Genomic DNA, 142,960 nt, shown 5'->3' with positions numbered 1-142,960 from the left:
CGAGCAGAGGCACAAGAAACATTGTTATAAAGTGAATCGTATTTCAAGCGCAAAACATCAAGGCAGAAGAGGTGTGCACATCGTTATTGTCGTGTAAGATATCACAGTACATCATTAACCTAGAAGGCTGTGCTTACAGAGGTACCCCTTAGTCATGAATATTCTGCATGCCTATGAATTCTGGTTCAGCATACTGGCTTTGAGCTGCTTGATATGAATCATTTATTACATAGGCAACAACACACTTCACTGCAAATTTTGGTCGTGCAGGAGACAGTGGATATCCACTGGAGCCGTGGCTGCTCACACCAATGTCAGGGCATCCTGGTGCAAACACTGCAGAAGGGCAGTACAACGCAGCACACGCCTCAATGCGATGTGTTGTGGAACGCTGCATTGGTGTTCTCAAAAGCCGCTTCCGGTGCCTTCAAAGGTACCGGACACTCCACTACGAGCCGGAGCGGGCGGTGGTCATCATTGCAGCGTGTGCTGCGTTGCACAACATCTGTCTTGAAGAAGCCCTGGCTGCAGACGAAGACGACACTACTGATGACCCTGACAACAATGGACCACCTCTGCTTGCCGGGTACTTGGCGGGGACAGGATCCCGCATGACCTACCTGCGTGGTAGAGCCATGCGAGACCGTATAATTGGCCTCTTTGGCACAACCCGTCCGCAGAGGCAAGCACGCCTGCAGATGGTGCGGCGGCAGCAGCAGCGGCAGCAGCAGCAGCGGCAGCAGCAGCAGCAACAGCAGCACCACCGGCAGTAAGCCCTAGACCATCTGGCAGCTGTGGCTGCAATGACTCGCCGTGCTGGCGTGGCGAGTTGTCGTAGCCACTCTTGCTACGGGAAGTGCCATTGCCCTCTGTTAGTGCGTGAGCCCCTGTGTGATATGATGCCCTTGGCCACTGGTAGCCACATTCCAGCATTTGTAAATTACTTTTTCTTACGTGTGCTTGAAAGCCTCCAGTGTCAAGGTATGAAGTGCACACACCAACTGCTGCTCCACCGGCAGTGGTCACCAGTACGCCTTTCAGTGCATCAGCAAGCTTGCCGCACAGCTACTGCACTTTCTCCTTCTCAAGTCGAAATACACGCCGAAACAGCTCGTCCAACAAGTGAAATGCATCCTTGTACACCGTCTTTCGCCGTTGCTTACGTCGCCCTGCCCACTTAGGCAAACAGTTGCTTGCTGTAACTATGTGTTTGATGAATGTGCACGAGAGAAAAGTGTGGTGTGGAGACTGCTAGGAACCAGTAAAGCGTTTGTTTTTGCACCACGTTTATTCATTGGTCACAATAATTTTTTTTCGCCACAGCTGTTCATACTAGTTTGCCAACTGTAACACACAGCAGGGAAACAAAAGCATGCAGCATCAACAGTGATTTGCATATGCCTTGTCGAGTGCTGCGCAGAGATTGCACACTAACAGTTGTATCTTACACTCTGGCCAAACGGGCGAGTTGGCTGTACATTTTTAAGGCGAACAGTGCAAAAGACATAGCCGGAAAGCACAGGAAACACAGGATGAGCACTCGTCCTATGTTTTCTTTGCTTTCCGTCTAAGTCTTACACGCTGTTTGCCCCTTAAAAAAAAAGCTTCATCTTGACTGCCAGCTTGAATGCTAGTAATCACAGGTTTGGCATGTTGTGCAGACTTGTAGGCTCGATGCAGCCCTGGTTTGCAGTTTTCTGAAACACATTGCATAACTGGTGGAATGCACAGCAAGTGCTACACGACATTGCTCTTCGTAGATTTTACTGGACTAAAAATCATGTTACGTGTAAAAGACACACGAGTATCACAGACGATGATGCCAACATGGCTGCGTTTGAAGTTGTAAAGGGATCCACAAACGAGAGATATTAACATTGTTGCATCATACCTTTAAAGGCGGAGCTCAAGCATCCGCCAAATTTTTTTTTTGCCTGCATTCAACACTAGTTCAGAAGCGACTTTGGACGAATGCTGGCAAGCCTCATTTTTCCTCGGGTCTACTGAGGATAGAACATGTTACAATGCACACAATGGACACTTTACGGAAAAGCAGGAAAAGTAATGCGAAAAAAAAACGACTCAGGAACATGCAAACAACCTTAACAGACACAAAATCGAAGTGTTCAAAATTTATCCAGAATCCCCATATTATGGTGCCCTTCATAACTAGTCACTTCAGAACAACTTTGCCCCACATATTGCAATGAAAGAAAACAAGCACTAGAAATTGCACCTTGTGCACCTGCCACAGCTGCAGGTAAACATTTGAAAGGAATGAAAAATAAAAGAGTATAGGAGGCTTTCACACCTGGCAGAGCTTAAATTACATAACTGGAAGAAAATAAACAGTGTGAAGCATCCGGGCCTGCAGAGCTTACAAGAAATAAAAAAATGATGCTATGGCACATGACAGAGATGATCTTGAATAAATACAAAAACAGAAACCTGACAGAGAAGCAGACAATGTAAATAAACAGACATAAAACAAATTTTAACAAGCAAACCAAAAATAGTTCAATGAGTCTGCACCTGGCAGAGAAGTAAATAATGTTCTTGAATAAATATAAACATATGAAGAGGTTCTTTCATAAAAATAAAAACAAGCAAATAATGACATAAATATGAACAATTCAATGTGGTGCAGGTGGCTCAAGCTGCTTTTGTAAGATTAGCGTCAGTAGGTTCACATTCTGTATGAGCAGCTCTTGCTGACCATTTGACGCCTGCACAGCATCTGTCACCTCCCATATGGCCTGCATGTAAAAATACTTCCAATTACAAATTATTACTGACAACCAATTTTGAGATCTCGCTTAAGCTTTATGTAAAATTTCAGGTGCTGAGATATTTTGGACAAAGTATGGCTGTAGAAGACTCGTGTCAGTTTCATAAACTCAGCTGTCCCAACCACCTCCCACAAGAGGCGTCAAAACAGAAGTAGAGGTGCTCAAAAGAGAGCACTGATATTTATGGTTCAGGTGACGGCTTCGACTCTTCAAAGTGCAGTGTGCGCAGCGAGTACACACCTCCAGCATGCTTTGCTGAAAAGCAGCGTCCTGGCGGTTCCGGGCGTCAGTAAGGGAATCCAAACGATGCGATTCATACAGCATCTGGCGCAGCACCTTATTGGCCCCATCGTCTCGCCGTCGCTTCCCAAGAAGGCTAGGCGTGGCACGTGTTGAGGGCTGCAGTGGGGGCTCTGGTGTGTGCTGCTGTGAGGGCTGCGGCGAGGGCACCGGTGTAGCTGTCGGGAAAGAAAATGTGCTCATCACGTGGTGGAATACGCAAAACATTTGGTACAATGTGTTAGAGGGCTTGACATAAATATACAGGACAGCAATCTTGGGCAGCATTGTAGTAGCATATTTCATGTGCACATTTGCTAGACTGCTAGGAGATGTCACAGCCTCACTGCAAGAGAAATAAACATTCTGCACTGCGTGGCAAAACCAGAGAGAGATAGTTTTGTGTGTACTGTAGAATCTCTGCAGTATTTTGGCTACTGCTGCAAATGCTGCCAGAGAGTATAGTGCTATTACTTTCAATCAGCTGCCAGAAAGGGTAGTATGGAGCTTGAATAATGGAAAGCCAACTCACGGTCTGTGGGGCTCCGTGTGTCTTGTCGACAACTTGCTGAGGCTCCCCGTTCATCTCCTCTGCTGTAACAGGGTAAAAGGTGCGGCTGATTGGTACTGGCAAACCATGAAACTAAAAGAGCACTAGCAAAAGAGAAGCAATCAATAATGCTCAACCACTTGTCCATGCATTCCTGCACCTCCTCCGAGACTAAAATACACCACAGATGGAATAAACAGTGCTAGCAAGGCGCAAGGCAAAGACATCATGTTTTTAAACGGCCGACCCCTTGTTGTTGAGAATCGGCGCAAGCTGGATCCACAGCTCGCGCTTTTCAACAGCTGTGTATGAGTTTGTTAGGTCGGCAGAAGCCCGAGCCAAGAGCGGATGGCTCTTCATAGACTCTATTACGATTAGCTCTTGCTCGCTCGGCATTCTTCGTGTTGGCGCCATTTCGAGACTATAATTCCCGCTTAGAGAATTGCAGCAGCGAACACAGCGGGGAAAACAAACAGGGAATAGTTTCTGTTCCGCTTTTCGAAAGCAGGGAATAACAGGGAAAAACCTTTGCTCTGAGTTCGGGCTAATATGTTTTTACAGGAACATATGCGTGTGCTGCGCTGCAGCAACTTATAGCACAGCCAAGAACGACCGAAAACGAGCAAGGTTGTTAGCGTGCGCCCAACCGCCTTGCTTGGTTCTTGCTCCTTCCCAACTGAATCATTTGTGCCAGACGTTTATGAAGCCAAAAAAGTTCATTTTATCCAACAAGCCGTGCTTCGTGGACGCCTTGTATTTGCTAAAGTGAAAGAAACAGAACCCAAATCATATGCTTGGCATGTGGCATCTTTAAACCAATAACACAGGCTTACCTCAAGTTGTCTTCGTCGATTTTCGGGCCCGACGTTTCGTGCAGGTTCCTTTCTGGAGGCCCGTGACCTTCACTGGCTTCGATAATTGTTATCCGCTCACTTTGGACAACCAAATAGAACCTTGATTTCAGACGACGCCTAAAAAAGCAGGAACTAGCCGTGGGATCAGCTGTTTTTTAGAAGGCCGCCATGTTCAGTGTTTACATCTGCCAGCGCGCCCTCATGGCAACAAAACTTACCCACGAAAGCAGTTATTTGCAAAAGTGAATGTCCTTCTTGTTTTACTTCATGGCAGTGAGAGTGAAATACACTTTTATGAAAGAATAAAACAATGTTTATTTTATTCACTGCGTATTCTTATAAAAAAGTTAGCATACGGCCCCTTGCCGTGCAAATTGGCCTCTTGTCGTTCAAATAAGCGCTTCCGGGGCGGCACCCTACTAGCCATTGGTTGATTCCGCGTTCCGTCACGCGTTGACGTCTAGCCTTGTCGTCATGCTGTCGTCATTTTGACGTAACGCTCTACAACTTTAGAGCGAGTTCCGTAATTCGGGCCCAGGTGGTCGAAATAATTTCGGAGCCCTCCACTACGGCACCTCCTTCTTCCTTTCTTCTTTCACTCCATCCTTTATCCCTTCTCCTGCGGAGCGGTTCAGGTGTCCAACGATATACGATATGAGACAGATACTGCGCCATTTCCTTTCCCCAAAAAACCAGTTCTTGTTCTTCTTCTTATTATTATTATTATTAAGCAAGCTAGTGCACGATGGAAAACCCCTCTCTAGACACATGTGTTTGGACGGGACGAGCTGAATGGGCGTGCTTACTGCTTCGCTTCTCTCATTTTTATCCAGGAGCTGCGGACGCTCGCCGACAGCAAGCATTACATCATTCACGGTGTTTTTGACAGCGTGAAAATAGACATCATGAAGTAAGCTGCACTGTTTCTCTCCTTGGTTTGAAACTGGCTGTTCAGTCTCACTGTATGAAACTGGCTGTTCAGTCTCACTGTATAATGCCCATTGAATACCCTACGTTTCGCGATATGTGATATTATTTTGGTCGGCTAACACATATAAAATGGTGCGGCCAGAAGGTACGATAGATAACTAGGTAAACAGCTGTTTTTTTTTTTGACACGTTCGAAATCCAGCATCAAAAGCAAGCAAGTCGACGTATGTATAGATTGATAGCAAAGGCATCTTTTCTGAAGCTGCGTAGTTGGTGGCGCCATATATTTCCAGCAATTTGTTTTTTGTACCTCGAAAACCCGCTTGCAGTAATAATCGGCGAATAGTTTGCGATTCTAGCTCATACAGATGTTAAAGTGCTGTTTTTACATGTACACCGATCGCTTTGTCCGTATTTTTAGCCCACCGAAGAATACTTCTTATCGTGGCCACTTTCGCCTTTTTGGGGCCCCTGAATAGTTTGGGGCCCGTGTTTCCACCTCGAATATTTATCGGCACATTTCTTGTTGCATGCGCATTTTTAAGCTATCTTTCCCCGGTTTTCTTGAACCCCCAGCGTTATTCGTGCGTTCCTGCTGCATGCCTGCACACCTACCGACTGTGATGTTTTGTTCTGCCCCCTCCCCCCCCCTCCTTTCCCGTGGCATTTAGTATTCCAGAGTCGTAGCGTTCCAGTCTCGGGCAACCGGCAATAAAAAATTAGATGGAGACACCACGATTGTGAAGTTTTCTCAGCCAGTCTACTTGGAATATAGCTTGCGTTTCACGATTCTAGCCGCATCATTGAAATTATATTTCGAAGTGTCACATGTAAAGAGCGAAGCTTACTCATCTGCAGCAGAAGACCTGTGCGACATTAGTGAAATGAATCAATTTGCTTCAATTGGCCAGCGAAAACTTAACGAAATTACTGGATGCAAATTTGCTGGCAAAGTAAAGTTTTTTGTTATTTTTTACATGGCTCACGCCACCGAACCAAAGCAACATAACTTCCTTGCCATGTCTAGTTTCCAATTTAAAGCACTCTATAACAGTTCTAGTGCCCAGCTCGATTCTTGAATGCTCGAGTCTTGATTGCTCATTCCATAGACGGAAACATTCAATGATGGTTTTTCAATATGCCGTGGTGTTTCCAAAACTTACGATGCCAAATTATAGAATTACATTCCCAAACACTGCCATAACTAAAGCGCATTTGATGGACCTGAGAAGGACACATACAACAGAGCGCTCCGCTTCGCATTCGGGGGGTTGCCGGGTTCGATTCCCAGTGCCGCCGACTATCGACAGGTTTTCTTATGAGTACAAGGGACTCGGGGAGCACGGCAGAACACTGCGTTCTGGCACAGGGAGAAACCTGGCCATACATGTGAAGGAGTGCCAAAACTGCTCAGCTTTGCTTAACAGCACTACCATAATCGGCACCGGAAAGTCCAGGCACGAACTGTTAGAAGCATTTTTAATCAAAAAGAGCGAACGTGTTTGCATAAGCGACCCGTCTGTTATTATCACTGACAAAGAGTGGCACTGTGTTGTAATAACGTCCGGACTTTGATGAATGTGGCATGTATGTGCGCTTGCGCGAGCGTGGCTTTAAATACGTGGTAGAACCAATAATAAATCAGTTGTAAGTCCAGCGACAGTATGTGTGTGTCTTCTCCTGGTCCTGCACCTTTTTTTCGCCGTTTTTTTTTCTCTTGAACATGTATCAACTCACCCAGCAATTCACAGTGCTGAACAAGATTTCGCCCTCCCTAGTGCTCGGCTTTTCTGGGGTTGAATTCTAAGGAAAAGGGTCTTGTAAAACAACCACAAGACGCACAACACACCGCAATGTTGTCTCTCTTCGTCTCTGGCCTGTCAAGTGCGTTGTTGTTATGGAGGTCGAAAAGAAATTTACGCAATATTGTTTTAACAAACAATGCCTTCCTCATTGATCAAGAACTGACGTACATGCAAAAACTCTACGTCGAAACCGAACTGTAGAGGTCCCATATCTTTATCATCAGCTTAGCACAAACCGTCCCAATTTCTTTGTCTCTCAAACAGGCATTTTCATCTGGCGTCGCTCCGAGTCTACACTGTTCAGGCGCAGGCCCCTTTCAAAGCAGAGCTTGTCCAACCAACAATAGCCATTGTGAGTACACGCGTGCACCTGCAGGTTATTCGCAGAATTCCCGCCTGCCGCTTACCGTTGAGAAAATGAAGAAATTACAGCAGATGAATATATTATCTAGCGAATGAATAGATCTTCCCGGGAACAACTAGCGCCATTTTAATTTCACACTATGAGATTCAAGCAAATAGTACTGCTCAGCCTGCCTATGCTCCAGTGGATTCTTGTAGGCGCCTCCCTTGAAAAGATTTCTCTAGACAGTGTATAGACTCTCCACAGACTTTTGTCTATAAAGTCTACAGATTTTCTATGGACAAATGCTTGAGAATAGTCTATGAGCAATACAAATCATATAGACAAGTCTATAGACAATGTATGTATTTATGGCCATACACTTTTAGTAGACTTTTGTCTGTAGACAGTCTATAGACTATAAATGAGTATGAATAGACAAAAAGAAATGTCTATAGGAAGTTAATAGAGTCTATAAGAAGTCTATAGACTATCTCTAGATTTTTTTAAGGGCTGCACCTGGATGCAGTGGCCATATATAGCTCAGATTTCCAGACAAAACGCACTCGAAGGTGCCCCATGTGGCGTAAAAGCAGGTCTTTTGCGGCGTAATGATGATCAAAAGTTCGCACGCGTGAGTCTAAAGATAACAGCAGCTTGTGCAGGTATTGCGTTCCAGTAGTTCTTGAAGGAAGAAATGTGCGATGGTGGAAGACGTAACGCAAGCGCCGTTCAAGCATCTCAGTGCCTGTAGTTTCTGAATGTCGTCTCACTCCATAGTTAATTGCTTCCCCCACTGTAACTTATCAACTTCCACACTATACCGCGGCGCCATTTGGCCTGCGTAGCAGACCCGCGTGGGAGAGTACGCAGCGGCGGTAGCCGGCGCCGGCCTGTCGCCCTCTGGGAACCATTGCATCACCTTCAGCCTGGCCGCCGTCAAGTACAGCGGGTCCAATGACATTGGAGATGCCGCTAACGCCGTCGAAAAGGTCATGTACTGCTCGGTACGCATGTCTCTCTGCTCTGCGAGGCTCAGCATTCAACGCTCGCGAAAACTGCGAACGCAAAGGAAATGTCGTCTGCAGACAGAGAGAGGACGAACTGGACTGAATGAAGCGATAATGAACTTCATTCAATGAATAGATGAATGAATTTCAGCGAAGACAGTGAATTTAGTCTCGCAACACAATCAAATACTCAACAACCCCATATTTTCTGTCAAGTTGGTACAAAAACAATTTCTTGCTTCGCCTGCCTACGCCACTGCTGACATTTGAGTACACGATGAATCCCTGTTGCGTACCGCCTCACTCGGTGTCTATTATGAGGCGCCGTTCATCTTCACAATTCAGCATCAAATTTAATATTTTCTTACTATATTTTCTATTTAACCCCAGTAGTAGCGTGATTGAAAATAACGCTGTCTTGCACAACTAGAAGCACTCAAAAATTTCCGCTCGTTTGTATTAACAGTCAGGTACTCTCGATCACATATTAACAAATGAAACGTTGTCGCCATAAACGTTCAACAAATTACGAACAAGCACATAAAATTTCGTATTACGATTATAAACAATAAATTTTCAAAGTCATGGCCAATTCTAACGGCAGATATATGATTAGAAAAAACCAAAGCAGGCGCACAACAAACGTACGCGATACGCAAGCGAATGTACCCCGCTTACAATGAAACTTCAGTGCCCTCACTAACAGCGGCTGTTACACAAAGGAGTATGTAAAAATTCTTTTCCCTTGAAAGACAAGATTTTTCCGATCATCGTTACCGTCATGAACTGCATCCAAACGTTCCTTTCCAGTAATTTTAGGTTTGGTTTGGTTTTATGAAGGTTAAACGTCCCAAAGCGACTCAGGTTATGAGGGACGCCGTAGTGGAGGGCTCCGGAAGTTTTGACCACCTGGGGTTCTTTAACGTGCACTGACATCGCACAGTACCCCGCGTCTTTCGGGCCAGCAGCCGAGCGCCATAACCACTCAGCCACCGCGGAGGCTCATTTCCGGTAATTTTAGGTTTCTATGTTCTTGGGCTACGACATGGACCTAATGCTACTACCGAGCCGTGTCAGCTCTTGAGACATTCTCCAATGGCGGGTTTTGAGGTGTAGTGTAGGGTGATGTTTTTGATTCATTGATTAGCGCTAGGGTAATGAAGGGAAGTAATTGCATTCCTCTGCGCAATAGAGGCATGTCGGCTAAACTCAGTAGCTATACGGCGCACTATTCTTGCTATTACTTCGCACGTCAAGACAGTGAACACGGACATAGCAGGCACCAGAAGTGAAACACTGGGCGTTGCAGATGCACGTTTTTTCTTATTCATGTCGTGGCGAACAACGTCTCTCAACGTCTTGTAAAGAAAGAAGAGCAGGTCAGCTGGTGACAAACACAGCCAGAACGATGTAAATTACAATTCACACTAATACAAAGAAGCCGTGACTAAGGACGGCACATATGTGTAAAAAATTCAGCTTGCAAAGACCTTTACTTACTGCTGTTCGATCTCTTAAAGGCCACAACACACAAGTACTATTTAACTCTCACTCAACTTTTCTCTCACTAGAACTTCCTAAGACAGTTACAAGAACAGAGGTGACCGATACACAATAAGATAAATTTACACTTCCCTAGATTTCAAACACATGACCTTCTCTAAAATAACATATCGCGTGTTTGTTCGAAAGCAGACGAACTTTTGGCAGAAGACTTGCCGTCGGGGCGTGAGTGAATGAAATGCTTGGACGCTTAAGCGGGGAAAACGAGGCGGAAGCAAGAAAGGCACAAGCAACGTAATTGTATTCCATGTTCATGTGACGAATTCGGCAACATGAGCATTACTACATGTATATAGCGTTGACGTTGTCCGCGATTTTTTTTTTGTCCATAGCTTGTTCATTCAAAAACGATGCCTCAAGAACGCTAACGTATGAATAGAGTTTTATAACTTCGTTCAACTCCTTTTTTCAGGATGAGTACAAAAGAAAGAGCGCAACCAAGGCTGCCACGGATCTGTCGCATTTTGTACGGAACACAGACGCCCTGTTTGTCTTCGATACTCCTGAAGGATTTGAGGAAAAGGTAAACTCGGAAAAGAGCGTGAGCTTCTTTACAAAGTCTGCTACAAATGCTCTGCAGGAACAATAACTACCAGCAGCGACATTGAAAATACGTAGACAAACATCGAAAGCTTAGCCCAAAGCCTTAGAGAGTCGAGGAACTTCTGCTCCACAGCATGCGGTGGTAGATGACAAAATGTTGTATCGTGTCTGATTTTCTCATAAACGCAACCTATCTTGTGATACCAATGAATGCTAATATGGTTTATTGGGCTTAGCGTCCCAAATCGACTCAGGCTATGAGGGACGCCGTAGTGAAAGGCTCCGGAAATTTCGACCACCTGGGGAGCGGAGGAAGACCATAAGGAGTGGAAACTCCCCCATCTGCGGCGACCAGAAAAGGTCACAAGCCCGCGGCGCCTGGCGGCCTGGAAAGAAACTACTGAAATACAACGTCACGGCGTGCCCGCTGAATCAAACACCCGTGTCGTCTGCTTGTCGTCTGCTTTGAGCGCGCGCCGCCGGAGAGCGGATCCAAAGCCGCCTGACCGGGCGCTGCATTTTTTATTTTTTTTCCTGCTGCTTCTACGAGGCGCCGCAAGGCGTCGCCACTGCATGCGTCCCTGTCGGCGCATGCAATTGTGACTTCATCTGGTCGCCTGCGCTCGCTCGCGCAGACGAGAGTTTCACCTCCTGTATAGTCTTGCTCCGTGACCTGGGGTTCTTTAACGTGCACTGGTATCGCACAGTACACTGACATCAGTTGGTTCCAAACGTGTAAAACACCAGTGTGAAGCAAAATGTATGCTTTTAAAGTTTATTGTTCATATCAGCATTGCACTGATTATACTGTATTTCTTCGCAGGTCAAGAAGATCAGTGTGCTGCCAGGCGCTTGCGTCCTATTGGACGACGTGTACTACGACAACCACAAGTGCGAGTGTGTCGACAAGAACTTGAAGATGCTGCGCACTGCACGCGTGGTTCTATGGCGCACTCTAAAGGGCTGAATTTCTAGCCCATTCCTTGCGCCAGATATATTTCCGTCAGTTTTTATATTTAATGAAGAACGATAAACATATAAACGAAGACTTGTTTACCTGCCTTTACTGCGGTATGTCGTGGGTAATGGCGCGTTTGGAGTAAATATACTTCCGTACCAATCCTGTCGAAGTCGCCAAAACAAAAGATACACGGTGTCTTTTGAAAAAAGAGACCTCGTCCCAGTAGCCAGGCATGTACATCCTTTGAAAGTACCCGCCAGTATTGTGGGACTCAAGCCTGGAGTCTCCTGACGAGGCGCACCACCCTATACAATAAAGCAATGCAACACCGGTTTATGTAACATTTCGCAGAAAATACAAAGGCGTGCTGGTCCAGACTGTGAAGAAAAGTTGTAAAGTGAAAAATGTTCCATCCTTGGGCGGCCACTGAAAGCGACGTCGCACTCACGAAAGGTATCGCTTAGTATGGTTCTTGAGTGCTCCAGGGGCAATCTGCGCGGAGGTTCCTAAAGCGAAGTCTTGGCTACGCCTTTTGCAGTGGGGGTCCGTATACTCAACGGAGCCCTGGCCAAATATTAAGCTCGTTTATGATCACCTCGTGCATGGCCAACGCTAACTTGCGTTTTGCTTATTGGCGATGCCCATCACTTAGCTGCCTAGCCACACCCAAAAAGCACCAGTGTTGGGAGCTCCTCTAACTTATCACCATCGCCAAGCTGCCCTGCGGCGCATGCCCCCCACCCCAACACCCTTCTTGCTTGCTTTTCATCAAAATAAAAATGTCTTTTCACACCACAGAAGTTTCTCGGCCCGAGAAAGAGCTGAAAGAAAATCGCGTGACGTGTCCCGTCCACATCTTGAGAAGGTGTACAGAAAGAAACGAGAGTACACGGGGCCATACATGTAGTAAAAATAATGGCAATGCTTTCATCCAGCATGTCCACTACACGAACAAGACATACGTATTCGTACATGCGTCTACAATATTCTATCCTCGCGTCGTATTAAATCAATCCACTACGAATTGCTGGGAAACGTTTTTAATTATATTTCAGCAGATGAGGCGTGTGAAATGTAGTTAGTGTGAGAGGAAGGAACGAACCACTTGGTGTTTTACGAAGAGTGTTTTCTTGTTGCACGAATTTTCGGTGCAACTTCCTAAAATAACATTTGTATAAATAATGAACCGACACAATGAGGCGTTGGGAAAATAAATGACATCTAAGCGAGCGGACATGTACGACAGCTATAAAGCAGACAGCGTTTTAATTAAAACATGCAGATTGACGTCACTTACAGTCCGATGACGTCACTTCTTTTCTGCCAGTGTGGAACGCTCCCTCTGGTGGCGTCACTTCCCCTCAGTCAAATGGCATACGTTCCAGTCTGGTGACGTGACTTCCGTTCAGCCAATGGGCGAAATTTATGACCGACAGGCACTTTGTGCCTAAAGGGCTTGAAATTCTGTCGCATAAAAGGTCATTGCATATTTTGAGCTCGGTTGAGGCAAGGTCCAGCCTACTAGTCATTGCGGATGGCGGCTGCATCGAGAGTGCGGCGTCATATTAGACGTTTTTAGCGTACCGGAGACGTACTACCGGAGACGTGTACCGGTTTACCGGACCCCTCTCGCGCATGCGCAGTGGCATTGTTGCGGTGAGGGGGAGCCACTGCGCGTGCGCAGGAGGGGGTTCGGTAAACCGGTATACGTCTCCGCTAGTATGTCTCCGGTACGCTAAAAACGTCTTTTGTGTCCTGTCTGAAGAGTGGACGTGACGCTAGTGGACGGAAAAAAAATGTATTTCGGTGCTGTTACACTTCGGCCGCAAATCGCAAATAGAAAAGAATGATGAGTTTTGTTTCCCCCAAATGCAGAATATTTCATGCATATCGCATGAGTCTCGCACTAAAAATGTTCAGATTTAGCTCACGGCTTTTTGGCAATGCCTTCGATCGTTGACAGCGGCCGCGGCCTGAACGTCGGTTGTGTGGCATAGTATATATAGCAGTCTCGCAATACGCTACGCATTTCATCAATCACCTGCAAACTTTCTCAAGTCTTGGTAATGATATGATAAAATATAATATGGTATGGTGTAACATGGTATGGTAAGGTATGGTGTAACATGGTATGGTAAGGTATGGCATGGTATTATATGGTATTGAAAGAAATGATATGGTGCAGTATGGTATGGTATGATACGTTATGGTATTGTACGACAAGTTGTTTATCACCCCGAAACTGCATGTGGCTTATGAGCGCACAGTGGCGGGCTCCGGAAAGATTTCGGGGCCTAGATGTTCAACAACGTGCACTGGCATTGTGGCGAGCATGGCTATTTTCTCTGTACCTACATGCAAAACGTGGCCACCGCAGTAGGCATTCCTTCCTGAGATCTTTGAACCTCAGTGACGTACAACTTTGGGCAATTTAGTATTTATACGTTGAGAAACAGTGCAGAGTAACAAGGAACGCAAAATGAAGCAACGAGATGAACAAAAGCGCTTCGTCCCGTGGCGATCGCTCTTTTTCGTCCCGTTCATTCCTTTTGTGTTCTGTCTTTTTTGTGCCCTCTGTTTCACGATGCATCAATACCAACTGGCCCGACATTCTACGTTACTGATATCCAGAGGTCTCTTCGCTCTTGTTCATCCCATCCGTGAAGAAGTAATCTTGTTCATCCGGTCTTTCTTCTGTTCCGTCTTTTTGTGCGTGGTGTTTCACTAGGTACCGGTGGATCAGCAGCCAAATGTCGTTCCTTCTCGAATTCAAAGATGGTTGGGAAGTTCAGCCACCCTGGAACGTTAGTTTCTCCACAAGCCAGCTTTCGCTTCCGCTTGCCATACAAGAGTGCTGACGGAGGCAGCACAACAACAGGGAGAGATCTTAAGTCTGAGAACAACAGCGCTCGCAGACAACGGACGAGAACAAGGAGGACACTGTGTGTCCTCCTTGTTGTCGTCCGTTGTCTTGCGTGCGCTGTTGTTACCAGAATGTGTACCTCAACCAATTCGCCCAGCAACACACCTGGCTAAAAATCTTAATAAAAAAACGTATACACTGGAAAAATTCATGAACCAGAAGCGAAATTTACCAAATGGGTTCGCAATATAATTGCAAGCCCTTTGTTAGGGTTTCTGGAAGAACGCCGATTTTATAAGACGAATAATAAGAGTAAATAAAAGTTTCAGACGTTAGCTAATCACTGTTGGTATGCATGGTCTTGTCACACCTCTCTGAAATAGGCGGCGTAGTTAGTGGCGGCGTAACAGCAAAAGTTTGGGTTCGGGATGAACTGATTTCGAGGTACCCGCCGTCTTCGTTGATTCCTCCACGGAAAGCGGAAAAGGCCGCTCGTAGAAGCGGAGCGACTGCCACACAGGCGCCACCCGAATTTCCAACCCCGCTCTGCTTAACGTATTCGCGTCAGATGCAAACGCAGCTGCCTGCATGGCGTCCATACTTCTGAGTATGGCAAAGAGAAGGTCCGAGCTGTTGTCGCGGTGCAGCACTTGGGCAGCCTTTGCTGACCTGCTCATCGGTTTCGCGATGCCGAATTCCGGGCTAGTGTCATGCGAAACCTGGGAAGCTCGGCGCAGCGACATCGACGTAGCATGGCTTGGTCCCCTGGAACTGTGGGTGCCGAAAGCTGGCCGCAACGCGGCTGCCTGGATGGCGTCGGAGCTTCCGCGAGCACAGATGCTGACACCTGCGCTTTTGCCGCCTTCGTCAGCGCCGTGGTTAGCGCCGGGTGGTTCCTTGTTTCTTCGTTGATAAACAGACTTTGAGTCGGCAAATTCGCACAAGGATCGGCTGCTGGACACGTTCGGCCCTACTTGTAACGGGATACCGTCGCCTAATGAGCTCACGATGGGCGCCGGCACCGTCTGGTTACTCGAACATCTTGGTTCTATATTTGGTCCTGGTCTCGCTTTCCTGCACCCGGTGACAAAAAATGACAGCTGTGCAGTGTATCGTCCAGAAGGAATACAACCTCACCATTAAAACGACTACAACCTCTTGGGATTAAGCGGAAGATGGAAGAGGGGGAATAAAAAGAGGTTGAAATTGTAGGGAAACGGTTGAGTGGGAGCCTCGTTAAGCCGGTCGCCCATCAGCTCCCCCGTCACTATGTTGGAAAATAAAACGTACTACTATTATTATTATTATTATTACTGTTATACTGTTTCAAGTATTATACCATTTCAAGTAAAAAAAACGATAGCACGTGATTTGGTCTACTGCACTCTTTCGATATGGGATTACCGCCTTTGCTTTTTGCTCCACCCGATGGCAAAACCGCGTGGATTCTTTGTTAAGGAACATACTAAGAAATATAGCCTACAATAATCCGTCACTCAAATATCATAACATCGTCTCGGTGCTTGGCTTGCCATGCTTCTGGTCTTTGTTTGTGCAAACTGCGATGCTACGGCATTTTTGGTTTAGTGATTTTAAAACATGCTCTACAGCCCCCCGAAGACTTCGTAATAGTGTTCGCTTTGTAGTGCCGCGCTCCTCAACAAGATATGGCGAAGCTAGACGCTGTGTTTATGTGCCGAAAATTCTGAACGATATGCCAAATGAAGCATCCTCGATTACGTCAAAAAAGGCATTGGAAAACATTATTTGTTCATTGTAACGCGGTTGCTTCAATACTTCTAATATGTATTGGTCATCATCTATGAAATATGTACATCTTATCTTATTGGTATTGATTCTTGTCTCGTGATTTGCTCCTTGTTTGTGTTAAGCTTCTTAATTGTTAATACTCCTGCATTTACCTTACTATGCGTCGATACTGATATGAATATTGCACACTCGTCCGCTGATTTTGCCGGGCCAAGTCCTTCAAGCCATTGGTGGCTCTGACAGGCCCGTTTCTTGTGCTTTGTATTCTTTTTGTGCAATGAATTAGTATTATTATTATTATTATTATTATTATTATTATTATTATTATTATTATTATTATTATTATTATTATTATTATTATTATTATTATTATTATTATTATTTTTATTATTATTATTATTATTATTATTATTATTATAACAAGCGCTCAGTGCCGGTTGGCAGCACAACTCTATACTCCTGTTTCGTACGGTCGGGGACAAAAGTCTGTGGACCGCGTGTTCCTCAAACGAAGCAGCTCTGCTATTAGCCGGCGGCTGGAGACCACACTTGCGGAAGATTGGTTGATTGATTGGTTGATCTATTTATTTATTTATTCAAATCACGTTTGCTCCACATTAGAATGCGCCGAAGACGCTCCGGTGGAAGGGGAGGAATTTTTGTAAAGGAGAAGGGGTAAGGCTGCCCCCGTTTTATTAAGGCTGCGTGCCTCTCGTGAGCGTTGCGGAGCCTATCGCCTCCACAGGTGTGGTCTTTAGCCGCCGGCTAATAGCAGAGCTATCGGCTTCGTTTGAGGAGCAAGTGGTACACACACTTCTGTACCCGACTGTACTCTGAACACGAAACTTCAGTACAAAAAGAACGAGGAAATTCAATGAAAAATGGAAGGCAAGGGCGTGCTTTCAGTGATAAACGTTGCTGCGTTCGGTAATATGAAATCGTTTGAAAGACAGCGCAAGCACTGATAGCAAACAACAGGGGTTTCACAATGTCTGCGGCGCTCTCCTTATAGCGATCCTTTTTGTTGCCATGCAAGGGCGTTCAGTCATTCCTAAATCTAGCACAGAAAGAAAGGCCTTTAGGTTTGCAATTGAGTTTTATCATTCGAAAAGAAAAGAACCATTCGTTTCATCTCTCAAATGAGCACTTTTTGGGCTCACCATTAACGAGATACCGTGAAATGGACTTTCGGAAATAGCGAAAAAGATAGAAAAAACGAAGCAAGGTGTGATAGTCGACTACGTGGTTGCCATCTTCCATTTCGCTGTCACTTCAAGCAGCTGTGGCAACATGATATGTCCGGGCTTAGCTATTGCCATTTATGAAGGAAACAACGTTCGCGAAATTTTCGAGCCTCTTTCTTTATGGGCTCATCTAACTGAATCGCTCGTAACATGAATAAGCTGCAGCTATAGTTGTTCTGACCGGGAGGTAAACACTAAAAAAAACATTGCATATAAAAAGTGTGTACAGTACTCACGGATTGAAATAGGACATTCGAAGCGCAAGCCTTGCAGTGCCACGCAGGCATGTGGTAAACCACAGGCCGGCTCGTTGGCGACTGGAAGGAACAATTCTGCTTTCTAGATGTTCTCCCCCTCGCGCCATACCACAATGCACCACCTTGGTTCCATGAGCATCTACGGGCGGCGCTCCATGAAGCGACGGCCACGCGCTCCGAATGTCCTATTTCAATCCGTGAGTACTGTACATGTTTTTTAGCCTCGATGTTCTCGATTTCAGGGGCGGGTCGAAGGGGAGGTTTCAAGACCAGGTCATTCTCTCTTATCTCACTCAGGGTCTCTGCTGCAGGTTAAGATTTCATTCATTACATCATTCATTCATTCATTTTCGACAGAATCAGGTAAGGTGTGCGTGCATATATACATTCAATTTTTCTATCCTGTCTGCAGAGCCGAGGCAGAAGGCATTAGGCATTGCTCCCGCTGACCAGCAGTTCCTAAACGCAGCTGAAATCCTATACGATCAAGGCTAACAAATATTGAGAAGGTTCCGCTTGATATTAACGGGATAGCGTTAGAGTTGTCACAACAAAGCCCCGCCGCTGACCGAGGCTAACTTCCCTGATTGGTCGAGGGAGGTCACCTCATCTTGTGACGTCGACACGACCTGCCCACTGTGGCAGGTGGGGATTATATTTATTGGTTGAGAGAGCTCAGGTGACCTTGTAACGTCATCACAACGTGCCCACCCTAGCAGGTGGCAACCGGCCTACCAGATAAAAAGGTCACTTGATCTTGTGACATCATGTACCGGTTAAGCTGCGCGACAGAAGTGAACCTATTAAGAGCTGTCTAGTGCCTCAGGAGCAACCCCAAAACGCATAAAAAAATTGGGGAGCACACTTAAGCTCCGCCTTAAGGGTATGACGCAATAGCGTAGCGGGTTAGGCTTTCCATTCTGAGCATTTTGACACCTTTGAACACATTTTTCATTTTTATCAATTGTGTCCATAATGAATCTATCAATTTCACACTCTAAATTTTCTTGTTTAGCATCCTCAAACATTGGCTTGCCATTCTGAGCATTTTGACGCCTTTGAAACCCCTTTTTTCCTTTTTTTTATTTCTCATTATTCAGTAAATCAATTACAATGATTTCCTTAACTCTTCATCGCCTATCACACATCAATCAATCATCAATCCCTAGAACCACAAATTACCATCGTACGGTTGTTTTTTTTATGCAGCCACCAATTATTTCTGACACCCGGTGCCGACTACGCCGACGGCTTTACGACCAAACGAGCTGTACACGCTATCCCGTCCAATGTAGAAACACTGGGGACCTGTAATGCTATCGCCTTTCACTCTGAACCTGTGTTAAGCGTCCCACCAAGTTTATTTTTCACTTGAGCTGTTAGCGCTTTGGGCACTCAGTGCAGGAACACCTAAAAGGCATCTAGAGTATCTCATTTCGCCACGCTTCTTCTGTTCATAACAACGTCTTATCGAGAGTGTCATTACAATATGTTGTTACGGCACTTTGCTTTCCCTGGTTAAACAAAGTATTATCACGTTCTCTTCCATGCATAATCTTCTTCTTCTTCTTCTTCGTCCTTATATCCTTCAACTTATTTTTCTTTCTGAACGTTGACTATACACTTGAATTGTTTTTTTCAATCCAAAACAATTTCGTACATGTTTTGCTCTCAATTTACTTTAGGATCGAAGCCCAGACGCTGCGTGGTGATTTGCTCTACTCTCTTCTTGTCTGCAAACCAGAACAAGAAATATTCTTTATGGCATAGAATATTTGCTGGTGGTAGTTATTCATGGAGCACCCCACCCAAGCTTCGAAGAGTTGATGGATATCTTGATGAATTTGAACAAAATTTCAATTTATTTTCTTCCTTCTCACCTCGGAGAGCTCTTGAGTCACTCGATCCATCATTTTCGTGCCACATTCTTATTATTCTCTTCTGTTCTGAATTTGGCTCCGCCAATTCCAAGGTCATCTTGCTATCTTGTCTTTCCGCTTACAGTATGTGTGAACCCGATCGTGGGTCACTGCATTTTCTTTCTCCACGCAGTATGAACTGCACAGCGGAGTAAGCACCCAGAACCGCGTTGTATCTTGCTTTTCCTCCGTCTGTGCCAATCACTCTCCGTAATGAACCTCGCTGTACAAACAACCCGGTGACACGTCATGACGGAGTGCCATGCTGTGTTCCAGAAAAACGCGGCGAACTGTTTGGCGCTGTACCTGGTGTCAACGGTACCAGGTGGTACGGCTAGGTACTCTTCTTCCGCGTCCAGCCATGGCGTATTCCTCAGGGCTGAACCCTGAAATCGGCTGACAGGAGGAAGACGTCGTAATACTCTCCAACTGTTCCAGCGAATGCAAGTTCTACGCATTATCTCCTTATAGTCACGGCAGTCGCGGGAATTTGCGAGATGTGCGGGTGTGCCGGCTTTGAGGAGGGCAGACGCGCTTATTCAAGAAATCTTGTGGCCGCTAGCACGTTATAGAAATAGTCCCTTATGAAAATGGCCTATAGACAGTCTATAGACTTCTTATAAACTCTATTGCCTTCTTACAATATTTTTGTCTATTGATAGTCTATAGTCAAAAGTCTGCTAAATGTGTATGGCCATAAATCTATAGATTGTTTATAGACTGTCTATAAAATTTGTAATGCCTATAGACTGTTCTCTAGGGTTTGTCTATAGAGAGTCTATAGACTTTACAGACAGAAGTCTATGGACAGTCTGTAGACTTTCTAAAGAAATTTTCGTAAGGGCCACACGGAAAACAGTATTGATGCCTGATTAAGGAACACGACTTTGGCGTAAACCAGTGTCCCCCGTGTCAGCTCCATGGCCTGCTGCAGATTCTAACGAAAACGTGAGCTATTAAACTTTATAGATTTATGTGGCCGTGAAGAAGATAAAGGCCTAGCCTTGCTCTCGGTGAACACATTAACCAAGCATTGGAAAAAAGGATGAAAAAGGAGTCGACGCAAGGGGGGCGTAATGCTTGTTGTAGGAGAGAGCCACGGATGAAATTATATAGCACACTAGCATTTTCGCGGTACGATTTCCATTAAATCGCGACCGGTCCGGTCGCGATTCGATTTTCGGCCGTCTTGCGGCGCAGTAACACGCGATACCTACTCGGGTACTGTGGCGGGCACATTCTAGGTGCAACAGGGCAGAAAGTTGAGCTAGTTGGTACGCGTTCATTATGAAAAAACCTGGCGCTATCAAACGACGACACAGAGGGGACACAGGTGCCTGCCGGAGGTTTAGAACGGTAGTATAGAACCGCTGAAAAAAAAAGTTCACGAAGTTCTCAGATAAACAGAGAATTGGAGGTGCTGGTTTTCTTCCTTTCAATTTGTTGGAATTTGTACCCTGTTCTAGCCTGATTTCGGTCGCTATTTTTGTCTCATGGCCGGATCCATCTGATATAATGATTTCGGAATAGTGCAGGGGCTGCGCCTTCGTTCTTTGTTGGATCCTACGTCAGCAGCAGGTTGACTTTACCGGCTCAATGCTAAAGCTACATATCGTCCTGCCTCAAAGCTGTGTAGGCATGCTCTCGGTGAAGACGACGATTGAAAACAGGCAGGGCGTGCTTGAATTCTGGCTTCTCCCGCGATGTCTCACGTAATAATAATCATAATTGGTTTTCGGGGAAAGGAAATGGCGCTGTATCTGTCTCGTATATCGTTGGGCACCTGAACCGCGCCGTAAGAGAAGGGATAAAGGAGGGAGTGAAAGAAGAAAGGAAGAAAGAGGTGCCGTAGTTGAGGGCTCCGGAATAATTTCGACCACGTCGGGATCTTTAATGTGCGCTGACATCGTGGAGCACACGGGCGCCTTAGCGTTTTTCCTCCATAAAACCGCAGCCGCCGCGGTCGGGTTCGAACCAGATATTCGAGCGATATTCGGACACAACTATTAGTATTCAATTCATGTTCTAATGACTTGGTGTTCTCCCGCTACTACTGCTCTCCTACCACAAATAAGCAGCGAGCGATGTTCTTGAAGGCGCAGTGATTCTAACCGCCGCAGTGGTTCAGTGGTTAAGGCGCTCGGCTACTGATCCGGAGATCCCGGGTTCGAACCCGACCGCGGCGGCAGCGTTTCGATGGAGACGTAACGCAAAGTCGCCCGTGTGCTGTGCGATGTCACTGTACGTTAAAGATCCCCGTGTGGTCGAAATTACAACCGGAGACCTCCACTAAGACACCTCTTTCTTCTTTCACTCCCTCGTTTATCCCTTGCCTTATTGGCGCGGTTCGAGTGTCCGCCGAGATATGTGAGACGGTTACTGTGCCATTTCCTTTCCTCTCAAACCAAATAAAACAAGTGAGCCGACGGCGTTCATAGAGTTCGTTGGCGTTTACCACTTTGCAAAGGCCGTGCCGGTCATTTTCACGAAAGGAAAGGCGCACAACCGGCTCCGTGGGTCAGCGGAGACCTCAATCTCGCTTTCATGTACGTGGCGTTGGTGTTCAACTGCAAAAGCCTGCTTTGATTGCGTTCCGCACTGTGGATAGGCAGCACGCCCTCCCTCCCACCCTGGGAGGTTAATGGTTGATCGCGAGAGATTCATCACCAAATGAACGCTGCGGCCCAGCTATTGCTGCAGTGCCACTTGTCAGCCACAACGCTGTCAGCACTAATACATTCAGGCCACATCTCTCACTCACCACCGCCACATGTATCAAATCACGCATGAGCCGTCCGCATATCCAGGGAGCCAGTTATGCGCCGTTCCTTTGCTCAAAGCCATCGCCTTCTAGAACATTGTCAGCGCCAACACCAACACAGTGAACGCCATATTTCGCTTTGTATATCCTGGATTAGCTGAGCTAATCCACATTAATTTTTGAAGCGAAAAGCTTCCCTACGCTAGTCAACACCGTGCTTCGCGCGAGCTGGCGTATGTCGGAGCACGAGTGACGTCACGCACGGCGCAGGTGGCCGCCGCCGACTTTTTTTCTCTCTCTCGCTCCTTAGTGACTACTCCGCATGCGCCACTAGTAGCACTGAGCCACAGGTGTTCCTCCGCTCTCTTTCTTCTTTCCCTCCGCTTTATTCCTTTCCTTAAGAAGCGGTTCGGGTGTCCACCGAGATATGTGAGACGGTTACTGTTCCATTTCCTTTCCTCAAAAACCAAACGAAACAAGAAAGCCGACTGCGTTCAGAGTTCTTTGGCGTTGACTACTTTGCAAGGGACGTTCATTTCCACGGAAGCAATATTAATAATAATAATAATTAATAATAATTGGTTTCTTGGGTAAAGGAAATGGCGCAGTATCTGTCTCATATATCGTTGGACACCTGAACCGCGCTGTAAGGGAAGGAATAAAGGAGAGAGTGGAAGAAGAAAGGAAGAAGAGGTGCCGTAGTGGAGGTCTCCGGTTTAATTTCGACCACCTGGGGATCTTTAACGTGCACTGACATCGCAGTGCACACGGGCGCCTTAGCATTTTTACTCCATAAAAACGCAGCCACCGCGGTCGGGTTCGAACCCGGGACCTCCAGATCAGTAGTCGAGCGCCCTAACCGGAAGGAAAGGCGCAAACCGGCTCCGTGGCTCAGTGGAGACCTCAATCTCGCTTCCATGTACGTGGCTTGGTGTTCAACTGCAAAAGCCTGCTTTGTTTGCTTTCCGCACACTGGATAGGTAGCGCGCCCTTCCTACCACCCTGGGAGGTGGCATGCAGCGCTAATGCATTCTAGCCACATCTCGCTCGCTCACTCGCCACCACCACATGTACCAAAACACGAATGAGGCGTCCGCATATCCAGGGAGCCAGTTATGCGCCTCTACTAAAAGCCATCGCCGTCTAGAACATTGTCAACGCTAACGCCAATGAACACGGTGAACCCCAATATATTTCGCTTTGTATATCCTGGATTAGCTGAGTTATTCTACATTATTTTTTGGCTGATCGTTGTCAGCAGGGTAAAGCAAAATGAAGAGTAACAATAATATCTCCGCTTAGCCTAAATCTCAGATTCTAATTTGACATTGATTAAAACTTCGATGCAACCCCGCCAGTACACAATCAGCGTTGAGAGCAAGCAACAGTTCCACTTAGAATTAAATTTTTTCCAGCAGATGCCTCTTATTGGACCACTAATTTTTTGTGCGCTGAATGCATAAGCTAGCGGTTTCTAATCAAGTGAGAACCGGCTCCATTTGCGGTCTGTTTGCCGAGGAACTCAGCTGTTATTTGTTTGAACATAAACACGAGGTTAAAAGCTCTTTAGCGCCGTTACCATTGACATTACCACCACCCCACAATACATTGTCGCCCTTATCCAGAGCCACGCTGCGAAAATTACAGACGGGCTGCTTTATTTCACCCTACCGTCTCTCATGCTTTCATCCCACCTTTCCTCCTCATTGTAAAACCTGGGGCGTGCCCAGATCCACACTTTTCCACTACCTTAGTGAATGGCCTTCCCCACAGGCAGTACCCCTATCCCACTCATACTTCCTGGGAGGCTGCTTTACGGATCGCTCAGCCCGCCAACCAGAAATGGCTGGTCGATTGGGCCTAATGTGAGGCACAAGCACGTGGACTCCTGGACCAGTAGGAGACTACCCTGGAGGATTTTTTCTTTACTTTTTTTTTCTAACAAAAGTTGTTTCCATCCATCCAAGCTCTTCTTCACGTTCGCCTTCATTGGTTTTGTAATTGTTTCGACCAGGTATATTATGTGTTTCCATGTACCCTTTTTTGTACACATATATTGCCGGTCTGGCAGTCAATAGACTTCCCTTTTTCAAGGAAAGGAAATGGCGCAGTATCTGTCTCATATATCGTTGGACACCTGAACCGCGCCGTAAGGGAAGGGATAAGGGAGGGAGTGAAAGAGGAAAGGAAGAAAGAGGTGCCGTAATGGTGGGCTCCGGAATAATTTCGACCACCTGGAGATCTTTAACGTGCACTGACATCGCACAGCACACAGGCGCCTTAGCGTTTTTCCTCCATAAAACGCAGCCGCCGCGGTCCGGATCAGTATTCGAGCGCCCTAACCACTGAGCGACCGGGGCAACTTCTGCACGGAATTAAGATGCACTATGGTGCACCGTTATCACCATTGCAACAGAGATGTAATGACATGAGCACACTTGCCTCGAGCTATCCTCTGTTCAGGAAATGAAGCAAAGGTTTACAGCAGCGTGCTGGCTTTCTACGATGTGCTTAAAGAAATACGCTCGCCAGCGAGAAAAGCTCGAATGCATTAGCCTTCACACAGAAGTTGCGCTATGCGAATTCGCTCTCTTTATTTTGAAGCTCAGCACACCGCTTTAGCGCCGTAGACAAGTCTGCTCACGCCTGTGCCTTGCAGGGCACCCTCGACCTCCCTGTCGCAGCTATCTCTGTGTTCTCACCTGTCTGGTGCACTTCCTTATCAATTCCCTAAATGACCCACTCTTTGCATAATATACCACATCCTTTTAAAGTGTAGCTGTCCTGTTCAATAATTTATTAGCTGCTGGACAACTCAGATGCACATCGTTCAGTGAGGCAGTCACGGCGCCAGCGGCATCACTGTTCTTTATTTTGTGCTATTAGGACTCGCTTCCAAAACTAAAAGACACGTACATCATCATCAGCAGCAGCATCTTCACTATGCCCACTGCAAAGCAAAGGCCTCCCCCATGTCTTTCCAATTAACCCTGCCCTGTGCGAGCTGCGGCCACCTTATCTCCGCAGACTTCGTAATCTCATCCGCCCACCTAACCTTCTGCTGCCCTTTCTACGCTTGCCTTCTCCTTTCATCCAGTCCTCTACCCTTAACGATCATCGGTTATCTTTCCTTAGTGTTACACGCCCTGTCCAAGCCAAGTTATTCTTCTTGATTTCGACTAGGGTGCAATTAACCCACGTTTGTTCCCTCACCCACTCTGCCCCCTTCTTAAAGCTTAATGTTACATCTATAACTTTTCTTTCTATAGCTCGCTGCGTTGTCATTAAATTAAGCTAAATCCTTGTCGTTAGTCTCCGCGTTTCTGCCTCGCAGGTGAGTACCTGTAAGATACATCTGTTGTATACTTTTCTTTTGAGGGATAATGCTAAACTGCAATTCATCATTTGAGAGAACCTGTCATATGCGCTCCAGTCCATTCTTATTCTTCTAGTCATGTCACCCTCGTCATCCGTATTCGCGGTCAATATATATCCTAAGTGAGCATACCTCTTACCACTTCCAGCGCCTGGCCACCAGTCGTAAACTGCTGTCCTCTTCTGAGGCTGTTGAACATTACTTTCGTTTCCTGTATCTTGCTTTTAGACCCACCGTTCTGTTCTGCCTGTCTAACTCATTGATCATGTTTTGCAGTTCATGCCCTGAGTAGCTTAGCACGGCAATGTCCCCACCAAATCACAGATTACTGGGGTACTGTAGCGAGAGCTACATTGGCCACGAACTCGCAGTTTCGCCGTGGTCGCACCGCACCACGTGACCAACCACGTGACTGGTCACGTGACCGACCGCGTGACGAGCCAAGTGACAACAGCCAGGCAATAAGACTCACCTGGACTTGCAATCAAGATTAACCAAGGCTAACCAAGCTATGCCTTAGCTTTCGCTACGTATATCCTGGCATAGCAGCGCTAAGCCACTGCCATTTTTTTCCCGCTGACTATTATCCCCAACTGTGCGCTGACTAGTATCCCCAAAAGCCTTTGACACTCTAGATCATTCTATTCTTTTGTATAAGCTCGAATCTTTCGGTATTACTGGCCCACCTTTAAATCTTATTCGCAGCTACATGTCTAACAGGCCTCAAGTAGTGTATCTTAATGACCAATTCTCTTCTACTAAAGTAATTAACTGCGGCGTTCCTCAAGGCTCTATACTAGGCCCATTGTTGTTCTTATTATTTATAAATGATCTACCTAATGTACTTACCAATTGTAACTGTTTGTTATATGCTGATGAAAGACCATCTACTCATCACAGAAATCGCTTACCGCACTTCTAGACACACTTAACACTGATCATAACAATGTGTATTCCTGGTGCACTGATAATAAACTTTAAATCAATCCCTTAAAAACAACCATTGTACTATTCCATAATCCACAAACGTCGATTTCTTCTCTAATAACTGTCTCGTTAAATACTTATGTTATACCGACATCTGATACTGTTACATTTCTGGGTATTACTCTCGACAAACACCTTAAGTTCAATAGCCATGCCAACTCGCTAATAAAAAAGGTTTCATTTGGTCTCCGTATTATCATTAAAACGCGCGCATTCTCCGACCCTCATATTATTAGATCGTTGTATCATGCTTATATTAACAGCTATTTATCATACTGTTTATCTTCATGGGGTAATACATACGCCATTCATCTCAAACCACTTCAACGTCTTCAAAATCAGGCAATAAAATTAATGACCTTTAGCTCATTACGCTGCCATTCTTTACCTATCTATCAACGTCTTAACGTCTTACCCATACAACAGCTGTTCTATCATAAGTTATCACTCATTACATTCCGTCTCTTTCATCGTGAAATAACCTTAGACAGTCTTCCTTTTGATAACCTCATGAACAAAAATAATACTAGGTTTTCAGAACGCTATAACCTTCTATTACCTAAAATCAGATCTAGCAATGGTAAATTTGCACTTCGTTTCTATGGTATTTTACTTTGGAATCGCATCCCTGTTAATATTAAGACATCTCTTTCATTGCAGTTTTTTAAACACAATATGAAAAGAATACTGCTAGCAGAACCATCTTTTCATTTGTCATAAATAAATTTATTAAATTTTCTTTACATAATTTCTGTTATTGTATCGTTAGGCTTCATGTTTCTGTAAAACACTTTGTATTTTTCTTTGTTCGTATTATGCAGAAGAGCCAAATCTTTATTACAGATTACTAGATATTCCTGCTTATTATAATTTATTGTGATATTACTGTATAACGCTGTTTCTATAATATATCTAATTGTACTCTATTTATTTGCACTTGTTCCCTATGAATTGTATTTCTTGACGCATTTTTTTCTTTTTATTTCTATGGTTTTGTTTGTTTGTTCGCTCTCTACTTGCTGCTCTAATACTCTTATGCACGCAATAATGATAGGAGGTCCCCCTGGCAGTTTCTCACTCTGGGACCTCCTGATGCTGTATATAATATGTAAGCCCGTTTCTTCTACATGCAATAGCAATAAACTTGAACTTGAACAAGGTTAGTATAAATAAACATCGCACGCCGGATTGGAGTGATGAAGCGTCGCGCTCACATGACTGCGGTAGGAGACGCTGTGGACACATGGCCTCCAGCAGGCGACGAAGCCGTGACCTGAAGGAGCCCGCTACACCTTTAGATTGATATTTGCTTATAGTACATAATCTTTGCTGCTTTTTGAATTATGATACATAGCGGAAATTTACGAGAAGCGCTAAGTAATAAAATGGCAGGATACAAATATAGAAAACACCTAGGAAGGAGAATATATAACTTATATTATTGCCGGATTGAACTGTGAGTTGTAGGGTTTCTACGCCGATAAGCCGCAAAAAAATTGATTCCACGCAAACAGGGCTAGAAGATTTCCTGAATCGCACTTTTCACATTGTATTGATCGCACTACGCAGCATGCAGCGCAAGCGCTTGCGTTCTTTGATTGACATTTGTCGTTGGCGCTTGACAATCTGCTCGTTCTGCTTATATGAGTAGCCTAGCACGAACCCTGTCTGGTGCGAGCTCTGGCTTCATTCCTGCACCTCTTTGTCACTTATCGCGCGCTTTCTTAGCGTTTCACAGAGCAAACTACGCGGGACACGCAAAGAGAAGGAAGCCACCACGCGCGCTGACAAACAGCTCATTATTTGATGAAAATGTGGAGGAGTGTTGGGTTTAATGGCGCATAAGCAACTAAGGCTATCATGCGCCGAGCTCAAGGTATAAAAAATGCGGAAGAATACATGCAGAAAAACCAACGTTGACAATCGATATAGCTGTCGCGTGGCGACAAATTTAAACGCCTGGCATAAAAATCACGGAATTACGGAGGTTACAAAATTCTTTATCTGACAGGGTCGCTGAAGGCTGACGTATCAGTTAGCATTTTTTTGTAATAAAAAGGCTTCCACTGTCTCAGTGGTTACCTGTTCCTGATGAAGAAATAGAATAGTAGTGCTCAAGAAGTGTGCGTGCACATTTTCGGCAGTGAACTAAAAGGCGGTCAAGAGAAGCACTGTCGTGTAAATTTGCACGCTCAAAAAGCCGCACGTTCACAAACCAGCCTAGCAGCCCGTCGTATAAATTGCCGCAAGATATCGGCCCTTAACAACGCCCTTTCTATACCTGATTAAAGGTGACACGTGCTTTGTTGTGCTGCCCTCCCTTTCGTGTACCCACTGGCCACTCAAGTTCTGCCGAGCTCGGAGCAAAATGCAGCGAGCTTCAATGTAGCCCAAAAAGATAACCCCAACGTTGTGTTTCTTGGCCAAGCTCTTCAAACCACGGGAAAGCCTGTGAACACAGTGCATGAAAGCCTGCCTACGATACTGACTACCATCCCGAATCCGCCTGTTGGCCACCGATCTTGCCTACCAGTGGCCTTTCTAACTTGCGCTGGAAATGATGCGTTCAGAGAGACTATACTGTTTTTTTAACGTTGGCGACCTCCTATACGCTTAACATTCTGCAGTGAGGTGGTGACAGGCAGTAGAAGTCATAGCCCTAACTCACTAAACCGCTACGCTCTTTTAATCGGTTTAGGATGGCTTGACTCGTAGTCTTGAAACGGAATTAACAGTTCAATGGTGGAACAGCCAGAAAAGATAGTGTGACATTGCCCTCCGAGACATGGCGAGGAAACGCAGTTCATTGTCAATATGAATCTCTGTTGTTAATTTTAAACCACGAGCGCACCACTTAAAATCTTGAGGACAGCCGCAATATTATTCGAAGGGTTAGAACATTCCACCAAGATCAGATAATCGTGGATGTACCTGAACGCCCTCAGCAATAGTCCTCCACAGCATCTCGGAGCCTTCCTATCGATACCACTCAAGATATTGCTAAGCAAAGATAGAAACCCTCGACCCAATACACACTCCATCTTTATGTTACACACGAAGATCATGGACTTTGGGTAACAAGGGAGGTTTCTGAAAACGGTACAACAGACGCACAACATCTGCTCATAAAGCCAAATGGCTGTTGCTGGGTATCTGGACTCTCAGTTGGCTACCCTGAAAGTGACAGAAAGCTTTTCTTGTGCCCGAATCGAAGGATTTGTTGATGCGATAATGAGTGGAAATCCAGGAAGGTGCAGTTTTGTTAGCATTGATGCTGAGGATACGTTTTCCTGGTTGCCACATGATGAACATCATGGTGGGGGGCAAACGTGTGCACCAAATATGGTATTAATCCGATAGGCTTAATGAGCAGATGTTTTGTTTCCGGTTAAACATTTTGCCCAGTCTTGCCTTTTTTTCCTGAAGTACACGGTAATCGGGTGTAGTGGTCCTTTCTTGGTACAGAAACGTGTGTACATTCGGTCGAGGGTTGCACGCGTGCTCAGCAATAACTTCAGTGATATCGATAGGAAGGTGGCATGGTGATCAGGAGGATTGTTTCTAAGGGCGTTCACATGCACTGACGATTATCTGATATTGGTGGTAGGTTCTAACCGCTCATATAAGTTTTCGGCTGTCCAAAATTTCGAAGGAGTGCTCCCGTGGTTTAAAACTCACAACAGACGTCCCTGTAGACAATAAGCTGCGTTTTGTTGATGTGTCACTGTTGGCTACGTCTGACCATCTTTGCTGGCTGCATCGCCTAGCAAAGTCATGCCTGGTCTTTGAGTCAAGCCCTTCTAAACCGATTAAAGACGGCAAAGTGGTTTTGTGCTCTTAGACTGCCACTTTCCTAATTTCTGCTATGATGGTTTATGGTTTATAGGGGTTTAACGTCCCAAAGCGACTCAGGCTATGAGGGACGCCGTGGTGAAGGTCTCCGAAAATTTAGGCCACTTGGGGTTCTTTACCGGGCACTGACATCGCACAGCACACGAGCCTCTAGAATTTCGATCCATCAAAATTCTAGAGGCCCGTGTACTGTCCGATGTTGGTGCACGTTTCTCTTACGGCCGCAGGTACCGCCGTAAAATTATCTCTCTGGCATGATAACGAAGACCGCGCCAATGACACGGATCACGTGACGGTCTAGCCAACGAATTAGAAAGCAACTCTCCGATAGACGTCACACTCATTCCAGAGTCTGCCATGCGACTATGGCACACTCACTGAGGAAATAAATCCAACAATAGCGGTCTGTCTGGGTGCTTGATATTCGTTGCAATAATGGAACCAAGTTGCTCCAAAGCTTTAGACTGCACCATTTCATCCCTACAGGTATCACGGCTTCGGCGATCACTGCATGCGAAGGAATTGCAAGGAGTGGTTCTACGATGAGTATGAGGAGAGGAGGGCCAGGTGGCATCACCATTGCAGGTACATTTTGTCCGGGAGGACTGCCGACCGTTTGTGCTTTAACATCGCTGACAGCCAGGGAACAGCCCTATATGTCTAATGACCGACATATGATACCACGACGGTTCCACAGAACCGGATGGTAACAACGCTGTATTTATTTGCCGTGTTTTTTCCAAGCTTCCTCACGCATTGCCTCAGCAGGAGTTGACTTTCAAAAGGGCGTTCAGGAACTACATTGCGCACCAACTCCTCAAACTCCTGGATGTCCGTAGCGCAGAGATGGTTTTCAAGAAGATTTGACAAAGTTCGAAGGGCGAAAGTGTCATCGAGTGCCATCCCACTCCAAAAGGCTCTTGAGAGTCCCTGATAGAACTGCCGATCAAGGGCGGTAATTAACCCTTACCGTCTCGCTCTCCAGGTCCCTCGTATGCACGCTGAGCGGTGTGTCGTAGGGATGCTCGTAGGAGGACTGGGAGCCGCTGTTCTGCTGGCCACGCGCCTCTTGAGCCGTCTGCCGCTTTCTCTCTGCCTGCGAGTCGCAGACCTGTCAGTTGATTTCAACGTAGGAGAAAGCGCCTGCGTCACTTTTGGCTTCAAGGAGTGAGTGGAAAGGGAGGAGGGTTGCAGCTCGGCGGTGCATGAGTACAGGTTAATAAAAAAGCTAGATCAGTCGATCAAGTCGATAGTTGTTCAAGTGAAGAAAAAGCGCAAAAGACAACTACGGGACACGACAGCACAGGCACTGAACTAACAGCTGAGGTTTATTGTCAGACAAGAATGGTTTAAGGTCACAGAAAACAGAAACAAAAGTGCGCCAGTCGGGCTACTATCAGCTGATAAAGAGCATGAAGGGCAACTTTAACGTGTCAGATGACGTATGAAAACGAAGTTCTAAACTGTGAGTGGATAGAGAACTGAAATTCATAGCAAAAAAGAGAGAGAGAAGCAAGAAGCAATGGTACATTATGTTGTACAGTAAGGGTGATGGGAGGGAATGATAGGTCGAAGAGTCAACATGGATGAAAGTGGTCATCCAGGTAAGCAAGTTCCTCCTTGTGCAGTGGGATCGACAGGTGCTGACAACTAGTCCGCCAAAAAGTCTTATTGTATTCAACAGTGATACCTGATCTCGCGTGGTAGACGGGCTGCACAATTTTTTGTAGTGATAGCTACATTACGGTAGCATTTTGAGCCTTCAGCGTGGCGGTGCCGCCACCCCGTGGCTGCGCCGCCATGCTGACACATGGTTGGTCACGTGGTGCGGAACAGCTGCTGGCAGCGCGGCGCCGTGGCTGATCACATGGCTTGTCACCTGGTTGGTCACGTGACCAGCCACGTGGTCCGGGGCAGCTGCTGCTGCCGGCCGGGCGGCGCACCGGCGAAACTGAGCTGCCACAGCTTTGCGCATGCGCCGTGTCAAGTGGGACGAAGATGAAGAAGGAACACCCCGCGAAACGGAGCGACGGAAGGCTGACTTTGCAGTTCAACTGAGCAAGTTCCATTCGGCCAGCTGTAGCTATCGCGTCACTCCAGGTTTAACCAGAGCTGAACCACCGCCATTTTTTTCTCACCCACTCTGCAGCATGTGGCACGCTGAAGTCTTCAGATCACAGGGCAAATTTTGCGACGAGGAAGCAGCTTTGGTCCACATGGTGTGGATATGTCCGACTATGTACGATAGCTCGCGGACTCTACAATCCTGGGAGGCTTTCCTCTGCGGTCGATACCTTAACGTCAAGCAGGACATCATCAGTCAAGCCCTTGCTGCTGCTGTGTCCCAAGGAATTCCGGCCGACGACTAGGGGCGACGGGGGAGATGGACTTCTCTCCTGGCGTTCATTGACGGGTGTTTCATTGAAGTTGTTTCTCTCTCGCCGTGAGGTCGCTCTTGGTAGGGCTACTGGAGGACGTAGGCTTCTGCCCACTCACCTTGGAGCCAGTATGGCTGCACGCATCTCCGCTTTCTCCGCTTGCGTGCTGTTTAGGGAGAGCGCTGGGCGCACCGCGCTGCAAATGCATTATGGGTGAAGAGTTTCATTGCGGACTTTGCGAGGATTGCAGCTGCGCTGTATTTTAAGGATCTTTCCACTCCGCGACAAGTACACACGCAAACCCCACTCGCGAAAATGACGATAAAATGAAATCATTCTCCAAGATGGCAGTGCTTATGTCTTGGAGGTAGCGCAGCGTTTTTGGAAATCTGGCCTTAATCAGTGGGAATGTGAACTGAGAAAAAGTTTCTTAGTCAGCCCAATAGTTTATGGAGCAACCAAGCGATTGGAAAATGTAATGGTTGTCAGTGATGATAAATATGTAAAAATCAATAAGCCGTAGTTATACGTAGCAGTGTGTCTAATTGTAGGAGTACTGTAATGTTTATGAGAAAGTTGCAAATGAGGCGGGAGATCAATACCCAGGACCGCCATGGGCTTGATATTTTCTGCCGCACCGAGTAAGCGACCAGTTGTGTGCATAAAAAGCTTGAATTACTATGCTGATATTCTCCCCTCGCCCGACGGTAAAGCTGACGCCTGGCACAGCTGACGACAGAAGCAGCAATGGAGGCAGGCGTTTTAGTCCAACAAGTAGACGGTATTAAATGCAGATAAGAATGAGTGCTGGGCACATACCAGAAGGTTCAGCCATCCACCAATGAGCTGCGGCTGTTGGTTCTCGCCCGCTTCGTCTTCGCCCCTCTCGACGTTGGGTGTAGCAGGGGACGACCTCTTCGATTTCTTCGGCGGCGATTCTGAAGCGCTGCCTTTCTTTCTCGAGTCAAGTCCAGTAGATTTAGATTTGCCGAGTGAACGACCCTTCTTGAGGGCCGGCTCTTTTTTGGCACCGTCCGTGACTTTGGCGGCGGATTTCGCTGGGCTGCCTGACGCAGAAGCTTTCTTGTCTTCTTGTCGGGGTTCTGGTTTTCCGTCGTCAGCCGGTGAAGCAGCACCCCGCGCGTCGTGGTATGAGTTAATGCTCTTCTGGCGGTCGCCTCCTTTTTCAAGCTGCCGTTTCATTTTGGGGCTCAGAGGGGTCTTGTCGGTCTTTTTCGATCCTGGCTTAGCCGGGCTCTGTCGATCACCCTGTTCTTCATCCGCGCCTTCATCTGAGGTCTTCCTCCAGTTGTTCGATCGATCCGCGCGGCGCCGGGAAGTGGTCTCGTCGTTCTCGTGTCGCGAGCGGTCGGCGCTTCCTGCCTCGCTGCCCGACCGAGACTGTTCCCGTTCTCTCTTACGGTCGTAGACCCGCGGCTTGGGAGAACGCTCCGGCGTTAGGACTAGGCGACTTGTGCTGGCGCCGGGATCTTCCTCCCAGCCACCCCTCTCCCTCTTCGTCATGGCACCAGGGGTTCCTCCTCCAGGCCTCGCGTCGAGTGGCCGTTAATGCTTGAGTAGCGAACGGCTCCGGAAGAAATTTAGCACGAGAGCGGACAGTGCGGTCACCCTATCGAGAAAACAACTTCTTCTGTATCTTCCTCGAGCTTCTTCTTCTTCTTCTTCTCCTCAAGTAATATGGCACATACCCACGTGGGGGGGATTGGCCAAGGTATAGGGTAGAATGCCAATGAAGCATTTGCGCGGGGAAGGAAACGTCAGAAGACTGAATCAAGATAAAAAAAAATTGGGAAAAATAAAATGAATTCAAGAGGTATGAGTCATCCGGAATAGAATCAATCTAGCCTTTTTTGGACATGTGAAAGAATTTTGTGTATAGCTAACAAGATAATCGATTAGTTGCACTTATGTAATCGTGAAGGTAGCCGCATACACTGCTTAACGGGAATCCCTTGGCACTCGCACCGAACGATAGAAGAACTGTAAGAGACAGAGGCAGTCCTAGTCTCGAAAGAGGAACCTCCAGATATTGCTTTCTCTGAACCGCGAACCGCCGGCAAGAGAGGAGAAAATGATCGATTGATTCAACTTGCCCACATGATACACAAAGGTTTGTCGCAGCGAACCCGCACCTGCATAAGTACAAGTTTAAGTGAGGGATTCTACATCGCAGGAGCGTCATGGACACTTCACAAAGCCTTGACTTACACCACCGGATATTCCATGGGTACTTTAGGTGTTGAAAGTCCACGGTATTCAGCAACGGATCACTCAAAGTGGCTGAAATATGTTGGAACCGCTGGAAACGTGAAGCTGCTAACAGAATGAGGTGAGGGACGGGATATATTACAGGTGCGCTGAGAGCTGACCTTGCCAATAAATCACCACCTCGTTAAAATAGACGCCTGAATGCCCAGGTACCCAGACCAATCGGATCTCGCGCACTGTGCTCGGAACAAAAAACCTAAGTGAACGAGTCAAGAAAGATTTTTCCGAATTTTGGAGAGAGACAATAACTGAAAGGCAGTCTGTGAGAATAAGAACCCGTGCGACATGTCTGGGAATTTTGAGAAGAGCCAAACCAATGGCCAAAAACTCTGCGAAGAATATAGGAGTATAATCAGGGATACGAACGAGCTAGGTTTTGCGCTTCATCTTCCTATCCCTTCGTGCTCAAATAGCCTGCGTGCTTATGACGTGCCAGTGAATGCATTATTTTCTACCAGAAGACGGCCAAGCGGGCAGTGGCGCTTTGCGCAAGGATGATATCTGTATTTGGGCATCAGAGGTGACCGGTCCTCAAGTTCGTGCAAGACTTCAAAAGGCGGCATCGATATTGACATCCTATCTTCGCTTACACGGCCTGAACATTTCGACCGAAAAGTGTTCACTTGCGGCGTTCAAACGCAAAATAATGTCACGCTACACCATTCGCATTAATGGTGAAGCCATTCACTATGAGAGAAGCCACCGCTTCCTTGGTGTTGTCATCGACAGGAACCTCTCGTGGAGTCCACATATCTACGACATGAGAAAGAGACTTAATTGCGATTATCCACCTCCTCTACTTCCTCAGGGGAAAGTCCTGGGGCGCATCAGTGCGCTCGATACTACAACTCTACCGTTCCCTATTTCTGGGCTACATGCGGCACAGTCTTCCGATTTTCATTTCCATTAGAAATACAAATATCAAGACTCTTCAAAGTGTGCAAGCGCAAGCTCTCCGTACCTGCCTTGGACTGCCTAAATGTGCATCAACAGCAGCAACTGTTCTTGTTGTCCGGGAACATCCTGTTACTACATACATTGCTGTTGACACCATGAGAACACATATTCGGCACCTCACACGGGTTCACTGTTATCACCTCCCAACACTTCCAATAATTAGGCCGCGTACTGCATTCGCCAAAGTCATTGAAGCCCATCGCACATATCTTCCATCGGAGTTCACCCCTGCGTCAAGACCGTAATCACCCTTATGGAGTCTTCAAGAACCTCGGGTTCACCTCTATATTCCTGGAATTATGAAGAAAGATGGTGTATCACTGCCCGCTCTCAAACAACTGACATTGAATCACCTGCATTCATACCACAGTCACCGCATACATGTTTACACACATGGATCCGTTCACTCGACCAGTTCTGCGGGGTCGGTGGTGATACCGGCCAGATCCGTCTTCATGAAAGTGAAGACGACCTATCCAACATCTTCAGCTGGTGCGGAACTCGCAGCCTTGCGGGCTGCGGTAGAGTTCATCAGTCAAGAACCTCCACATGAATGGACGGTTTTCACCGACTCTAGAGCAGCCCTTCAAGCCCTGCAAGCTGCGTTATGTCGCAGGTTTCAGGAACAACTTGTTGCTGAGATCCGTCTACTGTATCACGGCACCGTATCCAAAGGTCATGACATCAATTTTCAGTGGCTGTCAGGACACTGTGGTTATAACGGTAATCACCAGGCCGATGCGGCTGCGCGCTCTGCTCACAACGACAGACTTCCAGTGAGGATCCCAATATCAAGACCTGACGCTGCGTGTGGGCTTCGCCCTTTGGCGCTGGAGCTCACACTTTCAGCGTGGAACACGGGAGAGTTTTGTAACCTCCACCTCAAGGCACTGTACATCGCGAAGCAACATTGTTATGCCGTTTATGGATCGGTGTTGCATTTACCGACCACTATGCTTTCCGGATGGGGAAGGCCGACAGCCCTGCCTGTGAAAGCTGTGGTTGTGACGAGACCATCGCTCATCTTCTCTGTGAGTGCCCTGCATTTTCGAGTGCAAGACATACACTGTGTTGTGCCCTGGACCACCTCGATCCTCGCCCATTAACAGAGCAAAAGATCCTCGGTCCGTGGCCACAGCAGTCGACTGCTCTCTAAGCATACAAGGCACTCTTTGCCTACTTGAGAGCGACTGAATTGAGTGACAAATTGTGACAGCGTTGTGCGTGTGAGTGTGTTATGCCTTTTTCCCTTCTCTCTTCCTCCTTTTAGTCCCCTAATTCCTCTCCCCCAGTGCAGGGTAGCCAACCGGAACTCCTTTCGGGTTAACATTCCTGCCTTTCCCTAGTCCTCTTTATCTCTATCACCATTTGGCTTTCCTGTCTCACATGATTCTCAGAATTGTTTTTAACTGAAAAACTTCTTAATCGCTTTTTGGTTTGCTTTTCGTTTGTTTTCTGATGTCGAGCAGCCGACCTCAACCTCACAATTTGAGGTTGAGGTGAGGTTGAGTGAGGTCAGCAGTGGCCTCGGGAAAAGTGAGGTGAGGGCGTCTAAGGAGACCTCAACTTCAACTGATGAGGCTGAGTGAGGTTTTAATTAATTGGTTTTTGGGGAAAGGAAATGGCGCAGTATCTGTCTCACATCGTTGGACACCTGAACCGCGCCATATGGGGAGGGATAAGGAAGGGAGTGAAAGAAGAAAGGAAGAAATAGGTGCCGTAGTGGAGGGCTCCGGAATAATTTCGACCACCTGGGGATCTTTAACGTGCACTGACATCGCACAGCAGACGGGCGCCTTAGCGTTTTTCCTCCATAAAAACGCAGCCGCCGTGGTCGGGTTCGAACCCGGGAACTCCGGCTCAGTAGTCGAGCGCCCTAACCACTGAGCCACCGCGGCGGGTACAATTCTTTTTGAGGTTGGGGTGAGGTCCAGATTTTTTAGGTCAAATGCCCACCTCTGGTGCGATGTCAGTGCACGTTAAAGATCACCAGGTGGTCGAAATTATTCCGGAGCCCTCCACTATGACACTCCTTTGTTCCTTTCTTCTTTCACTCCAACCTTCCTCCTTTCCCCTAGAGCGCTTTTCGGATGTCGACCGATATGTGAGACAGAGCCATTTCCTTTCCTCAAAAACTATTTTCATTCCATTGATACAAGAGAAATTTATTCTCATTAACGACGGATGACACTCGTTACCAGTCATTTTCTTTAGCTGTCGCGCGAAGTGAAATGAGTGTGTGCTTAATTCACGTAAGCTAAGAAAGGACGTAGACGACCGGACAAAGGCTGAACTTCCAACTTTAATAACAGCACATGAAATCAGGCGTCACATTTGCCAAAGCTGCTAACTCTCTGGTTATTTGTGTACCTAGTAAGTTAAGATACGCTGGATACGGCAGTAGCGAAGCACTTGTGAAAAGCTCTAGATGTAAAATGTTGCGTTACTAGCAAAAATAAAGTCCTCGTCAGACCTGCCGTATACTTTATCTGTGGAAAGTGGTGGAAATATTACCTGAGGAGTTGACGATTTAAGGGCAATAGCACAGCAAGTGCAGTTCGTGGTGTGCACAGTACCGGTGTGCAAGGACAGAACTGAGATGTTGACAAGGACGCGGTGAATGTTAATCGGGAGATAAAGAAGGTAAGCCTTGAGAAAGGTTTTGAAGTGGCAGACATAAACAGGGAAGTGCATGGAGCAGGCGTTGGCAGAGGGTTTACAGGAGAAGGCAACCATTTTGCTGGAAGGGTAGAAGGAGAGATCGGCTGGCGCCTGGCAAGCCGGGCAGCAGCTTTTTCTAGGGGGTCCACGGCGGCTGTGGGCGTAGGGTTAAAAAGAAGTGAAGGAGAAAGCGTAATAATGGAGGCTGAGCCCAACGAAATGGCCGCTAGGAGGTCGAGGAAGAAAACTACCAAAAAAAGTTTAATACCAGGATCAATTACATAAACATGCAAAGGGGTAGAAATAAACGCAATGGTTAGAAATAGAACCACCGTTGAAGGACGATGAAATAGTGCGCGTACACTCTGTGCAAGACAGATATGGCATCTAGATGAACCAGCGTTTACTGATGGCTACGTCTGGGAAGGCAGCAACAGAACAGAAACGGATATGAAGTGGGGACAGGTAGGCATGCTAGCTGATACGTCGATGTTGGCAAAGAATAAAGTCAACTTACAAAGAACATGTCTGGGTATTAGGAACGATTGCCGGTAAAATGACATGGCTAGGGGTAGTGTATTTAGGGAGACGGGACAAATGCGGGAAAGAAGACGATTTAGTTATCTCAGAGCCGATATGAAGCAGAGTTGAGACTTCCGATATTATTCTGCTGAGTGACATGAATGGCCACATCGAGAATCTCGGCGGATACAGAGATTTTAACGGGAAGTTAATGCTAGACTTCTGTGAGCGGCACAGCCTAGTTGTTTCAACTAGATAAACTAAATGTGAGGGATAAATCACGTAGGAATTCCGTAACAGGGAGAGGACCATTGACTACTGCCCAATGTCGCAGGAAATCCATAGCAAACTCGCAAAAATGGAAATAGACGAACGGGGGGAGTACAGTTTGAGACTTGATCATAGCCGCATTAGTTTGCAACAAACACCGGTTTTTCTTCCCAAAGTGCTGGGTTCGCAAATGGGTGCACAATGCTCAAAACATTCAAACGGCTCACATTGGAATGAGTGGCGTACTTTACTCTTGCTCGAATTTTGGATAACGTACAGTGGGAGAATGCTTCCGGTGGCCTTAACCACCGCTTGCGGCTTGTCCCGCTACGTCGCTTCGGTACGAAAGCACGACTCCAGACGTACCAATCCCGAGAAAGAATCTTTTCTTGTGCCTTGCCTTGCGTTCCGAACTAGCCAACCCTGAACAAGAAATTTGTCTTGTCTTGTGCCCCGAACTAACCCGGGCTACTCGGGTAAGCTCAGGTTAGTTGGGAGGAGCGTCGGGCAAGCCACAGCCAATAGGAGCAATCTCGAGGACACCTCATGGATCTCTGCACTGGGCGTGTCTCGATTTTGAACGTCCCCTGGATGTCAGTATATCCTCTTTAGACGCACGTGGGACGTCCTCACAGACATCAATTTTTTTGAGGAGGAAATCTGACAGATGCCTGTAGTAGGTGCCGTGGATTTTGGCGGATGTCCTACGGAGATTTGAACATCCATCTTCGGACATTAGCCAGATGCCCGTCTGGCATGTGTGGTCCAATGGGCGATCGGGTAAGTTCGGAGGAGCGTCGCGCCAGGTGTAGCCACTCGGAGGAGGGCGTCATCACAACCTGCCCACCGTGTAGTGAGCAAACTGGGCAGCTTGGCACGAGGCAGTTAAAATAATGATTGGTTCGCGAGTGGTTGCTCGGGAAGAGCAACATGAGTCGCACAGTCCCTACCGGTGACTGTAATAGAAACGGCCACGACTGCCAATGCATGGCGCATCGCTTAACCGCTGCGCCACTGCGCTGGTTGTGGTATGAGGACTGGCCGCAATCTGTGATTGCTAGAGAATGACCAATTCTGCACATATGGGCGCTAACCCTCCAAAGCTATCGCGTCCATTAAGGCGGCGCTTAAGTGTCCCCTCCAATTGATGAACGAAGACATGGTTTCGCACGTCGACTCGCTTTAACTAGGTTAAACCCCCTACTAATTTTTACTTTTCGGGGTAAGTTCTTCAACGAATCATTTCAAAGACACCCGCCCAGTGTTTCCCCGTAGAGAGAAAGGTGCATTACAATGTACTTGTATTGCTCTGACTATCGGTCCTGTCAAGACCAAACCAGGAGCGGCGTAAACAACAATCGGAGCATAGTAAACAAAACACAAGCAATGGATGCAGCAAGCACTCATATGCGCTGTTGGCAACGTCTTCATTTCCAAGTGACATCATAGTGACGCATGTGTGTTAGCTCGTAACCAGCAGCACGTAGAAGAGAAGTTGTTTCCGTGAAATGTCTTAATTCTTCGCCAAGCGATCCTTATCGAATAGTGCCACAGGGTTTTATCACTTGTAATTTCTATCGGTGTCATTCAATGTGTGAATGATTTTTTTGTGTTTATCACGCGTGGATTACGCTAAGCACGACGACGATCCGACGCAACCTAAAGCTTGCATATGCGCTCGGGACTCATTGGCGAACCCCGTGAGCAGTTGAAAGCCCTCGCGAAAGTCCGGAGGTTCCTGAGTGGTCCATTGACGAGCGTCGGAGCAGGCGAGCGCAGCCCGTTGACCGTGCGCTGCTGTAGGTAAGCCTCGTCGTAGGCCTCGCACCGGTCCATGGCGAACTCGTAGAAGAACAGCTGGTCTGTGCCGTACGTCACGTTTGCACCCGAACTAACTGCACCCATATGAAACCTGCGGATGAAGAATGGCGACCAAGGGTAGGTCCATGTACTTATTTAGCGTCTATTCGTCAATAACGTCTCGGCAGAATTCGACGCAAGCGGTAAAAAGAGCGCAGTCATGAACGCTGGAGTGACTAATAATAATAATAATAATAATTGGTTCTTAGGGAAAGGAAATGGCGCAGTATCTGTCTCATATATCGTTGGACACCTGAACCGCGCCGTAAGGGAAGGAATAAAGGTGGGATCGAAAGAGGAAAGGAAGAAAAATGTGCCGTAGTGGAGGGCTCCGGAATAATTTCTACCACCTGGGGATCGTACACGTGCACTGAAATCGCACAGCACACGGGCGCCTTAGCGTTTTGCCTCCATAAAAATGCAGCCGCCGCAAATTTGAAAATTAATTTAATGCAGTCAAACTCTTTTACACCGAACCGAGGTAATTTGAATTATTTGCGGTATCAAACAGATTATCCTCTTCAAAATCCTGCACAAAAGTATAAGAAATTAGCTCAGCATATCGAGCTCCAATTTCGCAGGTTGTTCGATACATCGAACGGCATGCATCGCCCCACCAAGTGGCGGTTCTGCAAAGCGTGGAGGTGGCCGTGTCCACTGCGTTGGGCATTCGCCGGCAGGTCTAGCGCTGTGAAACCACGTGACAATGTACCGTGGGTTGTGCTTGAGGGGGCCTGCTGTCTCCTGCACTCATTTTCTGTCACACCAGTGCCATGCGATGAAGCCAATCTAACTATACTAGTAAAGCCTAGCGGCGGTCTCTCGAAGGCCTTCCGGAAAACCACTGTATACCATGTTTTAATAACATAATATGTGGAGACTACTGGTGACACGATATGATAGTTTATGGTTTATGGAGGTTTAACGTCCCAAAGCGACTCAGGCTATGAGAGACGCCGTAGTGAAGGGCTCCGGAAACTTCGACCACCTGGGGTTTGACACGATTTGACACCTTATTAATAAACAGTGGCTGTTTCCAAAGCACCGTCCGCCTCGGCTTTGATACGAGGAGTGCTAAGATTAACGATGACTAAAGAGGGGAGGTGGGCTCAGCCTGCAGGCTGCGCCATGACGCACGTCACTAGCGTGGGTGCAATGTATTGCTTGTGTGTTACAGATAAAGTTATCCACTGCAATTTTTATAGACGGAAGTACGCGATAGATCGAACAATTCTGCGATGCCCTTGGCCCTCAATATGGCTCGCCTTGACTGCAGTTGGCTAAAATTTGTGATTTATCCAAGGACACCGGACAAGACAATGCAAAGGCGTAAGAATGAGCAGCTGCTGCATTTTCCTATCTGCGCAGAACGAGTAACGAGCCATGGATTCATCCAGAAGGACATGCAATGCCGTGTAGGGCATTAACAGCGTCTATTTCGGGTTAATGCGTCAGGCGAAAGCGGAGAACTGCACCTCCAAAGGCATCGTTCTCATTCCTTCTCTCTTTGTCTTCTCTACCCCAATGACGTCAACCGACAAGCGTGAAGTTGCACAAAGAAAATTCGCATACTATGTGAATGTTCTTTGCGTAACTGCACTTTGTGTAACTTCCTAGACACTAGAACGCTGACGGCAGTGTAGAGTGGCGTGATCCGCAACGCTGGGACGCGGTCTCTTGTGAGGTACCACCACGTGCAAACGAAACACCAAACATTTTTTCCAGAGGATCCCCTACACACAAGCGGATAGGGAAGTGTACGTCTGCAGCTGCCTAACGTAGCCAGTGCAAGAATCAATTTTGTGGTGCTCTTTGCGTCTCCCTTTACAGCGTACTTGCTATAGGCGACAAGTTCAACCTCTCTGTTGATTGCGTAGCCGATTTCGGGGTTATCGCAAACCAGCACCCGAACAATAAGTGGAAACAAATACTGGAGGGGACATATAAGCTCCGCCTTTAGAGTATGATGAACGCGATAGCGTTATGAGTTAATCCGCAAATATGCAGAAGGCCATTCTTTACTTCACATTCATAGATCCCAGGGAGTCCTAATTCCCCTCCTAACGCAATGGTGCAGCACTTAAGCGATGCGCCACTGCCCTGCGATGGCAGGAGCTCCCAGCCATGGGCCTTGTGTGGCCGAGGTTGCTCTTCCCGGGCGAACAATCATTAATTTGACTGCCAACTCTCATAATGAGCAGGTTGTGATGACGCCGCAAGGTCACGTGACCCAGGTGGCCCGCTTTCCTCATAGGTTGCTCTCTGGGCACCACCTGCCAGAATCAAGCTCGTGATTTTTCGCTCACGACGCCGACATCGGATTTTCTGGACAACGGGACCTTTAACGCAGTCGCGTTAATAAATTGAAGAGTAACTTGTCAGGACAGTTTTTTTCCGCAACCGTGGAAAAATACATGTTTTCGATTTCTTCAAACAGCACCTTGTGCGTCTTGCAGGTCCCAGGTGGCAGCTAAGAGGCTTGAAAAGGTCGCCGATTAGCGAACTATAAATGTCGGTGTTCGCTGCCATGACAGCATCGGTTCCATGAACGGCGGCAAGTGGAAGATATATGCAGTACTCTGACCATACGCACCGGCGGCTCCCACGCGCCACCTGGTGACGGAACACGTGCAGGGCGACACGTAGGGCCAATAGGTCGAGCATGTCCTCGCGGGCGGCGGCATCGCTTGAAGGACGCGCGCTATGATGCTGCCGACGCAGACAATCACTCAGCAGGTCCAGCCGCAGCCGCAAGGTGTCTCTGCGATTATGGGCGGCTGTTCGGCCGAGCCGAGACGCGAGAAGCCGAGGCAAGTCGACGCCCAGGGAGGGCACGTGGTGAATGAAGAAGGCGGGGCCGTCGAACCTGCAAAAGAAGCCAGAAATATACGCCTTTGTCTGGGTCCCCGCCAATTCGGGCCATCCTGGAAACGAGGCGGCGAACCAATTTGCCCGAGGATTCTTAATTAACCGGGAGGTGCGCCAACCTACCCTCAGGTCGGCCAGGGAGCGAGTGACGGCCTACGAAGAAATTGCTACCCACTTCAAGAAAGAAAGAAAGACAAATCTTCCCAGAAACACATAGATCTCTAAGTAAAACACAAGTCAGTTGGCGGCAGCTCCAAACAGACACTTTCCTTAATCCGTACATGTACTCCGTATGGTTCCCGGAGCAGTCCAGCCCCGTCAGAGTTCTCCCGGCGGGCACCAAAAGGCATGACACACCACACATCCGATACTCATGTAATTGAGACAAGCCATCACAGAGTCTGCAGCTCTGTACCCAATCGCAGTGGGAGGCCGCGCTGCTCAGCTTGGACCCGGAGGTTCAACTCCAACCCACGGAGCGGGCCGAAGAGGTCGCCGAACAACACCGTCGGTCGGCCACTTGGAGCCTTGGAGAAGAGGAGCTCCCCGCGGGGAGGGGAACGTCACCCCAGCCCGCGCCTAAGACCTCTTCTTTAATAAAGCTTACCTCCTCCTCCTATACGCCTTTGTGTGTGGCGTCACCTTTCTGACCACTTTCCAGATAATTTATGGAGAATGAAGTAAACATTTCGCGTGTATCAAAACTGCTGTGTTCTAATGACAATAGAAGCCGCTGTTATGAGCCAGAAATGTCCAAAAGTTTAAAAACAGGTGTGGACGCTTGCGCTTGCTTTCAGAAACAAACCGTGACTGCGTCAAGACCGTTTTCCGAAGCTGATCTCCGGGGACATGCTTCACTACCATTGACATTCAAGCAACGATAACGGAGTCCTTGTCGGTCTTGACTCTTGACGCACCGAGAACGGAAAATTATTGTTCCACTTTTAAATACTACTGTCGCATCAACCTATGTGTCCTTTCTGCCGAAGAATTATAATCAAAGCGACAAACAGCTTACGTGTCCCCTACAGCTGCGAAGATAATCTTTCCTGATGGACTTATATATGTGTGAGAGACACCGAGATCCGAAACATGACAAATTTATGCAACTATTATCTCCGCACTCTTGAGGTGCTGCTGTAAAACAGTCATACAGTGCGTGAAGCTGGCCGATCAGGGGATATTGAATGTTAGGCTTTCTACTGAGGTTGGTTCGTCCTTTTTGTTGCCATGCAAGGGCGTTCAGTCATTCCTAAATCTAGCACAGAAAGGCTTTTAGGTTTGCAATTGAGTGTTATCATTCGAAAAGAAAAGAACCATTCGTTTCATCTCTCAAAAGAGCATTTTTTGGGCTCACCATTAATGAGATATCATGAAATAGACTTTCGGAAATAGCGAAAAAGATAGAAAAAACGAAGCAAGGTGTGGTAGTCGACTACGTGGTTGCCATCTTCTATTTCGCTGTCACTTAAAGCATCTGTGGCAACATGACATGTGCGGGCTTAGCTATTGCGATTTATGAAGGATACAACGTTCGCGAAATTTTCGAGCCTCTTTCTTTATGGGCTCATCTAACTGAATCGCTCGTAAAATGAATAAGCTGCAGCTGTCGTTGTTGTGACCAGGAGGTAAACACTAAAAAAAAACATTGCATATAAAAAAGTGTGTCCATGTTATTTAGCCCCGATGTTCTCTTGAATTTCAGGGGTGGGTCGAAGGGGAGGTCTCAAGACCAGGTCATTCTCTCTTATCTCACTCAGGGTCTCTGCTGCAGGTTAAGATTTCATTCATTCATTCATTCATTTTCGACAGAATCAGGTAAGGTATACGTGCATATATACATTCAATTTTTCTATCCTGTCTGCAGAGCCCAGGCAGAAGGCATTGGGCATTGCTCCCGCTGACTAGCAGTTCCTAAACGCAGCTGAAATCCTATACGATCAAGGCTAACAATTATTGACAAGGTTCCGCTTAATATTAACGCGATAGCGTTAGAGTTGTCGCAACAAAGCCCTGCCGCTGACCGAGGCTAACTTCCCTGATTGGTCGAGGGACATCACCTGATCTTGTGACGTCCACACGACCTGCCCACTGTGGTAGGTGGGGATTATATTTATTGGTTGAGAGAGCTCAGGCGACCTTGTAACGTCATCACAACGTGCCCACCCTAGCAGGAGGCAACCGGCCTACCAGATTAAAAGGTCACTTGATCTTGTGACATCATGTACCGGTTAAGCTGCGCGACAGACGTGAACCTATTAAGAGCTGTCTAGTGCCTCAGGAGCACCCCGAAACGCATAAAAAAATTGGAGAGTACACTTAAGCTCCGCCTTAAGGGTATGACGCAATAGCGTAGCGGGTTAGGCTTTCCATTCTGAGCATTTTTACACCTTTGAAAGCATTTTTCATTTTTATCAATTGTGCCAATAATTAATATATCAATTACGCACTCCAAATTTTCTTAATTAGCATCACCAAGCATTAGCTTTTTATTCTGCGCATTTTGACACCCTTGAAACCCCTTTTTTCAAATTTTTTTTCATTTCTCTCATTATTCAGTAAATAAATTACAATGATTTCATTAACTCGTTATCGCCTATCCCACACCAATAAATCATCAATCACTAGAAGCAAAAATTACCAGCGTACAGGTTTTTTTTACGCAGCCACCGAGTATTTCTGACACCCGGTGCCGACTACGCCGACGGCTTTACGACCGAACGAGCTGTACACGCCAACCCGTCCAATGTAGCAACACTGGGGACCTGTAATGCTATCGCCTTTCACTCTGAACGTGCGTTAAGCATCCCACAAAGATTATTTCTCACTTGAGGTGTTAGCGCTTTGGGCACTCAGTGCAAAAACACCTAAAAGACATCTAGAGTATCTCATTTAGCCACGCTTCTTCTGTTCATAACAACGTCTTCTCGAGAGTGCCATTACAATAAGTTGTTACGGCACTTTGCTTTCCCTGGTTAAACAAAGTATTATCACGTTCCCTTCCATGCATAATCTTCTTCTTCTTCTTCGTCCTTATATCCTTCAACTTATTTTCCTTTCTGAACGTTGACTATACACTTGAATTGTTTTTTTCAATCCAGAACAATTTCGTGTATGTTTTGCTCTCAATTTACTTTAGGATCGAAGCCCAGACGCTGCGTGGTGATTTGCTCTACTCTCTCCTTGTCTGCATACCAGAACAAGAAATATTCTTTATGGCATAGAATATTTGCTAGTGGGAGTTATTCATGGAGCGCCCCGCCCTAGCTTCGAAGAGTTGATGGATATCTTGATGAATTTGAACAAAATCTCAATTTATTTTCTTCCTTCTCACCTCGGAGAGCTCTTGAGTCACTCGATCTGTAATTTTCGTGCCCCATTCCTATTATTCTGTTCTGTTCTGAATTTGGCTCTGCCAATTCCAAGGTCATCTTGCTATCTTGTCTTTCCGCTTACACTATGTGTAAACACGATCGTGGGTCATTGCGATTTCTTTCTCCACGCAGTATGAGCTGCACAGCGGAGTAAGCACTCAGAACCTCATTGTACCTTGCTTTTCCTCCGTCTGTGCCAATCACTCTTCGTAATGAACCTCGCTGTGCGAACAACCCGGTGACACGTCATGACGGAGTGCCATGCTGTGTTCCAGAAAAAATGCGGCGAACTGTTTGGCGCTGTACCTGGTGTCAACGGCACCAGGTGGTACGGCTAGGTACTCTTCGTCCGCGTCCAGCCATGGCGTACTCCTCAGGGCTGAACCCTGAAATCGGCAGACAGGAGGAAGACGTGGTAATACTCTCCAACTGTTCCAGCGAATGCAGGTTCTACGCATAAACTCCTTATAGTCACGGCAGTCGCGGGAATTTGCGAGATGTGTGGGTGTGCCGGCTTTGAGGAGGGCAGACGCGCTTATTCAAGAAATCTTGTGGCCGCTAGCACGTTATAGAAATAGTCCCTTATGAATATGGTCTATAGACAGTCTATAGACTTCTTATAAACTCTATTGCCTTCTTACAATATTTTTGTCTATTGATAGTCTATAGTCAAAAGTCTGCTAAATGTGTAATGCCTATAGACTGCTCTCTAGGGTTTGTCTATAAAGAGTCTATAGACTTTACAGACAGAAGTCTATGGACCGTCTGTAGACTGTCTAAAGAAATTTTTGTAAGGGGCACTCGCAAAACAATCGATGCCTGATTAATGAACACGAATTTGGCGTAAACCAGTGTCCCCCGTGTCTGAGCTCCATGGCCTGCTGCAGATTCTAATTGAAACTTAAGCTATTAAACTTTATAGATTTATGTGGCCGTGAAGAAGATAAAGGCCTAGCCTTGCTCTCGGTGAACATATTAGCCAAGCATTGGAAAAAAGGATGAAAAAGGAGTCGACGCAAGGGGGGCGTAATGCTTGTTGTAGGAGAGAGCCACGGATGAAATTATATAGCACACTAGCATTTTCGCGGTATGATTTCCATTAAATCGCGACCGGTGCGGTCGCGATTCGATTTTCAGCCGTCTTGCGGCGCAGTAACACGCGATAGCTACTCGGGTACTGTGGCGGGCACATTCTAGGTGCCTGCCGGAGGTTTAGAACGGTAGTTTAGAACCGGTGATAAAAAAAAAAAAGTTCACGAAGTTCTCAGATAAACAGAGAATTGGAGGTGCTGGTTTTCTTCCTTTCATTTTGTTTGAATTTGTTAGCCCTGTTTTAGCCTGATTTCGGTTGCTCTTTTTGTCTCATGGCCGGATCCATCTGATATAATGATTTCGGAATAGTGTATGGGCTGCGCCTTCGTTCTTTGTTGGATCCTACGTCAGCAGCAGGTTGACTTGACCGGCTCAATGATAAAGCTGCATATCGTCCGGCCTCGAAGCTGGGTCGGCATGCTCTCGGTGAAGACGACGATTGAAACCAGGCAGGACGTGCTTGAATTCTGGCTTCTCCCGCGATGCCTCACGTAATAATAATAATAATTGGTTTTCGGGGAAACGAAATGGCGCAGTATCTGTCTCATATATCGTTGGACACCTGAACCGCGCCGTAAGAAAAGGGATAAAGGAGGGAGTGAAAGAAGAAAGGAAGAAAGAGGTGCCGTAGTGGAGGGCTCCGGAATAATTTCGACCACGTCGGGATCTTTAACGTGCGCTGACATCGTGCAGCACACGCGCGCCTTAGCGTTTTTCCTCCATAAAACCGCAGCCGCCGCGGTCGGGTTCGAACAAAATATTCGAGCGATATTCGGACACAACTATTCGTATTCAATTCGTGTTCTAAACATTTGGCATTCTCCCGATACTACTGCTCTCCTACCACAAATAAGCAGCGAGCGATGTTCTTGAAGGCGCAGTGATTCTAACTGCCGCAGTGGTTCAGTGGTTAAGGCGCTCGGATACTGATCCGGAGTTCCCGGGTTCAAACCCGACCGCGGCGGCAGCGTTTCGATGGAGACTTAACGCAAAGTAGCCCGTGTGCTGTGCGATGTCCCTGTACGTTTTAGATCCCCGGGTGGTCGAAATTACAACCGGAGACCTCCACTAAGACACCTCTTTCTTTCACTCCCTCGTTTATCCCTTGCCTTATTGGCGCGGTTAGAGTGTCCGGCGAGATATGTGAGACGGTTACTGTGCCATTTCCTTTCCTCTCAAACCAAATAAAACAAATGAGCCGACGGCGTTCATAGAGTTCATTGGCGTTGACCACTTTGCAAAGGCCGTGCCGGTCATTTTCACGAAAGGAAAGGCGCACAACCGGCTCCGTGGGTCAGCGGAGACCTCAATCTCGCTTTCATGTACGTGGCGTTGGTCTTCAACTTCAAAAGCCTGCTTTGATTGCGTTCCGCACAGTGGATAGGCAGCGCACCCTCCCTCCCACCCAGGGAGGTTAATGGTTGATCGCGAGAGATTTATCACCAAATGAACGCTGCAGCCCAGCTATTGCTGCAGTGCCACTTGTAAGCCACAACGCTGTCAGCGCTAATGCATTCAGGCCACATCTCTCACTGACCACCACCACATGTATCAAATCACGAATGAGCCGTCCGCATATCCAGGGAGCCAGTTATGCGCCGTTCCTTTGCTCAAAGCCATCGCCTTCTAGAACATTGTCAGCGCCAACGCCAACACAGTGAACGCCATATTTCGCTTTGTATATCCTGGATTAGCTGAGCTAATCCACATTAATTTTTGAAGCGAAAAGCTTCCCTACGCTAGTCAACACCGTGCTTCGCGCGAGCTGGCGTATGTCGGAGCACGAGTGACGTCACGCACGGCGCAGGTGGCCGCCGCCGACTTTTTTTCTCTCTCTCGCTCCTTAGTGACTACTCCGCATGCGCCACTAGTAGCACTGAGCCACAGGTGTTCCTCCGCTCTCTTTCTTCTTTCCCTCCCCCTTTATCCCTTCCCTTAAGACGCGATTAGGGTGTCCACCGAGATATGTGAGACGGTTGCTGTTCCATTTCCTTTCCTCAAAAACCAAACGAAACAAGGGAGCCGACTGCGTTCAGAGTTCTTTGGCGTTGACAACTTTGCAAGGGACGTTCATTACCACGGAAGCAATAATAATAAAAATAATAATTAATAATAATTGGTTTTTTGGGGAAAGGAAATGGCGCAGTATCTGTCTCATATATCGTTGGACACCTGAACCGCGCCGTAAGGGAAGGGATAAAGGAGGGAGTGAAAGAAGAAAGGAACAAGAGGTGCCATAGTGGAGGTCTCCGGTATAATTTCGACCACCTGGGAATCTTTAACGTGAACTGACATCGCAGAGCACACGGGCGCCTTAGCATTTTTACTCTATAAAAACGCAGCCGTCGCGGTCGGGTTCGAACCCGGCAACTCCAGATCAGTAGTCGAGCCCCCTAACCGGAAGGAAAGGCGCCAACCGGCTCCGTGGCTCAGTGGAGACCTCAATCTCGCTTCCATGTACGTGGCTTGGTGTTCAACAGCCTGCTTTGTTTGCTTTCCGCACACTGGATAGGCAGCGCGCCCTTCCTACCACCCTGGGAGGTGGCATGCAGCGCTAATGTATTCTAGCCACATCTCGCTCGCTCACACACCACCACCACATGTACCAAAACACGAATGAGGCGTCCGCATATCCAGGGAGCCAGTTATGCGCCTTTCCTTTCCTCAAAGCCTTCGCCGTCTAGAACATTGTCAACGCCACGCCAATGAACACAGTGAACACCAATATATTTCGCTTTGTATATCCTGGATTAGATGAGTTAATCTACATTATTTTTTTGGCTGTTCGTCGTCAGCAGGGTAAAGCAAAATGAAGAGTAACAATAATATCTCCGCTTAGCCTAAATCTTAGATTCTAATTTGACATTGATTAAAACTTCGATGCAACCCCGCCAGTACACAATCAGCGTTGAGAGCAAGCAACAGTTCCACTTAGAGTTAAATTTTTTTCAGCAGATGCCTCTTAATGGACCACTAATTTTTTGTGCGCTGAATGCATAAGCTAGCGGTTTCTAATCAAGTGAGAACCGGCTCCATTTGCGGTCCGTAGGCTGAGGAACTCAGCTGTTATTTGTTTGTGCATAAACACGAGCTTAAAAGCTCTTTACCACCGTTACCATTGACATTACCACCACCCCACAATACATTGTCGCCCTTATCCAGAGCCACGTGGCGAACATTTCAGACGGGCTGCTTTATTTCACCCTACCGTCTCTCATGCTTTCCTCCCACCTTTCCTCCTTATTGTAACACCAGTGGCGTGCCCAAATCCACACTTTTCCACTACCTTGGGGAATGGCTTTCCCCACATGCTGTACCCCCCTCCCCAATCCCACTCATACTTCCTGGGAGGCTGCTTTACGGATCGCTCAGCCCGCCGGCCAGAAATGGCTAGTTGATCGGGCATTTTTTGAGGCACAAGCACGTCGACTCCTGGACCAGTAGGAGACTACCCTGGAAGATTTTTTTCTTTACTTTTTTTTCTAACAAAAGTTGTTTCCATCCATCTATCCAAGCTCTTCTTCACTCTCGCCTTCATTGGTTTTGTAATTGTTTCGACCAGATATATTATGTGTTTCCATGTACCCTTTTTTGTACACATAGATTGCTGGTCTGGCTGTCAATAGACTTCCCCTTTTCAAGGAAAGGAAATGGCGCAATATCTGTCTCATATATCGTTGGACACCTGAACCGCGCCGTAAGGGAAGGGATAAAGGAGGGAGTGAAAGAAGAAAGGAAGAAAGAGGTGCCGTAGTGGTGGGCTCCGGAATAATTTCGACCACCTGGGGATCTTTAACGTGCACTGACATCGCACAGCACACGGGCGCCTTAGCGTTTTTCCTCCATAAAAACGCGGCCGCTGCGGTCGGGTTCTGACCCGGGAACTCCGGATCAGTAGTCGAGCACCCTAACAACTGAGTTATTCTGATTCTCAGTGATTCAAGTCAGTCGAAAGCAGCTCGCCTGCATGTCCGCGTACCTCCCAGAAGGTCTCGAAGCCCCGGTCGGCGATTTTGAGCAGGGCGTTCCTCTTCCTGGAGGCCAGAAGACCTCTCCACGAGACCAATGGCGACTACTCGGCGTCGGCGAATGCGAGCTCGGCGAAGCGCATGCGCAGACGCAATTTGTGCAGCCACTCGGGTAGGAACAGCTGGTGCCGCAGTAGCTCGATGGCCCTCAGGAGACTCGAGGACCGACTGTGCCCCCTGCCATGGGCGCGCAAAAGCTGTAATAGGAACGTAGAGTTTGTCTTGGTAATGTGAGTATTAAAAAGAAAATGTGTTGCAAGATGGCAGCACCGAACACTTTTCAAGCACTATCCTCTCGGGGTGTTTGGTAGAATTTAATAATAATAATAATAATAATAATTGGTTTTTGGAGAAAGGAAATGGCGCAGTATCTGTCTCATATATCGTTGGACACCTGAACCGCGCCGTAAGGGAAGGGATAAAGGAGGGAGTGAAAGAAGAAAGGAAGAAGAGGTGCCGTAGTGGAGGGCTCCGGAATAATTTCGACCATCTGGGGATATTTAACGTGCACTGACATCGCACAGCACACGGGTGCCTTAGCGTTTTTCCTCCATAAAAACACAGCCGCCGTGGTCGGGTTCGAACCCGGGAACTCCGGATCAGTAGTCAAGCGCTCTAACCACTGAGCCACCGCGGCGGGTTGGAAGAATCTCTCATGGACCATCTCGCGACACTTTATTGGACCAACTCGCGACACTTTATTTGACCTACCATTGATCTTCTCTTCTGTGCACTGAATTAGCGCAGCAAATTCTTCCTGTAAATGTTAAAATGACTTGCCTCTCGCTGTGCCCAAGTTGTGATCATAACTTTGACAAATTAGTGCGAAAGCATTACTCCAACCCCGTGCGAGAGTCTTGTCATCTTGTCTTGTGCTCCGAACTAACCCGAGCTTATCCGAGTAAGCTCGGGTTAGTTCGGAAGACCATCGCGAAAGCTGCAGCCAATGGGAGGAAGCTCGGGTAAGTTCGGAGGAGCGTCGCGACAACCGTAGCCAATGTAAGGAGGGCGTCACGCCACCTAAGTAATGTAACATTGTGCCATCATTACAAATAGCCCTGGCAGGTGGCATTTGAATAAATGGTTGCTAGGTTGTTCGGGAAGAGGAACATGGGCCGCACAAGCCCTGCCGCTGGAGCACCTGCCATCGCAGAGCAGTGGCGCATCGCTGAACCGCTGCACCACAGCGCTGGTAGTGGATGACGACTCACTGCGATCTATGAATGTTAACTAGAGAATGACTGAGTTTTCGCACAGGGGCACTAACCCACTGAGGATATGGCGCCATACCCTTAAGGCGGGGCTTAAGTGTTCTCTCCTACTGAAGAATGAACACCTGGTTCCGCACATCTACTACGTTTTAGTACGCTTAACCCCTACCAATTTTTCTTCGCACTATGAGAGGTATTGGGTATAGCAGTGGAGAGGACAGCGCTATGTGCTGTCCTGGTATGGTCTGTAGAGTTCTGTTAAGCCTCTCCCCAAAAACATGCACCCCAGCTACCACGAACTCCGCCGCAGAGCTCGTGCACGGGCGATCCACAAACACTATGGCACGGAACCGGATGCCGTGTGGGTGGATGCTGCTTGCGCAGGCGAGGACGCGGTTGTAGCCATCACGAACCCCTCCCTACAACCGATTGCTACCCTTCACATATCCCCCACTGCCACTTCGGAGGAGGCTGAAGAGGCCGCCATTGCCCTAGCCATCACGCGCACGGAGGTCCGGTATATACTATCAGACTCTAAAACTGCCATGCTAAATTTTGCTCGCGGGGGAGTTCACGTCCCTGCATTTCACATTTCGCATACTGAACTCTCTCACCACACACCCGCCCCGCCACATGGAGCTCATATGGGTGCCTGAAAACTCCGGGAATCCCGGCAACGAGGCTGTCAACGCTTTAGCCCGAGGTTCTCTACACCGGGCTCCGGCGGTCTCCCATCTAGGGTTCCCAAGGGAGCGCATGCATTCATTCAGTGACCTAACGCAGGCCTGCAAAGCCCGGCGTCGGCTTTAACCCCCCCCCCCCATCCGTATCTCGACAGTTATCCTCAGACTCTTTGGAGGCGGCTCCAAACACGCACCTTACCTTCCCCTTATATACGCTCGCGCTATCACCAAGTCCACACAAACCCCTCTTGTACCCTCTGCCGCCACCCCAAAGCCACTCACGATCATATCCTTTTCCTCTGCCCGGCGGATCCTTCCTCGCGGGGCCTGGACGACCTTACCACTTGGGAGGCTTGGGAGACCCCACTGCGCTCCGGGAGACCCGGCCAAGCAAGCCATCGCCACAGGCCGGGCTGCCAGCGTCATGAGCCTCCGGGACATGAATGTTTGAGTGCAGTGGGGTCGTGCGGGGCCCAAGGGCGTGCGTGTCCTAAACTCCTCGGTGTCAATTAAAGTTTTCACCACCACCACCACCACCACCTACAGTTCTAGCGAGCGCTGTTTTGTTTTGTTCCTGACTGTATGGCTAGACCATACTCTGAAGAACGCTGTCGGTCATCTCCACATCGGATCATCAACCATGATGGTGCGCAGATTACCTCGTGGGGCGCCGTCCTGACAGTCCAGTCCACCAGATGGCGGGTCATATCCCAGAAGCCAAGCGATCGCTGCGCCTCCTGCTTGCTCCGGTCCCGCTTCCGACCTCTGGGCCGGGCACCGTCCCAGTAGACGAAAGCCATGAGCTCCGGAACTGCGCTCGCCATTAGTCTCAGACAGCGCAAGTCACTGACGTCATCCGGCGGGTCGCCGTCGTGCCATCCGGGCTGCCGTGCCGCCGAGAGCTGCGCCAGCCTAAGGAAGCGTGGCCTTCGTTCCCGGAAAGGAGCGTATTGGAATGTGCAAGCGGAAGGCCAAGTAGTTGAGCATATGGACGGGGCCGAACTGGGAAATGAGCGCGGCCAGCTGCCTCTGGAAGGAGCCGCCTTTCACGAGCACTGGGGTCCGTCGGCCGAAAGTGGCGATGCCTGCGATGCAAAAGCGTGGACACACTCTGCTCTGATTGGAAGGGTGACAGGAACCGAGAAATTAGTTTTTGGTTTTTGAGGAAAGGAAATGGCGCAGTAATTGTCTCACATATCCCGGTGGACACCCGCACCGCGCAGTAAGGAAAGAGGGGAAGGTGGGAGAGAAAGAAGGAAGAGAGAAAGAGGTGCCCAGTGGTGGGCTCCGGAGTAATTTCGAACACCTGGGGACCTTTTGTGTTGGACGCCCCACTCCAGCTCCAGTAAAGTGTTGCGCGCGTGTTTTTATCGCTTCATCGTAAACTAATCACGCGCGCAACCTATACCGCTGCGGATAAAATAAATTTTGATTTGATTTCATTTGTTCCTAGAAGGTGGAGGCCGCATTTGCTATTTTCGGAGCAAGTGGACGTGTTCAGTTAAGCCGATTCCATATAGACATGTCCCACAGTTAGTGGGACCTTTACTCGAAGCGGTGGCTCAGCGGTTACGGCGCTCGGCTACTGATCCGGAGTACCCGCGTTAGAACCCTACCGCGGCGGCCGCTTTTCGATGGACGCGATACGCAAGGGCGCCCGTGTGCTGTGCGATGTCAGTGAACGTTAATGATCCCCAGGTGGTCGGAATTATGCCGGAGTCCTCCACTACGGCACATCTTTCTTCCTTTCTTCTTTCACTCCCTCCTTTATCCCTTACCTTACGGCGTGGTTCAGGTGTTCAACGATGCATGAGACAGATACTGCGCCATTTCCTTTCCCCAAAAACCAATTATTAATTATTATTTTCTTCCAGGATACTGGCCCCGTGTGCAGCTATGGCAGTTAGTGACGCAGCCGAGCAGATCACCTCGGAAGACGACGCCGAGGAAGCGCGTCCAGTTCCAGTGGGGTGCATGGGCGAGGCGGGCGACGGTAGTGCGGGCGTAGTCGCCGGCGCCGCGCCGGTGCGCCGCCAGTTCGACGAGCGCCTGCTCGACGCGGAACAGGCCGCGCATGTCCCGGTGGCCGGCGATGCCCTGCGCCGCCGTCAGGTACCACTCGTCATAGACGTCGCCCATGCGGGAGAAGTCCCGTAACAGCGGCTCGGGGGCTCCGACTCGGGCCATCCACCGCGGCCTCGCTGACGCCCAGCCGCGGGAAGAGTTCTTCTTCTTGGGATGCCACTGTTCAACGACGGGAAGCGAAACAGGCATCGATAATTTCTTTAGAGCAGCAGCTGTGACAGCCAAGACTCTCAAGAAGTACCGCACTCTTAAAAGGAGTATAAAAGGGAGTAAGCTGTCCTCTAGGCTCACTCTAGTCTTACTCTAGCCTTACTCTAGGAGAGTAAGCTGCCCTTTCATAAAAGGGAGTGTGTTACAGGGCAATTTACTCCCTTTTATACTCCCACATGGGCGTATTCGTGTTTAGAATGTGCTGCCGACGTTGACATGAAATGTTGCTATTGCCAGGACGGTCACGTTAATTATTGGGACTGTTCACGTAGTCTATGCAATCGCTAGAAATTTTTACAGCGCCTATAATCTCTAACGCCGACCTTCAAGGGATCTTGTCGTCTTCGGCTGAATTAATTTACGACATTCCGTGGCAAGGTGATAAGACCTATTGTCACCGGTCACATGCCCGGTGCGCAACCTTTGTTTCCTATATATTACAGGTGCTATGAAGGACGCCGCCACTGAACACATGTTCTAGATCAGAACACGAATTAACAGCAAAAAAAAAGTTTGATTTACCATGGTTAGGCCAAATGCGAATTAGGTGCCCTAGCACTCCGGTTTTCAGTTCGGTTTTCGGTTAATAATAATAATATTAATGGGTTTTTGGGGAAAGGAAATGGCGCAGTATCTGTCTCATACATCGTTGGACACCTGAACCACGCCGTAAGGGAAGAGATAAGGGAGGGAGTGAAAGAATAAAGGGAAAAAAGGGGTGCCGTAGTGGAGGGCTCCGGAATAATTTCGACCACCTGGGGATCTTTAACGGTTCGAGGCTCGGTTTAAGAGGGCAATGTGGCAGCGGTGTGGTCTGGATCCATTGCGCACGGATGGAGGTTAATTAGGACGACGACAGCCAAAGCACAGTACGAGAGAACGGCAGTTAAACACGCTGGATGTTCGGCTGTGGCGATGATTGGTTTTGTTTTGTAGAGTTGTTTTAACGTCCCAAAGCGTCTCAGGCTATGAGGGACGCCGTAGTGGAGGGCTCCGGAATAATTTCGACCGCCTGTGGTTCTTTAACGTGCACTGACATCGCACAGTACACGGGCCTCTAGAATTTCGGCGATGACGTAGTTGTCTAATACAGTGGCCAGAGAATCTGATTTGCTCACACCGACGCGGGTTCGATACACACTCGCGGCCATTGAGTGTCTTACCCTAAAGTGTTTTGCATATGTTACACCACCTGTAAGGTAAGCATGTGCCTGAAATTTGGCACATATGTGCGCTTATATGCCTGAAGACTGCATTAAACAGGAGAAATAATTTTATTGAGCCAGGGCCGAGAAATCGAGCATTAACATTTTGGGGTTTTCCCTGGGACGCACAACTTTTTGGACACCGCTAGTTATGGGGACGTTTCTTGGATGTGTTCGGGAAAAATGAGCACCTCCCGAGATTCCAAATGTCCCGATGGGCTATTTTTAGGATATTTTGAGGAGGTTTTGCGTTTGTTGGAATTGTTGGCAGTAAAGCCTACAAAACCACGTGGGCAGGCTGCCATTTGCCCGTGAACTGCTGGACTACGGGATCTACCCCAATAACTTCTTCAATCATTTCTCGCTTTAATAAGGAGTCTTCTATCAATCTGATTTTCCGTCATGTACAAGCATCAGGCTGTCGACAATTGGCGCATCAACGAAATTATGCCTGTGATGAAGGTGATGAAAAGGAGAAATCGTCGATGAAGGAGGGGCGGCTGTCCGATTAGAGAAGGGGCAAAAACACAAGTAAAAGCTAAGCGCGTGACGCTTTAATGACATTATCGTGTGCGTCTAATGCACTACGGCAAGCTGGAGTAGGTGGTACTGATAATCTTGCTGCGTGCTGCCGTTGGTCCAACCCTTAGAAAAATTGTCCATAGACAGTCTATAGGCTTCTTAGAGACTCTATTGCCTTTCTATAGATATTTCTTTCTGTCTAACCATAGTCTATAGACGGTCTATAGAGAAAAGTCTAACAAAAGTGTATGACCATAAATCTATAGATTGTCCATAGACTGTCTATAGAATTTGTATTGCCTATAGGCTGTTCTCTAGGGTTTGTATATAACCTTTACAGAAATAAATTTATGGACAGTCTATAGACCGCCTCAAGAAATTTTTGTAAGGGAAGGTGGATATTACTTCAGAGTGTCATAATCTCGAAGCTACACTTGTCCAAATATTTTTTCCAAATAAACTGCATTAGTTCAGATGTCTTCTGACCTTAACGACTCGCACGTCCACAATGGCCGAAATACCGGAGAGCGCCAGCACCCTTGCCGCGGCCGTTGACAGGTCGTCTCCATCGCCCTGTCCTGATGTAGGCTGGCTGCTGAAGGGAAATCCCAGCAGGCCATGCTCGGCCAGGATGTTGTCGAATACCTGAGGGGATAGCCAGCCAGGGAGTGACGATAGCCAGCGGTAAGCTATTGTTGTGGCTTCCAGCGCGAGAGGCCTTTTGCAGACTGTCAAGTCTATCGCTAACTTCGCGTTAACGTTGCAGAAACATTACCAGAAGCGTTAGGTTTCCCAATCTTGCAATACATTTCGCACGCGCTGTCTTGACGCCTCGCCGACGCAAAACGGCGAGGGATGCTCTACGCTATCTCCCTCCAGTAATTGCCAATCCTTATCGCTTCGTGCCTATTCTCAGTGGAAATGCCATCTGTGGGACATTTGGGGCAGGATGCTTGCCACTGATTAAACGGAAATGGCGTATTGCGAACTCACTAAATACTTCTGCAATGACCCTCTGGTCCATGAAAGTATCGCCCAGGTGGACTAAAGAGAACTTGCGCTCCATGGTCATGTAGCCATGGTTGACCTTACCCGAAAATGACTTCGGGAAGGTACCTTCATAAGAGCGAGCGAGTTGCGGTAGATGGGATGTGGTATCGTTAGTTATTTGGCACAAATAACGGCGGAAAATCTGCAAGATTCTTCTACGCACTACTTCTTAAACAAACCATGCGGGCTCTGCACGGTAAGAAAGCACAGAAATGTATAGACAGATAAAACGACGAAGGATGACAGAGAATCAAAGAGACGAACAGAGGGCAAGCACTCACATAGCACTCACATACAAACAGCGACGTGTACGGGGAGACAGACAGAGATAAATACACAGTCGGACAGAGACGGACTGTGGGACAGACAGGTAAACATGAGTACAGAAGGACAAAGGCGGATGAACAAATGCTTGATAGACGGATATACATGCACAGGCGGGTACAGACACACCTCCTTAGACCGCGGCTCTGCCTCGGGTTTCCGGCAGGAGTCCCACAGCCTCGCCAGCCACCGCAGCGACCCGTCATCGGTGCCGCGCTTGAACTCGGACATGAGTCGAAGCTCCATCTGTCGAAGCCGCAGTGTCCGCGGCGACACCAACGCCTGTCCTGCTGCGGTGGCCGAATGATTGGCCGTCCAGCGGCCGCATACGTGCGCATAGAAATCGTCGCAGGGATTCGCGCTGGGATCCACCCACGCGGTCAGCTGCTCGTGCAGGGCTTCGCAGCCCCCACCGTCGCAGTGCCTGGACATTCGAGAGCAGCCTGGTCGACAGGATGCACACAGGCTGGTACGTGGAGTTTAAGGACCCGAATTTGCAAATGGCGGGGTTCAAGAGATGCCAGAGAACTGCCTCGCGAATACACAGGGAGCGATTACTCCAGAGTTGGAAATGAAGGCTACGCTATTTCTATAGGGATTGTTTCCCAGTTCAAGCAACTCACGCTACTATGTAAAAAGAAGTGGCAGGTAACTGATCTAAATGAATACGCTAACAGGAAATGTACCACGGCTGGAGCACAAAGGAGGCACTAGCCAAGTATGACTGCTCACTTAGTCGTCGCCAACGATGGTTAGGGAGCAGGAATAACAATAAAATTTTTTCTTTACCCAAAACTAGCAGTCACCTTGCTTGACAGGGATAGCTGTATAGTCGTAACTGACTTAACACCTGTTAAACTGAAGATTGCCTTGGCAGCATGCTCACAAGGAAAGTTTTCACAGCCTTCGACGGAGCATGCGGAAATGAGAGAAGGTTGCGCCAGCAGAAGAAGAGCTAAAAAGACTTAAGTTCCCCTCTAAGCGGTTCCGAGAGCGTATTTTGTTCACTGTAGAGAATGGTTTGGTTTATGGGGGTTTAACGTCCCAAAGCGACCCAGGCTATGAGGGACACCATAGTAAAGGGCTCTGGAAATTTTGACCACCTGGGGATCTTTAACGTGCACTGACATCGCACAGTACACGGGCCTCTAGAATTTCGCCTTCATAGAAATTCCGCCACCGTGGCCGGGATCGAACCCGCGTCCTTCCGGTCAGCAGCCGAGCGCCGTAACTAATGAGCCACCGCGGCGGGTAACTGTAAAGAATGATTTGTCTTTTCGGCCGTAATATGCCCAGTGCAAGGGTGGTTGAAAAATAAGCCGCATGAGCCGTACACAGCACGAAGAAAGAGTGTACTCGGACACAGCGTTAATCACGGTGCTAAGTGGTGCTAAACACTGCTCCCTAGCAAGGTCAGCCATGCTTTACATTCTACGCAGCAGCCGTTTCAACTGAATACTCCGGCTATCACCTATAGACGAGCGAGAAAGTTATCCTGGTGGCCCTGAGGTGCCTGGACTATGCAAGATGACCTTGGTTCGGATACTGGATAATTGCGAGAATGTACAGGCGGTGGATTTGATTCTAGGGGTCGTGCGAGTTGAAGCACATCGGAGCAGAGTTCGGAATTTTACATTAATGGCGAGTGTCGCGTCTCCGATTAGGGAGACTGCCGAAACTCAGAATTTTCTGTGATTCTAGACGTCAATATATTGGTGACTACTACTACTGCCATCCTTCACGTATGATTCATGTGCAGTTTACGTTGAGACGCGTTCTCTACACTTTCAGTGAACCATTGGCACGAAGAGTGGTTACACACGCAGCTGTCTAGAGTCTTAATGCGTGTCGTCCATCTTTCTTCACTAATGAGGGTCACACTGGCATTCTAGGAATTCGGTAGAAGGCTAACGCCTCGAGTAACCGCTAAAGAGGACCTCCTTTTTATCCCGAGAAGTCATGTTACTTTATCTGTACCTTCCTTCAGTCGCCAGACTTCTCTCTGCTCAACACACACCTTCCTAGACGACGTTTTCAGAAGTAGAGGGCAATGCGGCAGAGTCTGAAATCGACTGTGAGCGGGAGAGTTACGACATGTACACCCTGTTTGCACAAAGCGAATCTGAATAGCAGGGAGTACCTCCACGAGATCGATCCGTAGTTTTCGTCCGGGTATGCAGTACGTGCTTTTCCCATGTATCTTGTTTTTATGCTACCAGAACTAAGTTCTTTTTTCTGCGTATGAAAGATTCATGCTTCTATTTAATGAGGCACACTTAGGAAGCGTGTGACATGAAGCTTAGCTTCCTTGGCATATGTTCTGCACATATCGTCGAATGTTCGGCATTCCTCTGGTGAACTATGTCGCTGTGTTGCACAACTTAAAATTACGTCGTTCAGGCACAGACTAGTGAGAAGGTTTTAGATGTGCCAAGAACGGGTGCTTTCAAAAAGTGATCCTCAATGAGGCGCTCCACTGGGCAACTTCTGCTCGGAATTAGGAAAGATGCACTATGGTGCACCGTTAGCACCAATACAACAGAGTTGTAATGACGTGAGCACACTTGCCTCGAGCTATCCTCTGTTCAGGAAATAAAGTGAAAGTTTACCGCAGAGTATTGGCTTTCTACGCTGCGCTTAAAGAAATACGCCCGCCAGCGAGAAAAGCCCGAGTACATTACCCTTCACACATAAGTTGCGCTATTGTTTTGAAGCTCACAGCACACCGCTTTAGGGCTGTAGACAAGTCTGCTCACGCCTGTGCCTTGCAGGGCACCGTGGACCTCCCTGTCGCAGCTATCTCTGTGTTCTCACTTATCTGGTACACTTCCTTATCGATTCCATAAATGATCCGCTCTTTGTACAATATATCGCATCCTTCTAAAATGTAGCTGTCGTGTTTAATAATTTATTACCCGCTGGACAACACACATGAACATCGTTCAGTGAGATAGTCACGACGCCCGCGGCATCTATTTTTTATTTTGTCCATTAAAGACTCACTTTCAAAACAAAAAGACGCGTACACCATCACCATCGTCATCAACATCTTGACTACGCCCACTGCAAAGCAAAGGCCTCCCCCACATCTCTCCAATTAACCCTGCCCTGTGCGGGCTGCGGCCACCTTATCTCCGCAGACTTCCTAATCTCATCCCCCCACCTAACCTTCTGCCGCCCCCTGCTACGCTTGCCAATTCTCTTGTAATCCATAAGGTTTACCCCTAAGGACCAGCGGTTATCCTGCCTTCGCTGTACATTCCCTGCCCAAGCCAATTTATTCCTCTTGATTTCGACTAGGATGTCATTAACTCTCCTCTGTTCCATCACCCACTCTACCGCTTCTTATATCTTAATGTTAAATCTATCATTTTTCTTTCCATAGCTCGCTGCGTTGTCCTTAAATTAAGCTCATTCCTTTTCGTTAGTCTCCGCGTTTCTGCCCAGTAGGTGAGTACCTGTAAGATACAGCTGTGGTATACTTTTCTTTTGAGGAATATTGCTAAACTGCAATTCATCATTTGAAAGAGCCTGCCATATGCGCTCCACCCCATTCTTATTCTTCTAGTCATGTCACCCTCGTCATCCGTATTCGCGGTCACTATATATCCTAAGTGGGCGTACCACTTACCACTTCTAGCGCCTGGCCACCAGTCGTAAAGTGCTGTCCTCTTCCGAGGCTGTTGAACATTACTTAGGTTTCCTCCATCTTGCTTTTAGACGCACCGTTTGATTCTGCCTGTCTAGCTCATTGATCATGCTTTGCAGTTCATGCCCTGAGTAACTTAGAACGGCAAAATCCCCAGCAAATCACAGATTACTGGGGTACTGTAGCGAAAGCCACATTTGCCTCGAACTCGCAGTTTCGCCGTGCTCGCATTCCCACCGTGGTCGCACCGCACCACGTGACCAACCACATGACAATTAGCCAGACAACCAGACCAACCTGGACTTTCAATCAACATTAACCAAGGCTAACCCAGCTATGCCTTAGCTTTCGCTACGTATATCCTGGCCACTGCCATTTTTTTTCCCGCTGACTATTATCCCCAACTGTGCCGAAGACAAGGTTAGTATAAATAGACGTCGCACGCCGGATTGGAGTGATGAAGCGTCCCGCTCACATGACTCCGGCAGGAGACTCTGTGGACACATGGCCTCCAGCAGGCGATGAAGCCGTGACCTGAAGGAGCCCGCTATGGTTGCGTCTTACGCGATCCTTTGGCGAAGCCTCTGCGCTGCCTGCGCCCTCTGGGGAAGCCTTGGCGCGAATGCGCTGGTCGTGCACGGCAGGCGTCGCCTCCACTCCTCGTCTGGCAGCCCACGTGATGACGTAACCTTAGACAACAATAAATAATTTGGACATCGCTCGGCACACGAGTGGTATTGCTTAGAATCAACCCGAAGAAAAACGTCGCAGTGAACATTGTGCTGCTGGGACCGAATCAGTGGAAGACAAGCCTATAGCCGCGTGATGTACTCGGTTAATTGGTTTGGTTTCAATTTATGAGGGACGCTGTAGTGTAGGGCCCCGGAACATTTCGGCCACCTGGAGTTCTTTAACGTGCACTGACATCGCACAGTGCGCGGGCCTCTAGCACTTCTTCAACGAAATGCTTATGCAGCGGCAGGGATCGAACCCGCATCTTTCGGGTCAGCAGCCGAGCGCCATGACTTCTGATGAGGGTTAGAATCTACGTCCTCTGCTTATTGCCCATAGGAGCTGAGCACTAAGCCATAAAGGCTGCTGTTCCATTGGTCATCCTCGTGCGCCTCTTACCGTCGGCCTCCTGATGCTGCTTCGGAATGGAAGCGGCGAAGGCGGACGGCCTCACGAGTCTCGTGGCGGCAAAGTCGTAGTGGAGAAACACGATGAACACAGCCCCCAGGGTGGCCAGGAAGCCCACCAGGATGAGGTAGTCGTTGTCGCGACCACGATACAGGCTGCGGGGAGTGGTAGCGGGACGCCGATCGGCCAGACGCCGGTAAATCTCGTCGTGGGGAGACATCGGGCTGAATGTCATTCCGGAGCAAGACTGCAGCCCAGCTGGTGGCCTGCAGCGGGAGCCGTGGGAAGAGATGATGTTGTTGTTTCCTCTAAAGCGATAGCACATACCGTGTGTGGCCGGGGTTGTCTTCGTCTTCTTATGGCCGTTGTTGTGGCTTGAGAGGAATAATTGCGCATGCCCTCTGTGGAGCAATGGCCAGGGCAATGCGGCGACTGAAAGATGCTCAAAGGCCTTTTAAAGCGACAGCTATCAATACATCGTTTCCTGGGTTCCGCTTCGCTATAGTGTCAGTATAGGGCATGACCGGAGGGTGCTTGTCACAGGAGACACGGGGGGCTGTTGTCGTGCAAAAAAAAGAGGAGGACGGCTACCGTGGAATGAAGAAGGTATGGCGAGATCGTAGAAATGCGCAGTCCGGGGGTAGTATTAAAGTCTATTTCATTTTACAGCAACAGCTGTTAACGGCCCGCTCCTTTGGTTTTATCTAATTGTTGCCACGGGAAAATAACGAGGGCTACCGCGGAATGGGAGAAGTGCGCAATCAGAGGATAGTAGTAACGTCTATTTCATTTGAGAGCGACACTGGTGAACGGCCCGTTCCTTTCATTTCACGTCGTTGTTAGCACGGATGCACTCTCGGAATGAGACTGCCTGGCGAGTTCGGAGCAGTGCGCAGTCAGAGGGTGGTAATTAGGACTATTTCATTGGGTCTTACGCCAGCTGAGCGAACGTTCCAATTTAGGCTGTGTTCGAGCGAACATCGCGCGCGTTTGTCTTCTTAAAATATTGCAATGTAGACGTCATTCGAAAGTTTAATGCACACCACTATTGTTCAGTAGCAATGTCAACTACACCTGGCATGGTACTGCAGACAACGAAGTCAGGAGTTTCGTTGCAATGACCTACTTGACAGGACAATAAGATTTGTCGGGCCACTTGGTTCATACTGAATAAAAAGGTTACCGGCGCGAAAGGGTTAAGACAAGAGAAAGGAACATACGAACAATAACAGTAAGTGTAAAAGTAACAGTAAGTGTCGTATGTGTTGCTTTCTCTTGTCTTAACCCTCTCGCTCAGTTTACGCTTTTCATTGAGAGGACAATCCTGAAGCACCTACTTCACTTAGTACAGTTTTGATCTAGATATTTACCTAGTGTCACATGGTCTCAGAATGTGCTTTACTTTAATTGTATTTGATCGGCACTCTTTTAAATGTAGCAAGGCGGAGTGGGGTCTCTTGAAATTAGTAGTAGTTGCCTCTGAAGCGATGGCACATACCCAAGAAGGGGGCTTGACCGGGGTTTGGTAGAGGTTCAAGCAGAAGAAAAGTTCCTCCAGTCTTATCTCAAGCGGTTCGTAAACAAAAATTGAGGAATTTGGGAAAAGGAATAAAGACTTTTGAGAAATTTTGAGGAGATTGGAATGAAAATCGAGGAAATAGAGGTGAGGGTTAAAGACAGAGCGCAGGAATGTGCAGTAGAAGGATAGTGAAGCAGAAGGCTAGTTCTTAAAGGCCCGTTCTCTGGGCCTTTAGCACGGAGGAGGAGAAAGGCATGATTTCGGGCTAGTCGGAAGAAATTAGCGCAAAGATTGAGACAAAGGACAAGGGAGGAGACACATACGACGATTAACAAGCGGTATTAAAAGCTGTTTTATTGAGGTGTAAAGCAGTGAATATAAGGAAAATATGAGCATACGCAAAGACGGCGGGCAGTACCGGAACGCACTTCACGCAACCGCAGCTTGGTATGGCAAGGAGGAATTGAGGAGAGCACGTTCACAATCACAAATCTGCAAAGATATGTCACTCACACAGCGATAAGATAGCTTTTTGATATGCAAGACCGCAAACAAGAGGCACAGCCTATACATTGAAGCTGCTGCTCAGAGTCATGTACTCAAATCGAACCCTAGACGTGCTTACACGATAAGAAAAATGCAGCATAAGCTTCGAGGTTTTGTCGTTATTTTCTATATTTTTTACATGCTCCCGGAGCCAGTCATTGATGCAGCGGTCAGTTTGGCCCACATAAGAACACCCGCTTGAAAGGGGAACATCGTAAACCATTCCTGTGGCGCATTTGACATAGGCGATGCCGTTTCTCTTTTTGCAACCCCCGTCTCTACGACCAGAAATGCGACAACAAAGCTTTCAAAGCTTGTTGGGGCCTGAAAATACCGAATGTACAGTCTTTATCAAAAGTATACAGCCTAAGGCGTGTGCTTCTGAGCCTCGCAGCGCGGCTCCTCTTGCGTACTCGGGGACCCCAATCTCACGAAGGCGGGAGCAACTGAAGTATTAGACCCTCCCAAAATTAGGACCGTCGAATGTGCGAAGTAGATCCCTTGGGCTGTATATTTCTGTCAACGACTGTACATGATACCTGCAGGCCACTTTCTTAAAATAGTGCGACACCTGGTGCTCACATGGGGCCACCACCGGCTTTGAAGTAAGGTGAATGTTTACAATAGTATGGCCGCCTTTGCCGTTTCTCTGTGCTCTGCCTCAGTAGTTCCTTGCTGCACTGCCAAAGCTGCGATGAGTGCACAGGCGGAGGCCAGCATTACAATGCCCCAAACTAGGCCTTACAGCAGCTGCCCTTTTGTAAACTAGAGCTGGAACAGGGTCACGGTGCAGGTTTGTGAAACGCTATTAACGCCTATAACAGAAGGTTGAGGTGGATTCAAAAGTCGGACCATTAACCCATGGACAAGGCGTCATGCGAGGTCCCATTTCCGAATCGCGTGGTCTGCTCCTGGCCCAGGATGTTAACCGTATCACGGCGAAAGACGTGCGCATGTCGAATTCACTAACTGCCGCCTGCAGAGGTGAAGGCAAGAAAATGCGGCGATAATCGGATTACACCAATTAGGCATATGCGCAGCTTCTCTCCGTACGCAGGCATGGGCGGACCTAATTCGAATTTGGTTTAACACCACACCAGTCGAATAAGAGAATGCAAGTCTACAGCAGCTCATATTATATAGCTGTGCAATATATTTTTTTTTAGTTCTGTGACGCCGAACTATGCAATCGTGCACCCCTCGTGTATTTATCGTACACGTCGTGTGCTTGCAGCTAGGTGTGCGATCACGTAAACGTCCGACAATGTAGGCGTACGATAGTGTAGGCTTGCCTTTGCTTTGGTATGCGATCACGTTGACGTATGAAGCAATATTTGCGCACAGCTGTCTCACACTTATCTCACCTTGACGAAAAAGAAAAGTAGTAAACGGATAAACCAAAAACTATAAAAATATGCCCGCAGCACGCTTGGCAGTGACGGTGCCATGTCTTTGCGGAGGGCTATAGTCGTCGCAGCTATCAAGAGGGCCCAGTCTCGGCGATCGTCTGGAGCAGAGGCGCCTCCATGTTGGTCTCTGTGCAGCGCCTCTGGGGGTCGTCGTCCAGGAAGACGTCGAACACAGCGACGGGTGCGTCGCCCATTCCCTCTTCGTACGAGCTGCTGATGCGACGCTGAAGCTCTTGGGGCCCCGCCAGTGCTGCCACCTGCATTCGGTCGAAGGTAAATTTCGCCAGAGAAAAAAAAATACCTGCAATTAGGCTTTTGTGAGCACATTTTGAGCGTGAGTTGTCAGAAAAATTACGTCCTTATTGTATCTCCAAACGCTAAAACTGTATGGTTCACGTCAGCCAGTCTGACAATGTGCTTGCGCATACGCAGTAGGCATGTGGCGCCAGCATGACGGATCACATCTTAATTTTTGTTTGCCAGCTGTACAACTCGTGGAAGAGTTCTTAATAGACTGGGCGTGGTGGCTACAGCCTGGCCTCCTAGTTAGGTCACCCTCATGAGATCACACATTGATTTCTTTCTCTGGGAGCATGTCGAAGATCAGGTTTTTCGACACCGAACCGGCCTACCTCGAAGATCTGAAGAAACGTGCTGGAATATGACTGGAAAAAAATTCCCACACACACGCTTTAATCAGCTGTGCATCGCAATTGCGGAAAGCAGCTTGAGCACATCACGTAAAAATTGTGTGTTGCCTAAATAGTACTTTTTCTTTGCGCAGTGCCCGAATGGGGCCGCAGCCAAATGAAGCATTTTGAATATACACATTTTGTTTTTTTATGTTTGCTTTACGATTCGAAAGTTCTTAAGGCCGCTACAGTGGCTTAGTTGTTACGGTGCTCGGCTACTGACCCGAAAGACGCGGGTTCGATTACAGTCGCGGCGGTCGCATTTCGATGGAGGTGAAATGCGAAGGAACCATGTACTGTGCGATTAAAATCAGTTGTTGGGCAGGTAGGCATTTCATGCTTTCATTCACACAGCGCAAAGACGACGTCACAAACTTTCCCGCACTGAGGAGAAGCCTAAAATTGAGGAGAAGCCTAAAATTAAATCCCCGATTACGTCACTATTTCAAATGCTAGTGCTAAAACACTTGGCATGCTTTACCTACGGCCAATATAGATTTGAATCCTTGAATATAGCGGCATTCTGAAAAAGTGGTGCCGTTGCCATTTGAGCCTACATAGGAAGCCACGTATGCAAGCTTAGGGCAGGAACGGGTTTGTTGCTTAGAGGCCGTGACTTTAGAGGATAGGCGGTGTGGAAGCCATTGTGGATGATAAGCTTCACAAAGAGGCGCATAAGTGTGCATGTTTGTGGCGATGGCGATGACACCAGGTGCTCTTTCTTAGCAGCTAAGAGGAATTTCACTCTGCAAGACCCACCTCCTGCTCAAGCCCGTTTTGCTTGCTCTGTGTCCGACTGCCAGCGACCACGCGACACTCTTCGTCGGAGTTCCGATCTACCACCAGGAGTTCACACACGTCCGGGTAGCTTGTCTTGCCCAGCATAATTTCTCGGCCATTGAACACAGCCGAGAGTCGCTTGATGGGCGCCAGATGTTTCACTTCCGCCGTGTGTTCCAGCTTGAAGATGTCAGCGCCTATCTGAAAATAAAAACAAAACAAAAAAAACAGTGGCTATCGTGCGACGAGGCTCACAAAGGAATATGGTATCGCTCGCTTGAAACCGCCCTAACAGTTTTTTCCCTACTGAGCAGAAAAAATTGGCATTCGCTTAGCTTGGCAAACCCTGGAACTCAGCGAAAAGCAAGGACGCTTGCTAAGCGTCTGAGGCTCGTCCATAGCAGCTCTGCTACACGCTCGCGGCAGCCGTTCTATATATACCCACACGACCACGTGGCTATATATGACGTGGTATCACATGGTCTTACGACACCCCCATCGGATGTCATCCCGTGGCTTTACATCACCCCACCGGATGTTCTTAAGGTCAAAGGTCATCCCAAAGGTCAACTAATGTCAAAGGTCAAAGTTCAACTAAATGTCATGGGTCAAGGTCAGGGGTCAAGGGTTCGGCACCATAACTGTACCACATATAGTCATACACGGCTAACCTGGTTGGGCTGAAGGACGTTCAAGGCCATTCTCCGGCCTACGCGATGGTTGCTTTACCTAGCGTAGTAAATACACCATTTAAGGTGAAAGGTCAACCCAAAGGTAACTTAATGTCAAAGGTGAAAGTTCAACTAAATGTCATGGGTCAAGGTCAGGGGTCAAGGGTTCGGCACCATAACTGTACCGCATATGGTCATACATGGCTAACCTGGTTGGGCTGAAGGTAGTTCAAGGTCATTCTCTGGCCTACGCGACGGCTGCTTTACCTAGCGTAATAAATACACCATTTCAACAGGGACGCCATTAGCATTCAGCCACCCCTCCATTCACACTGCGGTCATGCTCTCTTTGCTGAAGGAAATGATGACCGCCACGCGGACGCTGCGGTTATAGCGACATCTGTGTGCTAAGCGGCGTACCGAAATGCTGTACGCGAACTTGCGGCGAATTTCTCTGTCCGCAGAAGCGAAGCTGTCCCGAATCTTGCGGAATGCTTTGGCTGCCAGGCTCCGCTCGCCAGCGCACGCAACCACGCCCGGGCGACGCAGCTTGTGCGTAGTCACAATGACGTAGTCCAGGTCCGGGAGCACTTTCGGAAGTCCGTACTTGTCGAGGTAACTCAGCAACGGGGGCACCGTAAGCATAACGCCGAATTTCTCATTTTTAACAGCATCAGTAAAAGCCTTGATATAATCAGGTGTCCTGCCGGAATAACCGGTGCAGATGTCTCCAGGCCAGTTCCAGTCCAGGTTTATGCCCTGCAAATAAAGACGAGTCGAGCGAGTCGTAGTTTTTGTCGTGATCATAGGGCTAAAAAAAGCGGTCCTGACGTAATAACGCCAACATACGTCTCAAGCAGCACAGGTAATTGGACCAATATTGGAAACTAATGGTTTCACACTGGTCCTTTCTAGGACCGGCCTTCGCCAATACACTTCCAATGTTGTGCCTTTTACCTCTGCTGCTAAGGACCTTACATGGAAATTTTAAAGCACCGATATCAGACACTTCAAAAGGCAAACGCAAGCGTTAGGTTCCCACTTTTGTTCCAGGCGTTTCGCAGATCAATCTTTCAAGAAATGCCACACCACATGTTGTGTGCTATGGCACCACTTGTGCTTAGCCCACAGGGGTATCGTTTTATTCCGTTCCTCTTAGCAGTGACATGCAGTTTGCCTCCCGATTAGTAGCGGCAAGGAAGTTGAAACAGCAGGCGAGTACTAGATAGTGTTTTTGAATATACGGTGTTCACTTTGAGCAGCGAAAAAAAAACAGCTGGTGTTCAACGTGGCTTGAACCTCGTTATACGAGCGAAAGCTCAGTTAAGCATGGTCTGAATGGTCTCAAATCAAATGTCAAGGTCAAAGGTCAAGGTCAGGTGCCCACTGTCTCAAATCAAGTGTCAAGGTCAATCAACCAATCAATGCAACGTATTTACCAGAGAAATCTGGCTGGTCACCCTGGGCTAAAAGCTGTGCACAAAGCGTGACAAAGGTCCAGGGGACCATTACATGACAGTAGCGAACAAGTTGCTACTTTAACGCAGCATGAAGGGTACACCAACCAACATAAGACATACACATTACAATCACATTACAGTAAGGAAAAAATAGTAAGAAAGAACACTTTTACAGAAGATATACAGTATCAATATTACACTATAGTACATACACATAAGGCAAAATACAAAAGTGCAAGTTACAATAGTACATATAGATTAGCAGCTTACACTTTCTTATGCACAAAATGAGTCCTGAGCCTTTTGGGCCAGGCAGGCACCCAATGGTCAAAGCCATATGTTCAAGTGGCCATACTACCATACCCAGTTAAGTTCGGTTTGACCTTGTGAGGCATTGAAGGTCATTGTCGATGTGGTGCCCCTTTCTCAAATCAAATGCCAAGATCAGGTGCCCAATGGTCATGCTCATATGATCACGTGGTCACACTACCCATAACTTGGGCCATACGACCAGGCATTTAAGTTCGGTTTGACCTTGTGATGCATTGAAGGTCATTGTCGATGTGGTGTCCACTTTCTCAAATCAAAAATCAAGGTCAGGTGCCCAATGGTCATACTCATCACATGATCACGTGGTCACACTACCATAACTTGGGCCATACCACCAGGCAGTTAAGTTCGGTTTGGCCTTGTGAGGCGTTGAAGGTCATTGTCGAAGTGGTGCCCACTTTCTCAAATGAGATGTCAAGATCAGGTGCCCAATGGTCATACGCACATGATCACGTGGTCACACTACCACAACTTGGGCCATACCACCAGGCAGTCAAGTTCGGTTTGACCTTGCGGGGCATTGAAGGTAATTGTCGATGTGGTGTCTACTTTCTCAAATCAAATGTCAAGATGAGGTGCCCAATGGTCATACTCACATGATCACGTGGTCACACACCATAAAGTGGGACATACCACCAGGCAGTCAAGTTCGGTTTGACCTTGTGAGCTATTGAAGGTCATTGTCTCATCCACATCGAAATCGGAAGTTGAAACCCGAGGAGTACGGCTCTCGCTCTAAAACGTTTTCGGTTTCGTACAGACCGCACTTTGCCAATATTAACAGGGTCGTGGCTATTCTTAACTAGAGTTTAAGCAATTGAATGATAACAGCCTGCATCTTTATATTCTTGAAGAAAATAATTTTAATAACTAGACTAGGTATTTTTCGAATAAACATCAATTTCGCTCGAGTCGAAGGGTTTCGCCAACAATACAGCGAAACGCGCGCGAGTCGACAAGGAAAGCCCTTTCGTACTGAGTATATTTACTGAAAACTAAGACTGGTAGAATGACCGCTAAGGCACAAGACAGGAATCTGGCTTCATAGGAATGCCTATGCTGATCGATATCGCCCGTTATAAAGGAAATAAAATAATTAGAACTATCGCTTTGCTGATCCTGAACCTTTAAGCCATAATTTGCGGATAAGGTTGGACAACACTTATGCAACAGACACTATCGAAGCAGCATTTTCTAATTCAGTGCCGTTTACAGAAACGTATATTTTCCTCAGTTACCTTTGCGCTGGCTAGAAAATGAGTCCAAAACAGGAGTTACCGAACGTGATCAGGCATAACTATGCTTTGTTTGTAGAATTCATAAGCAGAGAAATTTTCATGGCTAACCTTATCTGAAGTTCTACAGGGGTAAACTTACTTCAAAGTGTGAGCATTCAGGAATTTATTAATTTACTTTCACTGCTATATGGTCAGATATGGCATGAAAAAAATCTACAACGGCTTTTTTTATATCATTTAAAAAGTTTATTTTCGGAGGTTTATTTCTGTATTGAAAGAAATGCTAAATAAATTGATTGATTGAAACTATATCCCATATTTTTCTACAGTAAGGAGTGAACTTTTGTGATAGTTCCCTATAGTTGAAAAATTAGAGATCACTGCGGCTACACGCTTTGGAAGAGTGCGAAAGCGCTGATGCATCCTCGACACTGGTCGCCTTTAAAATATGGCACCATGGTTGCATTCTCGTTCACTTGATTGATTGGTTATCGATTAACTCTGATTATACCCTCGTTTCATTCCGGCAACCATTTCGATTTTTCAAATTTTCTACCATGCCTCGTTTCCGCCCACTCACTATATACCCGTCCATTATCTTTTCATTCTCATTAATTGCCTAATTGCGTCTAATTTATCATTTTTTTTCTATCTCTTGGTTACGTATCGATCACTTATCACTGGTCACGTGATTGCCCATTTCGAGTTTTCAAACTTGGCGCCACGCTTTGGTTCCGTCCACACTTCCGGCTTTTCCAATCTGACACTACGCTGTAGGTCTGCCTACTTCCGGCGTTTTCAAATCTCGTGGCATTTTTGCTCTGAACCCCTCCACTTATTCGACATCTTTGGCTCTAATCAACTATTCATCCGATTTCGATTTTCTTTTTGGCAGCATCCTCACATCATCTTCTTTCGATTACACCCACTCGTTTGACGCTACCTCTTCTGAGTTGCCCACATCTGCTGCCGACACATTTTGCGGACACGATCCCCGCCGGCATATACCCCTGTCACACTAGCAAATTTAATGTCATTCGTTTCGAATGGCATTCGCACCTAATGCGATTAATCTGCTGCTGCACGGGAACATTTAATGTCATTAGGTTCGAATGACATTCGCTATCGAATGAATTCACGAAACTCATTCGCATTCGATGTCGAACCGAATGTGTGTACTCTGGACACCATACGCGCAGCAGAAACAACGACGCGAAAAAAGTCGTCTGCGCACTGTCAAAGTTAGAAATTGTATTTATTTAGTTCTGCTAAAAATGTTAATTTTGGTGCGAACTTCTTCACACTTGTAGCTCTCGGTCCCAGCAGCAGCCAACGGCAGCAGCCGACCATGATCATATTGGGTTGCGTGCTTCTTTCTGGTTGGCGTTACATGTTCGTTTAGCTCGGAAGTACTTAAAGATGTCACTGAGCACTTCACCTTTCAAAAGTCATTTCCACGCTCCACGCGTCGCCACGCGCCACCGTGTCAGCCATTCTGTTTGTTTACAGTTTTCGGATTTGCGGTTGACTTTGTACTTGGCTTGACTTTTGATGGCTGAGGTGCCGCAGAATGGCGAGAAATAATATTTTAAGGTTATAATATTGCCCAGAAATGTTCTCACCCGCTTTTAAAGCACTACACAACAATTTGTAACACTTTATGCGCGTTGATGTGCTTGAATTGTACTATTTTTTTTTCCACTGATCGTTATTGCCATCGAATGACATTATTTTTTACCGTGTAGCACCGAAAGACACCGAAATGACATTCGAGGCATCGAATGACATTCGATTGGAATGACATTAAATTTGCTAGTGTGGCAGGGGTAATAGTCTGGTAAAGCTTTCGCTTTAATAAAGTGAAGAAAAAAGCAGCTTTTCCCCGTCAAAGAACCCCGTTCCAGCCCACAGCGTCGGCCGATCCTGAAGAACCTGCTAGCGTCAGATTGCGGGGAGTGTCGGATGAAGTGGGATAGTCCTCTCCCTGCATTGTCGGGAATAGCACGGTCTCTGCACTGTCACACCACTCCCTGCATAGTTATGCTGGATGATAATCGGCCACCGCCAATGGCTGGAAGGGCGTTTCTTAACGGAGAAAAGCCGCTCTTTTCTCGTCTTGCATTCGACTACGGGCGGCAGATACAATGTCAGTTAAGAGCCAGTTTTTAGGAGAACACCAGGCGGAAGCATAGAGTCCGAGGTCATAATTTAAACGCCACCAGTAGCGCACAATAATAATAATTGGTTTTTGGGGAAAGGAAATGGCGCAATATCTGTCTCATATATCGCCGGACACCTGAACCGCGCCGTAAGGGAAGGGATAAAGGAGGGAATGAAAGAAGAAAGAGGCGCCGTAGTGGAGGGCTCCGGAATAATTTAGACCACCTGGGGATCTTTAACGTGCACTGACATCTCACAGCACACGGGCGCCTTAGCGTTTTGCCTCCATAAAAACGCAGCCGCCGCGATCGGGTTCGAACCTGGGAACTCCGGATCAGTAGCCGAGCGGCCTAACCACTGAGCCACCGCGGCGGGTAGCTAGCGCATCACCGAAGCACGAAATGGCATGCCGGTAGTAAATATTTCTTGCCGCATGTCGCAGCCCGGCTCTACTGGGCCAGCAGCCCGTCAGGTCTGACGTCATAGTGGCAGCCCTTTCTGTTTAGCTAGCTGTAAGTGGACACTCAACATCCGCAATGTGAACTCTGGCACTTATGTCATACGCACAGCGTTGGGCCCTGGCACTGTGCCTAAGTCGTCCTTCAGTAAGAATTCAAAGCATCGTTACACCTGCTTATTAAGTACACTATGGGCCGGCCTAAGCTGCATTTTCAAGAACGCAAGAAAAGTAACCAGAAGTGTGGTAATGTGAAGAGTGTTTACTAGTGTTCGCAAGGACTAAACCAGGAGTACGCGATTGTCCCGCAAAGCTGGTTTGGTTTACATGGGTTTAACGTACCAAAGTGACTCAGGCTACGAGAGACGCCGTAGTGAAGGGCTCCAGAAATATCGACCACCTGGGGCTCTTTAACGTGCTCTGATATCACAGTACACGGGGAACCAGCATTTTACATCTAACAAATGCGACGCCGTGGCCAGGATCGAACCCGCGTCCTTGGAGCAAGCAACCGAGCACCATAACCACTGAACCACCACGGCGGCTCCAGCAATAACGAAGCTATAAGGAGTCGTACCTACGCAATAAACGTGTACATACAAATGCGCTCCAGAATTATTACGCAAGCGTCAATTTATCGATTCTCGACCTAGACGATATGCTACAGATTAAAATTTTAGAAGCACTGCGCAATGTGCTTCATTTATTGACTTCCGACACGGCTTCACAAGCTACCGATCAACTGAGATCACACTTTAATCAAAGTGCGACAACATGCTAGCAGCTTCTAGTTGCATAGATATTGTGGCAGTGATCAACACGGGCTTACCAAAAACAATTTCGTAAGTCATTTAGTCATAATGTGTAAAATTGATTATACATATTATTTAGATGCCAGTACAAGGCTGCAATTATATGAATAATAGAATACAATCCTCCTATAGATAGCCCGTCCAACTCTTTGCATGTGCACTAAAAGGCAGTAGTACTGAGTCACTCCACTTATTTATTCTAATAACATTGCTCATTTTGGCAAGGAAAGGAAGTGCTCCTGAAAGTTTGAGAAATGTAAACGAGAATTTTTGTTGCATGGTAAATCCCGAAACGAGATTGAACGGCAAACGCGAATGCTTTATAATACAATCTCTAGTCAAGGTAAACAATTTTTACTTATACTTAACGAAGTATCCAAACATTGTGTTATTCAGCGCTAATCAATAGAAATTTCCGCAATATTTTATGCCTTTATGAGCGGAGAGAGTGTTTTTAATCTGGATGGAACTAGGGATTTTCCGCGCTAGTTACAGCATCGCTGCAGTAAAGGCAGTTTTCTAGGGTACACCGAAAGATTGCGGCTATTAAAATTTTTACATTTCAATTTCAACGTCTCCAAACTGTCTATGTCGCGCACGTTTGGAGAGTGAACGACACGTTCGATTCTGGAAGTTCCTGTTCTAGCCTTCTTGCATCGAAAAAATTGGCAGTGGCTAACTTGGCTGGAATTCATCGAAAAGCAAGCACGCTTGCTAAGTGTCTGAGGCTCGTCCATGGCAGATCCGCTACACGCTCGCCACAACCGTTCTACATGTACCCACACTACCACGTGGCTATGACGTGTATCACATGGTCTTACGACACCCCCATCGGATGTCATCACGTGGCTTCACATCACCCCACCGGATGTTCTTAAGGTCAAAGGTCAACCTAAAGGTCACCCAGTGTTAAAGCTCAGAGATCAAAGGTAAACTAAAGGCCATGCGTCAAGGTTTCGACACCGTAATTGTATCACATATGGTCAGACATGGCTAACGTGGTTGGCCTGAAGGTCGTTCAAGGTCATCCTCCGGCCTACGCGACGACTGCTTTACCTAGCGTAGTGAAGCTTTTCGCTTCGAAAGAAAACCGCACTATACTGGCAAAGATTTATACACGCAACCTTTACGCGACACTCAGCAGCGATTGGCGTCATTCAGTTCAACTGTTGGAACTTGCAAAGTATGCCCGTAAGGCTGGTCGAAAGCAAACGTAACTATAGCTTGTTGTTGGCGCACGTTACCTGAAAATTGGAGGAACCCCTGAGGGATCTGATGAATTCCCCGAACGGTGAGGCGTCCTTCAAAGTATTCAATATTGGGCGGCTATCTTTCCGCGACCCGCCGATAGTCAGGTAGATGGGAATGGTGCGCTTTCGGAACGGGTCACTAGCAGCTTGGAAGAGCGTGGTCAGAGCTTCGTCGATATGTCTTCCCTCTTCGTTGTAGCGGATATTGCCAGACATATCAACGGTCTTAGCGTAGTACACCAACGCCGCGCAGTAGCGACTCGGGATAGAGGAGATGCTGTATTCGAAACCCTTGCTGTACTGCCGCTGAAAGGTGTACCTGCGATAGAACACGTAGGAGACCACTAAACCAGAGCATACACATAAATTGCGAAGCACAAACAGTTTATTTATTTAAAAAATGGTCTATAGACAGCCTATAGCTTTTATAGCGTTTATTGCCTTCCTATATATATATTTATTTTTGTCAATTCATAGTCTATAAACTAGCTATAGACAAAAGTCCACTAAAAGTGTACGGCCATAAATCTATAGATTGTCTATAGACGGTCTACACGATTTGTACTGCCCATATACTGTTCTCTACGGTTTGTCTACAGAAAGTCTATACACTTGGTCAAATGTTTAGGGGAATCCCCCAAGGTGGAGTAGATTTGTAAAAGCCGTATGGCAGCGCTTGGGTGGATGTAAATGAGTAATTACTCCCTTATTACAGTTTATACACTTCATAGACAGAAGTCTTGTCCATGGACAGTCTATAAACTGTCTAAAAAAACTTTTGTAAGGGTTGTTCTCCGTAGTCTTCTCTTCTACTTCGTGGTGGCAGTCATCACTGTCGTCATTCCCGGCACCATGACATTAATTGCATCTAATTTCCCTGCGTGCCTGGCAAAGAGCAAAATTGTTCTCGAGATCACGCTTCGAGTCTGGTATTAAGGGCACACAGGCACCCTTGCAATGCAGCAGTCGTATGAAGTATAAGCTCTAATTGTCCGACCAGTGACAGGATGCTCCACGTGAGCTCCTCGTGGACGAAAGGCAGCCGGGCAAAACACCCTTGTAGCTATAGTGTAGTATAGTGTGCCGTGCGCATGATACAAGGTGAAACAAGGCAACACGCGCACGACTTATAAATATAGCGCACGTGCGGCTATATTCACATTGACTGGTCGCGTCGAGTAGGGAACTGGGCCTGGACACCAGTGCGCGAGAACTTTTACTTTATGTTTAGTGTGCATGTGTGTGCGATTCTGCGTAGTAGGTTGATGTATTTCGCTCACCCATATACTTCCTACTTCTTCTACCCCCTTTTCGCATTCAAATCTTCACCCGTGTCATTTCACCTTCGCCCAGCCGCAGCTCAGGTGTCTAAGATAGCGACAGCAGTTCCCGTGGCTGGAAGCAATGTCTTCCTTCCCTTTTATTTTGCATAAACCGCCAGAAGAGCAAATTCCATTCACGCACATAGAAATGAAACATCATGAAGCTATTGGCAAACAAAAAATAATGAATACAACTAATAAAAATACCTATGTCAAGCAGAACCACTACCTCTCGGCAAGCTTTTGCGACATAAAAAATAATGAACAAAACCAATAACAATACCTATGTCCAAGCAGAACCACAACCTCGCGGGAAGCTTTTGCCAAACAAAAAATAATGAATAAAACTAATAACAATACTTATGTCCAACCAGAACCACTACCTCGCGGGAAGCTTTTGCTAAACAAAAAATAATGAATAATGCTAATAACACTACCTATGTCTAAGCAGAACCACTACCTCACGGGAAGCTTTTACCAAACAAAAAATAATGAATAAAACTAATAACACTACCTATGTCCAAGCAGAACCACAACCTCACGGGAAGCTTTTGCAACATAAATAATAATGAACAAAACCAACAACAATACCTATGTCCAAGCAGAACCACTACCTCACGGGAAGCTTTTCCCAAACAAAAAATAATGAACAAAACCAATAACAATACCTATGTCCAAGCAGAACCACTACCTCTCGGGAAGCTTTTGCAACATAAATAATAATGAACAAAACCAACAACAATACCTATGTCCAAGCAGAACCACTACCTCACGGGAAGCTTTTCCCAAACAAAAAATAATGAACAAAACCAATAACAATACCTATGTCCAAGCAGAACCACTACCTCTCGGGAAGCTTTTGCAACATAAATAATAATGAACAAAACCAACAACAATACCTATGTCCAAGCAGAACAACTACCTCACGGGAAGCTTTTCCCAAACAAAAAATAATGAATAAAACCAATAACAATACCTATGTCCAAGCAGAACCACTACCTATCGGGAAGCTTTTGCAACATAAATAATAATGAACAAAATCAACAACAATACCTATGTCCAAGCAGAACCACTACCTCACGGGAAGCTTTTCCCAAACAAAAAATAATGAACAAAACCAATAACAATACCTATGTCCAAGCAGAACCACTACCACGCGGGAAGCTTTTGCCAAACAAAAAATAATGAATAAAACTAAAAACACTACCTATGTCCAAGCAGAACCACTACCTCACGGGAAGCTTTTACCAAACAAAAAATAATGAATAAAACTAATAACAATGCCTATGTCCAAGCAGAACCACTACCTAGCGGGAAGCTTTGGCCAAACAAAAAATAATGAATAAAACTAATAACACTACCTATGCCCAAGCAGAACCACAACCTCACGGGAAGCTTTTCCCAAACAAAAAATAATGAATAAAACTAATAACAATACCTATGTCAAGCAGAACCACTACCTCTCGGGAAGCTTTTGCAACATAAATAATAATGAACAAAACCAACAACAATACCTATGTCGAAGCAGAACCACAACCTCGCGGGAAGCTTTTGGCAAACAAAAAATAATGAATAAATCTAATAACAATACATATGTCCAAGCAGAACCACTACCTCGCGGGAAGCTTGTGCCAAATAAAAAATAATGAACAAAACTAATAACACTACCTATGTCCAAGCAGAACCACTACCTCACTGGAAGCTTTTACCAAACAAAAAATAATGATTAAAACTAATAACAATGCCTATGTCCAAGCAGAACCACTGCCTAGCGGGAAGCTTTTGCCAAACAAAAAATAATGAATAAAACTAATAACACTACCTATGTCCAAGCAGAACCACAACCTCACGGGAAGCTTTTCCCAAACAAAAAATAATGAATAAAACTAATAACAATACCTATGTCAAGCAGAACCACTACCTAGCGGGAAGCTTTTGCAACATAAATAATAATGAACAAAACCAACAACAATACCTATGTCCAAGCAGAACCACAACCTCGCGGGAAGCTTTTGGCAAACAAAAAATAATGAATAAATCTAATAACAATACATATGTCCAAGCAGAACCACTACCTAGCGGGAAGCTTTGGCCAAACAAAAAATAATGAATAAAACTAATAACACTACCTATGTCCAAGCAGAACCACTACCTCGCGGGAAGCTTTTCCCAAACAAAAAATAATGAATAAAACTAATAACAATACCTATGTCAAGCAGAACCACAACCTCACGGGAAGCTTTTGCAACATAAATAATAATGAACAAAACCAACAACAATACCTATGTCCAAGCAGAACCACAACCTCGCGGGAAGCTTTTGGCAAACAAAAAATAATGAATAAATCTAATAACAATACATATGTCCAAGCAGAACCACTACCTCGCGGGAAGCTTGTGCCAAATAAAAAATAATGAACAAAACTAATAATACTACCTATGTCCAAGCAGAACCACTACCTCGCGGGAAGTTTTTGCCAAACAAAAAATAATGAATAAAACTAATAACAATACCAATGTCAAGCAGAACCACAACCTAACGGGAAGCTTTTCCCAAACAAAAAATAATGAATAAAAATAATAACACTACCTATGTCCAAGCAGAACCACTACCTCACGGGAAGCCTTTACCAAACAAAAAATAATGAATAAAACTAATAACAATGCCTATGTCCAAGCAGAACCACTACCTAGCGGGAAGCTTTTGCCAAACAAAAAATAATGAATAAAACTAATAACACTACCTATGTCCAAGCAGAACCACAACCTCACGGGAAGCTTTTCCCAAACAAAAAATAATGAATAAAACTAATAACAATACCTATGTCAAGCAGAACCACTACCTCTCGGGAAGCTTTTGCAACATAAATAATAATGAACAAAACCAACAACAATACCTATGTCCAAGCAGAACCACAACCTCGCGGGAAGCTGTTGGCAAACAAAAAATAATGAATAAATCTAATAACAATACATATGTCCAAGCAGAACCACTACCTCGCGGGAAGCTTGTGCCAAATAAAAAATAATGAACAAAACTAATAATACTACCTATGTCCAAGCAGAACCACTACCTCGCGGGAAGTTTTTGCCAAACAAAAAATAATGAATAAAACTAATAACAATATCTATGTCCATGCAGAACCACTACCTCGCGGGAAGCTTTTGCGAAACAAAAAATAATGAATAAAACTAATAACAATCTCTATGTCCAAGCAGAACCAGTACCTCAAGAAGGAGTTCGATGTTCCTGTGGTAAACGTTGGGTGTTTGAATCCGATTACAGGTGGACCAAATTCTTATTCAAATAGCCGTGTTATGTTTGGCAGTTTATTCAGGGTTTCCAAGTTACCTGCTCTGATTGTCGGGTAAGTAGACAGATCAGTCACATTGGTCGTAAGCGATAAGCGCCTGTCAGACGGGCACCGCATATGCATTTAAAACTTTGGAGGACTCCTATACACGCTGCGCTTATGAGTCGACGCGATAGCGTGCGCCCTCTGGTGCGTCATCTGATGCTGAAGCCACTCTTTAGGTTCTTTGACTCGTCATCTGCTCTCCATTCTGAGCAATTTGGCATCTTTGAATACATTTTCATTTTTCAATTGTTTCAATAAATCAATTGATCAATTACACACTCTATAACTTTTCTTAGCATCACCAAGCACTCTGGCTTTTCATTCTGAGCATTTTGACACTTTTGAACCCCTTTTTTCCATTTTTTTATTTTTAATCATTTCATTAATAAAATGATTTCATTAACTCATCGTGGCCTACAATACGGCAATCAATCAATGGGACAACAAATTACCATGATACGATTCTTGTTTACGCCGCCCCCGATTATTTCCGACACGCGGTGCCGGCTATTACTATACGCCAACGGGCTTTCGATCGGACGAGCTGTATACGCTATCGCGTAATCAACCACGTCCTGTTGCTCGAAAGCACACGACACACAACTACACGGCACAATACACGGCTTTTCCCGCAAAGGCCCTAGGAAGTGGTTAGTGGTTTATGGGGGTTTAACGTCCCAAAGCGACTCAGGCAATGAGAGACGCCGTAGTGAAGGGCTCCGGAAATTTCGACCACCTGGGGTTCTTTAACGTGCACAGAGATCGCACACTACACGGGCCTCTATAAATTCAACTTCACCGAAACTCGACCGCCGCGGCCGGGATCGAACCCGCGTCTTTTGGATCGGCAGTTTTTATCCGTATAACTCCTCCGTATAACTTCGATTAGCCGTGGTTAATTACTGTGCACTTACATCCCACAGTGCACGCAAGTCGTGGGTTTGAACCCGCCCGCTACGGTAGCACTTCGATGGAGGAAAAATGTGAATGGTCCTTGTACTGTTCGTTGTTAGTGCTCGTTAAGAACCCCAGGTGGTCCAAATTATCCGGAGCCCTCCACTACAGCGTCCCTCATAGACTGAGCCGCTTTGGGACGTCCATCCTGTAAAGCCAAACCAAATGTGCCATAATCATATTTGCTGACCCATACAAACCTATATATATTTTTCAGTAGATACTGCGCAGTCACCTGACTCCAAGCAGGGGTAAGGACAAAATGACGGGAAAACAGCAGAATGAGCAAACACATCATGCATGAACTGTAGAAAGGTCACACACGCCAGGTACTCAGGCTGTCAATGAACATTTCCATATTCGGGCTGTTCACAACACAACCTGGCAATTTATTACAATCGCTAATATTTTTGGCTAAAAAATGAGAATTTATATGCGTTACCGTGTGCTCGATATTCTTTAATCACTTTTTCATTATTGTAACGTGTACCTGCGCGGGAAACAGGAGTAATGGGCTCATAATAATTTATTTTGACAAGATTATTATATATTAAATGCAAACATCTCAGCCGGGGCCTTGCGCGTCTCGTCTGCAGCGATTCTAAGCCAAGAAAGTTAATGACTGACGTTACGCTGTCTGTTCTTTTATACCCATTGCGAATAAATCAATCTGCGGATTTTTGAACTCTTTAAAGCTTTGCGACGTTTTTTTTTTGCAGTGAATGGGTCCCATAAACAGGAGGCATACTCAAGACGGTATTACACGCAGCTTCAAGCAGTATGCCTCAGTGAAATTCTCCAGGTGGAATCAACATAAAAATGAAAATAACAGGAACGTGAGTGCTGTTTCTTCTACACAGGTGTGATAAAGATACTGTACTCTGACAGCTGCCTCGCTAAGCTTCCACTCACACCGTACGGCGCTTTTGATTTGCCTTTGAGGTTAAAGAAACAGAGAGAACTCTGCGGAAAACAGGGATGCTGACGAAATCAGCACTGGGAACATACAGGATCCTTAAGCAAGAAATTGTCAAAGAAAATATCTATGATAATTGTAGGGGAAGCTCTTTGTTGTTTGTGGCCAGGACGGGAGTTTTGCGGACTAAGAAGTATAGAGTCAGGTACCACGAGATAGACACGTTGGGCATTGCGTGCGGAGAGGAGGAGGAAACGGCTGAACACTTGATACTTTTCTGTAAAGGGCTTCACCCTACAGTGGAAAGCAGCGGGGATGATTTATCCAAGGCATTGGGGTTTAAGGACAGTGAGGGGAAAGTAGATTTTAAGCGGGTAGAAATAACCAAGAGAAGGCTATCTGATTGGTGGCTAAAATCAAGAGAAGAGTAAAATTTCATGGCATGGCTAGGTGGCTTGAGCCACCGCCCGATTTAAAGGGTTCAGCCGTATCCATCCATCCATCCGTCCATCCATCCATCCATCCATCCATCCGTCCGTCCGTCCGTCCGTCCGTCCGTCCGTCCATCCATCCATCCATGCGTCCGTCCGTCCGTCCGTCCGTCCATCCATCCATCCATCCATCCATCCATCCATCCATCCATCCATCCATCCATCCATCAATCCATCCATCCATCCATCCATCCATCCATCCATCCATCCATCCATCCATCCATCCATCCATCCATCCATCCATCCATCCATCCATCCATCCATCCATCCATGTGTTCTCAGCTTACGGTCACTGAGTGCCATCCCCCCGCCCGGACAGGTGCTCATCTCTCATCATTTTTTGTCCGCACTGCAAAGGACTGGAATGACTTGCCCAACGCCGTCGTGCTTCACTCCGGACCGTCGTAATTCAAATCATCCATCGAATCAACAATGTGTCCGGAACTCCACTCCCTTACGTAATACCCCTTCAATGTGGTCTTGGAGGTTGTAATAAATAAAAGAAATTAAACCACCTGTGGTGCTTGGGCAAAATGGCACGTGTGCTGTGGAGTGTCAGTGGACGTGAAACAAGCTCTCGTCACGCGCATAGCTACCACACTACGCATGCACACACTGCCACCTTTTCAGCCTACAGTCGCTGGTGTGTTCTGTGTCCTTTGCCATAATCCGTTTTCTCCTTCGAAGTTTCAGCCTCCTTTGCTATCGTCGAAAGTGCGCCGCGGCACTTAAGTTCAACGCGACCTTCGTTCTTAGTTGGTCGCAATTGTGCACACCAGACGTAATCATCAGCCACAAGCATTGCGCACAAGCAACGTGATGAGAGGCCAATTAGCCACGCTTGTCCACTCACTTGACATTTACAACGCAGAAGACTCTCCTGTTGACCGGTTTAAGCGTTGTGGACGCTTTCCATTGGCGCACGGGCGGCATCGGCAAGGTTGCTTCGTTCAAGGTATCAGGGTAAGTGTCGCAATCCTGTGGAGGAGGATCCAGCTCCGACGGGTCGTAAGCGGCTTCCTGTAGCGCGAACATTGATGTGCTATCAATATACAGACGCAACGTCCGAGATGTGCCAACTATTTTAGTCCAGTAGTTTAGGGTGCTATGGATTACCGTACATGTGACAAAGAATGCGAAAACAAAGACCGCGTTGTGGCGGCTCGGTAAGCAACGCTGTCTAATAAAACCGTGGTCTTTGCGTATCGCATTCGAGATAAACGAATCATGTCACTGGCGATCGCTTTGATGCCGACCCGAGTTTGGGTGCCCGGAAGATTTTATTCAATGAAGCCCTTAAACTTTGACGTTTTTGCATGGACTAACAAACTAAGCCGAGCTGCATTGAACAGTTATATTCCTCCCTTCGCAAGCGGGATGGACTTTTGCACGTTTCTGGTAACGCATAGGAATGGTGTCGTAGTGCAACGTGACCTCAAATAATTCTATTCCTGCCGTCTTGAAACTAATACATCACACACGGGGGAAAACTGCAGGTAGTACATAAGGGCATGAAACGCTTAATTGGAGATGCCATCATCTCAAGTCTGGAATATTTGCCACTTAATTCTATTAAAATTCTGGCTCTTTTTGAGGTTTAGTTATATATATATATATATATATATATATATATATATATATATATATATATATATATATATATATATATATATATATATATATATATATATATATATATATATATATATATATAAGCACCGGACGCGATATTCCGAGGTCGTGGGTTCGGATCCCACCGGCGGCATGGTTGTTTATTCTGCTGCTTTATAAGTAGTTTTCTTTCAAAATCAAAGCTTAATTGAAGTATTTTTCTCCCACTAATCCGCACTATTAATTATAAAAAAAAACTTTCCCCAATGCACCTTGGTTTCGGTGACTGTTGGCTTCCTTCATGTATTTGTCAAACGAGCCCCTCATTTCCCTTAACGTGTCTGCTAATAGCTTAACGGAGGTCTCGGTTCTGGCAGTCTTGATACCATAGGTAGCACAAGAGGGCTCTAGCACAGTGTCCGCCCTCGCCGTTAGATGACGTTCCCTGTCACACTCGCGGTAATACAGGACGTGCTACGTCCGCCGCTATGGGCGAGAGTGGCGCTGGTGAACACTCTCAAGGTTCGCTTACACGCAATAAACATGAATACCCACGAGAGCAGCAGATTGGACAGCCGTCGCCGTAGCTCAGTTCGTAAGAGCACCGGACGCGATATTCGGAGGTCGTTGGTTCGGATCCCACCGGTGGCATGGTTGTTTTTTCTGCTGCTTTATAAGTAGTTTTCTTTAAAAATCAAAGCTTAATTGAAGTATTTTTCTCCCACTAATCCGCACTATTATTTATAAAAAAAACATTCCCCAATGCACCTTGGTTTCGGTGACTGTTGGCTTCCTTCAGGTATATATATATATATATATATATATATATATATATATATATATATATATATATATATATATATATATATATATATATATATATATATATATATATATATATATATTGTCACGTGCTGCGCATGGGCTCTGAGGAATAAAGAAGACGTGCGGCGGCTGGAAGTAGAAGAGGAAGTCAAGGATCCTGCCGCCGGCGCACCAGGCTCCTCTCGACCTGCCTTGTAAATATTATTTGTAAATAGAACCTGTAACAGTGTGGTGGAGGTGCTGAGTCGATCACCACGGATCCCTCTCGCAACCGCTGCAGCCGAAGAATCGCCGGATTGCCACCGTTGCCCGTGCAAATGCCCAAGGAAGCCGACGCACGTCCGACCGGCGCCGCAACGCCCGCTTGGCAGCACTACCGTGAGCCGCGGACGTTTTCCGGGAAGGCTGGCGAAGACGTGGATGATTGGCTCACCAATTACAAGCGGGTGAGCAAATACAACGGCTGGGATGCCACTCTTCAGCTGGCCAATGTCGTCTTCTTTCTCGATGGCACCGCGCTAACTTGGTTCGAAAACCATGAGGCATCAATAACAAGTTGGGGCCGCTTCATGGAAGAGCTCCGCAGCTGCTTCGGGGATACTGTTGCCAAACGAAAATGCGCTGAGCAGTCTTTGCGTCAGAGAGCGCAAGTGCCTGGAGAGACCTGCACGACTTACATAGAAGAGGTCTTGAAGCTGTGCAAAGTCGTTAATCCCAGTATGTCCGACGAAATCGCGTTGGTCATCTCCTCAAGGGCATCGCAGAGGACGTCTACAGCTTTCTTATTAGTAAAGAAAATTTAGACTCGCCCACGGATATCATCAAGCACTGCCGCACATTTGAAGCTCTAAAACTGCGTCGAATTACTCCCAAGTTCGGTCGCCTGCCTAACGTCACCACCGTCGCCAGCGTGGATTTCCACGAGCCTGTGAATGCGGCGACTCTCCCTGACGTCATTCGTCAAATCGTGCGTGACGAACTCTCCCGGCATCAAGATCTTGCGCGCCGCAGTGAGGTCCCGTATGGGAGCTGTTCTCTGCAGGCGGCTCCCGCCTACCGCTCCTCCCCTTGGAGTTTGTCTGCCCAGGCCCCTACCAGTGCTACTCGCATTGATTACAGCGACGCTCCCCGGATCACCCGCCCCGCCCCAGGGCGCCAGCTCATCCGCAACGCCACCTGCGGCAGCCGGAGTACGATGGTCGTTTCGACACTGGCTACGAGGAGTGTTATCCCGAGTGCCCCCCCGACCCACCACTTTGTTACCGCTGTGGTATGATCGGTCACATCTCTATATTCTGCCGTCGCCGAGGCCAGTTTTCCCGCTCCCAGCGCCAATGGTCGAACCCTCGCCTGAGTTTCAATGCGCCTGTTCATGACCGTGTCTTCACATCGTCTCAGCGCCCATCCAGTTACGCGCCACCACGGAACGACTCCCCTGCCTCTGACCGAAGTCTGACTCCACCTTCGCACCGCTCTCGCCGCTCGCCTTCCCCCCAACGTCGTTCCCCACCGTCCCCGGGAAACTAGCGTGTGCGGCCGATGGAGGTGCGGTCGCCGGATCATCGATAGTGCCAATTCCTCTGCCCATTGTTATGTTAAGGAACCGCCTTGAAGTTTTAGTGGACGGTATTTGCGTCATGGCCTTAGTGGACACTGGTGCCACGGTGTCAGTAATGAGTTCAATTTTCAAGAACCGTCTGGGTCGTAAAATAATGTTCGCTTGGGATCGTGCTGTTATATTCCGGGGTGTAGGGGGAGAATCATTGGTTCCGATTGGTATTTGTTTTGTGAATGTAGTGATCGCTGGCCACATGTTCCGAACTGAATTCACGGTGCTCCCTCGTTCTACGCATGACATCATCATCGGTATTGACTTTTTGCACCAGTGCGGCGCTACTCTCGACTTCCGCAGTGGTGGCATATCGTTAAGTCCTGGCCTTCAGTCAGCTCTCATAGAAGACTCGCCAGTGGTTGCCCAAGTGTTTTCTGTCTCTGAAGATACCGTCGTTCCAGCAATGTCTGCCATATTCGTTCCCGTTGTGTCCTCGAGCACGATTTCTGATGCCTTCGATGCTGTGGTGGAACCTTGTTCCCTTAACTGTGCAAAGAAAAGTGTGCTAGTACCCCGCAGCGTCGTCCATGTGACCAAGGGCCATGCCACTCTTTGGACTGTCAATCATTCCAACGAACCTGCAGTATTGCCATGTGGTTTAAAACTTGCTGGCTTTGAAGAACGTTTTTCTGTACCAGTTGCCGCGATCACTGACAACGTGTCTCGTCCAACTAGACGCCGCGATCTGAGCGACTCTCAATTCCTAGCCATGGTCAACAAATCCCTACCCACTAGCGACCGCCAGGTACTAGTGGCCGTTCTTATGAAGCATGCGGACGTGTTTGACTTTGTTCGCGACCAACCACCGCCGATTCCAGCTTCCCGTACCCATCACATGATCAATACTGGATCTGCACAGCCGATTCGCCAGAAGCCATACCGCGTCACGCCTTCCGAACGTCAGATAATCGATGAACAAGTCCGTGACATGTTGCACCGCGGCATCATTCAGGAATCTTCAAGCCCGTGGGCTGCTCCAGTGATCCTTGTCAAAAAGAAAGATGGCACTTGGCGATTTTGTGTCGAGTACCGCCGGCTTAACACTGTCACAAAGAAGGATGTTTACCCGCTCCCGCGCGTTGATGATGCCATTGACGGCCTCCACTCAGCCTCCTACTTTTCCTCGGTGGATCTACGGTCTGGGTACTGGCAGATCCCGATGCACCCGCAAGACAAAGAGAAGACAGCATTCGTGACACCTGACGGGTTGTATGAATTTAATGTTATGCCTTTCGGCCTTTGCAACGCTCCTGCCACTTTTGAACGATTTATGGATACGCTTTTACGTGGCCTGAAGTGGCAAGTTTGCATGTGTTATCTGGACGATGTTGTTATTTTTGGTAGGACCTTCGCCGAACATAACAGCCGCTTAGCCATTGTCCTAGACTGCATAGAGAGAGCGGGCCTCGTGCTGAACTCGAAGAAGTGTCGCTTCGGGAACGCCAAATTACTGTGCTTGGTCATCTCGTTGACAAGGATGGCCTCAGACCCGACCCGCAGAAGGTTGAAGCTGTAAGCAGTGTCAAAGAACCCAAATCAGTGAAAGAGCTCAGGAGTTTCCTAGGACTTTGCTCATATTTTCGGCGTTTCGTTCCCAAGTTTTCTGATTTAGCCTACCCGCTTACAAGTCTCCTGCAGAAAGACACCCCTTTCCACTGGACTCCCGAATGCGACTCCGCGTTTCGGCAGCTCAAGTTTCTCCTCACCTCGCGGTCAATATTGCGTCATTTCTGCCCGACAGCACCGACTGAACTCCACACTGACGCCAGCGGCATCGGCGTGGGTGCTGTGCTTATTAAACGCCATGAGGGCAATCAACACGTTGTCGCTTATGCAAGTCGCACCCTCAGCAAGTCGGAACGCAATTACACTGTAACAGAGCAAGAGTGTCTCGCCGTTGTTTTCGGCGTACAACGGTTTCGTTCGTACCTTTATGGACGTGCTTTTACAGTCGTCACAGACCATCACTCTCTGTGCTGGCTGGTCAATCTACGCGACCCCTGCGGTCGGTTGGCCCGCTGGGTGTTACGCCTCCAAGAGTTCAAAGTGTCTTACAAAAGTGGCCGCCAACACGCCGACGCAGATTGCCTCTCGCGGCTGCCGCTCCCGGTTACTACTTCCGATGATGAAAACTTCGATGACTATCTCGCTGCCGTTTCCCAAGAGTTTCCAGATCTTGGCACTTTCCAGATGGAACAACGCAAGGATCAGCACTTGGCGCCGCTTTTTGCCGAAGCCCGTGACCCGACATCCGCAAGCCCTTTCTGCGTTCGCGACGGTTTACTCTACAGAACGAATTACTCGCCTGGAGGTGCGCGCTTTCTCCTCGTCGTTCCGGCTACTCTGTACTCCTCTGTTCTGCAGGCAATGCACGATGACGTCACGGCTGGGCACTTGGGGTTTGCCAGGACCCTTAACCGCATCAAGGAACGTTTTTACTGGCCAAAAATGCGTCACATGGTTCAGCGCTACGTGGCCACCTGCGTGCAGTGTCAGCGGTTCAAGATTCCCACGACTTCTCCGCCTGGACGCCTGCATCCTTTGCCACCTCCAAGCACGCCATATGAACAAGTTGGACTCGATCTGCTCGGTCCGTTTCCCCGCTCGTCCAACGGTAACCGCTGGATTATAGTGTGCGTTGATCACCACACCCGTTACTGTGAGACCGCCGCCCTACCTTGCGCCACCGCTGCTGAGGTCTCGCTCTTCCTTCTTCGTGCTGTCATCCTCCGGCATGGACCTCCTCGAGTTGTTATCAGTGACCGCGGTCGCCAGTTTACGGCAGACGTTGTGGAAGAGCTTCTGCGTCTTAGTTCATGCCATTTTTGCCACTCGACGCCGTACCGCCCCCAGACTAATGGACTGGTTGAACGTACCAATCGGACACTCACGACCATGCTGGCCATGTATGTGGATTCCCGCCATAAGAACTGGGACGACGTGCATCCCTTCATTACATACGCCTATAACACGTCGAGGCATGAAATAACTGGTTACAGCCCATTCTTCCTTCTTTATGCCCGTCCGCCTCGAAGCTCCCTCGACACCGAGCCTTCTATTGCCAACACTCTATGTCGCGCTGAAGAAGCCCGTCTAATTGCCCGGATACGCACCTTGGCATCACAGCATCGCTCTAAGCAGCGTTATGACCGCCGGCGCAAGGATGTCTCCTACCTGCCCGGTGACTTTGTAAGGTTGTGGACGCCCCTACGCAAGCGTGGCTTATCAGAAAAGCTGCTATCCCACTACACAGGCCCGTTCATCGTTGTTGCTCGCCTCAATGACCTCAACTATGTCATCTCTCCCCAATCAACGCAAGGACGCCGCTCAAGGACAACCCAGGTCGTGCATGTCACACGGCTGAAGCCATTCCACTCTCGGGACCCCGATTGATTGACTGGCCCAGAGAGCTTCGTCTGCGAACGGGGAAATGTCACGTGCTGCGCATGGGCTCTGAGGAATAAAGAAGACGTGCGGCGGCTGGAAGAAGAAGAGGAAGTCAAGGATCCTGCCGCCGGCGCACCAGGCTCCTCTCGACCTGCCTTGTAAATATTATTTGTAAATACAACCTGTAACAATATATATATATATATATATATATATATATATATATATATATATATATATATATATATATATATATATATATATAAATATATATATAAAGGAGACAAGAGAAGAGAAGTGAGAGGCTCGTTTGACAAACATACGAAGGTAGCCAACAGCCACCGAAACCAAGATGCATAGAGGAATTTTTCATTTTTTAAAATTTGTGGCGCTGAGCAATGGGACAATAATACTTTGATTCATGTCAGTGAAATAGGAATAATTATAAAGCAGAAGAAAATACAACTATGCCGCCGGTGCATTATATATATATATATATATATATATATATATATATATATATATATATATATATATATATATATATATATATATATATATATATATATATATATATATATATATATATATATATATATAGTAATTTTTTTAAGCGATTTATTAATCTAAGTATTATTATCCACTGGTAAGCATAACACATTAAAAAAAAAATTTAACGTTCCCCTATGTACCTTGGTTTCGGTGACTGTTGGCTCCCTTCATAAATTTGTCAAAACGGGCCCCTCATTTCCTTTAACTTGTCTGCTAATATATATATATATATATATATATATATATATATATATATATATATCAAAGCATCCGTGCATGCTCCTTAAATACCTGTACTAAGACATGTGTCCAGCTAATAATATCTAATGACAACGTAATAAAAGCGCGTGACGTAGTAAGTGACGAGGCTTACAGACTCGGAGTTTACGCGTGCTCGCCGCAAGTTAAAATACCATACAAAATTAGCGCTGGGGCACGCAGAAAGGAATAATCAAGACGCAATGCGGCGTTAAAGGCATGGCACATAAACACGTGGCCAAATAATCAAGACGCAATGCGGCGTTAAAGGCATGGCACATAAACACGTGGCCAGTCATTTTGTCATCTGATAAAAAATGACAATAAACATAAAAAGGTACACGGGCATAGGTGATACAGGACACAAGTATTCTACGAATTGACACGTGTTGTGCTCGAGCCATGCACCTTCGAGATGGGAATAAAGGAGCAAAGGAGAAAGACGAGCTTGTTCAAACATGCTAAACAGTACTGCATGGATAGCGCAAGAAATCGGGCACAAAAAAAAAACGGCAATCATCAACACGTGCTGCGTTCGCTGCGTCACTATACAATATAATCGTGTGATGTTGGATCACACCGGTCGTCGTAAAAATGCTCTGCGTTAAATGCCTGAGCATCAGAAGCCATAAGGACGATCACGTAAACTTCCGTGAACAGAATTTTCGCTACTTTGAGAGAAAAGATATTTCCCCTGGGTTTTCATTCAAACCAGAGGTTAGCGCTTTGAATTTGCAAATTAGGAAGGATTCTCGAACCTCTCTGTTATTGAGATTTGAAGCCAGATTCAGGTATTGTGGTTGTGATGTTATCAAACGAGTTTCCGGTAGTCGCGACTTGTCTTGAGAGCGGAAGATTAGGAAGGGTATTGGCATGTGATCGGTGGTTATTGAATGCCAACCTGAAGGGTAGTTCAGTCTGTCCGATGTACTGCAGCTTACACACACCGCATTCGAGCAGATAGAAAACATAGCTGCTGTTGCAAGTGAAATTTCCTTTTATTTTACAGTAAAAGTCTGACCCAGTACTTCTTGCCAATGCGGTAGTGGTCACATGAGTGCATACCTTACAACGCGGTTTTTTGCAAGGGCGGCAGACAGTTGGAGAGGAACTGACATTCGCGCAGGTTCCGTGACCTAGGGTATGCTACGCTGGGTGGCTGTGGAAAGATTTGCGTCGGGCGGCTGCTCTGCATAAGAATATTACGATGTTTCCTGAGGATGCCGTTAACACTGGGCATTGACGCACAATGGGTTAGCACTAAAGTGGTGTTTGATGGTCGTTCCGCGTGTTTATCTGAACGAAGGATTTCCTTGCGTTCCATTGCATCTGCGCGTTTTATTTCGTCGTCAAAAATTTGTGGTGGGTACATTTGTCTTGTAACAGCATTTCGCAGATTTCCGCAGTTGTCAGCAAAGTCGGAATCGTCTGAGAAAATATTTTTAAAGCGAAGTGTTTGGCTGTATGGGATACTAGTCTTGCAGTGCCTCGCACGGCAACATTGGAAATGAAGGTATTGATGGCTGTCGGTCGGTTTCTATAAAGCTTAGTTGTGAGTATGGTGCTATACAAATCCACTGCTACGTCCAATAAAAATTTATGGTTGACATCGAGTATGACTCCGTAAATGAAATTGAAGGGTGAACGTTATTAAATGCTGCTATGAAATTAAATGCTGCTATGGTGCTACGCTCTCACTTGTTCTCATCGTCTGCGGTTCCGGCTCAGCACGACTAGGTTTTTATAGCCTCGGGAACCGTTGCAGCAGCCAGCACTACAAATCGACCAATGAGGAAACGCCGGTGGTCGCCGTTTGAATTGGACGAATGGACGAGAGGGCTCAGCCGTTCAGTTTGCTGCCGGAAAGGGGATGCCGGCGAAGCGTCGGTCGGTTCAGTCTCGAGGCGGTGCTTGCGAAGGGAGGGGGGGGGGGGGGGGGGGGTGTACGTCGAATCCGCCGGGGCGAATCGGATGAGTAATGCTGCAAGCCGCGACATGTCCGAGAGACCGGGTTTTTGCTCGATGCTTGGCGCACGGCACTAGCCTCCATAGATGCCAGCGGAATGCTCTCACGGACACAGCACTGCAGTCCGGCAGTGCCTATAATCGGACGTTCTTTACGCCGCATCCTGCTATTTACTTCATGACTCACGTCGGCAAGAGACGAAATCAAAGCGGAATTAAACTGTTCGAAATACAGCCCCAGCATGGATTCATTCCCGCCTGAAGCAAACGCTTGCAAAGGAAAGCACTCGTCCCTTCGTACCGGAGCGATCGTCGGCTCTCGTGGCTTGCGAGGCGTCACAGCGTCCCACGGGTTGCTCTCCTCCGACGCGTTGCTGTCGGGCCCCGCGTGTGGGGAGATGCGTCCCTTGTAGCCCATCAGAATGAATACGAGGGGCAGCACCACCACGATGGAGAACACGATGCCGCCCAGCCACACGTTGGAGCAGGTGCACCACCACCACCAGCCCTCGGCCTCTTCCACGTCAGAGCCGCTGTCTTCCTGCACAAGCTGCAACACAAGCAGTGTTAATATGACAAGAGATGTCATTAGGATGTTTGTCTGGGAGAAAAAAAGATTATTTTGGACTAAGCATTTAGCGCTCCTACTGCTTATTGGCGCATAAAACTATATTTCGCGGCATAATTACCCCGGTTAAAAAATAATTTAAGTTTTTTACCAGCGATAAAGGATTTCTTGTAGGGCTTTTGGGATGAGAACAGGTTAACTTTAGGCTTAATTACGTGGTATTGTCTCGAAGCCCCAGTACTGCGTTTGCCGAAAGTGAGTCACTCCTTGCGGTGGAGCGACTCTCTTTGGTGAGACCAGCCATGCAACGCTCGAAAAAATTTGGCACAAAAGATGGGATGTCTGTTGTTATCGCAAACCGTTAGATTGATATTGTCTTATAGTACATAATGTTTGCTGCTTTTTGAATTATGATACCTAGCGGAAAATTTACGAGAAGCGCAAAGTAATAAAATGGCGGGATACAAATATAGAAAACACCTAGGTAGGAGAATATATAACTTATATTATTGCCGGTTTGAATTGAGAGTTGTAGGGTGAGACGTCGATAAGCTGCACAAGAATTGATTCTACGCAAACAGGCCTAGAAGATTTCTTGAATCGCACTTCTCACATTCTATTGATCGCACTGAGCAGCATGCAGCGCAAGCGCTTCCGTTCTTTGATTGACATTCGTTATTGCCGCTTGACAATCTGATCGTTCTGCTTATATGAGTAGCCTCGCACGAACCCCGTCTGGTGCAAGCTCTGGCTTCATTCCTGCTCCTCTTTTTCACTTAACGCTCGCTTTCTAAACGTTTCACATTATTGCGCTGGTGTAATTCTTGCAGAAGCCTAGCACACATTTATTATCTTTTCGTATTGCGATTTCATTTTGATGAAATTCTCATTATTTGATGAAAATGTGGAGGAGTGTTGTGTTGGGTTTAATGGCGCATAAGCAACTAAGGCTATCATGCGCCGAGCTCAAGGTATAAAAAATTCGGAGGGATACATGCAGAGAAACCAACGTTGACAATGGATATAGCGATCGCGTGGCGACAAATTTAAACGCCTGGCATAAAAATCACGGAATTACGAAGGTTACGGAATTCTTTATCTGACAGGGTCGCTGAAGGCTGACGTATCAGTTAGCATATTTTTTTTATTAAAAAGGCTTCCACTTTCTCAGGGGTTACCTGTTCCTGATGAAGAAACAGAATAGTAGTGCTCAGAAAATGTGTCATGCACAATTTCGGCAGTGCTCTAAAGTGCTGTAAAGAGAAGCACCGTCGTGTAAATTTGCACGCTCAAAATGCCGCACGTTCACAAAACAGCCAAGTTGCCCGTTGTATAAATTACCGCATGATAACGGCACTCTGTAAACAACGCACTTTCTATTTACGATGAGAGGCGAGACGTGTTTTGTTGTGCTGCCCTCCCGTTTATGTGGCCACCGGCCGCTAAAGTTCTGCCGAACTCGGAGCAAAATGCAGCGAGCTTTAATAGAGCCCAAAAAATAACCCTAACGTCGAATTTCTCAGCCAAGCTCTCAAACCACGGGAAAGCCTGTGGACACAGTGCATGAAAGCCTGATTACGGTACTGACTACATTCCTGACCCCGTCTGTTGGCCTCTGACAGCCTACCAGAGGACTTAGCCGCCTGCGCTGAAAGCGATGTCTTCAGAGAAACCAGTCTTTTGTTTTTTTTTTTACATTGGCAACCTGCTATACGCTTAATATTCTGCAGTGAGGCGGTGGCAGGGACTAGAAGCCACAGTCTTAATTCACGAAACCACCATGCCGTTTTTAATCAATTTGGGATGGCTTGACTCGAAGCCTTGAAGCAGCTTAACAGTGCGATGGTGAAACAGCCAGCAAAGATAGTGCGACATTGTCCCCCGAGAAATGGCAAGGAAACGCAGTTCATTGTCAATATGAATCTCTGTTGGGAATTTTAAACCATGAGCGCACTACTTAAAACCTTGAGGACCGCCGCGATATTATTCGAAGGGTTAGAACAATCCGTCAAGATCAGATAATTGTGCACGTTCCTGAAAGCCCTCAGCAATAAATAGTCCTCTACGGCATCGTGCAACCTTCCTTTCGATACCACTCAAGGAGATATTAGTAAGCAAAGATAGAACCCTCGACCTAATACACACTCCAGCTTTATGTGCAAAGATACGAAGTTACACCCGAAGATCCTGGATTTTGGGTAACAAGGGAGATTTCTGAAAACGGTACAACAGACACACCACATATGCTCATGAAGGCAAATGGTTGTTGCTGGGTATTTGGAACCACTACTTTACCCTGAAAGTGACAGAAAACTTTTTGTTCTCAAATGAAATTTTTTTTTGATGTGATGATGAATGAAAATCCTGGAAGGTGCAGTTTTGCTGATTGATGCTGAAGATACGTTTTCGTGGTTGCCACCTGAAAAACATCATGGTAGTAGGCAAGAGAGTGTGCACCAAAGATGTTAATGATCCGATTGCCTTAATAAGCAGATGTTTGGTTTCCATTTAAACATTTTGCCCAGCCTTGTCTTTTTCTTGAAGCAGACGGTAATCGGGTGTAACGGTCCTTTCTTAGTACAGAAACGTGAGTGTGTACATTCGGCCGAGGGTTGCACGCGTGCTCAGCAATATCTTTAGCGACATCGATGGGAAGGTGGCATGGTGATCAGGAGGATTGTTTCTAAAGCCGTTCACATGCACTGACGATTATCTGATATTGGTGGTAGGTTCTAACCGCTTATATAAGTTTGCGGCTATCCAAAATTTCGAGGGAGTGCTCCCGTGGTTTAAAACTCACGATAGGCGTCCCTGCAGACAATAAGCAGCGTTTTGTTGACGTGGCACTATTGGCTACGTCTGACCATCTTTGCTGGCTGCATCGCCTAGCAAAGTCATGCCTGGTCTTTGAGTCAAGCCATTCCAAACCGATTAAAGACGACAAAGTGGTTTTGCGCTCTAAGATTGCCACTTTCCTAGTTTCTGCTATGATGGTTTATGGTTTATGGAGGTTTAATGTCCCAAAGCGACTCAGGCTATGAGGGACGCCGTGGTGAAGGTCTCCGGAAATTTAGGCCACCTGGGATTCTTTAACGTGCACGGACATCGCACAGTACACGGGCCTCAAGAATTTCGCATCCATCGAAATTAAAGAGGCCCGCGTACTGTGCGACGTCAGCGCACGTTTCTTCTACGGCCGCAGGTACCGCCGTAAAATTCTCTCTCCGGCATGACCACGAAGACCGCGCCATTGACACGGATCACGTGACTGTCTAGTCAACGGATTTGAAAGCAGCTCTCCGGTAGATGTCACACTCATTCGAGAGTCTGCCATGCGACTATGGCACAGGCACTGAGGAAATAAATCCAACACTAGCGGTCTGTCTGAGTGCTTGATATTCGTCGCAAAATCGAACCAAGTTGCTCCAAACCTCAAAACTGCCTAGCTTCATCCCTACAGGTATCACGGCTTCGGCGATCACTGCCTGCGAAGAAATCACAGGGAGTGGTTCTACGATGAGTGTGAGGAGAGGAGGGCCAGATGGCATCACCATTGCAGGTACATTCTGTCCAGGAGGACTGCTGACACTTTGTGTTTTAACATCGCCGACAGCCAGGGAACAGCCCTGTATGTCTAATGACCGACATATGATACCACGACGGTTCCACAGAACAGGATGGTAACAACGCTGTATTTATTCACCGTGTATTTTCCAAGCTTCCTCACTCGTTGTCTCAGCAGGAGTTGACTTTCAAAAGGGCGTTCAGGAACTACATTGCGCACCAACTCCTCAAGTTCCCGGATGTCCATAGCGCAGAGATGGTTTGCAAGAAGATTTGAAAAAGTTCGAAGGGCGAAAGTGCCATCGAGTGCCATCCCACTCAAAAAGGCCTTTGAGAGTCCCTGATAGACATGCCGATTAAGGACGGTAATTAACCCTTACCGTCTCGCTCTCCAGGTCCCTCGTATGCACGCTGAGCGGTGTGTCGTAGGGATGCTCGCAGGAGGACAGGGAGCCGCTGTGCTGCTGGCCACGCGCCTCTTGAGCCGCCTGCCGCTTTCTCTCTGCCTGCGAGTCGCAGACCTGTCAGTTGATTTCAACGTAGAAGGGCGCGCCTGTGTCACTTTTGACTTTAAGGGGTGAGTGGAAACGGAGGACGGTTGGAGCTCGGCGGTGCATGTGTATAGATTCATGAAAAGCTAAATAAGTCGATCCAAGTCGATAGGTGTTCAAGTGTAGGAAGCAGCGCAAAAGACAACGGCATGACACGACAGCACAGGTGGTTAACTAACAACTGAGGTTTATTGTCGGACAATAATGGTTTAAGGTCACAAAAAAAAGAAACAAAACTGCCAGTCGGGCTACTATCAGCTGATAAAGAGCATGAAGGGCAACTTTAACGTGTCAGATGGCGTATGAAAACGAAGTTCGAAATTGTGAGTGAATAGGGAACTGACATTCACAGCTAAAAAGAGAGAGAGAAACAAGAAACAATGGTACATCATGTTGTACAGTAAGGGTGACGGAAGGGAATGAAAGACCGAAGAGTCAACATGGACGAAGGTGGTCATCCAGGTAAGCAAGTTCCTCCTTGCTCAGTGGGATCGACGGGGTGCTGACAACTAGCCCGCCAAAAAGCCCTATTGTATTCAACAGTGATACCTGATCTCGCGTGGTAGACGGGCTGCACAATTTTTTTTTGTAGCGATAGCTACATTACGGTAGCATTTCGAACCTTCATCGTGGCGGCACCGTCACCCCATGGCTGCGCCGCCATGCTGCCACGTGGTTGGTCACGTGGTGCGGAGCAGCTGCCGGCGGCGCGGCTGATCACGTGGTTAGTCACCTGGTTGGTTACGTGACCAGCCACGTGGTGCGGAGCAGCTGCTGCTGCCGGCGGCGCGGCGCACCGGCGAAACCGAGCTGCCACAGGTGTGCGCATGCGCCGTGTCAAGTGGGACGAAGATGAAGAAGGCACGCCCAGCGAAACGAGGCGGCGAAAGACTGACTTCCACTCGGCCACCTGTAGCTATCGCGTCACTTCAGGTTTAACCAGAGCTAAACCACCGCCAATTTTTTTTCTTTCCCACTCTACAGCATGTGGCACCCTGATGTCTTCAGATCGCAGGGCAAATTTTGCGACGAGGAAGCAGCTTTGGTCCACATAGTGTGGATATGCCCGACTATGTACGATAGCTGGCGCACTCTAGAATTCTGGGAGGCTTTGCTCTGCAGCCCAGACCCTAACGTCCAGCAGGACATCATCAGTCAAGCCCTTGCTGCTGCTGTGTCCCAAGGGATTCCGGCCGACGACTAGGGTCAACGGGACAGATGGACTTTATCTCCTGGCGTTCATTGACTGGTGTTTCATTAAACTTGTTTCCCTCTCTCTCTCTCGCCCTGAGGTCGCTCTTGGCAGGGCTACTGGAGGACGTAGGTTTCTGGCCACTCACCTTGGAGCCAGTATGGTTGCCCGCATCTCCGCCTTCTCCGCCTGGGTGCTCTTCAGGGGGAGCGCTGGGTGCACCGCGCTGCAAATGTATTATGGGAGAAGTGTTTCATCCTGGACTTCGAGAGGATTGCAGCTGCGGTGCATTCGGGATCTTTCCACTCTGTCAGAAGTACACACGCAAACCAGGCTCGCGAAATTTACGATAGGATTAAATCACTCTCCAAGATGGCAGTTGTCGTATTTGGCCAAGAGTCCAACAGATGGCGGCACCGCCCCATTGCTGTGCTTAACTGCACAGTTCGCGGAGCGCGCGAACATGAATAAGGTCAGTCGTTCACCGGACTCTGTGTTGGCTGTTCGTTCTCTGGCGCTCGCCCGAAACGCGCGGGGCTCGGACATCACAATGGCGACGAGGAACACGTGTTGAACTGTTTGAAGCGTTCCTGTACTTCGGAAATGCCAGGCGTCGGCAAGCTAGAGCCGTTCGACACGCAGACGAACTGGGACGAGTACCGAGAGAGAGCTGTTCAGTACTTTATTGCCAACGATGTGCCGGATGACAAGAAACGAGCTGTCTTGCTCACGTGTTGTGGCCCGGCCACATACACCTTGCTGCGGAATCTGCTGGCGCCCGTGAAGCCGTGCGAGGCAAGTTTGACTACCATTTTTGATGTCCTCGGGAGGCATTTCTCGCCACAGCCGTCGGAAGTTGTTGCCTCATTCAAGTTCAACTCCAGAACACGACAGGCGGGTGAAGCGGCTGCTGACTACTTCGCAGCCCTGAACAAGCTGGCCGATGAATGCGGGTTTGGCACCTTTCGTGAGAGAATGCTGCGCGACCGTATAGTGGCGGGAATTAACGATGAATCGATGCAGAGACGACTGTTGGAGCTGCCGGACTTGACGCTTGACATGGCGAAGAAAACGGTTATCGCGATGGAAGCGGCAAACAAGGATTCGCAAGTGCTTTCAACGGCGCCCGCGCCCTTTGTCGCGCCGACCAACGCTGTGTCACGTGACTCTACGAAGCCGAGGCGAGAAGAAACGGCCATTTTGTGCTTTCGCTGTGGTGGCGGGCATCTGGCGACGCAGTGCCGACATCTAAACAGTGTCTGCCACAACTGTGGGATTAAGGGCCATCTCTCTCGTGTGTGCAAGGGAAGAAAAAATGCGACAAACACCAGGAGAGCGAAAGATGTAGCAAATACCAGGAAAGCGGCGCCGCCGTCTGTGAACAAATCTGTGCATGTCGTGAACGATGCCAGGTGTGATGAAGCCAATGAGCGACCGGATGCGCTTCAGGTATACGAATTGTGGAGTCTGCAAGGCACTGCAGGAGTTACTCAGCCATACCGCGTGGAAGTCGCGGTGAACGGAACTTCGCTGCTAATGGAAGTTGACACGGGAGCAAGTGTATCCGTCGTATCTGGGGACACATTTCACCGAAAGTTTCCGTCGGCACGTCTGAAGCCTTCAACTGTTGTGTTGAAGAGCTACTCAGGTGAACTGTCTCCTGTACTAGGAAGTTTGCCTGTGACTGTTCAGCTGGGGAACCGGAAGTGCGAGGAGGTGTTGTACGTTGTTTCTGGTGATTGCCCGTCCCTCATGGGGCGCGGTTGGATGAAGGGTCTTGGTTTGGAATTATGCAATGCGAGAGAGCTCAATGCTTTGTCGTCGCTTGAGGATGTACTGGCTGCGTACTCCACTGTTTTTGATGGCAAACTTGGAACTCTCAAGGGCGTGGCTGCCAAGATCACCATTCAAGACAATGCCAAGCCAAGGTTTTTCAAGCCTCGATCTGTACCGTTCGCGATGATCGATCGTGTTAACGAGGAGCTGCTCCGTATGGAACGCGCTGGAGTGCTGCAACCGGTAAGATCATCAGAATGGGCTGCACCCATTGTGCCTATTCTCAAGCGCAACGGACAGATTCGAATCTGTGGTGACTTCAAGGTCACGGTGAATCCTGTGACTGTCCCGGAGAACTATCCGATACCGCGTGTTGAGGATCTATTCGCCAGACTGAGTGGGGGTGAGAAGTTCTCCAAGCTCGACCTCAAGGATGCCTACTTGCAAGTGGAGCTGGACGAGGCGTCCTCGAAACTGCTGACCGTCAACACGCCAAGGGGGCTGTACCAATACACACGCCTGCCTTTCGGCGTAACCTCAGCACCGTCGATTTTCCAGAGGGAGATGGACAACTTGATGCGCGGTCTACCACACGTGGTCGTGTACTTCGATGACATCCTGGTGACTGGGCGCAATGATAAGGATCACCTTCAGAACTTGTGCCGAGTACTGCATCGCTTGAAGGAAGCCGGTCTGAAGCTGAAGCTTGACAAGTGCACCTTCATGGGTCCAAAAGTGGAATACCTGGGCCACGTTGTCACGTCGGCTGGTTTCCATCCTAACCCTGAAAAGACTGAGGCTGTGCTGAAGGCCCCCAAGCCTAGCGATGTGAAGTCACTGCAAAGTTATTTGGGACTGGTAAATTTCTACCGGCGATTCCTGCCAAATCTGTCTGCTGTTCTTCATCCACTGAATCAATTACTTGGAGCCAAGACACCGTGGATGTGGGGTGCTGACCAGGAACGCGCGTTTAGGGAAAGCAAGGAGTTGCTGGTGTCTGCTGCGGTTTTGGCACACTACGACCCTAGGAAAACATTGGTGCTGATTTGCGATGCATCACCGTATGGAGTGGGGGCTGTGCTGGCTCACCGTGAGGACACGGACGCTGAGCGTCCGATCGCTTTTGCATCAAGAAGTCTCACATCAGCTGAGCGCAACTATAGTCACTTGGATAAAGAGGCACTTGCCCTGGTGTTTGGAGTGACCAAGTTTCGGCAATATGTCTGGGGCAGAGAGTTTGAGGCGGTCACCGACCACAAGCCTTTGCTAGGCCTGCTCTCCGCTGACAAACCCGTGCCAGAGACGTGCTCTCCTCGAGTGCTGCGCTGGTCACTGATGCTGGCCGCTTATAACTACAAGCTTAAGTACAGACCCGGAGCCAGCATCGCCAGCGCTGACTGCTTGAGTCGGCTGCCGCTGCCTACTTCGGAACACACTGTTGAGCGGCCAGCTGAAGTATTCATGCTTGAGGCTGTTTACCCCAGGTTTTTGGTGGCGTCTGTTGTGGCGGAAGCCACTTCCAAAGACCCTGTGTTAGCAAAGGTTCGCGAGGCACTGTGGGCTGGAACAGAGCTGCGGGATCCTGTGCTAAAGCCATATGCCAATCGCACAACGCAAATGAGCGTCCAAGAAAATTGCCTCCTGCTGGGTTCGCGAGTGGTTATTCCTAGTACACTGCAACCTCAAGTGCTGCGTCTACTCCATGAAGGCCACCCTGGAATTTCAAAAATGAAGGCAGTTGCTCGAAGCCATGTGTGGTGGTCGACCCTGGATGAAGACATTACGAATACAGTGCGTGGATGCCGTGTGTGTCAGGAGAACCAGAGAACTGCGCGGCCAGTAGCTATGACGCCATGGCCGTATCCCGAGAAGCCGTGGTCACGAATTCACATCGACTTTGCTGGACCTCTCAAGAATCGCTACTTGCTGATCGTGACGGATGCTTTTTCAAAATGGATAGAAGTTGTTCCTGTGACCACACCATCAGCAGATGCCACGATTCCATGCCTACGGACTATGTTTGCTGCCCATGGTTTGCCAGACGTGATTGTGTCGGATAATGGGCCAGCATTCGTGAGTGCCTCGTTCAGGGAATTCCTTCAGCACAATGGCATAAAGCATGTGCTGACGCCACCGTATCACCCGGCATCAAATGGTGCTGCGGAGCGTGCAGTGCAAACTATCAAGGCAAAGCTGAAGAAAGCAGTGGGTGGAAGCTTCGACTCTCAGCTAGCCCGCGTCCTGCTGAACTACAGGTCAACGCCGCACGAGACTACTGGGTGCTCCCCGGCTGAGTTGATGATGGGGCGCAAGCTGAAGACAGCTTTGACCCTACTGCGGCCTGACATGAGGTCCACAATTCTTACAAGGCAGCTAAAGCAGAAAGTTGCGCACGAGCAGCATGCCCATCGGACGCCGCTTGCGCAGCCAGGGGATTCTGTATATGCACGAAACTTTCGAGATGGTCCACCCTGTTTTCCTGCAATGGTGACTGCTACATCGGGCGACCACATCGCCGATGTCACATTGCCTGATGGTCGGTCCTGGAGGCGACATCAAGAACATCTGCGACACGATTTCTCCGCAACCGAAGTGTCTCCGCCGGCTGCAGCAAAACATCAAGTCGGTACACGTGATGTGAGTGCAGATGACCAACAGACCTCTGCCATGCAATCACACCTGAATGCCGGCAGCGAGGACGGATCTGTACAGCACGAGGCTCCACCAAGGGATAATTCAGCACTGGGTGTGCCGGTTGATCCAGAGCTTCCCAAGTGTGAGCCGCAAACACCACCGTTGCGAAGAAGCTCAAGAGCAAGACGGCCCAATGTACGCTATTCGCCGTGAGGCCTGTTCACGTTACCTTCTTTGTGTGGGTGGGGAGGGGTGTCGTATTTGGCCAAGAGTCCAACAGATGGCGGCACCGCCCCATTGCTGTGCTTAACTGCACAGTTCGCGGAGCGCGCGAACATGAATAAGGTCAGTCGTTCACCGGACTCTGTGTTGGCTGTTCGTTCTCTGGCGCTCGCCCGAAACGCGCGGGGCTCGGACATCACAGCAGTCTGCGAGGATGCGCAAAGTTTTTGGATATCTGGCCTTAATCTATGGGAATGTGAACTCAGAAAAAAGTTTCTTAGTCAGCCTAATAGTTTGTGGAGCAACAAAGTGATGGTTGTCAGTGATGATAAATATGTAAAAAAATCAATAAGCTATAGCGATACGTAGCAGTGTGTGCAATTGTAGGAGTACTGTAATAATTATGAGAAAGTTGCAGAAGACGCGGCAGATCAATATCCAGTACTTTTAATGGGCTTGATATTTTCTGCCGCACCGAGTAAGCGTCCGGTTGTGTGCATAAAACGCCTGAACTACTATGCTGCTACTCTCCCCACGTCCTACGGTAAAGCTGACGCCTGGTACAGCCGACGGCAGAAGCAGCAATGGAGGCAGGCGATTTCGTCCCACAAGTAGACATTATTAAATGCAGCTAGGAATGAGTGCTCGACACATACCAGAATGTTCAGCCATCCACCAATGAGCTGCGGCTGTTGGTTCTCGCCCGCTTCGTCTTCGTCCCTCTCGACCTCGGGTGTGGCAGGGGACGACCTCTTCGATTTCTTCGGTGGCGATTCTGAAGGGCTGCTTTTCTTTCTCGAGTCAAGTCCAGTAGGTTTAGATTTGCCGAGTGAAGGACCCTTCTTGAGGGCCGGCTCTTTTTTGGCACCGTCCGTGGCTTTGCCGGCGGATTTCGCTGGGCTGCCTGACACAGAGGCTTTCTTGTCTTCTTGTCGGGGGTCTGGTGTTCCGTCGGCAGCCGGTGAAGCAGCACCCCGCGCGTCATGGTATGAGTTAATGCTCTTCTGGCGGTCGCCTCCTTTTTCAAGCTGCCGTTTCATTTTGGGGCTCAGAGGTGTCTTGTCGGTCTTTTTGGATCCTGGCTTAGCCGGGCTCTGTCGATTACCCCGTTCTTCATCCGCGCCTTCTTCTGAGGTCTTCCTCCAGTTGTTCGATCGATCCGCGCGGCGCGGGGAAGTGGTCTCGTCGTTCTCGCGTCGCGAGTGGTCGGCGCTTCCTGCCTCGCTGCCCGACCGAGACTGTTCCCGTTCACTCTTACGGTCGTAGACCCGCGGCTTGGGAGGACGCTCCGGCGTTAGGACTAGGCGACTTGTGCTGGCGCCGGGATCTTCCTCCCAGCCACCCCTCTCCCTCTTCGTCATGGCACCAGAGGTTCCTCCTCAAGGCCTTGCGTCGAGTGGCCGTTAACGTCTGCGTAGAGAAAGGCTTCGGGAGAAATGTCGCACGAGAGCGGACAGTGCGGCCAGCCTATCGAGAAAACAACTTCTTCTGAATCTTCCTCGAGCTAGGTTTTGTGCTTCATCTTCCTATCCCTTCGTGCTCAAATAGCTTGCGTGCTTATGATGCACCAGTAAATACATTATTTTCTACCAGAATAAGACAAAGCGGCCAGTGGCGCTTTGCGCATAATTCCCGCTTTTACATTCCATTAATGTCAAATAATTTATATGGCATTCATAACAAAATCTAGGCCAATCCACGATTGTAGGTACGTGTCATGTCTCAAAAGACGAACGACCACTAGGACGGAGTCCTCGCGCTAGGCACGCTGGCCACCGAACTATGCGTCATCGTATGACGTATCCCTTTGCCAAAAGTAACCGAGCAACAGGTTTTTGCTTCTCAAGCGTATAATGTAACCTTTACCGCACCCTTAAAGACCTAAATGTGTCAGAACATGAGAACAAGGGCTCGCCTTACTTTACACAGATTCGAAGCTTACGAGCTGCAATAAGTGCTTCGCGACGCGACTAAGAAAGAAACCACCTTTGCCCGGTTACTTTTGGTAAAGACATTACGTTTGTTCTAAGGCTTGCTACTACGCTATCTTTTGGTGAAGGCGCTGCCGTTCATTTTCATGCCAGCTCTTTAGCTTGGCTACCTTCCGTCCGCTTTTGACGTAAGCCAAGAGTTCCTGGATCTCGCCACTCGGTTTCACCGCAGATCGACCTGAGCCGACCAGAGCCGGCGATCTGCCCCAACCCTAACGCTCGACACGGCGAGGCAAAGACCCCGCCCCTACGAAGCACACTTCCGCGCTTGCCGTTTTTTGCGTGCATAGGCCTTAGCCTTCGGTTCGTGACAAATGCTAAGGAGAGGCTGAGGCTGGTGGGGTTAGCCTTCCGGATTCTGCCGGCAACTGGTCCACCATATAGCGACACTTAAATGCTGAATGTGGACCACGAAGCAGGCACAAACCTTACATCTGGCTGATCTGCATGGCTGAAAACACAATCACTTAAAACAGTCGATACTAAGCTCCTGCTGTCACCAAGTGGAGTCCAAAACCGAATGCTAATCAAGCTCCAGGGTCGAGAATTAACCACATCATCTCATTCATTGTGATGGCCGGATCGTTCTGTTCTATCCTTTTTTTTCGACATGTGCTAAACGCATCACTCAGGTCATCAGCCTTTTATCGGGAGTATCACGATAGCCTCGAGTAATATTATGGATCAGAAGACAATGAAGCAGGTAGAGGCTCACAACAGAGCGGTCACTTAGGCCAGTTGGACATTAAGTCATTTGTCGTGTCGGTCGATTCTATGGCTTGCCTGCGTGCGAGAATACCCTTTGATAAACTCAATAAAGCGAGACTCAAGGCAGGGAGAAAAGCGGCCGCTGCGCTGGGGAGTCATTCCTCGCGTCGCTTGCTTGTGCGGCGAATGAGCACAGCGGGCTCTGCGTGCCCTTCACAGTAGTTGAAAACCAGTTCTCTTTGGTGAGAGAACACTACTTAACGATACGTAACCGCATTACCAAGTTTGTGTAGAGGTTGAGCTCATTTGTTATATTTATCTCGTTCCTTAGTTTCAAGCAACCGCCGTCGGCGACCGCAGCGCCACCTGACACCTACCTAGGTTGGCAGGTGTCAATGTGGAGAAAGGAACTCCTCTTCTCTTTTAGAGGATAAATGGGAGAGAGAAAGTGCGAGACGGCAGAGGAAGAGAGCGCGGGAGGCGACAGGTTGGGCTATTGGCTTCAGCGTCCGCCTAGGCTTTGGAAGGGCCCTTAGAAAAATTTCTTTAGGCAGTCTATACACTGTCCGTAGACTTCTGTCGATAAACTCTATACATTCTCTATATACAAACCCTAGAAAGCTGTCTATAGGCAATACAAATTCTATAGACAGCCTACAGACAATCTATAGATTTATGCCCATACACTTTTAGTAGTCTTTCGTTATAGACAGTCTATAGAATATGAATAGAAAAAAATAAATATCTATAGGGAGGCAACAGAGTGTATAAGGAGTCTATAGACTCTCTACAGACCATTTTTGTAAGGGGGGGGGGGTTGGTTTCATACTAGACCCGGAGAAGAATAGGTGCGAACGTCCCCCATGCAATGGGTGCATATATTCGCGTTACGTCATTTTTCTTTGTCGCCATATTAACGTGATAGCGTTAGAGGCCCCGTTACGAAGAAAATCCGGCGTCGGCGTTGTGGGCAATGAACAGGTTGCCCTGGCACCTACCCCCGGAAGGAGCAAACTAGGAGGGCAACCTAGGTCACGTGACCTTGTCAGGTCACCAGAAACAACTGCCCAGTTGACTGTGAGAAAACTAAACACACTGGCAGGTGTCAGCTAAATTAATGATTGATCGCAAGCGGTTGCTTGCGAAGAACTACTTGGACGAACAAGACCCACCGGGGGCGCAGGGCACCATTGCGCAATTCCCCATTTAGGGGCATTAACTCACTAACGCTATCGCGCCATATCCTTAAAGGCGGGACTTGAGTGTCCACTCCAATTTTTTTTCTTTTTGATTTTTCATGCGACCCCATTCGCGGACAAATTGTGCGGTAGCGTTGATGCTCTTTCGTGCATAAATTGTTTTTTTTCTTCCCGATAAACGCTTAGTTGTGAGTAAGCGCTGGTGTTTCTTTTTTTCACTCAGTTGTGCTCTTTGACTATGATTGTTATCAAATCTCAGTACTCCTGCACTAAGAGGATAATGTAGATGTTGCGACGAAAGGAAGGAAGAAGCGAATTGTGGGCACGTGACTTCGATGACGAGATAGGAGTGCACTAAGAAGACGACGAGGTCCGAAGCCCGGCGGTCAGATTCATCTTCAAGGGCGTCGCCAACGCTGTCCCAGCTCAATCCTCAGAGCCACCTCCGTGGTAAGGGCCAGTTTTGTAGTTTTCCAAGGCCTCTCAGTAGCTGCCTTGAAAAAGCGGCACTCGGGTTGTGAGCGGCGCATGTGCTGATTTAAACTGAAACCTGCTCATTTAATCGTTCCACCTGTGAGTTAAGCTAGTTGCAGTGGCCAGTGCATGGCCCCTAAAGGCTCCGTTCAATTCCTCCTAGATGAGGTTGCACAAAAAATGGACAGAGCGGTTTCCTAGGCTTTTCCATCAGCGCGCTTTAAATTTCACGTTTGTACTCTTGTGTCCTGACCATTCATACGTTGACAACACCTGTAAAGGAATGAAAATGTTTGCTATAGCGGTCACGCATTCGGTGTTAGCGGGCTAGCGATGCTCAGTGGGTGCGGCAAGGAAAGAGTTAACATTGTGGACGCAAACTGAACATTGCAACGTTCCTCGCATGCAATGAGCAGCGGCCGAGGAATATGAACGAAACATAATGCGCTGGGATCTAAACATTCATACGTAGAAACACGCGACACACGCGATGGGCTGCTCATAAAAACACAAAAGCCTGTTTTCAAATAGAAGCAAAGTTTTTTTCCGTTAACTATGGTATGGGTCGAGTTAGCGTGTCTTCTTATTTACTTGTTTTGCAAGCATGCGTGTAGCTACAATGTGTGGTGGGGCCCGAAGTGAGGTTACAGAGGCGAGGCTCCGGGTTGAATGGTAGACGCGAGACCAAAGAGCCTTTATTAGACGAGGATGCGGGATTCGCTATGCATATATATATACTTCAGTCACGTGACACTATTAATCCAATTACATAGTACACATCGGCACAGACAGGTCACAAGAGAATCCATTAAAACGGAAACCAAAACTAAATGGCAGATAGGACTCAATGCCCTAATGTGCTTACATAACTACTTGATAACAAACAAATGACTCGAACACTTACAACACTGATCCTGAAAGTATTAGTAGGTTAAAATGCGGACGCATAAGCAGCAAGCAGAAATTTCACAAATAAAGTAGAAACTGGCCATTTCTGCAGTCAATTTTTAGGATGGTTTTCAGACAAAATTGAAAGATAAAAAAATTCTCCGCCGCTGGATAATTATGTGCCCCGCATGGAGTTCAAAGTCACAAGAATTAAACTGCAAGTGAATTGACTTCGTGAAGTAGTTGCGCAGTTGTAAGAGGCACCCCCCCCCTCCCCCCCCCCCCCCCCCAGGTCCTAGAACCTAACGTTCGCGCTAGCGCCGAAAGAGCCCTCTACTCTGCTTGCTTTTGCGCGATGTCTAAAAGCGTACAATAAGCACCGCACTGAAGAAACGCTTCGTTATATGGAGTTGTCGTTGTAGACCTCTATAAATTTGCATGCAGAACACGTTTATTCAGGTTAGTGCTTCAAAATAAGCAGAGCTCTGGGTGAAGTTCGCGTTTACGCAGCTAGGGAACGATTGTCGAGACGGCTGGTAAACGTGCTCAATGTGTACAAGAAGAGCTCATGAACATTAACACTATGCATGAGTCCCTGGAACAGAGCCTGCAAAATATTATCAATTTTTAAAGACCTTGAGTTTTAAACTCCCAGGTCAATTGGTCTCCGGGTAGTGGCGGTTTTTGGAAGTAGTTTTTTAAGGTGTTAACGTCACAAGCACCGGTGACGCCATGCTAAGTGACAGATGGCGCAGCCCTGCCATTCCCTGCAAGCATGACGTCACGGCTATATTTCTGGTTGGGGAACAGTCGTCCTGGGGCCGTCGGGCGTTGCCGGATGGCCACAGCCGGAACCAAAGGCGAAAGGGGCGGCCAGCGTGCGCTGCCCATGCGTCGGCCCATGCTTCGGACGAGTCCCGTGATCCCGCTGTCGAATCACTGCTGCCATGGCCGGCATTAAGCAGAGGGCTTCTGCACAGGGAATACTGGTAGGGTTCGAAACCCATCACAGGGGTCACTTAGAAAAATGGTTCCTTGAGATCCAGGTCCATGATCCACGTGGACCGAGAGTGCTGAAAAGTACACATGTCCTTGAGCCGACGGGCGGGTAAGGGGGTGCGGCCACCAGATATAAACAAACCGGGTGTCGATGCATAACGAGCTCACGGGCATGGCGCAGTCTCAAAACCTCTCATTTTTTTTAATTTCTTTTGTAGCGATAGCTACATTACGGTAGCATTTAGAGCATTCAGCGCGGCGGCGGCCACGCTGTCACGTGGTTGGTCACGTGGTGCGGAGCAGCTGCCGACGCCGTGGCTGATCACGTGGTTCATCCCGTGGTTGGTCACGTGACCAAGTTCCACTCGGCGATCTGTAGCTATCGCGTCACTCCAGGTTTAACCAGAGGTAAACCATGGCCAATCTTTTTTTTTTGGGGGGGGGAGAGGAGGCAGCTTAATGTATGAAATAAGGGGCGGGAAGAAGAGGACCGTCATCGCCTGTATTTCGTTGTTCAAGAAGCTAGCTCAAAAGATCTGGTGGGATGATAAGTGAAGGTTTACCTATCGGTCATCTGGTTTAATTTACCCGGTGAATACCGTTTCATAGCCCCTTTTATTGGCAGAAGCAGGAGTATGCCATCTATATCGCATCGTGTACCTGTACGGGTGAAAAAAGAATCTGTAGCAAGCTTGTGTCAACTCTTCGGCACAGCTTAAACCTCACGTAGAAAGATCCCTGCAGAAATCGCCCAAGATGCTGAAGCAAGCCTTCTGTGACGAGCCTTGGTCTGTTAAAAGAAGAGATCTTGCCTGGACAGCTTTCTTCAGCGAGCAGTGGCGCATATTGTTTTGATGCGAACCGCTGCTCCAAATCGTAAGGCAACTACAGTCACCACACTGCTCCCAATGGTAGGGATGTCCAGTAAACTCGTTGACATGCTTTACGGGGGTCTTTGGCAGCCGTTTGAGCACTTCATCACATAGCAGTTGTTCTTTGACCTTGTTTGGAACTTAGGTTAGGCAATAATCTCGATTGATAGCGATTATCATTCACCGCGCCCAACTGTTCGTAAACACCAGATAGTAATCATCATCAGCCTTACTACACCCACTGCAGGGCAAAGGCCTCTCCCATGTCTCTCCAATTAACCCTATCCTTTGCCAGCTGCATCCACCCTTTGCCTGCAAACTTCTTAATCTCATCCACCCACCTAACCTTCTGCCGCCCCCTGCTACGCTTACTTTCTCCTGGAACCCACTCCGTTACCCTTAAAGACCAGCGGTTATCTTGCCTTCGCATTACATGCCCTGCCCAAGCCCATTTCTTTCTCTTTATTTCGACTAGGATGTCATTAACCCGTGTTTGTTCCCTCACCCACTCTGCCCGCTTCCGATCTCTTAACGTTACACCTATCATTTTTCTTTCCATGGCTCGCTGCGTTGTCCTTAACTTAAGCTGAACTCTTTTCGTTAGCCTCCACGTTTCTGCCCCGTAGGTGAGTACCGGTAAGATTATGCTGTTGTACACTTTCCTCTTGAGGGAAATTGGTAAACTGCCACTCATGATCTGCGAGAATTTGCCATATGCGCTCCACCCCATTCTTATCCTTCTAGTTATCTGCCTCTCATGATCCGGATCAGCTGTCACTACCTGCCCTACGTAGACGTATTCCGGCACAATTTCTAGGCTTTCGCTGCCAATTGTGAACTGTTGTTCCCTTGCTAGGCTGTTGAACATTACCTTGGTTTTCTGCATGTTAATTTTTAGACCCATCGATCTGCTCTGCCTGTCTAAATGGTTGATCATGATTTGCAGTTCACCTCCTGAGTGACTCAGCAAGGCAATGTCATCAGCAAATCGCAGATTATTTAGGTATTCTCCATTTATTCTTATTCCCAACTGTTCCCAATTCAGGCCTCGAAATACCTCCTGCAAACATGCGGTGAACAGCATTGGCGAGATCGTGTCTCCTTGCCTGACGCCCTTCCTTATTGGAATTTTATTGCTGACTTTATGGAGGACTATAGTAGCTGTGCAGTTGCTATATATATCTTCCAGTATTTTGACATAAGGCTCTTCTACCCCCTGATTACGCAATGCCTGCATGACTGCTGAGGTGGGCGTCGAAAACCACATGGAATTTCGCGTCACGGATGACAGGTGGCGAAACCTTCATAATGATCGGGGCGAATGGGCCTCAAGCAGGCAGCGCCAGTCATCACTCCTAGCTCTCTCAAAGACTATTTAGTGGACCTAACGGCGACACTGTGCCTTCTTTTCTTTTCTTTGCGTCTCTGCAGCGTCATTAGTCCTGTGTCTGCCTGGTTGAAGAAATCCTCAGAGGCACCAAGATGGCGGAGTTGTCAATGATGCGCTCCAGCATGATGCGGTCCGGCATGCGGTCAGGGATATCCAGGATCGCCATCCAGCAGCCACGGTGTGTGATCCCACTTTCTATCGTGATCTTGATGTCGTGGAAATTTACGGACTTCACGCGACGTCATGTACATTGTATGGAAATCGTATAGAAATTACGTGGAATGCTTATGAACTCCTTACAGACAAGCTGCCGCGGTGGCTGAGTGGTTATGGCGCTCGGCTGCTGACCCGAAAGACGCGGGTTCGATCCCGGCCGCGGCGGTCGAATTTCGATGGAGGCGAAATTTTAGAGGCCCGTGTACTGTGCGATGTCAGTGCACGTTATAGAACCCCAGGTGGTCGAAATTCCCGGAGCCCTTCACTACGGCGTCTCTCATGGCCTGAGTCGCTTTGGGACGTTGAACACCCATAAACCAAACTTCTTACAGAGAAAGTATGGATTTCTGCATAATTTGCCATATCTTACGCACCCCATGTTTCCATAATTCCATACGAGCGGCTCATATAAAACGTTTCAGTACGGAATTGTTGGTTTTCAAAATTTCATGGGACCTTAGTTGTAGGATAATACCACACAAATGTACCAGATGTCGTCTCTGTAAGAACTTGTGGCAAAAAGCGACCCAAAGTTCTGTGTCTGCAGGACAGGCAATAAGAAGCAGTCTTTGCGTTGTGCTCAGCGCCACTCGCCATAACGGTACAACTATTGACCAAAAGTGCTAGCGCGAAGAATCATCGCCTTTGCGTTAGTTGCAACACCAGTAAGACAGACAGAGACGGTTGCGGTATCCTTTAAACAAGGCAGCGACGCTGGGAAACGTGTTTGTGCAAAGCATGCACTGTGTCTTTCAGCAATATCTTTATAAATATGTCTGATAGTGAACTCGTTGGCTATTTAAATCTACTTCAGGGCAAAGGCGTTTGCGGAAATAATGCCGAATGACCGTCTTTATCAGGCCACGGCAACCTACTAGGTAGAAATTAGAGAGTTTTAGCATACCGGAGACGTAAATCGGTTTTACGTAAGGGATCTGCGCATGCGCTGTGGCAAATGCGTGGCCGGGTAGGACTACTGCGCATGCGTAGTAGGGGTCCGGTAAACCGGTATACGTATCCTCTAGTACTTCACTAAGCATTCACTAAGCAGCTGATCTTCCGCTACGCTGGCAGTTTGTTTTCTTATTTTTAAGCGTGGTTCGTCTTCCTCCCGCTAACTACTTGTTCTGGGAAACCTTTAATTTTAATTTAATGTATAACACAAATGCCTGCAAAATAATTGTTAAAAAGCACAATTTTACACATGCGACACATTACCGGCAAAGGATTTTCTGGCGTGCCTTGCATGAGTTTGGAAGCGTCACGTATAAGTCAGATTTTTTTTTTCAAATTTCACATGAGGTTTTAGCGCGCACAAAGCTATAGATTTAGATGTTGTTCCTGGTGCTGAACAATGCACTAACTAAAAGCACGCATTCACGCCAACCTATTTACTCCTCCCAGATCTGCCGGCACCGCAAAATAACTGTTAAAAAAGCACAATTTTACACATGCGACACTTTACCGGAAAAGGATTTTCTGGCGTGTCCTGCACGAGTTTTGAAGCGTCACCTATAAGTCTGATTTTTTTTGAAATTTCACATGAGGTTTTAGCGTGCACAAAGCTATAAATTTAGATATTGTTCCTGGTGCTGAACGGTGCACTAATTTAAAGCACGCATTCACGCCAACCTATTTACTCCTCCCAGATCTGCCGGCACCGTCTGCATGCAGTACATCGTCGTGCTTCTCGTCATCTTCATGACCATGTTCATAGTCGGCATCGGAGTCTATTTTGCCTTCATCAAAAAAGGTGAGTGGTTGAGATATGTCCCCGCAGGCACAGGCTTACTACTTCAATGTCTTTATCCGGCATTTCCGTGCACATTAGGTGTGTCTTCATGCTTTCAAATTTTTCCTTCGATTAGTTCCAAACCATAGCTTCTTGTTAGTATGTGCTTTCTTTGCCTATTTGATTTCTGCGCGAATTGCCTCCGTATTTTCCGCTATTAAAGTAGTGTAGTCCGCAACCTTGCTTCTTTGTAACCAATACTACACTTGAGCACACAATGGAAGGAAATAGAGCTTCGTTATGAGGTACAGAGGTGGTCAAAAGTTCCCAGGCCACAGGGTCTGTTTTTCGTCGGTATATTCATGCACTTATGATGCCGATAAAGTTATCAAGGATTTCAGAGATGAGAATGATACTTCTACCTTCTAAAGATATTTTGAGCTTCGGGGGTATCGTAACTGCCTAACTATATATGCTGCTCAAAAGCGGACCCTGTGGCCTGGAAACTTTTGAGCGACACTTTACATAAAGAAAGCCAACAGTCACCGAAACCAAACAGCATAGCGAATGTTTCTTTTTTTCTTAATTTGTGGTGTTAATCAATGGGCGATGAGTAATGTGGTTTCTAATCGCTTAAGGATAATTTATTAGAAAGCAGGAGAAGAAAACAACCATATACTACCGGTGAGATTCAAACCAATGACCTCCGAATTTCACGTCCGGTGCTCTACCGAATGAGCGACTGAGACGGCTGTCCCATCTGCTTTTGGTGCCTTAAAAAGAACCTTAAACGGAACCTCGAAAGTCTTCACTAGCTCCGTACTGATCCGTAACGGCGGACGTAGTACGTCCAGTATTACCGCGAGTGACACGTAACAACGTGGCCGAAAGGTGAGGGCAGAAGAAACGGCGGCGTGTGGTTCAGTTACACTACAGATAAATACCCTCGCAATCGGAATATTCGACTCCCGCTACCGTAGCTTAGTCTCTAGAGCACCGGATGCAAAATCTGAGGTGATGGGTTCACATCCCACTGACGGCATGTGGTTTTGCTTTGTTCTGCTTTCTAATAAATTATCTGTAAGCGATAAAAGAATTCCATTATTAATAACCCATTGATTAACATCACAAAATTAAGACAACGAAAAAAAACATCGCCTAAAGTTCTTGGTTTCTAAAGTTCATGGGCCTAACCCACGCTGTTAGGCAGGATAGTCTATAACCTCCCGCAGAAAGGAGGTACGGTTGCGCGGTCGATTTTCTATAAATTCGTGAAATTCTGGTTATCGGTGCACATATTGCTCTGTGAGGAAGCTTTTATTGAAAGTGCGCACGTGCGATCACTTTTCGTGTCATTAATCTGAACTCATTTATTCTTTTTCTCCTTCTGCGCAGACAAGGCGCCTGTGGAAGAAGGTATGGTACATTACTCACTGCGTTATTATTCCAGCTCACCGTTTCCGTTTTTGCAGAATGAGAAATAAAGTTACAGATATCGATTTTTTTGGATTTTACATTCCTTAGAGGAGGAAGTCATTTCGTCCCAGAAATGTAAGTACATATGGCAATATTCTTCTGTGAAGGAGTCACAGCTATTTTGCCAGAAACTGGAGTGGATCCTCGTGGTAAACCTAGGACATATATCTAAACACTGGACGGAAGAGGATTACTTAAGGCTGATTATGGACTCGGGAGGATTTTGTAACGAGCAAAGAGACCAACAGAAACGTCTATAAACTGATTTTCTATCTTCGCTGAAAACAAGAATCCTTTGATGATACATATTTTCAGCGCTTAGGCGGCAACTGGGAGTGGTCACAACGAACAGCATAATGACTTTTCCAAAGGAGCAAAATATCTGCCTTCACTTTCTGCGATGTTTGAATGCCAGCCGGTGGATCCGATGCCTGCAGGCATCGCTTCGTTTTGCAACCTGCCTGGGAAAGTTGGGTGGGCGGATGAGATTAAGAAGTTTGCAGGCATAGGATGGGAGCAGCTGATAAAGGACAGGGTTAATTGGAGAGACATGGGAGAGGCTTTTACCCTGCAGTGGGCGTAGTCAGGCTGATGATGATGATAATGGAGAAGCGTTTAACAAGGTTGCCAGTATTTTGCCCTTGTCAAAGGGAATCTTTCGGTTTTCTTAAACGTTTCATAAAGTGAATGAATTCCGCTCTTTACACTACCTCGCTCGTTCGCAATAAACAGATCTTCGAAGTAATGAGTGAAAGAATTTTGGCAGGCCGAACAGAAAGTGGTGAGGAAGACTGAAACTGGCCTCTGTGAACGAAGGCTGCGCTTGTGGGTGCTCGGGAAATCTTTAGCGCGATAACATTGTGTATGCATTCCAGGATAGGGAATCGCATTGGGAATTTTTTGATGCACTGAAAAACCAGCGTCGCGGAAGGTGTTGTGGGACATCTCAGTGAACGCATTTTTCTTCCCGCAGGCAATGAAGTGACCTTCCTGCGTAAGTGTCCTAACAGCAGCCATGCTACGGTGCTCTGTGTATCTCCGAGCAAAGTTAACTGATTATGAGAGACCTTGCAACATGCTCCTTCTTGATAACTGCGCAGTAAAAAGTTTCTCCTTTTCTCCTCTGCTGCGCAATCCAGATGGCGCGGCATGAATTTCTACAAGTGCGCTCTTATAAGGCACTCGCAAGCAAGCCGCCTCTTTGCGCTGCTCAATGCGCGAGAGTGTGCGAAATAGCTTAATTTCGACACAGCATTACGGGTCGAGAATATCATGCGGAAACGTCAACAAAGCTAGCTGCTCCGAGGTTAGCCAGGCCTGCATTGTGGGGGTGAGGGTATGGGTAATGGAAGCACTGAATTGCAGTGATCTATAAGAACAGGGAGTGCTCCAGATAACCATAGGTTTCGGGGCAATTTGGGCACGCAGGAGAGGTTCGTAGACGGTAGAAGAAAGAATGGGCAGGGGTGTGGAGTGCATTTAAATGGACCAGCTGGAGAATTCTTAGATACGTGGTGGTGAGATATTTACCAGGAACAGAAAGGATCTCTTATGACGCACCGAGGTTGAACCTTATCCACAGCGGCTTCATTCAGATGCAGGCTAATTGCTAAACGCCCATGTACTGTGGGACGCCAGTTCATGGCAAAGGAATTCAGGTTGCTGCGTTAATCCGGAAGCCTCCACAACGGCGCCTCTTTCTACCAGCTTCCTTTCACTTCTTGCTTCGCATTTGCCTTCGCGGCGCGGTTCAGGTGTCCTCCGGAAGTGACGCGCAGTGCGAGATAAGTTCAATTCAGAAGTGTCTAGGATTTGTCCTTATATAAGTGGCATCGCATTCAATTGGAAAACCATGACCCAGAAACTGCAATAAAGTTAGAATATGAAACATTCCAGTTTTTCTCGTTAATGCTATAGTAATGAAATGTGCGATATTGAGCGCCATCTTGTATAAGGAAAAGAAAGGTGATTTTTCATGTGGTTGCAGATGGGAGCTTTCTGATTGCAGAAAAAGAAATTGAGAGCTGGTTTCTGCACTTCAATGACGTTGCAGCTGTAAGAAGCTTCATAGCGCTACCTAACATGATGCTCGACTAAACGGCTGTGCGAATGGACAGAAAACTGTGCTGTCCACCCCATGTTTAACCCGTATCCCTGAAATTCTCTCATTGGATGACTGAGCCTGGGCGCTTTACATTGAAAATATACCCTCGGATATGTCTCAAATTACTTTTCTTTCCCCGCCCCGTTCTCACTCCGACTTTAAAAACAGAAACCGAGCAATTATCATTACAGCCAACAAAGAGGAGCCGCCGCTGATCTGCTCCCTGGACGGACGCTACTGGGTCCGCTCTGTGGAGCAGCTCTGCTCTCACCTCGTCTTCCTCTCGGCTTCGGTGGACATGGCTAAGAAAAAAGCCACCCCTGCAAGCGGAAGTAAGAGAGCGTCATTTCTTTTTCCTCGAACTTAGTAGGAATAACTAGAGTTACTGGCAATTTGAGGTTTTGTTGCGACAGAGAGCATGTATTTTTTGCCGCCGTGTTTTCTACAGAGGCAGCTGCGTTTCCTCAGTAATCTCCTGTTCAGCACGAGGCCGTGGTGGATGTGATGGGGGTGACACAGGTGGTGATATTTCCAAAAGCTCGTGTGAAAAAATATTTGGTGGGCACTTAGTCTGATGACGTGTGCGATGCGATAGCACAGAGCCACTTCGCACTTGAGCGGAATACACTTCCGGACTGGTGCCGTTTGTTGCCGTCTAGTTGATGTCACTTCCGGTATGCTGACGTCACTTCCAGTTTAACTGCCGTCAGCTGCGATCTAGTGACGTCGCTCACGGTTTATGTTATGAGTCATTACTGGCCATATTACTCATACACACAAAGACAGCATCAGTCTTTTCCAGCCTGGTGATATGACTTCCAGTACAACAGCATAATCTTACCGGTACTCACCTATGGGGCAGAAACGTGGAGGCTAACGAAAAGTGTTCAGCCTAAGTTAAGGACAACGCAGCGAGCCATGGAAAGAAAAATTATAGGTGTAACGTTAAGAGATCGGAAGCGGGCAGAGTGGGTGAGGGAACAAACACGGGTTAATGACATCCTAGTCGAAATCAAGAGAAAGGAATGGGCTTGGGCAGGGCATGTAATGCGAAGGCAAGATAACCGCTGGTCTTTAAGGGTAAGAAAGTAAGCGTAGAAGGGGTGGCAGAAAGTTAGGTGGGCGGATGAGATTAAGAAGTTTGCAGGCAAAGGGTGGATGCAGCTGGCAAAGGATAGGGTTAATTGGAGAGACATGGGAGAGGCCTTTGCCCTGCAGTGGGTGTAGTAAGGCTGATGATGATGATGATGATGATGATGATGATATCACTTCCAGACTATGTCATGATTCATAAGGAATGACTGCTCATATGACTCCACATACACAGTTGCCCCACACAGCATCGAGGCACTTCGATATACCGATACGCCGCTGTATACTGCCCAGACTCCGGTGTAACATAATGGCGTTACGCAAAATGGTCCGGCGGGCTCCTGATGCCTGATGACGCTTTACACTTCACCTGGTATTAATATTAAGCAATCAAAAGTAATGTACATTAGTCAAGGAAGCACACAACACTTTATGCTAGACAGCTATCCGCGGGAATTGACTGTGGAATACATGTCTCACGGGAAAGTTGAGAGCACAGATCCTGAGCACGAGTGGTCAACAGCTCAGGGAGTAGGAATGCGATAGAAGGAATTACTCAGGTATTGAAAATTCATGAGTAGCAGGTTAGGAGGATCCCTCAACAGTACAGTGTGTAACAGTCGTACCTTTCCGGAACACATCCTTGGGACGGAAGCCTGGATCATAAAAGCTTGAAATAAATTCCAGAAGAGGGCAAATACGGGCTCGTCTGGTTCTCCTCTGCGTCACAATCTAGATGGCGTGGTATGAACTTCAATTTCGCTCTAATAAGGCACTCACAAGCAAGCCGCGCCTTCGGCTGGTCAGCAGGGGAGAGAGTGACAAATAATTTCTGCACAGAATATCCTGCGCCAAGGACAACAATGCCAGCTGGTCCAAGGTTAGCCAAGACTGCATTGTTGGGGGAAAGGGTATGGGTAATGGGGGGGACTAAATCGCACTGAACAATGACGAGACAAGAGAAGGTGTCGGTGTTTGTCCTTCTCTTGTCTCGCCTTCCATAGCGCTGTGTTATCTAGTTCTTGATATAAAATTTCGGACTACGCGCCATGCTTCGGAAATGAAAATGGTCGTGGCGCAACGAGCGTCTATCCACGGCCGGCCCTGCAATGCCTGCCTACCACCTCTTAGTGCAAGATCGTAACAATTTCGGGAAGGCGACGCACTTGGCATTTTCGGTCCGCGGCAGCGCAGGTTGGCACGAAGTTTACTTTCATCTCTCGTTACATCTCTCTATCGCCCTCTCGCTCTTATAGTGCTCTTCTTCGCTCTCCTTTCCGGCACTCCCTTTTCTGCAACTCTCTCTCTCTCACTCTGTAGCGCAGCTTGGGCGTGCTTCTCGGCCTGCCTAAGTTGCCCTACAGAGTGACAGCGTGCAAAGGCAGGAATAGAGGAGAGCCATTCAAGGAACAAACGCGAGATAAGGACACCCTATCAGAGATCAAAAAGCAATGGGTGCAGACAATGCATGTTATGCGGAGGGAACGTCGCAGACGGCGTATCATCGCAACGGAGTGGACAGAGAAGGCAAGCACAACAGGTGGCCGCAGAGAATCAGATGGTAAAACGAGATTAGGGATCTTGAAGAGATAATGTTTGCGACAGCCGGTTCAGGACAGGATTTATTAGGGTAAAAGTAAGGGGCTTCAGCCATGTTGCGAAACCTTCGCTGGGTCGTGCAGTACTATGCTCCTCAAACACGCTCTTCGGCTTTTGTCCTGAAAGGTCAGTGATCCTGTTTTGAATTTGTTTCGCAGCTTCGCTATTTTGCTCCCAAGCGAAATCGAGCGCAGTATGAAGGAATTTGTCGCCTTCCCACCTAATCGTTCATCGATGAGACCACATTTCAGCACAAGGACACCACTTCGCCGAGGGATGACAGTACTTTTCCAACGCGAACTTATTGCAAATTTAGAATAAAAACTCTCTCTCACTGTGTTCTCCAGTTCCAAACATACATCAGTGAAAATGCGTATGGCTGGAATTTGCCTGACAGCCTTCTAGCCAGGAGGTAATAAATATTTCTGTGTAAGCCACTTTGTAAGAAATGGCTCTTGAGAGGACAGATATATGAACGAATGAAGCAAACACCATTTATCCTGGCAGTAACCAGTGTCATCTAATTTTAAATTGAGGCAGCTAATGGCTAATGAACACGGCGTTCACGATAGGACATTTTAACGACTCCTCTGTAGTGAAAAAAATTTAAACAGTAGCTTATGTGGAATCATGCAAAGCATAGTAAAAACAATAACAAAGTGCTCCGAAAAAGTTTAGTGAGCACACTGCGTTGAACATTAAAAATTACGCGTGCTCTCAATTTTCTAGCCGACCAGGTGTTCAAGAGGTTCAGAAGCCTAAGTAGACAGGCGGGCACAATCAAGAAGCTCGTCAGTTTCCCCCTGGCCGAGATCAACCAGATGGTCATGGCCGACGTAGATGCGAGCTTCAGCTCTATCCGCGACGGCTGGCTGGACGGCATCGACATACGGTACATCCGTGGGGACGAACAGTCCCTTGACCTCTTCCAGGTACGAGTCGGAGGTGAATCGAATGAAGGGGTCAGAGGTAGCAGTCAGGTCATCCTTCCTCACCTTTCCTAGAAATAGGTTCTCTTGTCCATTTTAAGACGCCAACCCAGGGGAAAGGTTGTAGTTGGTGCGAGGAGATGTTTAAACAAAATGGAGAGGGCACTTAAGCTCCGGCTTAAGGGTATGACGCGATAGGGTAGCGAGTTGGGCTTTCCATTCTGAGCAGTACGACACCTCTGAACTCATTTTTCATCTTTTGAATTGTTTCAAATTATTACTTGATCAATTACACACTCTAAATTTTTTTAATGAGCATCATCGAGCATTCGATTTTCATTCTGAGCATTTTTACACCTTTGAAACCTCCTTTTTTCACTTTTTCCTTTCTGTAAATAATGAATTAATTGGAGTGTTTGTATTAACTCATAATGGCCTATAGCACACCAATGACTTATCAATCACAAGAACCACAAACTACCATGATAAGATTTTTTTTGCGCGGCCCCCGATTATTTTCGACACGTGGTGCCGACTACTACTACGCCGACGGCTTTTCGACCGAACGAGCTGTATACGCTATCGCGTAAAACAGTGCAGGCGCAGGACGTAAAAAGCGACTGTAATTATACGAATATTATATTTTCTGAGGCTGCTTTTGTGTTCTACGAACGCGCTTGTTTCTGGAAAAGGTGTTACAGTCCTGAGGTCTTACTTTTACGAAGAAAGCATTTAATGGTTGCTCCCGAAGTTCGATACCCACAATATTATGACAAAAATTGCGCAAACGCGTCCGAAGAAATTACTTCGGAAGTCCGAAATGAACTCGCCATCTTGTTATCTCTCACATTGCATACTAATGACACAATTCTTATTTTCCCAGGTAATACCGAAACCTTACAACAATGATCAACTTTGGTTTTGGTGAAGCGATATTTGAATGTTATTAATGCTCTTCATTACGAACGTTCCTTTAATGCTACAATTAAACTTAGTAATAAAGATTTCTTAACAATTAGTGAACCTTTAAACAATATTATAAATCATTTAAGCATTTCAGAGTCAGCGCCGCACCTGTAGTGACATGCATGCAGAAACACCGCCGTAAACAGTGGCGTTCGTGGATAGTAATGTCCTCACTCTCTGAGTCTTGAGATGTATAGATGCCGGAATTTTCGTATTGTAATGCCAATACTGCTTACGCCGTAGAATAACATGCTGCACAGTACGCATGAAGTAATAAATGGCCTATTACAAATAGACTGCATGGCAAAGTTACAGGGCATACTATTGCCCATCGGTTCATTCTGCTGTTGCGTAAAATTTTTAACCTTGGCTTAATCAGGGTTGCAGGTGACGTTTTCTATCCAGTTCCGCTATTGGTGACATTAATTTTTGTATTGAAAATGTCCTAAAACAGCCATTGAGCGTACTGCACGGTGAGGGCCCTTACAAAAATGGTCTATATACAGTCTATAGACTTCTTATAGACTCTATTGCCTTCCCATAGATATTTCTTTTTGTATATTCATAGTCTACAGACTGTCTATAGACAAAAGTCTACTAAAAGTCTATGGCCATAAATCTATAGATTGACTATAGGCTGTATGCAGGATTTCTTTCGCCTATAGACCCTCCAGGGTTTGTCTATACAGAGTCCATAGACTTTTTAAACAGAAGTCTATGGACATTCTATAGAGTATCTAAAGAAACTTTTCTAACACTGAAAAGTAGAAGAATAATACATAACATAACCACAAACAATTGGGGGCGACCTTTTGGAGTGATGCCAAATAAACGCAATAACATTCTTCTGAAACTCGCCAATTATAAGTATATTTCCACTCTGAGCCCATTGTCTTTCACTGCCACAATCTACTCCACTTCTAATTCTATTACAATTTTGACTACGCCACTAGGCAAAAATTTGTAATATTGTTAGATAGTGTCATACCCCTACCCTCGCAATGGCGCAGCGGTTAAGCGATCCGCCCCTGCCCTGGCAGGTGGCTGTTTCAAACACAACCACCGATGTGGCTTGTGAGACCCAGGTCGCTATCCGCGAGCTCCCGCAAGCCTAATTTTTGCACAGATAGTTCTTCGATAGGCTGTATGTTTTTGCACGTAGGTGTCCTGTTGTTCGAGTCATTTTCGTTTTTCCGAGTCATTCATCGTCCGACGTACCCCCCTTCCCCTAGAAGTGGAGAGGGGAATTGAGGGACGATGGACATGTGGTGAGTGATGAGACGCCAATCCCCCTAAACGCGACTTAGCAGGTGCAGGCTTCACATAGACGCGGACGCCGCCTGACAGCCTTCGCCTTCATGGCTTTCTTAATGCTGCCACATTAAAATGCTAGAACCAGAGTACTTCAGCGACGCTTATAGAGTCAGCTTGATATTCGCACCCCCAACCCTCCTCACCACTCCCTCATCGTGAATACTCCACTAGAACGTCTTCAGCATCAATAATTGATGGAATTATAATAGTGAGGAAAATGACAAGCGTCATTATTAACGCGACAGAGTTCAGGTTCCCGTTCAGCAGAAAAACCGGAGTCGTCGGCGGCGTTCTGAGCGAAAAATCCCCAGAACATTAGGGAAAATCGCACAATTTTACCCTATCGTTCCCCGTCACTGAACATGGAGCACACGTCCTTACCGAATTTCAAACCGACACTCTCCTCACCCCACTAATGGTCTACAACTTCGGATGGCGGGGCACAGCTCACTGTCCCAACTGTCCAAAGATCAAGGCAGACACAGAACACGTTCTCTACTCATGAAACAATGCGTTTACCTCTCCTCATTTCCCTTACCCTCATTCATCTCCTTCCTGGAGTGATTGGCTTCACTCGGGCTTTGCAAATTATCAGTGGGCCTTATAGTGCTGGCCTTTCCTCCTCCTCCTCCTCATCTTCCGGAAAAGGAACCTATACTCCGTTTTAAACATCATGTGCAAGGCTGTCAAAGCTAGCGCTCTTGTTTACGCTGCCTGCGTCCGCGACCAAAGAGTAGTGCGTTATTTGTGATGAGCGAGACATAGTGAATAATTTGCTTGTAGGCTTACCACATGACACATTTGTCATGCTCTTGATTAAATGCACTGTTGTTGCTGATAACAAGCTCTCGCGTTCTTGTGTCATAAGACCACTCGGGCACAGAACAAGCGCGGAGTAACACGGCCTCCTTTATTTTCCCGTCCGGACTATTTCCGTATACCTTTCACAGCGTTGCACCTGATGTATGAAACGCAGTATAGATGGGCCACCTAGGTCATGTGACCTTGTGGCGTCATCACAGCCTGCCCACCAGATTTTGGGCGAACTGGCTACCGTGGCAGTTGGCAATAAAAATAATAAGTGGATGCGAAAGGTATCTCCGGAAGAACAACCTGGTTCGCACGAGACCCACCGGTGGCAGCACCTGCCATCGCAAGGCACTGGCGCATCGCTTAACCAACCGCTGGCAATTTGCGCCAGAAGTGGTATGAGGGACTCCCGCGGATCTATGAATGCAAAGTTGAAAAACACCAATTCCGCATACATAGGCACTGTCTCGTTAAAGGTATCACGTCACACCCTTAACGCCGAGCATAAGTGTCCCTCCCATTTTTTTACAGGAGCCTCTCTCTGGGGATGTTCCACAGTTATAAGAATTCCGTAATTCTCAGCTGGACTGTGAGATGCTTACGGGGTCGATATGCACATATGGCTGCTTCTTGTACTGCAGTCCCTTGCGCACCATAAATTAGAATTGTAAGCAAGCTAGTGCGACCCGCCGCGGTGGCTCAGTGGTTAGGGCGCTCGACTACTGATCCGGAGTTTCCGCGTTCGAATTCGGCCGCGGCGGCTGCGTTTTTATGGAGGAAAAACGCTAAGGCGCCCGTGTGCTGTGCGATGTCAATGCACGTTAAAGATCCCCAGGTGGTCGAAATAATTCCGGAGCCCTCCACTACGGCACCTATTTCTTCCCTTCTTCTTTCACTCCCTCCTTTATCCCCTTCTCTTACGGCGCGGTTCCGGTCTCCAAAGATATAAGATATGAGACAGATACTGCGCCATTTCCTTTCCCCAAAAAAACCAATTATTATTATTACTATGAAGCAAGCTAGTGCACGATGAAAAACCCCTCTCTAGACCCATGTGTTTGGACGGGACGAGCTGAATGGGCGTGCTTACTGCTTTGCTTCTCTGATTTTTACCCAGGAGCTGCGGACGCTAGCCGACAGCAAGCATTACATCATTCACGGCGTTTTTGACAGCGTGAAAATAGACATTATGAAGTAAGCTTCACTGTTTCTCTCCTTGGTTTGAAACTGGCTGTTCAGTCTCACTGTATGAAACTGGCTGTTCAGTCTCACCGTATAATGCCCATTGAATACCCTACGCTGCACGATATGAGATATTATTTTGGTCGGTTAACACATATAAAATGGTGCGGCCAGAAGGTACGATAGATAACGAGGTAAACAGCTGTTCTCTTTTGTTTTGACACATTCGAAATCCAGCATGAAAAGCAAGCAAGTCGACGTATGTATGGATTGATAGCAAATGCATCTTTTCTGAAGCTGCGTAGCTGGTGGCGCCATATATTTCCAGAAATTTGTTTTCTGTTCCTCGAAAACCCGCTTGCAGAAATAATCGGCGAATAGTTTTCGCCTCTAGCTCATACAAATGTTAAAGTGCAGTTTTTACATGTACACCGATTGCTTTGTCCGTATTTTTAGCCCACTAAAGAATACTTCTTATCGTGGCCACTTTCACCTTTCTGGGGCCCCTGAATAGTTTAGGGCCCCTGTTTCCACCTCGAATATTTATCGGCACATTTCTTGTTGCATCCGCATTTTTAAGATATCTTTCCCGCGGTTTTGTTGAGCCCCCAGCGTTGATCGTACGTTCCTGCTGCATACCTGCTCCCCTAACGACTGTGATGTTTTGTCCTGCTTCCCCCATCCCCCCCTCCTTCCCCGTGGCATTTAGTATTCCAGAGTCGTAGCGTTCCAGCCTCGGGCAACCGGCAATAAAAAAATTAGATGGCGACACCACGATTGTGAAATTTTCTCAGCCAGTCTACTTGGAATATAGCTTGCGTTTCACGATACTAGCCGCAAACTACGAAGTTAGTTAATAATTGAAATTATATTTCGAAGTGTCACATGTCAAGAGCGAACCTTACTCATTTGCAGCAGAAGACCTGTGCGCCATTAGTTAAATGAATCAATTTGCTTCAATTGGTCAGCGAAAGCCTAATAAAATCACTGGATGCAAATTGGCTGGCAAAGTAAAGTATTTTTTTTTTACATAGCTCACACCACCGAACTAAAGCAACATAACTTCCTTGCCATGTCTAGTTTCAATTTAAAGCACTTTAAGACACTTCTGGTGCCCAGCTCGATTCTTGAATGCTCGAGTCTTGTTTGCTCATTCCATAGACGGAAACATTCAATGATGGTTTTTCAATATGCCGTGGTGTTTCCTAAACTTACGATGCTCAATTATAAAATTACATTTCCAAACATTGTCATAACTAAAGCGCATTTGATAGACCTGAGAAGGACACATACAACAGAGTGCTCCGCTTCGCATTCGGGGGGTTGCCGGGTTCGATTCCCAGTGCCGCCGACTATCGACAGGTTTTCTTATGAGTACAAGGGACTCGGGGAGCACGGCAGAACACTGCGTTCTGGCACAGAGAGCAACCTGGCCATACATGTGAAGGAGTGCCAAAACTGCTCAGCTTTGCTTAACAGCACTACCATAATCGGCACCGGAAAGTCCAGGCACGAACTGTTAGAACCGTTTTTAATCAAAAGGTGCGAACGTGTTTGCATGAGCGACCCGTCTGTTTTTATCACTGACAAAGAGTGGCACTGTGTTGTAATAACGTCCGGACATGTCCGCTTGCGCGAGCGTGGCTTTAAATACGTGGTAGAACCAATAATAAATCAGTTGGAAGTCCAGCGACAGTATGTGTGTGTCTTCTCCTGGTCGTGCGTATTTTTTTCGCCGCTTTGTTTGCTCTTGAACATGTGCCAACTCACCCAGCGATTCACACTGCTGAACAAGATTTCGCCCTCCCTAGTGCTCGGCTTTTCTGGGTTAAATTCTAAGGAAAAGGGTCTTGTATAACAACCACAAGACGCACAACACACCGCAATGTTGTGTCTCTTCGTCTCTGACCTGTCAAGTGCGTTGTTGTTATGGAGGTCGAAAAGAAATTTACGCAATATTGTTTTAACAAACAATGCCTTCCTCATTGATCAAGAACTGACGTACATGTAAAAATTCTACGTCGAAACCGAACTGTAGAGGTCCCATATCTTTATAATGAGCTCAGCACAAACTGTCCCAATTTCTTTGTCTCAAACAGGCATTTTCATCTGGCGTCGCTCCGAGTCTACACTGTTCAGGCGCAGGCCCCTTTCAAAGCAGAACTTGTCCAACCAACAATAGCCATTGTGAGTACACGCGTGCACCTGCAGGTTATTCGCAGAATTCACGCCTGCCGCTTACCGTTGAGAAAATGAATAAATTGCAGCAGATTGATATATTATCTAGCGAATCATTTAGATCTTCCCGGGAACAACTGGCGCCATTTTAGTTTCACACTATGAGATTCAAGCAAATAGTACTGCTCAGCCTGCCTATGTTCCAGTGGATTCTTGTAGGCGCTTCCCTTGAAAAGATTTCTCTAGACAGTGTATAGACTCTCCACAGACTTTTGTCCATAAAGTCTATAGATTTTCTATGGTCAAATGCTTGAGAATAGTCTATGAGCAATACAAATCCTATAGACAGTCTATAGACAATGTATAGATCTATGGCCATACACTTACTAAGACTTTTTCTGAAGACAGTCTATAGACTATGAATGACTATGAATAGAGAAAAATAAATGTCTATAGGAAGTTAATAGAGTCTATAAGAAGTCTATAGACTGTCTATAGATTTTTTAAGGGCTGGACCTGGATGCAGTGGCCGCAATAGCTCAGATTCCTAGACATAACGCTCTCGAAGGTGCCCCATGTGGCGTAAAAGCAGGTCTTTTGCGGCGTAATGATGATCAAAAGTTCGCACGCGTGACTCTAAAGATAACAGCAGCTTGTGCAGGTATTGCGTTCCAGTAGTTCTTGAAGGAGGAAATGTGCGATGTGGAAGAGGTAACGCAAGCGCCGTTCAAACATCAGTGCCTGTCGTTTCGGAATGTCGTCTCACTCCATAGTTCATTGCCACCCCCGCTGTATCTTATCAACTTCCACACTATACCGCGGCGCCATTCGACCTGCGTAGCAGACCCGCGTGGCAGAGTACGCAGCGGCGGTAGCCGGCGCCGGCCTGTCGCCCTCTGGGAACCACTGCATCGCCTTCAGCCTGGCCGCCGTCAAGTACAGCGGGTCCAATGACATTGGAGATGCCGCTAACGCCGTCGAAAAGGTCATGTACTGCTCGGTACGCATGTCTCTCTGCTCTGCGAGGCTCAGCATTCAACGCTCGCGAAAGCTGCGAACGCAAAGGAAATGTCGAACTGGACTGAATGAAGCGATAATGAACTTCATTCAATGAATAGATGAAGGAATTTCAGCGAAGACAGTGAATTTAGTCTCGCAACACAATCAAATACTGAACAACCCCATATTTTCTGTCAAGTTGGTACAAAAACAATTTCCTGCTTCGCCTGCCTACGACACAGCTGGCATTTGAGTACACCATGAATCCTTGTTTCATACCTCCTCACTCGGTGTCTATTATGAGGCGCCGTCCATCTTCATAATTTAGCATCAAATTTAATATTTCCTTACTATTTTTTACTATTTAACCCCGGTAGTAGCGTGACTGAGAATAAAACTGTCTTGCACAGCTACACGCACTCAAAAATTACCACTCGTTTGTATTAACAGTCAGGTACTCTCGATCACATATTAACAAATGAAACGTTATCGCCATAAACGTTCAATAAATTACGAACAAGCACATAAAATTTCGTATTAAAATAAAAACAATAAATTTTCAAAGTCATGGCCAATTCTAACGGCAGATATATGATTAGAAAAAAAAATCAAAGTAAGCGCACAAATGTACGCGATACGCAAGCGAATGCACCCCGCTTACAATGAAACTTCATTGCCGTCACCAACAGCGTCTGCTACACAAAGGGGTATGTAAAAATTCTTTTCCCTTGAAAGACAAGATTTTTCCTATCGTCGTTACCGTCATGAACTGCATCCAAACGTTCCTTTCAAGTAATTTTAGGTTTGCTTTTGTTTTATGGGGGTTTAACGTCCCAAAGCAACTCAGGCTATGAGAAACACCGTAGTGAAAGGCTCTGGAAATTTCTACCACCTGGGGTTCTTTAACGTGGACTGACATCGCACAGTACCCCGCGTCTTTCGGGCCAGCAGCCGAGCGCCATAACCACTCAGCCACCGCGGCGGCTCCTTTCCGGTAATTTTAGGTTTCTATGTTCTTGGGCTACGACACGGACCTAATGCTACTGCCGAGCCCTGTCAGTTCTTGAGACATTTTCCAATGGCGTGTTTTGAGGTGTAGTGTAGGGTGGTGTTCTTGATTCATTGATTAGCGCTAGGGTAATGAAGGGAAGTAATTGCATTCCTCTGCGCAATAGAGGCATGTCGGCTTAACTCAGTAGCTATACGGTGCACTATTATTGCTATTACTTCACACGTCAAGACAGTAAACACGGACATAACAGGCACGAGAAGTGAAACAACTGGGCGTTGCAGATGCACGTTTTGTCTTATTCATGTGGTGGCGAACAACGTCTCTCAACATCTTGTAAAGAAAAAAGGGCAGTTCAGCAGATGACATAAACACACGAGAACGATGTAAATTACAATTCACACTACTGCAAAGAAGCCGTGACTAAGGACGACACATATGTGTCAAAAAATCAGCTTGAAAAGACATTTACTTACTGCTGTTCGATCTCTTAAAGGCCACAACACACAAGAACTATTTTACTCTCTCTCAACTTTTCTCTCACTACAACTTCCTAAGACAGTTACAAGAACAGAGGTGACCGATGCACAATAAGATAACTTTACACTTCCCTAGATTTCAAACACATGACCTTCTCTAAAATAACATATCGCGTGTTTCTTCGAAAGCAGACGAACTTTCGGCAGAAGACTTGCCGTGGAGGCGTGCGTGAAAGAAATGCTTCGAGGCTTACGCGGGGAAAAACAAGGCGGAAGCAAGAAAGGCACAAACGACGTAATTGTATTCCATGTTCACCATGTGACCAATTCGGCAACATGAGCATTACTACATGTATATAGCGTTCAAGTTGCCGACATTTTTTTTTGTCCATAGCTTGTTCAGGCAGAAACGGTGCCTCAAGAACGTTAACGTATGAATAGAGTTTTTATACCTTCGTTCAACTCCTTTTTTCAGGATGAGTACAAAAGAAAGAGCGCAACCAAGGCTGCCACAGATCTGTCGCATTTTGTACGGAATACAGACGCCCTCTATGTCTTCGATACTCCTGAAGCATTTGAGGAAAAGGTAAACTCGGAAAAGAGCGTGAGGTTGTTTACAAGTCTTCTACAAATGCCCTCCAGGAACAGTAATTGCCAGCAGCGACATTGAAAATACGAAGACAAACATCGAAAGTTTAGCCCAAAGCCTTAGAGAGTCGAGCAACTCGTGCTCCACAGCATGCGGTGGTAGACGACAAAATGTTGTCTCGTGTCTGATTTTCTCATAAACGCAACCTATCTTGTGATATCAATTAATGCTAGTATTGCTTATTGGGCTTAGCGTCCCAAATCGACTTAGGCTATGAGGGACGCCGTAGTGAAGGGCTCCGGAAATTTCGACCACCTGGGGCGCGGAGGAAGAATATATAGGAGTGGAAACTCCCACGTCTGCGGCGACCAAAAAAGGTCACAAGCCCGCGGCGCCACTATCCTGCTGGCGCCGCCTCGCGGCCTGGAAAGAAACTACTGAAATACTACGTCACGGCGTGCCCGCTGAAGCAAACACTTGTTTCGTCTGCTTGTCTGCTTTGAGCGCGCGCCGCCGGAGAGCGGAGCCGAAGCCGCCTGACCGGGCGCTGCATTTTTTTATTTTTTTTCCTGCTGCTTCTACGAGGCGCCGCAAGGCGTCGCCACTGCATGCGCCCCCGTCGGCGCATACAATTGTGACTTTATCTGGTCGCCTGCGCTCGCTCGCGCAGACGGGAGTTTCACCTCCTGTATAGTCTTGTTCCGTGACCTGGGGTTCTTTAACGTGCACTGAAATCGCACAGTACAGGGACATCAGTTGGTTCCAAACGTGTAACATACCAGTGTGAAGCAAAATGTATGTTTTTAAAGTTTATTATTCATATTAGCATTGCACTGACTATACTGTATTTCTTCGCAGGTCAAGAAGATCAGTCCACTGCCTGGCGCTTGCGTCCTGTTGGACGACGTCTACTACGACAACCACAAGTGCGAGTGTGTCGACAAGAACTTGAAGATGCTGCGTACTGCACGCGTGGTTCTATGGCGCACTCTCAAGGGCTGAATTTCTAGCCCATTCCTTGCGGCAGATATATTTCTGTCAGTTTTTGTATTTAATGAAGAACAATAAACATATAAACGCAGACTTGTTTACTGCCTTTACTGCGGTATGTCGTAGGTAATGGCGCGTTTGGAGTAAGTATACTTTAGTACCAATCCTGTCGAAGTCGCCAAAACAAAAGAAATACAGTGTCTTTTGAAAAAAGAGACCTCGTCCCAGTGGCCTGGCCTGTACATCCTTTGAAAGTGCCCGCCAGTATTGTGGGACTCAAGCCTGGAGTATACTGACGAGGCGGACACCCTATACAATAAAGCAATGCGACACCGATTTATGTAACATTTCGCAGAAAATACAAGGCGTGCTGGTCCAGACTGTGAAGAAAAGTTGTAAAGTGAAAAGTGTTCAATCCTTGGGCGGCCACTGAAAGCGACGTCGCACTCACGAAAAGTATCGCTTAGCATGGTTCTTGAGCGTTCCCGGAGAAATCCGCGCGGAGATGCCTAAAGCGAAGACCTGGCTACGCCTTTTGTATACTCAACGGAGCCCCGGCCAAGGACTAAGCTCGTTTAGGATCGCCTCGTGCATGGCCAACGCTAACTTGCGTTTTGCTAATTGACGATGCCCATCACTTAGCTACCTAGCCACACCCAAAAAGCACCAGTGTTGGGAGCTCCTCTAACTTATCACCATCGTCAAGCTGCCCTGTGGCGCATGCCCCCCACCCCAAAAACATTCTTGCTTGCTTTTCATAAAATTAAAAATGTATTTTCACACCATAGAAGCTTTTCGGCCCGAGAAAGAGCTGAAAGAAAATCGCGTGATGTGTCCCGGCCACATCTTGAGAAAGAAACAAGTGTACACGGAGCCATACATGTTGTAAAAATAATGGCAATCCTTTCATCCTGCATGTCCACTACACGAACAAGACATACGTATTCGTACATGCACCTACAATATTCTATCCTCGCGTCGTCTTAAATCAATCCACTAGAATTGCTGGGAAACGTTTTTAATTATATTTCAGCAGATGAGGCGTGTGAAATGTAGTTAGTGTGAGAGGGAGGAACAAACCACTTGGTGTTTCGCGAAGAGTGTTTTGTTGTTGCAGGAATTTTCGGTACAACTTCCTAAAATCACATTTGTATAAATAATGAACCGACACAATGAGGCGTTGGGAAAATAAATGACATCTAAGCGAGCGGAAATGTACGACAGCTATAAAGCAGACAGCGTTTTAATTAAAACATTCAGATTTTTTGAACATTTGTTTTATGCATCTATACAAAAGATTCAGAAACGCCTAACTTCATTGTGTGTTGGCATTGCGATGGCATTAGGAGCTGTTGGTGCCTTTAGCAGAAGTGACGTCACCTCCAGTGCGATGACGTCACTTCTCTTCTGCCAGTGTGGAACGCTCCCTCTGGTGGCGTAACTTCCCCTCAGCCAAAGGGCATACGTTCCAGTCTGGTGACGTGACTTCCGCTCAGCCAATGGACGAATATTATGACCGACAGGCACTTTGTGCCTAAAGGGCTTCAAATTCTGCCGCATAAAGGTCATTTCACATTTTGAGCTTGGTTGAGGCAATATCCAGCCTACTAGTCATTGCAGGTGGCGGCTGCATCGAGAGTGCGGCTTCATATTAGACGTTTTTTGCATACCGGAGACGTACTACCGGAGACGTAAACCGGTTTACCGGACACATCTTGCGCATGCGCAGAGGCATTGTTGCGCTGAGGGGGAGCCACTGCGCGTGCCCAGGAGGGGTTCGGTAAACCGGCATACGTCTTCGATAGTACGTCTCCGGTATGCTAAAAACGTCTATTGTGTCCTGTCGGAAAAGTGTACGGAAGCTAGTGGACGAAAAAAAATGTATTTCGGTGCTGTCACACTTCGGCCGCAAATCGCAAATAGAAAGAAAGGAATGATGAGTTTTATTCCCCCCAAATGCAGAATATTTCATGCACATCGCATGAGTCCCGCACTAAAAATATTCAGCTTTAGCTCACGGCTTTTTGGTAATGCCTTCGTTGACAGCGGCCGCGGTGTACACGTACTGTTGTGTGTTATAGTATTTATAGCAGTTTCGCAATGCGCTACGCATTTCATCAACCACCTGCAAACTTTTTCAATTCTTGGTAATGATACAATAAAATATATTATGGTATGGTATGGTATGGTATGGTATGATATGGTATTGGAAGAAATGATATGCTACAGTATGGTATGGTCTAGCATGGCACACTATAGTATGGCATGGTATGTTATGGTATTGTACGACAAGTTGTTTATCACCCCGAAACTGCATGTGGCTTATGAGCGCACAGTGGTGGGATTCGGAAAGATTTCGGAGCCTAGATGTTCCACAACGTGCACTGGCATTATGGCGAGCACGGCTATATTTTCTCTGTACCTACATGCAAACGTGGCCACCGCAGTAGGGATTCTTTCCGGAGACCTCTTAACCTCAGTAAGGTATAACTTTGGACCAATTAGTATTTATACGTCGAGAAACAGTGCAGAGTAAGAAGGAACGAGACGAACAAAATCGCTTCGTCCCGTGGCGATCGCTCTTTTTCGTCCCCATCATTCCTTTCGTGTTCTGTCTTTTTTGTGATCTCTGTTTGACGATGCATAAATACCAACTGGCCCGACATTCTACATTACTGATATGCAGAGGTCTCTGCGCTCTTGTTCATTCCGTCCGTGAAGAAGTAATCTGGTTCATCCGGTCTTTCTTCCTTCTGTTCTGTCTTTTTGTGCGCGATGTTTCCCTAGATACCAGTGGATCAGCAGACAAATGCCGTTCCTTCTTGAATTCAAAGATGATTGGGAAATTCAGCCGCCCTGGTAAGTTAGTTTCTCCACAAGCCAGCTTTCGCTTCTGCTTGCCATACAAGAGTGCTGACGGAAGCAGCACAACAGCAGGGAGAGAGATCTTAATTCTGAGAACAACAGCGCTCGCAGACAATGGACGAGAACAAGGAGGGCACACAACTGTGTCTCCTCCTTGTTCTCGTTCGTTGTCTCAGCGCTCTGTTTTTATCAGATTGTGTACCTCAACCAACTGGCCCAGCAACACACCTGGCTAGAAATCTTAATAAAAAACGTATACACTGGAAAAATTCATGAACCAGAAGCGAAATTTGCCAAATAGGTTCGCAGTATAAATGTAAGCACTTTGTTAGGGTTTTTGGAAGAACGCCGATTTTATAAGACGAATAATAAGAGTAAATAAAAGTTTCAGACGTTAGCTAATCACTGTTGGTAAGCACGGTCTTGTCACACCTCTCTGAAATAGCCGGCGTAGTGGAGCCATAACGGCAAAAGTTTGGGTCCGGAATGAATGGATGACGAAGGTACCCGCCGCCTTCGTTGATTCCTCCACGGAAGGCGGAAAAGGCCGCTCGTAGAAGCGGAGTGACTGCCACACAGGCGCCACCCGAATTTCCAACCCCGCTCTGGTTGACGTATTAGCGTCAGGGGCAAACGCAGCTGCCTGCACGGCGTCAATACTTCTGAGTATGGCGACGAGAAGGTCCGAGCTGTCGTCGCGGGGCAGCCCTTGGGCAGCCTTTGCTCACCTGCTCATCTGCTCCGCAATGTTGAATTCCGGGCTAGTGTCATGCGAAACCTGGGAAGCTGGGTGCAGCGACATCGACGGAGCATGGCTTGGTCCCCTGGAACTGTGGGTGTCGAAAGCTGGCCGCAACGCGGCTGCCTGGATGGCGTCGGAGCTTCCGCGAGTACAGATGCCGACACCTGCGCTTTTGCCGCCTTCGTCAGCGCCGTGGTTAGCGCCGGGTGGTTCCTTGTTTCTTCGTTGATAAACAGACTTTGAATCGGCAAATGCGCGCGAGGACTGGCTGTTGGACACCTTTGGCCCTACTTGTAACGGGATACCGTCGCCTACTGAGCTCGCGATCGGCGCCGGGACCCTCTTGTCACTCGAACGTCTTGGTTCTAGATTTGGTCCTGGTCTCGCTTTCCTGCACCCGGTGACAGAAAATGACAGCTGTGCAGTGTATCGTCCAGAAGGAATACAACCTCACCATTAAAACGACTACAACCTCTTGGGATTAAACGGAGGGTGGAGGAGGGGAATAAAAGAGGTTGAAATGGTAAGCACCAGAACAAGCGCTCAGTACCGGTAGGCAGCACAAGCCTATGCTCCAGTTTTGTACAGTCGGGGACAAAAGTCTCCGGACCACGTGTTCCTCAAACGAAGCCGATAGCTCTGCTATTGGCCGGCGGCTGGAGACCACACCTGTGGAAGTCAGACAAAATTTTCTTTCACCGCAGCGGTGGCCTCGTGGTATGAGCATCCCCCTCGCATGCGTGAGGCGCGGGGTTCCATCCCCAGTGCCGCCGGGTACCCGCCGGTGATACAGTGGGTACAAGCTTTCCCCTGGCCTGGTTCTCTACTTATTTATGGTGAAATGCTTAGGAAATGGGTCGTTGATCCCACCTTGAGCAAAATGAAAATACCTTCTGCCATGGCGTTCTTTGGCCACAGATGCCCTTGCACCATACAAATTCACTATCATCATCATCTTCCATCGCCAGAAGTGTGGTCTTCAGCCGCCGGCTAATAGCAGAGCGATCGGCTTCGGTTGAGGAACGCGTGGGCCGCAGACTACTGCCCCGACTGTACTCTGAACACGAAACTTGAGTAAATAAAAAACGAGGAAATTCAATGAAAAAGGGAAGCCAAGGGCGTGCTTTCAGTGACAGATGTTGCTGCGTTCGGTACTTTTAAATCATTTGAAAGGCAATGCAAGCACTGATAGCAAACCACTGCGCCTTCGTGATGCCTGTGGCGCTTTCCTCACAGCGGTCGCTGAAGATTACACTACAATGGAATGTAGCGCTGACATTTCTGAGGAAGTTCCGTTTGCAATATTCGCTCAGAATTTTACAGCAGCCACTGCTTGACTCATGAGTCTTGGGCTGATATCTGCCAACAAAGAAATTTTCAATACGTAGGGGCACCTGAGCGCCTGCTAAGCTGAATGCGCGTACGATGGCGTTGAAGGTAGCCGAAATGCAGCCTACATTGAGAACTGTGCAAGTTGTTCTTGGATAGTCATAAAAACATTCACACTATATCGGTGGCGGTTGCGTGTGATAATGAACGTGACGAGGGCGGACCGCTTTTTTGAGCGAAGTATATTAGCGAACCTCTCTTGTCTTCTGTGAGGCTGCGCAATAAACCACAGCGGAGTGGCAACTACTGTTTTGTAGGGATGGGGAACTCTATTCCTGCCCGAAAGCTACCGTGACGTATGTTGGGACGTAATATTCGGCAGGCTGATCGAACGCGGTTGGCACGCCGATATCCACGCCTAAACAAAGCACACGTTTGCTGTAGTACTTAAAAACGTGCCGAAGACAGCTTGTGGGTAATATTATGAGATATGAAAGGAATCGGATGTCTAGACGCGCAAGTATGCGCAATGTTAGGTAACGTCCATTATTTCTTGCTCGTTTAACAGCTCAGATGGCGGATAATTTTGCCTGGTGGAATACTCAGCGCTGTTCTTGCAATGACAGTCCAGAAGCGTAGGCTTAGTTCTGCATACGTACAGTCTAAAGTGATTTGAAGGTGATCGTTTCCGGCCCAAACTGTTTGGATTAAACTTCTCTGACACGATTTATCTCCGCAATAAAGTTGCAACGAATACATAAGCTTAGCCAGCTATACAATTCCCCTATTCTGCACCTTCATGTTTTCCCCTGATTAAGTGACCGTTAAGCTATGAAAAATTTGTTGGTCCGTTTTAGTCAGAACGAATGTGATAACTTTCAAACCACGCTAGACTGCACAGTTTTCCGACATCAAGCCGATCAGAGATTTCACGATTGATTCACTGGCATGATTGATGCTGTTCATGTCGCTTTTTGCATAAGCTGGAATAAAAGCGACCCAAACTTACGAAATATTAGGAGCGGTTGTTTGAGCTCAGTGAGCAGCCCTTATGGTGTCCGTTGCCCTTTCGCTGGACGAAGCTGACCTTTGTCCGTCTTTGTGACCGTCGGGATGACTGTGCAAGAACGATCACGACGGGGTTGACACACCGCTGACATATATCGGTGCATCGAAGACCTCGTCGACGGCCGACTTGGAGAGGAAACCCAGGTGCCCGACGAAGCAGGCCACCAGAATGAGGACCTGGAGAAAAGTTCGCGCAAAATCACGGCTTGCTCACTCGCAGTTTGAAAAGTAGAATATAGCTACACACACACACTGCGATATAGACACGTGTCTTTTTGATTACGGGCTCAGCCCTTACAAAAATTTCTTTAGACAGTCTATAGAATGTCCATAGACTTCTGTCTATAAAGTCTATAGACTTTCTAAAGAACAGTCTTCTAAAGAACAGTGTCTAAAGAACAGTTTCTAAAGAAGACTTTCTAGAGAATAGTCTATAGGCAGTACAAATCCTATAGTCAAGTCTATAGACAATCTATAGATTTATGGCCATACACTCTTAATAGACTTTTGTCTATGGACAAGCTATGAACTATGAATGTACAAAAAGAAATATCTATAGGAAGGCAATAGAGTCTAAGAAATCTGTAGACTTTCTATAGACCATTTTTGTAAGGGAGATATTCAGCTTGAAATTGCCTAGCACGAGTAGCTGCTGTAATGAACATAAATAGCGCGGATTTATTTTGTTGAATTATTCTTGGAGTTTGTTTCGTGCTGTTTTGCAAATGCGAGTTCGTTTTTAGGGCATAATGAAATTAACATTCATTAATCAACGTAGAAATTTAATACGCACGTCAACACACTTATTTGTGGGCTGAAATTCAGAATAAGAATAGCATCGATTTTTTTAATGCATCAGCTGTATAAACTATTCCCGTCAGTGATGGTAGGAGGCGAAAGTAGCCGGAAACTAGGGCTCCACCCTGGAGGCAAGAGCAAAGTGAACTCACCCTTCCCAACGCGACCGCTGTGAAGGCTACAAATGACGTCCACAAAAAGTTGTCCTGGCTCTGCAACGAAAGGTCACACAGATTTCTTGAACACGGTATATCGCATCCGCTCGTGATACTTCCATGCGAAAGCTTGAGGGGGGGGGGGGGGGGGGGGGGAATTGACAGCATGCTTAATGCACACTGTGTATCACGCATACTTGCTGAAAGTGTCGGTTAGGAGCATACTAACCGCCCTCGATTGCCACTTCAGGACCAATGTATGTCAAACTGATTTGAATAAGAGTATGCAAAGTAAAAGTTTCTAGCGAGCACTAACCGCATGCTACGAATGTCGCTTACACAGGAATATCCTCTTGCTAACTCGGACGCCAATTTCAGCAGTTCGAACACCTGAACAATCAGAAAGAGCTCATTTATTAACTGAAAGTAACTTATAAACGCATTTTTTTTCATGTATCGTAATATTTCATTATAACAATATAAGCGCAGATCTCCCCTTGGCAAGCTTGCATATTTTTTATGTTAACGATTTTCCTATCCTCAAAAACGTTCCCCATTCATTTTCCATAGTAGTCTTTACTCGACGCGATCGATGGACCATTTTAATGATTTTTGCTACACTTCAGAATAATGGATCATTATCTTTAATATATCCATAACAGTACCTTACAGAATTCCACAGCTGCCTCACAACTAGCATTAATGTCCCAGAATCCTGGACATGGTTGCGCTATCTTAAAGTGGAAAGGTTTACATCGAAGCCCGTGATCATCCTAAGAAACCATGACAGGTTTAAAATGTTTTTTTTTCAGTGAGGTTAGCTCTATCATTTCAAGTGGTACAGATAAATGAGTAATGTACAGCTTGTCAATTTCCTAACGGGACTTTAATTCACGCCAGAGCGGTTTAGCGAGTGGTTCAGGGCCTCTTCACATGCCTCAGATGTAAACGTAATTAGGATAAACCTTCGAAATCGCGGTGAAGAAAGAGGAGTGCCGTTTACACCGCGAGGTGAGTTAAATTCGGTGCTTTTCGCTCCCAGAAACGAGCTTTATGTAAGCAAGTACATAAATGACTGATTAAAAAGCAATACAAGATACCTTTGCCTGCATAGCAGCTGGGCTGCTGCTGTTAGCTCGGCGAGTGTCGCTTTCCAGCTGTTGCAGCCTGAAGGGGGGCACCTGAACCTGGTAGAGAAATAGAAAAGCAAAAGGTGTGACAAAGGCGCCTCTCCAGGAATCGGTGATCGAAAAGTGAAATGCTACCGCGCAGGGAACTATAACAAGTTATTAATTATTCGAATGGTTTAAATCCCCGGTTACATTTACTTGCCGGATTATTCACCTGTATTCATCGCTCGGTCTTGCAGCTTAAATATTTTAGATTAGGAAATAGGTTAGTCAAGATTTCCACATCTCAATAAATGTTTAATTTCCGAGTTCACTACAAAGTGGCAGCTCTATTACCAGCCGCCTTTTCTTCAGTTATTGGCGGCTTTCAATGATATTGGAGGTGACCCGCATCAGACACATTTACAGTATTCCTGAGCAATATAAAGGTAAGTTGTATTTCATATACGATATTTTACACAAGTAAAGAAAGATTGTAATTACTCAAACCTGGTATTATCAAATAGTACATTATCAAGAATTACGAATGAAGCATAGTAAAGAAAGATTGTAATTACACAAACCTGGTATTA

General features: G+C 47.2%; 6 protein-coding genes and 2 long non-coding RNA genes across 10 annotated transcripts; 2 read left to right on the top strand and 6 right to left on the bottom strand.

Moving 5' to 3' along the window:
* Positions 1 to 1,285: 1,285 nt before the first annotated feature.
* LOC144110162 (uncharacterized) lies at positions 1,286 to 5,001 on the bottom strand. 2 transcript variants are annotated; one of them, XR_013309733.1, is made up of 4 exons: positions 4,452 to 5,001; positions 3,601 to 3,662; positions 3,030 to 3,247; positions 1,286 to 1,697 (listed from the first exon to the last, which is right to left on the bottom strand). It is a non-coding gene; the product is annotated as an uncharacterized LOC144110162 (long non-coding RNA). The 2 variants fall into 2 exon arrangements; XR_013309734.1 differs by lacking the exon at positions 1,286 to 1,697 and adding an exon at positions 2,518 to 2,756.
* A 310-nt stretch (positions 5,002 to 5,311) lies between these two features.
* LOC144111444 (uncharacterized) lies at positions 5,312 to 11,667 on the top strand. Of its 2 annotated transcripts, none has more exons than XM_077644746.1 (5): positions 5,312 to 5,382; positions 7,472 to 7,559; positions 8,402 to 8,557; positions 10,536 to 10,646; positions 11,490 to 11,667. In XM_077644746.1, the coding sequence occupies exons 1-5, from the start codon at positions 5,378 to 5,380 to the stop codon at positions 11,631 to 11,633; spliced, it is 504 nt and encodes a 167-aa protein (XP_077500872.1). In that variant the 5' UTR covers positions 5,312 to 5,377; the 3' UTR covers positions 11,634 to 11,667. The 2 variants fall into 2 exon arrangements, with proteins under 2 accessions (XP_077500872.1, XP_077500871.1); XM_077644745.1 differs by having other exon boundaries at positions 8,399 to 8,557.
* A 29,689-nt stretch (positions 11,668 to 41,356) lies between these two features.
* Positions 41,357 to 44,322, bottom strand: LOC144109478 (membrane metallo-endopeptidase-like 1). The gene is made up of 2 exons (XM_077642301.1): positions 44,187 to 44,322; positions 41,357 to 41,645 (listed from the first exon to the last, which is right to left on the bottom strand). The coding sequence occupies exons 1-2, from the start codon at positions 44,255 to 44,257 to the stop codon at positions 41,393 to 41,395; spliced, it is 324 nt and encodes a 107-aa protein (XP_077498427.1). The 5' UTR covers positions 44,258 to 44,322; the 3' UTR covers positions 41,357 to 41,392.
* Positions 44,323 to 44,361: 39 nt separating this feature from the next.
* LOC144110575 (uncharacterized) lies at positions 44,362 to 52,968 on the bottom strand. Its single transcript, XR_013309873.1, has 3 exons — positions 52,907 to 52,968; positions 48,142 to 48,221; positions 44,362 to 44,459 (listed from the first exon to the last, which is right to left on the bottom strand). It is a non-coding gene; the product is annotated as an uncharacterized LOC144110575 (long non-coding RNA).
* A 94-nt stretch (positions 52,969 to 53,062) lies between these two features.
* LOC144111523 (uncharacterized) lies at positions 53,063 to 56,940 on the bottom strand. Its single transcript, XM_077644850.1, has 3 exons — positions 56,778 to 56,940; positions 55,509 to 55,934; positions 53,063 to 53,152 (listed from the first exon to the last, which is right to left on the bottom strand). The coding sequence occupies exons 1-2, from the start codon at positions 56,923 to 56,925 to the stop codon at positions 55,762 to 55,764; spliced, it is 321 nt and encodes a 106-aa protein (XP_077500976.1). The 5' UTR covers positions 56,926 to 56,940; the 3' UTR covers positions 53,063 to 53,152; positions 55,509 to 55,761.
* An 11,358-nt stretch (positions 56,941 to 68,298) lies between these two features.
* LOC144110562 (uncharacterized) lies at positions 68,299 to 71,400 on the bottom strand. Its single transcript, XM_077643571.1, has 3 exons — positions 71,072 to 71,400; positions 69,960 to 70,181; positions 68,299 to 68,765 (listed from the first exon to the last, which is right to left on the bottom strand). The coding sequence occupies exons 1-3, from the start codon at positions 71,294 to 71,296 to the stop codon at positions 68,580 to 68,582; spliced, it is 633 nt and encodes a 210-aa protein (XP_077499697.1). The 5' UTR covers positions 71,297 to 71,400; the 3' UTR covers positions 68,299 to 68,579.
* Positions 71,401 to 75,564: 4,164 nt separating this feature from the next.
* LOC144109599 (uncharacterized) lies at positions 75,565 to 99,988 on the bottom strand. The gene is made up of 6 exons (XM_077642417.1): positions 99,962 to 99,988; positions 99,609 to 99,662; positions 95,911 to 96,150; positions 86,253 to 86,419; positions 78,353 to 78,677; positions 75,565 to 75,663 (listed from the first exon to the last, which is right to left on the bottom strand). Exons 1-6 carry the CDS (start codon positions 99,986 to 99,988, stop codon positions 75,565 to 75,567), a joined length of 912 nt encoding a protein of 303 aa, XP_077498543.1.
* A 10,385-nt stretch (positions 99,989 to 110,373) lies between these two features.
* On the top strand, positions 110,374 to 134,313 carry LOC144109598 (uncharacterized). Its single transcript, XM_077642416.1, has 13 exons — positions 110,374 to 110,464; positions 114,679 to 114,815; positions 116,503 to 116,606; positions 117,981 to 118,001; positions 118,110 to 118,136; positions 119,035 to 119,055; positions 120,357 to 120,497; positions 123,586 to 123,788; positions 127,993 to 128,069; positions 130,157 to 130,244; positions 131,080 to 131,235; positions 133,198 to 133,308; positions 134,170 to 134,313. The coding sequence occupies exons 2-13, from the start codon at positions 114,730 to 114,732 to the stop codon at positions 134,311 to 134,313; spliced, it is 1,179 nt and encodes a 392-aa protein (XP_077498542.1). The 5' UTR covers positions 110,374 to 110,464; positions 114,679 to 114,729.
* Positions 134,314 to 142,960: the final 8,647 nt, after the last annotated feature.

Source organism: Amblyomma americanum, chromosome 11 (genome assembly GCF_052857255.1).
Source record: "Amblyomma americanum isolate KBUSLIRL-KWMA chromosome 11, ASM5285725v1, whole genome shotgun sequence".
NCBI classification, from domain to species: domain Eukaryota; kingdom Metazoa; phylum Arthropoda; class Arachnida; order Ixodida; family Ixodidae; genus Amblyomma; species Amblyomma americanum.
Note: the sequence above shows the minus strand (reverse complement) of the source record. Positions and strands in the feature narration are given on the sequence as shown.

What these genes read in the sequence shown, in the direction of transcription:
- LOC144111444 (XM_077644745.1), top strand. An exon ending in TCCAACCAACAATAGCCATT is followed by an intron (nt 7,560 to 8,398) that starts GTGAGTACACGC and finishes TGGCCTGCGTAG; the next exon opens with CAGACCCGCGTGGGAGAGTA. An exon ending in CTGAAGGATTTGAGGAAAAG is followed by an intron (nt 10,647 to 11,489) that starts GTAAACTCGGAA and finishes ATTTCTTCGCAG; the next exon opens with GTCAAGAAGATCAGTGTGCT.
- LOC144109478 (XM_077642301.1), bottom strand. Translation starts at nt 44,257, where the DNA reads ATGCTCGACCTATTGGCCCTACGTGTCGCCCTGCACGTGTTCCGTCAC. An exon ending in GTGGCGCGTGGGAGCCGCCG is followed by an intron (nt 41,646 to 44,186) that starts GTGCGTATGGTC and finishes CTTCATCCGCAG; the next exon opens with GTTTCATATGGGTGCAGTTA.
- LOC144111523 (XM_077644850.1), bottom strand. Translation starts at nt 56,925, where the DNA reads ATGCGCGGCCTGTTCCGCGTCGAGCAGGCGCTCGTCGAACTGGCGGCG. An exon ending in CCTCGGCGTCGTCTTCCGAG is followed by an intron (nt 55,935 to 56,777) that starts GTGATCTGCTCG and finishes TTTGCATCGCAG; the next exon opens with GCATCGCCACTTTCGGCCGA.
- LOC144110562 (XM_077643571.1), bottom strand. Translation starts at nt 71,296, where the DNA reads ATGCTTACGGTGCCCCCGTTGCTGAGTTACCTCGACAAGTACGGACTT. An exon ending in AGTTCGCGTACAGCATTTCG is followed by an intron (nt 70,182 to 71,071) that starts GTACGCCGCTTA and finishes TTTTATTTTCAG; the next exon opens with ATAGGCGCTGACATCTTCAA. An exon ending in AAAACGGGCTTGAGCAGGAG is followed by an intron (nt 68,766 to 69,959) that starts GTGGGTCTTGCA and finishes GACCGAATGCAG; the next exon opens with GTGGCAGCACTGGCGGGGCC.
- LOC144109599 (XM_077642417.1), bottom strand. Translation starts at nt 99,988, where the DNA reads ATGGACATCCGGGAACTTGAGGAGTTG. An exon ending in TCCGGGAACTTGAGGAGTTG is followed by an intron (nt 99,663 to 99,961) that starts GTGCGCAATGTA and finishes ATTTCTTCGCAG; the next exon opens with GCAGTGATCGCCGAAGCCGT. An exon ending in GGGGTTCCTCCAATTTTCAG is followed by an intron (nt 75,664 to 78,352) that starts GTAACGTGCGCC and finishes CCGACAATGCAG; the next exon opens with GGAGAGGACTATCCCACTTC.
- LOC144109598 (XM_077642416.1), top strand. Translation starts at nt 114,730, where the DNA reads ATGGCGGAGTTGTCAATGATGCGCTCCAGCATGATGCGGTCCGGCATG. An exon ending in ATCGCCATCCAGCAGCCACG is followed by an intron (nt 114,816 to 116,502) that starts GTGTGTGATCCC and finishes TACTCCTCCCAG; the next exon opens with ATCTGCCGGCACCGTCTGCA. An exon ending in AGCCACCCCTGCAAGCGGAA is followed by an intron (nt 120,498 to 123,585) that starts GTAAGAGAGCGT and finishes TCAATTTTCTAG; the next exon opens with CCGACCAGGTGTTCAAGAGG.